The sequence below is a fragment of the Amborella trichopoda genome, chromosome 3 (assembly GCF_054954075.1).
Source record: "Amborella trichopoda isolate Santa Cruz 75 chromosome 3, AtrichopodaSantaCruz75HAP2 v2.0, whole genome shotgun sequence".
Lineage (NCBI taxonomy): Eukaryota > Viridiplantae > Streptophyta > Magnoliopsida > Amborellales > Amborellaceae > Amborella > Amborella trichopoda.
This window is the reverse complement of record NC_142338.1, coordinates 14758827-14880722: the sequence shown is the minus strand read 5'-3', so window position 1 is coordinate 14880722 and position 121896 is coordinate 14758827. Positions and strand designations below refer to the sequence as shown.

Sequence of the window (121896 nt, the reverse complement as noted above, 5' to 3'; positions counted from 1 at the left end):
TTTAATGTTAGAGAAGATCATAAAGACCTTATAGTTGAATTAGTTGCAAAATTGTTCCATTTAGACCTCAAAGAAAAAGATTCAAAAAATAAAGACAAAAGAAATAAAGGAATTATTATTCAGGAACGTGAGGCATTAATCCTCCAAGAGGAACCAGTAATAGAGAATACTGTCGAAAATCTGGAAATTGCTTTCACTAAAAGCAGTCAACCTACTAATCAATCCAATCAAGATATTCATAGAATATCATATAAAACAAAATGGAGACTTGTAGCCAATGCTAGAATGTATCATACTAGACCTATCCCTGTAGATATCCAATTCGAAGTAAGATCTGAATATCTGCTCTCCAATTTAAGATATCCTACATTATCCCACTATAAGTGGTATAAAGATGTTTTCTTTTATAGATTACTTACTCGAGAAGATAGTCATCTTGATCATTAGAAAAAAAATTTCATTGCTGGATTACCCTACCATAAAACCTTTAACTAGATTAGGACTTAATAATTCTACATTAATATGATTAAGAGACAACAGACATAATAAATTTTTCAAATTCATTGTTAGGCATAGTAGAATCAAGTTTATGTAGTGGACCAGTCTATTTTAACTGTTTTCCTGATTACTCAGTATCACTGAGATCCCAATATTTTAAAAGTATAAACACTTAATTTGAAAATTCAAGGATTCGATATGAATCCAGGGTCTCAGAATTTTTCCTTAGTTTATAGGATCTGTTATAAGGTAATGAATACCTTATGCCCTAATGTATTACAAGTAGATACTAAGGGAAAAACTATATTTTTCCAAACAAATGTTGAAAAGTCTAATACAATAATACCAAAGACAAATTTATATATGCAAACTATAGGAAAACAAACTACAAGAATAGAAAATATGTTAAGAATACCCCAAGAAATAGAAAAGAAGGAAGTCCAAAAGAAATCAGTCCTAATAAAACCTCATCCTAAAATGAATAAAGACAGATTTAATGTTAGAGAAGATCATAAAGACCTTATAGATGAATTAGTTGAAAAATTGTCCCATTTAGACCTCAAAGAAAAAGATTCAAAAAATAAAGACAAAAGAAATAAAGGAATTATTATTCAGGAACGCGAAGCATTAACCCTCAAAGAGGAACCAGTAATAGAGAATACTGTCGAAAATCTGGAAATTGCTTTTACTAAAAGCAGTCAACCTACTAATCAATCCAATCAAGATATTCACAGAATATCATATGGAACAAAATGGAGACTTGCAGCCAATGCTAGAATGTACCATACTAGACCTATTCCTGTAGATATCCAATTCGAAGCAAGATTTGAATATCTGCTCTCCAATTTAAGATATCCTATTTTATCCCACTATAAGTGGTATAAAGATGTTTTTTTTTATAGATTACTTACTCGAGAAGATAGTCATCTTGATCATTAGAAAAAAAATTTCATTGCTGGATTACCCTACCATAAAACCTTTAACTAGATTAGGACTTAATAATTCTACATTAATATGATTAAGAGACAACAGACATAATAAATTTTTCAGATTCATTATTAGGCATAGTAGAATCAAGTTTATGTAGTGGACCAGTCTATTTTAGCTGTTTTCCTGATTACTCAGTATCACTGAGATCCCAATATTTTAAAAGTATAAACACTTAATTTGAAAATTCAAGGATTCGATATGAATCCAGGGTCTCAGAATTTTTCCTTAGCTTATAGGATCTGTTATAAGGTAATAAATACCTTATGCCCTAATGTATTACAAGTAGATACTAAGGGAAAAACTGTATTTTTCCAAACAAATGTTGAAAAGTCTAATACAATAATACCAAAGACAAATTTATATATGCAAACTATGGGAAAACAAACTACAAGAATAGAAAATATGTTAAGAATACCCCAAGAAATAGAAAAGAAGGAAGTTCAAAAGAAATCAGTCCTAATAAAACCTCCTCCTAAAATGAATAAAGACAGATTTAATGTTAGAGAAGATCATAAAGACCTTATAGATGAATTAGTTGAAAAATTGTCCCATTTAGACCTCAAAGAAAAAGATTCAAAAAATAAAGACAAAAGAAATAAAGGAATTATTATTCAGGAACGCGAAGCATTAACCCTCAAAGAGGAACCAGTAATAGAGAATACTGTCGAAAATCTGGAAATTGCTTTTACTAAAAGCAGTCAACCTACTAATCAATCCAATCAAGATATTCATAGAATATCATATGGAACAAAATGGAGACTTGCAGCCAATGCTAGAATGTACCATACTAAACCTATCCCTGTAGATATCCAATTCGAAGAAGATCTAGTGTCTCATACAACTTCCTATTCTGGAAGAACAATAGTCAATTGGAATATAGATGGGATGTCTGAACACTAGATATTGGACACTACGAAACATATGACAATGTATGCTTTAGCCTGCAAAATGGCAAGTAATCATGATAGAAGTAACAAAAGCTATAGTCTGTGGATTCACAGGATGGCTTAGAGGATGGTGGGATTTTAATTAAATGGTACTACTAAAAATCAAATACTCACCAATACTAGACAATAGATAGTAAAAAATGAACAGAATCAGGATATACCATATAGCGAAAGTGATGCTGTAAATACCCTCATATATACAATAACTCTCCATTTTGTAGGCAGTATAGCTCTGAAGATCTGCTCTCCAATTTAAGATGTCCCACTTTATCCCACTATAAGTGCTATAAAGATGTTTTCTTTTATAGATTACTTACTCGAGAAGATAGTCATCTTGATCATTGGAAAGAAAAATTCATTGTTAGATTACCCTACCTATTTGCTAAAAAAAATAAAAAATAAGATTAAAACTAAAACTGGGGGTATTATACCATATTCCTCTTATACTTTAGGTGAACTTTCAGCTGAAATATGTGCAGAAAGATTAACTTTATGCACAGATTTGAAATTAAAAAGACAATTAAATAAACAAAAGATGACAGGTAAAAAAGAATTAGGAGACTTTTGTGAACACTTTGGATATAGTATCAATATATCTCCAAATAACGTACGCAAAAGGAAAAAAGATAAATCCTCAAGAAAAGAAAAAAGAATATCCATAAAAAATAAAGGAGAAAATTTTATCAAAAGATTCTTTAAATATAAGAAGGGAAAAAAGAAAGTACCTGTATGTTATAAATGTGGAAAAGTTGGTCATTATAAAAATACATGCAAAATAAAAAAGAAAATTGATACTATAATACTTGATGAGAACATTAGAAATCAAATATATGATATCATAAAAATTTATGATGAAGAATCTGAACACAGTTCAACTGAATAAAATAGTAGTGACTCATTAATAGGCAATATTGAAGATGAAAATTTAGTATGGAGTAGCTCTGAAAAACGATCAGAAAATGGAAGAATGCTCATGTAATACACTAACTAGTGAAGAAAGTTTAATATTAGATCTAATAGAAAAAATAACTGATTCTGATGAAAAAAGAAATATAATAACCCAGTATATTAAAATAGCTAAGGCAAAAAATAAACCTGCACCATTAATAAAACCTGCAGATGAATATAGTTTCTCAGAAGTAATAAAAAAAATAAACAAAAAAGATGCAGTCCAAAAAGAACCAACTATAGGAGAATTAAAAAGAGAAGTTAATGATGTAAAATTAGAAGTACAACAATTAAAAAATAGAATAAAAATTTTAGAATTACAGAATGATATCTCAGGAGAAATCTCAGAAACTGATGAATTAGAATTTGATCAAATAATAGATACTCATAAAGAACAAAAAACACTAACAGAAGAAAAACCTGAATCACCAGGAGTTAATTCTAAAAATCTAAGTTCAAATCTAGTAAATAAAATAATTACCCAAAAATGGTTTACTTTAATTAGAATTGTAGTTAAAGATGAATACAGTTTTCAATCATTAGCATTAATAAACGCAGGAGCAGACTAAATTGCATCAATGAAAGTTTAGTCCCGACTAAATATTTTGATAAAACCACCCAAGTTCTAAATACTGCTGATGGAAGTAGATTAATGATCAATTATAAATTATCTGATGCTGTTGTATACAAAAATGGAAATTGTTTTACTACACCTTTTATAATGGTTAAAGGATTAAGTCAAGCAGTTATATTAGGAACGCCATTCTTAAGCTTACTTTATCCAATAACCATAGATACTATTGGAATAGAAACAACAGTAGATGGTCATAAAATAAAGTTTGAATTTATAGATAAACCAAAAATTAAAGAAATAAATAATGTTAAAAATATTATAGAAAATAAAGAAAAATTTCTCTGCCATCTTAAAACAGAAATAAAATACAAACAAGTAAAAGAAAATCTACTATTTTCAGAAATTAAAGAGAAATACATAAAATTAAAATCCACATAGAAAAAGTGCATCCCCTTGGAGCAGTGTTGCATTCTATGTAAACAAAAATGCAGAAAAAGAAAGAGGAGTTCCAAGATTAGTAATAAATTATAAATCACTAAATAAATTACTTCAATGGATAAGATATCCTATACCAAATAAAAAAGACTTGTTAGATAGACTATTAAATGCTTGTATATTCTCTAAATTTGACTTAAAATCTGGATATTGGCAAATCCAGATAAAAGAAGAAGATCAATATAAAACCACGTTTAATCTACCATTCAACCAATATGAATGGAATGTCATGCCATTTGGATTAAAAAATACCCCATCAGAATTTCAAAAAATTATGAATGAAGTATTTAATCCTTATTTCAAATTCATGATAGTCTATATAGATGATGTATTAATATTTTCAGAAAACATAGATCAACATTTCAAACATCTAATTGTTTTTATTAATGCAATAAAACATGCAGGATTAGTTATTTCTGTAAAGAAAATACAGTTATGTCAAACTAAAATTAGATTTTTAAGACATAATATATATCAAGGAACAATTATCCCAATAGATAGAGCCATACAATTTGCTGACAAATTTCTTGATGTTATTTTAGATAAAAACGAGTTACAAAGGTTTTTAGGATGTTTGAACTATATAGCTCATTTTTTTGAAAATTTAGCAATAGAGACAAAACCATTATATGCCTGATTAAGAAAAAATCCTCCGAAATGGACAGAAGAATACACTTTAACTGTTAAACGTCTCAAACTAAAAGCAAAAGAATTACCATGCTTAGCATTACCCCATCCAAATGCATATAAAATTATAAAATGTGATGCATCCGAATTAGGTTTAGGAGGAATCCTAAAACAACAAGTAGAACCTACTGAACAATTGCAACAATACACTTCCAAAGCTTGAAATTCTACTCAAAAGAATTATTCTACAGTTAAAAAAGAAATTTTAGCTATAGTACATTGTGTTACTAAATTTCAAATTGATGTTCTTAATACAATATTTTTAATTCGAACAGACTGTAAAGCTGCCAAGGATATTTTAATCAAAGATGTCAAAAATTTAGTTGCCAAACAAACTTTTGCCAGATGGCAAGCTATCCTCTCTGCATTTGATTTTACTATTGAACATTTGAAAGGTTCTACTAACCACCTTCCTGACTTCTTAACTCGAGAATTTTTGCAAGGGAGGCAGAACTGATCAATTTGATCCACTAGAACAACCATTATCCATAATACTTTTCAATAATAATATGAATACTAAAGGCAAAGCACTTGTGCACCTAATTCTAGTTGAAGCCACTGGATCCCCAATAAGAAGCCTATCACCCTATTCACCCAGTAGTCCAATAATAACTTATCCTGAATATTCAAGCCAGACTCCACCTCAAACACAAACTCCAGTATTCCTACAATCACTAATCCCTCGAAAAACCTCTTCTACTGTTAAATCTCAGTACGAAGAAACAACTTTTCTTGTAGACTCAATCATTGAAGACATGCATGTAATGGAAGACCAAATAGAGTTGCAAAACTTTATCTATATAACAATATCAGCCCTTCGAATGGTATCAAAACTAGAGAATGGTATGAGGTCATTATACTAGAAATCGGCTCCATCACAATTATTCATTATTACCACAAAAATACCAAAATGGTATCTTATTCAAAATTGCAGATTAGAAAAAATTTATCTTTCAGTGAATGGAATTCAGATCCAGCCAAAGCAAATATATTACAAGCCCCAGAATTCCCAAATAAATACTATCAACATTCTGAATACGTGGATGCTTGGCACAAAGTTCTAGCCATCCAAAATAATTATAATTCTCACACATGGTTTCTTCAATTCAAAATGCCAATTGTTGAACCTTTTCCATACTAGTTCCGCAACTGGTTTTTAGTATGGGGATCAAGATCTCAAATATTACCAGCACCTTTGCAAGTATCTCAAGCCAGATTCCTTGAATTCAATGGTAAATATCCTAATGTAGACTATCATCTATATTTTATGGCTCTTTACCAGTTACCTTGGATATTAAAATGGAATTTTACAATAACTGAAAATAATTCCAATAACTATGAATATATTCCTTGTATAGGAAAGAAAATATCAGTAAAGTGGTGGGATATGTTTGTCTATAAGAATTTGGAACCGGACCAAATTAAGCCCTAGGATCATATTTTTATGAGCATCCACATAATCTTTCTGAATATATAAGACAAAAGAAGAAAAGAAACGCAAAAGCTACCAAAGAAGAACTTGAAAAACAATTGCTCGAGATATTTGAGGAAGAAACACAAAATGAAGAAGAAGTCAGTGTCAAAAAAGAAGAAGATCAATCAGCACATGGCTGTTCCCAAAAGCAAACTTTGTATTAAGATGGGCCTGCTTGACCCTATTCAATAGTAAAAAGAATAATCCACTTGTCCCTGCTACAGTAAAAGCTGTATATATATATATATATATATATATATATATATATATATATATATATATATATATATATATATATATATATATATATATATATATATATATATATATTAGAGTAATGATCATATGAAACCCTCTCACACCCCAAGAACATGAGACCCCAATTAACAACCTTTAGATCTCAATGGTTGTCAAGTTAATAAGAATGTTACCTAGCGATCCCGTCAGCCGGTGATGCACAGAAATCAAAAAAATTCTCTCTATCTTATTTCCTAATCCCACTCTTCGTCAGCCATGACCAAGCCAATTTCTCGTCCGTTGTCTCTAATTTTTATCATCTATGAACAAGCCAATTTCTCGCCTCAATTTTCTATCTCCTCCAAGCTCCATTAAATTGGGTTTTCATCTTCTAATGAGTTAAATGGTAACCATTTAAGAATCTCTCTCATCTCTCTCTATAAATGGGTGAGTTTGAGAATAAAAAATTGATATTTTGAATATTCTCTCTCCTCTATTGTGTATGTTTTGCTATCTTTATGTGTCTCATTTGAGGCAAATAAAATGTTTTCTCTTCATGTCCCTCTAGGATTGTGATTTTTGGTCTAGAATAATCGACATGAATGCCTGATTGCATGTGCTCCAATGACTGGCCTAAACAAACTGAACCTTCTACCCTTTAAGGTTTTCCACTTGCTCTCTATGATTCTAGGGTTTGAATCTGAACATGTGACTTACTTTCCAACTTCAGTCTCCTCTTCTGCAACTCTTCTTCTCTCTTCAAAACTTATCCATTTCTTCACTTGTACCAATTCTTCACATCAATTTACACATATCTCCCTCACAAAAATTGAATATCCAATGATTTACATGTTACTCTATCTAATTTCTCATTGATACATTGATACGATCGAGAGAAAGGATTCTAGATTGGGGAGGATGGAGCATGTGTATGCATAGGAAGAAACATTAAGAGAGAATGAGTTCAATAGCTCATAGGCACTTGCTAGCCCTTCCTTACGCTAGATATTTTCACAATCATCAGTACCACAAACGCCCTATAACGCGGAAGAAGACCAAGAGGGAGCAATGACTCAATACCCCATGAAGTAACAATGAAGACAACTAAAACAACCCCTAACAATAAAGGCAAGTAAAATACCCTATATTTACCTCTCTTCTCTTTTAGCCACCAGATTTCTCTCTTCCCTTGGTTGTCTCTACATTTCCTAACATCATTACTCTACATCCTCTGATTCCATCTCTCTCAATGCATCACTCTGTTGTTTTTTAATTTTTACCTGCCCCTTCTTTCTCCTTTTATCTCCCTATTCATTGTGCCACCACTTTCTTCTCTCTACTGCTGCAAATTAGCTTGCCTTGTTTTTCACTCTAAAATGGCTCTTTTCTTAGATGCATGAAGAGAAAAAAATGCTAGAGGTACGAAGAAAAATGTGAGCATGGGAGAAGAGAAATAGGAACACTGGGCCATTAGAGCGAGTAATAATGGGTAAAGAGCTGTGGGAGAAAGAGATAAGAAGCTGCCTTCTTAGAGAGAGCAGCGTGCAATGAGAGGTTTCAGAGAGAAGTGGGGGTTGTGGGACATGCGGAGATAGGGGTAGAGCAAGGACCGTGATGGAGAGGGAGTAAAAGAAAGATAACTGGTGGAGAGAGGGAAAAAACATAAGGATTTGGGATATTAAAGGCCTTTCCCTCTTCGATCGCATGCTTAGGGGTTTTCGACCTAGTGCTTTACCTAGTTGGGGAAGCCCATCGAATCTAATGGTTAAGGTTTGGGGTCTCATGCTCTTGGGGTGTGGGCGGGTCTCATATGATCATTACTCATATATATATATATATATAATTATATTGTGCTCACACTATAGAATATTTTAAAATTGTACTCAACAAATTTTGGACACTTGTATACACTTTTTTATACATGGAGTATTTTCTAGTAAGGGTATTTTTTGTCATCATAAACTGTATGATATCATCACATGAGGTGTGACATCACCTTCATGGATCACACTTGTGGTATTTAATGATCTATGTAGATGATGTCACACTCATTCTAATGATTAAAAATACCATTGCTAAAAATATATTATATTACAAAATTAGGGTATATTAGTATTCAAAATTTGTTGAGTCCAATTATAAAATGGGGAAAATAGCTCTATACCCCCTATTTTTTAGTTTTATTTCACAATAAACCCAAGGTTTTAAAAAATATCTTGGGGCATAAAATTTTTAGATTTTATTTCTTCTAACCCCCTGAGCTAATTTAAACTTGTTTTTTTAGGCCAAACAAATCTTAAAAGACATGTTCTTTCTAAAAGCCATTCCCAAACTTCTAGAGAGAGATAAAAGCATCATGGAGTGAGAGGATACCAGGGAGAAAGAGAGAGAGGTGTTTGGAGATATACGGGAGGAGAAAGAGTGAGAGACATAAGAAGAGAGAGAAAGAGATAAGTTTGAGGTATATAAGTGAAGCGAGAGAAAGGATTAGGTTTAGAAAAAACATGTCTTTCTCACATTTATTTAGGTTAAAAAATATGTTTAAAGTTGTCAGGGGCTTAGAAGATATTTTTTGAAACCTTGGGTTTATCAAGAAATAAAACCTAAAAATGGAGGATAAGGAGATATTTTCCCTAGAAAATACTCTACAGTGTAAGGACCCTAACAAAATTTGTTGGCAAAATATGCGAATGTTTTTATTTGTTTTATTTGAGGCGGTGAAAAATGACGACGAGCACAATTTTTTCACAAGAATGATGAAGAAATTTATTTAGCAAATGATGATGAATTCACAAAGTTATCCAATGGATGTTGGCATGATGAGCAATTGATTTTGTATCAAGTTGGAGATTGTTGGATACAATGATATACAAAAACACCCACATAAAGTAATCTCATATTATGTGGGATTGAGATTGATATTGATAACTTTCCTAAAGAAAATAGAAATCCAAAAAGAGTATGACTCTTGGGATATATCTCTTGGTTTTGATATATGTGTAACATTTATAGGAAGTTTTTATTTAATATGAAGTCCTAATCTTATATATATGAGATAAAAGATGAAAGAATACGTGTGCTCTATTTGGGTCACAATAAGAGAAAGGTGACTTCCTCTAAAGAGAGACGCAAGGCCTCTGCATCAGATATAAGGCCTCCCCTTAGAGAGAAGAGAACTTCCTATGGAGAGAAACATTATGAATGTGCCTCTTGTATACTGAGATGCTGGTTTCTTATAGAGAAACGATTCCCATAAAAACTTTGGGTAGTTTATACTGAGAAGCTGGTTTCTCGTTGAGAAACGGTTCCCATTGAAATTTTGGGTGCTTTCCTTTTTTAGTGAGAGAAAGTCTCGGTTGCTCCAAATTGTTCTCTTTCTAGACAATGGTTTAGCTATAGATCAAAGATGGGTCTACTCTTGGACAATCGTTTAGTTGTGGAATAAAGATGGGTCTATTCCTGGGTCTAAAAGGATTTGATTGATTGGATTTTATTGAGGGTTAAAGAGGAAACTCTATATCCCAAAATCTATGATGTAACTTTTATTGGTATATTGGATTTCAGTTTGACGTGCCCATGAACCCTTTTGGGTGAACCACATAAGTCTTTATGTTCTTGTGGTCTGTGTGTTTCATGCAACTCTTTACATGGATAAATACACAATATTGATGGGATCCAACTTTTAGGATTCTTGTTTCCACATCTAAGAGGGTTCTTAAATCCTAACAAGTGGTATTTTTAAGCAGTTAATAGTTTCTGGAACGCCTTAGCAAAATGATGTTGTTGAGATAATGAATGGTACCATTATGGAACATGCCAGGCGTATGTTTTTAAGTGATCTTGAATTAAGAAGATCTGGTAGGCCTAAAAATGCTCATGTGAGGCCTAACGACTGTCTTATCCTATGCTTGCCTAACATAGGAGGGTAAGCTAATTTCTCCTCGTGTGATATGTAATGTCATAAAGTCGGTCAATGGAGAGCATCAATGGAAGAAGAGATAGAGGCCTTGCGAAAAACTAAAACATGGGACGTTGTCGAATTACCAAAGAAGCAAAAGTCAATTGGTTGCAGGTGGGTTTTCAAGAAGAAGAAAGGTACAGAGCTCGATTGGTTGTCAAAGGTTATGGTTAGAAATCAAGTATTGATTTTGAAGAGATTTTTTCTCCTGTTGTGCACATGTTCATTATTAGAGTTGTCTTGATTATGGCTGTTGTTTTCTATTTAGAGTTGGAACAATTAAATGTGAAAACTACATTTTTGTATGGTGACTTAAACGAACAAATTTATTTGACCCAACTTGATGGTTTTATTGAGGAAGGTAAAGATATTTTGGTTTGTACGCTCAAGAATTGTTGTATGGGTTGAAACAAGCGACGAGGTATTGGTACAAACGATTTGACTCTTTCATATTGAGCATGAATTTTGGTAGATGTGAAGCGTACTATTGTAACTTTTTTCACGTATATGATGATGTAAGCTTTATTATCTTGTTATTATAAGTCGATGACATGATTGTTGCAGGACCAAACAAAGAGAATATTGCAACACTTAAAGTTGAGTTGGCTAGGGAATTTGAGATGAAAGATTTGGAATTTGTTAATCGAATTCTTGGGATGAGTGTACTTAAAGATAGGAAGAACATAAAAAACTGGTTAACTCAGAAGAGTTATGTGGAGAGAGTTCCGCGATGCTTCAATATGCAGAATACCAAACCGGTTAGTACCTAATTTCCTATGCATATGAAGATGTCTTCGAAACAATGTCCTAGCACCTAAGTAGAGAAGACACAGATGTCTTGAGTACTGTATTCATCTACAGTAGGGAGCCTCATATTTGCTTTGGTTAGCACCAAACCTGACATAACACAAGCAGTGAGAGTTGTTAGTAGATATGTGGCAAATACTGGCCATAATCTCTGGACCATTGTAAAATGGATCCTTCAGTATTTAAAAAGAACTTGTAGTGCTGCTATTTATTACAGTGGAATGGATTTTAAAGTCACTGGTTATATAATATTTTGCAAGTGACTTGGATAGAAGAAGGTCTACTACCGAGAATTTTTTTCTTTGGGAGGCAATGCAGTTAGTTGGTTATCAAGGCTGAGTATTTGTCCCTTACTCATACATCTAAAAGCAATTTTGCTAAACATGTTACTTGGTGAATTTCGAGTTATGCAAGAAGGTATTATGCTTAAATGTGATAACCAAAGTGCCTTGTTTCTTGCAAGAAATCCACCTTCCATGATATGACTAAATATATTGATGTTCAGTAATACTTTATTTTTGATGTGGTAGAAGATGGAAAATTTTGTTGCAGAAAATTAATACTGATGACAATCTAGCAAATATGTTGAGTAAGCCTATAAGGAAGGGGAAGTTCACTTGGTGCAGGATTTCCTTGGGGTTTATAATTACTTGATGATTAGTAACTAGTGGACAGTAATTTTGGAGCAGACTAGTTAGAATGGAAATAGGTATTCAAGTGGGAGAATGTTGGATACAATGTGAATTCAAGTGTCTTATTATTAAGGAACTTGAGATATTTGTGATATTTAGTAAATATCTAATTTCCTATGTTTTTGGAGATTCTATTTTATAGGATGTAAATCCTTTTGGGTTAAGGGAAAGTCAAGTGAACCTATGGGATATAGATTGAATTTCCTACTCCTTAAAAGATGGCAAATAAGATCCTAATAGATGTAGGATATCTATAGGAAATGAGAGACCCAATCAAACTAGGAGAAGGTATGGCTTTCACATGGGTCTATTATGGGTTGTTCTTCTCTCTATAAAGTTAAAGTCTTGTAGAGAGAGAAAACATAGAAAATAATGCAAGAAAAATCTAGAGAGAAGATAAATAGTTTTTTAGTCTTTGGGTGAGTATTCTAGTCAGAGAAGACCATATTTTAGGCTTGAGAAAGCTTATAATCCCTTGTATTCTCCATGTTTGCATGATGTTTTTCTCATTTGTGAAAGAGAACTTTGTTGTCCCTGTTAGAAACTGTATTTCTGTATATTTGGGCCTTAGGCCCCCATGGAAGATTATTTCAGAATACTGTAAAGAACTATTGCTTTATTAAGAATATACAAGACTCCGTATAAATATATCGTCAGTAACAGTTAAAGATAAATACCAATGGTTATGGATAAACACCACCTAATCTTATCAAGAGATATGTATCCATACAGATGCATATCCATACTGATTCAATATGATATATATCCTAATCTTATCAATAGATATACTGATATGTATCTGTAATGATGTATAACCATATCCTAACACTCCCCCTCAAACTCAAGATGTTTTGACACAAAGCAGCTGGAGTTTGAACAATACTAAGTTACAAAAAATGAGTAGTGATCTTCAGATTAGTTGAACAACAAGCACATAAAAGTGATGGCAGACCTCAGGAACACGCTGGATCAAGTAACAAAAAACTCGATCAATAGCAGAGCATATGTCCTCAGGATCACCCTGGATCGAGTAATGAAAAACTCGATCAACAGCAACACAAACGACGTCATGAACATCCTGGATTGAGTAATAAAAAACTCGATCAATAGCAGGATCAGCAACAGAACAGTCGACCTCAAGAACAACAGACGACCTCATGAACAAACGGGATCGAGTAACGAAAAACTTGATTATCAGATAGGATCGAGTAACGGAAAACTCGATCGTCACACAACATAGAGTAACAGAAAACTCCATCATCCAATATAATTGAGTAATAAAAAACTCAATCATTAAATAAGATCAAGTAATGAAAAACTTCATCATCAATCAGGATCTAAAAATTCGATCAGCAAACATGAGGCACTTGGAAGAGCCAATAGAAAATCAGCATTTGACTACATGGACCACCAATAATCTATGCACGTGCAAGAAACATCTATGAAGTGGTGGAATCGCACTCAATCTCTAATAATAATAATTTCCCTATCAAAAGATCCTAGAGATTGCTTTCATGGCCAAATGGCAATCTCCACATATACGAAGGTTTTTTTCACAACATAAATCTTATCGCAACTTCTTGTAGCGATAAAACCAAAAGCAATGGCCAACTTCTCGCTATGGTAACACATTGCGGCTTCTTTCTCCACGTTCGTAGTGTCTGGTGAGTGCCCTTCCAATCTCAGTCTCCTAATAATCTTTTCTAACATTGGATAAATCTCTTTACTCCTAGAATGAGATCTATCGCCCGCTAAGAATTGGTGAACTATTTCCTCAATTTCTATTAAACTCCATCCTAGCAAAATCTTGATCCGTTTCTCTCTCATTGCCTTTATGACCTTCTTGACCTCACCCCATTTCCCTTCCCTCGCATATATATTCGAAATCAATACATAGGTAGCAGCATCTCAAGGTTCCAACTCAAGCACATGGTTCACTACCTTTTCTCTATGCTCAAGATCACCATGAAGCTTGCATGCACCAAGCAAAGCTCCCCAAACGATAGTGTCAGGCTTCATGGGCATGCTCTCTATCAATTGTTGGGCCTTGATTAAGAGGCCAGCTCTGCCTAAGAGATCAACCATGCATCCATAGTGCTCGATTTTGGGCGTAATATTGTAGTATGTGGTCATGCAACCGTATAAACTTTTCCCCTCTTGCAACAACTTTATCTAGAGATGGAACAACTTTATCTAGCAACAACTTGACCAAACAGTAAATGACGGAAGGTTTTGAATGGAAGCACCTTGGACAAGGCTTGGTCTAGAGAGAGAAACATGATAAAGTTGTTGGAACGGAAGGTGTTTGAATGGAAGCACATTGGACAAATTTATTTGATGGTTTTGCTTTGCAAAATTCGTGACAGGAACCCAACTTATTTTGACGGATTTGCTTTGAAAATATGTAACAAGATTTTGACGGATTTGCTTTGCAAATTTGTAATGAGATTGTGTAGTGCAAAATTGTGACGAGCTTTGAGAATTTGCAGAGAAAAAATTGGTACAAGCTTTTCAGAAGCAAACTGGATGGGAATTTTAGAGCAAAGGATGGAAAATTTGCGGAGTAAAGGATGGAAGCAACTCACCCGAATCATTGATTGGCTGTTCAGGAAGCATGTAAATTCAAAGTTGGAAACATAAATAGAAGCTTTGCAACGGAAGCAACCTACTCGGACAATTCATCGACTATTAAGGAACAACCCGATAGTAGGGCTCAGATCAAAGGATTGTAGAGATATAGATCAATCCTTAAGTAGCAGATTCAATCGAGCAGTAGGTCTCAGAAAACCTATGGCGTAGCAGATTCAATCGAACAGTAGGTGTCAGTCAGAAAACCTATGGCTTTGATACCATGTTAGAAACTATATTTCTGTATGTTTGGGCCTTAGGTCCCTATGGAAGATTATTTCAAAATATTGTATTGTTTATTAAGAATATACAAGACTCTATATACATATACGGCTAGTAACAGTTAAAGATAAATACCAATAGTTATGGATAGACACCACCTAATCTTATCAAGAGATATGCATTCATATAGATGCATATTCATACTAATTCAGTATGATACATATCCTAATCTTATCAAGAGATATACTAATAGAGCAATGATCCAATGCAATAGTTGTATTGTAATATAATGCAACGACACTTCTAGAAAATCATGTTTGTGATATTTGTATGACCCCAAATTTTTCACACACACTCTCTTCATCTCAATAATCAATCTCCAAAAAAAAAAATGTTTAATTTGAACCCTAGATATGGTCAACATGCGTCCCTTCCAAAAATGAATCTAAACCATTCATTTTGTGAATTTCAAGATCTTAGTCTTTATAAACTCAAAATTATTTTTTTCTTTTTTAACATTGTTCATCTAATGATAATAAGCCATTCAAAAAAATTGGAAATGAAAAAATCCTTCTAAGGCTTAGATCTAAGAGTCTCACCAAAATCAACGGCCTATGTTAATTGGGCCAAAAAATTACTTTCTAGGTTGGGTTTTCCTTTTTTTTTTTTTTTGTGATTGTTCATTAGAATGAAAAAAGTGTATATTTCAAAATTTGGATCAAACAAAATGGCCATAAGATGGTTTTTTAAAGTTATTGCATCATATTATCATACAACGCTTGCATGAAATCATTACCCTATACTGATATGTATATGTAATGATGTATATCCATATCCTAATAGTCATGTGGATGTAGGCAACTTGCCGAACTACGTAACTCTTTATGGTTCTCTCTTCTTTGATTTTTCTGCACTATTTTTCTTGCCCTTCTTTTGTGTCAAACATTGGTTTTATCCTCTACATATTATTCTTTGGTGAACCTTAAATCTAGGCATTCAAGAACTCAAAATCATTTTGTTTTATAAAATTCTTTACATTTCATTTTAAAATACATGCATAATTACAACCCAGAAAAACCTATCTAGCTATGTGTTTTGGATCACGACGACTTCTATTATGTCCATAATGAAGTTCACATTTCCTCTAACCCTAAAATTTATAATGGGTTAATTTAGAATGTCTCACAAAGTTTGAGTAAAAAATTATTAATCTTCTTTAATGGCTAGAGATGTTCATGACCTTTCATAAGAGAGAATTCTCTTTCTTTGTAGTAATGTTTAAAAAATTGTGGACCCGATCTGGAATTGGGCAATCTAGATCGGGAATCGGTTGAATTAAGTCAATTTTGGATATAAATCAGGATTCATCGATTTAACTATGCAGAATTGGTAGAATGACGTCATGACCCGACGATAATCGCTGAGTCTGCTGACTCGAATCGGTTGAACTAAGCCAATTTCGGATATAAATGAGGATTCATCGATTTAACTATGCAGAATCGGTAGAATGATGTCTTGACCCGACGATAATTGCTGAGTCTCCTGACTCCACTACGCAAAAACAGACACGTCAACATTTATGTGATGAGTCAGCATCAGGCACGCACACCTAGCACAAGGGCGATGGTGGTTAAATCTTTTATAGAGCCCATTCTCATCTCTATACCCCCTATGTTGGGACTTTTTTCATGTTCTTCACTCTCTGTACCGCATAAACCCATGGTCCAGCTAGCTCAAATGCTCCTTCATAACCGTAGTCCATAACAACTATAACTCCAGTCTCAACCTGGCTTCACCATCGAGCCCATTTTCTTGGGCCTATCGAACCACTCTAAATTAGAAATGTGAGCTCCCATTTCGAGCTTTAATGGAGGATTTACAGTCGAGCAAATGTGGGCTCCATCTTTCTTGTCTGATAATAATTGATGCGTATGTATTTGGCTGAAGAGCTTGGAATCAAAGGAATGGCTTTCAGAACGAGTTGCTCTAAGTAGACTTTGGGCTTTTAGGCTATCGGAGAGAAGGGTTATTTGGCCACCAAAAATAAGAGGTGGGCTACACTGCCAACCCTCTTTGGATTAGGGAAAAAAAAAAGTAAGTTTCAAAAAATAAATCATTTAAGGTTTTGATAAGGATGAGGCCCAATGCTTAAAAATTTATTTTCACGTACCCAAAAACAAAATCAAGGTTTAGAAAAATGTTGTTCCGAAATATACGGATGAATAAAACAAATTAATAAATGTTTGATACATTGAAGTGATACTAATTTCATTTTATGTGAAAAATTATTATTATTTAATCTTATAATATGGAAGTATGTTTTCGTATTTTTAAATTATTTTGATAAATATTCTATTATGATATTATAATTAATAATTATACGAACATCCAACAGAAAAACATCTCAGTATTCATCTAATTTTACAAAATAATGAAAGTACACAATGCATCACTCTTAATTTTTTTTTAAAATTAAAAGAACAATGTTTTTAGAGAATTATAGTGATTTATTTTAAAAAAATTAAAATAAAAATATCGATTCCACCAATTCTATGATCCGATTCAACGATTCTCTTATCTGACACGGGTATGTATGAGTGAGACAGATTCTAAGTCAAATCTTTTTTTTTTTTTTTTTAACCTTTACTTGTAATAACCAGTTATATCATTTAAAGCAGTGTTTAAAAAAACGGCGAGTCGAACCGGACTCGCCCGGTTCGACTCGGGAATTGCCATGGAAGGATCAAATCGGCGAAAAAAACGGGAATCGTCCGGGTTCTAGAGAGAATCGTCCGGTTCTAGAGAGAACCGGACGATTCTGTACAATGACTCGCGATTTACTGTACGGAATCAGTGAGTCCGTACAATGAATCGGCGAGTCCCGTACGGAATTTTTTTTTTTTTTTTTTTTTTTAATCCATGATAGATTTTTTTGTAATACTTGATCGATTTTTTTGTAATCCATGATCGAATTGTTTTTTTTTTTTCATGATCGAATTTTTTGTTTTTTTTTTTTTTTGTAACCCATGATAGAATTTTTTGTATTCCATGATCGAAATTTTTGTTTTTTTTCTTGTAATCCATGATCAAATTTTTTTCTTTTTTTTTTGTAACCCATGATAGAATTTTTTGTAATCCATGATCGAATGTTTTGTAATACATGATCGAAATGTTTGTTTTTTTTTGTAATCCATGATCGAAATGTTTGTTTTTTTTTTTGTAATCCATGATCGAATATTTTGTTTTTGCTTTTTTTGTAACCCATGATAGAGTTTTTTGTAATCCATGATTGAATTTTTTGTAAGCCATGATCGAATTGTTTTTTTCTTTTTTTGTAATCCACGATTGAATTTTTTGTTTTTTTTTGTTTTTTTTTTTTTGTAATCCATGATCGAATTTTATGTAATCCATGATCGAATTTTATGTAATCCATGATCGAATTTTTTGTAATCCATGATTGAATTTTTTGAAAATTTGTGATTTTTGTTTTTTAATCCATGATCGAATTTTTTTTTGTAATCCATGATAGAATTTTTTGAAAATTTGTGATTTTTTTTTTTTAATCCATGATCGAATTTTTTTTTGTAATCTATGATAGAATTTTTTGAAAATTTGTGATTTTTTTTTTTTAATCCATGATCGATTTTTTTGAAAATTTGTTTTTTTTGTTTTTTAATCCATATTATTCAAAGAGAAAATGAGAGAGATGATGATTCTGAGGCCACCCTATCCCAGCCATATTATTCACATATCGAGTCCCAACAGCAACAGTGTAGGGATGAGCACGACAGTGCAGGTGAGCATGAAGGATGGACAATCTTCGGGGATATTAGATTGGGAACACAACAAAACACTAACACTCAGGGATTTGGGAATAGTCTGACGCCTGCTAATATCGATGATTCGTTTTTAGATCGAATCAATGAATTGTTAAACGAATTCAATCAATGGCACCAGCGTGACTAAGAAGAACAATAACGTTGTCTATCATTTTATATTTAGATCATATGTTACTAATTTTATGCTTTATTGTAGTCCATGTATGTTGATATACTTATTCCACGATAATTATATGTTTATCCTTTTGTGTGATGTAAATTAAATGCTAAATGGCGGTTCATGCAGGGAAAAAACATATTAATATTCGCATATTCATTCAAAAACATAAAAATTCTTAATGGAGTACCCTCATTTCTTATTGAATTCCTAAAAAAAATATTTATAATGAATTTTAATAATTTTTTCGAATTTTTTTTAAATTTTATTCTGAACGATTCATCCGATTCTCGATCCGAATCGTCGATTCACCGATTCGGATCGATTTTTTGGAAGCCCGATCCGAGTCACCCATCCGTTTTTTAAACCATTGATTTAAAGTGGTACTTCCGTCTTCGTCTTTGTAAAGGCATATGGACTTTTTGGTCAGAAAGAGACGGGACCGATGCAAGCGTTTGTCATGGTATTTAATTAATGGAATAAATAAAAAACTGTACTACGACTTTTTTAAACATATGGACTTTTTGGCCAGAAAGAGACGGGACCGATGCAAGCATTTGTCATGGTATTTAATTAATGGAATAAATAAAAAACTACTACGACTTTTGTAAAGGCAAGCACTAGTGGATGTAGTCGTTCTTTATTGTTATTTATTAGTATTAAGAGGTAGCATCTACGCAACTTCCCCCTGGCCATGGCTTAAACAAGGTCTTTTTGGAAACAGTTGTAATTGTTAAATAAAAAGTACTATTCAATCATGTCCCTTCCGAAAGTCATTTGTAATTTTTGTTTTATCACATGCATATATTCTTTCGTCTATTTTTTTTTTTCTTTTTTTTTTATTATGCAAAATGCGCTTATTATGCATTTTTTTGAAGTCTAAAGTGCTTAGCTTTAAATATCGAAGAATTGAAATTAAAACTCAAAGTCTTAATTTAGAACATATATGATTTGAAATTTTCAAGATCTGAAGTCAATTTAACGAATGATAAAGTGATGACTTTATACTTTCAATGTCTGAAGTCAATACTTGTCGAAATGACTTTGAATATTGAAGATCTGAAATCATATAGATATAATTTGACCCGGACCATGAATATTCGACGTCTTTGTGAAAATTAGAAAAATTGATTTTTTATTATGAAGGTTTGAAGTCACAATAAAAAGACTTATACTTCAATTTGAGATCGCTATCGTTTCAAGCCCTGAAGATCTGAACTAGTGATATTTTGTGAACAAAAAAAAAAAAAAACATTGGTAACAAGGAAAAGTTGGGGTCATTTTTGTAATAACATTTCTTTAGTGGACTTATGGAACGTTTGAATTTGTGTGGCACGATTGACTTATGCCAAGTCATGCCTTTATAATCGAGGCGGGGCAAGAAGTATATATAAAAACTGAACGATGGCAATTATTTATGTTGTTAACTGCTGGATATGGTGGAATCCTGGGATTTATTTTAAAATTTTAATAGAAGTCCTAAAGATGAGACGTAATTCCAGGCATGGCTTCAGGGGCAATGATCTTATGTAAATACACCGTCTCAAGGTGTATAAGAGTTAATTCACTCTTTTTTAAGGAAGAAGTATATGCAAGGTTGGAACTTTATTTGTAAAAATAAGATTATTATAATTTACATCTATCTTATTTAAACAGTATCGATTGAATACCATATTAAAAAACACGTCATGTCCTGACATAGTTTTGATTGAATACTATCTTAAAAGACACGTAATGTCTTGACAAAGACACTAATTATCACATAGATGTTCCTTAGGTTTGATTTTAGGCAGAAGAGGTGATGATCAATCAGGTCTCACTGATTTTGCTTCTTGGGGTTCCAATAGTTTTTCAAAGAGAGGTGGCGATGACCATGTGATAGGTTGATCATACGAGTGCTGATCCATAATTTGATGAGAGTATTTGGTAGTCCCCAACTTGTTGAAAATCCTCCATCCGAAAGTAGAGTGTTAGGTGAGTGTCATCATTAAAGGCTTTACTGAGTGTTTGTAAAATGAAATGATAGAGGGAAACTTGAATTCAGTGAGAATGTGATCTTTTGTGGACTATATTAAGCAAACGATATTTGCTGATACTAGACTGTATTTAACGTGTTAAGTTTGCCTGATTGGAAAAAACCTATGTTACTTAAGCATAGAAAACTATCCGATAAGGGTTCTAATTAGTCATCTCTTAATAAAGTCGGAGTATGTCCGGATGAATGAGCTGAGGGACCGTATGACCCTTGTGTGTAATAGTGGCCTTCAGAGATGGGGATCAAAGCCTCATCCACGAGCTATCACACTGCATGCATAATGATAGCCGTTTCGAGAAAACAAATCACCTTTTAAGGTGAAGCTTATGCATGTACGAGAGATATCCTTATGCGCCATAGGAGCTGTAGTCGTATTAGGTCCAGGCGACCTTGATACGTCTCTATGGTAAAACTTAAAATCCACAAATTAGGATTACGACCCTTTGGCTCATCGGTCAGATTTTGGTGACCTACTAATGGACATCTGCATGGACTGTGGGTCATAGGAAACATTGGGTCGGTTTGATATAGCAAGTGTGAACCGTAGTCCACAATTGAAGGTGAATTGCTGTAACGTTTATTTATTTAATTCCTAGACTATATAGATCATTTTCCCATTTAATGAATTTAATTATGTTTGTTAGACCTCTGGATATTTTATTTATCAAATTTGGATTTATAAAAACGAAGATATTGATTTTAGATTGATTTAAATATTCAAATTTGATTTTATGGATTTCTAAAAATCTATAATTAATTTTAATAATTTTAATATTGCATGGAAGGCCCAATATGTTAATGGGCCCATCATTGCTTGTAGACGAGGCCCATGAAGTACCACCTAGATTAGCACACCCCACCCTAATGAAACTTTCCTTGTGTTAGTTCAAGATTTAACTTGAAGAGAAAGCTTGAAGTGTTTTGGAAAGATTTTACCTTGAAAAAGCTTTCAAAGGATTTTTTGGAAAGCATGAAAATGCTTGTGAATATAATTTTGATAAGCACTATATTATGAATGTAATTATTTTATTTAATTTCTTTTGATGAGAAATGGTTTAAGAATGGGGGACAGAGGTTCTAGCACCTTTCATGATATTGATGACCCATATATGAAAAGGAGGGCCCAAATCTCTCACCCCACAACTCACTCAAAATCAATGGTTCATATTCAATCTCACAAAAAGAAGCAAACCAATGATAACCCTAAGAAACTCTAATCTTATTCAAAGCCTATAAAAAGAGATTGTATCTATCCAAAAGCTCTTACACCTTAAATTTGTCTCTCGCTCTTAATAAAAGTTTCTCTGTCTCATAAAAGCCCAAAGGGGGCACACCCCACTCTTTCATATTTGAGATCTCTCTCTCTCCCACATTGTGAAAAAACTTAAGGGATTTAGGCTATTAAGAGTTGTCATCTCTCTCATGGTGTCTCTCATGATCTCTCATCTCTCATTGGGTTTTTTTTAAGAATATAGGGTTGCGGTAGAAAAGAGAAGAAGTATTTATATCAAACTAGGTTGTTAAAGATATTCACTTAAGGGTTTGAGATTTGAGATAAAGGAGTTCATAGTTTCATTAAAAGATTTGGCCTAAACTTGTTTTCCCGGTTGAGATTGAAAGTTAATCGTTGATTCCCCACCATCGGATGGTGGTAACTCGATATGGAGTATAATAAGTCCGGTTGAGGTAATTTTCGGTACGTTCTTTTTTATTTCTTGCCATATTTAATTATATTATCTTTATATTCCCAAGCATAAGATTTTTAGATATTTTCTTTATTTAAAGAAAATTGATTTAATAGCATCAACGTTTTTAAGATCCTGTATTTGTTACTTTTATTTTCTTTGAAGCAATAATTATTGTAATAAGATTACTTGTAAGTGATCTTTTTATCAAAAGACAAAAAAAAAAAAAAGGTGAAAATAAGAAAATAATATATATATATATATATATATATATATATCTTTCTACTTTAATTCCTCAATCCTCTCAAAATCAGGAGTATCCTATCCCTAGAAAGGCAGAGTTGGGCCACCAAGCGCACAGAAGCATAAGGACCAGATGCTTTTAAGGGTAACACGGTAATTACGTCAAAAATAATGCAGCTTGTTACTTGTGTACTACTCATCCCTGACCACACATTAAAAATATCACAGTAAGGAAGGAGATATTATACCCTCTTCACAACCTCCAATCCACTGCTTACTTCCTACATTTTAACAATCGTATTCGACTTTACTAACACCCGTCTTTGGATTTTGATTCCTTTGCCTTCCAAACGCGTATTTGGATCAAAATTCCAGTGGAATTCTTCCAAGAATTGTAAAGTCAAGAAACTCTGGAACTATTAATGGAAGAAGAAATCAACCGACTTTTGCGTTGTTGCTTTCCTTTCTCTTACACACGATTTCGAGACAAAACCAGAACAAATCTCAGGAGAATTCCTTGCAAAGTGAAGAAACTGTAGGGAACCTCTAATGGAAGAAGAGATCTACGCAAATGTTGACCACCATCTGGTGTATGGTTATCGATTCGATGTTTTCCTGAGCTTCAGGGGTGCAGATACTCGGAAGAACTTCACATCCCATCTCCACAGAAACCTGGTTAAGGAAGGTATCTGTGTTTTCTTGGATGATGAGAAGCTAGAGAAAGGAGAGAGGATTGGACCAAGCCTCGACAAGGCGATCGAGGGTTCGCAAATGTTCATTCCCGTGTTGTCTGTTGATTATGCATCCTCTAAGTGGTGCCTGAATGAACTTGTTCAAATGCTAGAACAAAAGCGAGTGATTCTTCCTGTGTTCTACCGAGTCGATCGCGGAGATGTTCGAGAGCAAAAGGGAACATTGAAGATGTCCTTTTTGAAGCACGAGGAGCGATATCACAAGGATGTTCTGGAGACATGGCGGACGGCTCTGAGAGATGTTGGAGAGTTGCATGGGTGGGAGACTGATAATATGGGAAATCAGTAAGTTGAAGCTCATCCCTCTCTTCTTCTATTTATTTATTTATTTATTTTTTGACATCAGACTGTTAGAAACTTTATGAAATTATAATCTATCCAATATTTGATAGTTTCAAAAATATCATCACCACCTACCTTATTACCATCTTGAACAACATAATTTGTATTCCGAATATCACGTTTACAACGATAAATTGGTTTTTGTATTTCCATCTTATATTATAAATTCGCATGATGCATGCCTGTGGGAACGTTGAGTTATTCTTGATGTGTATTATCTAGTAAAATTCTTAAATATCAAATAATTTTACCAATTGTTAGTCTGAATCTATTTGCAGGCCGAACCAAATACTGAATTAGCAAGGGCTTAAATTCGAGTAATCTTAAATGTAGACAAATAAGTGTATTTCATTTGGATCAAAACTTAGATCAGGATATAAAAAAGCGCAAGGATGAATTTTTGTATCCTGGTGGCACTCAAAATGTCATGAAATCAATAATTGCATATCAACTAACCAGTGTTTCAAAAGCCATACTGATGCTGTGAATCCTCCACCTTACAAATCTGTGTTGGATCGCTGATTTGGATCGGTACAAACCAGTGACCCAAAAATAATTAGAAAATAAAATAAAAATTAAAATAGGGGTTTGGGGGAGACCGAAAACAACATTAGATAAGCCTAAAATAAAATAAAATAAAAATTAGGGTGGTCTTGATTGAAAAATTGCCGATCTAGATCTATTAATCGGATCTCTGCCCCGGTGTAATCAATCCATGAAAGTTTAAAATTTGGAAACAAAAAAAAAAAAGTGGGAACCGAGCATTTTGGCTAATCCGGATCAACCAGTTCCATCAGGCAAGTTCATAGGACCCCGGCCGATTCCCAGATCAACGAGGAATGAGATCGGCCTGTATGAATTCTTGATCCGGACCGATTGATTTTAAAACATAGTATGCAACTAATACTTTTTAAGTAAGCCCTTATTACCTAACCCTCCAAATCAAAGTTATCAAATTCGCTTCGCTTCGGTCGAAGAGGCCGAAGCCTTCGGATTTTAAGCATAAACCAAAGTGAAGTGAAGAGAAGCGAGGTGCTGTCACTTTGGCCAGATTTGGGCCGCTTCGGGCTGCTTTGGTTCTGATTCGGCCGAAGCTTTAGGCTGTTTTGGTCAGAAGATAAATACCAATATAAAAGTATTTTTTTATTTTTAATTTTTAATTTTTCTATTATTTTTATATATTATATATAGTTATTTATATTAAATTTTTAAAAAAATTCTGAAATCTTTTCCTGAATCGGCTGAATTACTTCATTTTTCTCGCAAAGTCAAAGAAGATTTCGAAACGAATCTGAGACCATTGCTCCAAATAAATGAAGATACCTAATCATGTTTCGTTCCAACAAACTTCCACCAAGTTGGCTCACACATGCGCATATACATGAGCACAATATCCAACAAAGGAAATATTGTCTGGGGAAGGATAATTTACTCAGCTTGGACTCACGATTTGGGCCCTACTGACCCCAGTGACTTGAGCTTCCTTGAAGCATTTCAAAAGAATAAAAAAAAAAGTGAAAATATAGAAATAGAGCGTATGAGATGACTCTCATAAACTATTATCTAAAACACCAAAAATTATGTGTGAATGATTTACATGTTGATTTTCCACAACATATACTTTTTATATTTTTTAAATAATTTTTTAATCTTATCCAAGTTTGTACTATAAATCATGGATCGGTTAAGAACGCGGAGAGGCAACGGACGAGTAACAGGGACTCAGCCTAGTTTTGAAACCCTAATGTAGAGAAAATAAGAGGAGCAGAGTCAAATGAATGTAGGTTTAACGCAATAGGCTCGGTTCACATGTGATTTTTTACCCTTTTTTTTCTTTTTCTTTTTTTTTCTGAAAATGTTAATTCATATGGGGAAGACATTGCTCCCTACGTTTTTTTAAAAAATGTTAATTCATGAAATTTAAAATTCATATGGGTTAAGATCCTTAGTAAACAGCATTTGGGTGGTACGAATTGCTCAGATGTTTTGCACGAAAGATGGAGTAGTTCACGATAGGTGCCTTTCTATGTGCATGCTTAAAAACATACGGCTGCGTAATTGGCCAGGTTATGGCTGAGAGTGAAGCTTAGATTATTATTGTTAATTTTATTTTAGGGGAACAAAAGAGCAGAAAATCAGCGACCTTCTAAGTGGAGGGGCCGTTAAAGAGTTTTTCGCTAGTTAAGGAGATTTCTTTGGCACTATCACTTACCTCCACCTAAAGACCAGAAGATTACTCAACATGCTACAGGCCTGGACAAAGTCAATTAGTAGATGTCACCTTGTATACATACCTCCACCTAAGGCCTGTAGCATGTTGAGTAATCTTCTAGACCTAGTAGGGACCACACTAGGCTAGTTATCCATAGTAACCGCCCAAAGCATCATGGAGCCCCATCTTTCGGAAAACACTCAATTCACCTAACTTGCCTAATTAAGTTAAATCCTGTTAGTTTAAATCCATGTGCTTAACCTAAACGTACTTTGAAACCTTCCTAAACTGTCTAAGCCTAGATTGGGATAATCCTAGCCCTATATGAACTTAATTAGCCCTTAATCATCCTAATTAGACCCTGCTTTACCGAATTTAAGATTAAGGCGAGAAATAGAATGTTTCAAACTTGAAAGATTGATTGACCATAACGGTAAAAAATTGGCAATAGACAAACATGCAAGAAGTTGGCAGGACAACCAGCACAATCGGAAGCCAAATCAATGCAACAATGCAAAGAGCATCTCTAGAGATGCGAAGCATGCGGCTAGGTTATTGTTGGATCATAAATGACCAAGATTGACTAACGTATACAAGGGATTTTTTCTACAATTTCTCTCATTCCTTGCCAGTTTTACGGTTGAAAGCCTAGGTATTGGATTGTTTGAGGCCATGTTGTCCTTTGGACTATTTTACATCTAAGAACTAGAAATTCTTATCCCTAATTCCTGGTGACTTTATGAACTCTAGAGGCCTCTGAAACTTTAGAAGACCATGACCTCTAAGCCTTAAGTCAATGTAAATCCCAAAGAGTCTCAGGTAGATCTTAGGATGAACCCTCAACTGTACTAGCTCTCTTCACATATTTCTAGAGAAGTTCAAAATAACCTTGTTTGAAAGTAAGTTGTGCCTAGCTTAGTCGAGTTAGTCCTTTTCCTTGCTTTTCTTTTTTGCTATTCATAGTTCTTTTATATTTCTAAGGCTTTTCAAACGTCATTTGATTTCCAAAATTACTTATAAGCTTTCCTTCAGTTTTTGAGAGAATATAATAGAGGCTGCTGACAGAGTATGAAAAAGAGTTCTTGGGGCCAACCTCACGTAGTCTGTAATTTGATAGAATCCACATTCTTTACTGATTTTTCTAATTTAATTTAGTTTAACGCAAATCAAAGCATAGACTTCGAGTCATCTCCCCCGAGATTTTTACGTATAAACGACTGGTAAAGCTGCTATTTTTATCATTTAAGAACTTTTTGTTATGTTATGTATGTCCATGTGAAGGTTGCTAAATTGAGTCAGAGATTCAAGAAGTGTATTTTCCTCGGTTATGTGAATGGAGCTAAAAGCTATAAGTTATGGTACCCAAACCTTAAGTTGCTTAGGTTTATTATCAATTTTCATGTTAAGTTTGATGAATTTTCCATGTCCAAGCACAATCATAAGAGTGCAGAAGGGGCAATAACAGTGGTGCTGATGCCTTTGAGTTGGAGTTCAAAGCTCAAAAAAATACTCTAAAATATGTGCTAGTAAACCCTCATGAAAAATTAGCAAAGAATATTAACCTTGAGCATATCGTTGAACTTACTGCACGTGAGGAAGAGACTCCGAAAGGGAAAGAGATCAAATAAGAGAGTGGGTATGGTATAGTTTTGAGGACATGGTAGCTTATACATTAATTTCTATAAGTCAAGAGTCATAAACTTTTGAGGAAGGTATATAAAACATTAATAGTAGCAGGTGAGGTGACACCATATATGAAGAGTTGGAGTCTCTTCAGAAAAGTAATCCTTGGGATTTCATGAAATTGCCCAAAAGTGAAAGAGCCATTGGATGTAAATTAGTTTATAAAAAAAAAGAAGACATCATTGAGTTTAGTAGTGATAGGTTCAAGGCACAATTGATTGCCAAAGACTATGCACAGAGGGAAAGTGTAGGCTACGTAAGATCTTCTCACTAGTTGTGAAGTACAACTCTATACGTTATTAACCATGGTTGCATGATTTGAATTGCAGTTGGAGAAGCTTAATGTTAAGATCATTTTCGTGCATGCAGAATTCGAGGAACAAATTTATATGGTACACCCTAAATAATTTGTACCCAAAGGAAAATATAGGAATGTATATGCAAAATGAAGAAGTTATTGTACAGCCTAAACAGTCTCTTAGGCGAGCCAATGGTACAAACGTTTTGATATTTTCATGATTAGACGCTATTATGTTCGAAGTATGATGATGATGATCATCATCATCAAACAAGCTTTTCCCCAAGTAATTGGGATTAACTACACAAATCTTTATCCACCATTCTACTCTATTAAGGGTCATACCCTCAGCAAGGCCATAGGTCCCCATATCTTTTCTCACTACTTCCAACCATATCCTTTTGGGCCTACCCTTACCTTTTTTGAGCTTTCTACTTGAACTAACTCTCACCTCTTAATAGGTGTTTTACTGGGTCTGTGCCACATATGACTAGCCCACATAAGTCTGCTATTTCTCATATTATCGCCGATTAGTACCTCACCTAAGTTTTCTTGAATGTATCCATTTTGAATTCTTTGCCTTCTTATTTTGCTACTCATCCATTTCAACATTCTCATCTCAGCTACAGTCATTCTACAAGTATTTTATTTTTTGACCACCCAACAATCTGCCCTAGAAAGTAAAGATAGTCTCAAAGTTGTGTTATAGAACTTTTCCTTCAGCTTCATTGATATGCGGCAATAACATAAAACTCTGGTTACACAAGTTAGAAGTAAGTATGAAAACTGTGTCTATTTTAAATAAGAGATTTTATTGATGATTCATTTATCTATTTGTTCCTCTATGTGGATGATATGCTTATTGCTGCAACGAACTCTTCAAAAATTTAGGGGATGACTTAGCTTTGTGGATAATTTAAGATGAAAGATTTGGGTTTGATTAAAAAATTTTCGCCATAGAGAAATGTAGAGAAAGAAAGTTTAGCGAATTGTGCCTATCTCAGAAAGATTACATTGAGAATGTCATCACTAGATTTAAGATGGAGAAGTCAAAGTTCTTAAGTACTCTTTATAAACATTTCATATTATTAGCCACATTATTGCGATTTATTGATACCAAAGAGGATTGTATCTCTGGTGTTCCCTATGCGACTACAATTAGAAATGTGTGCAAGATACTTTAGAAGCCAAAGGTTTTAAAGTTAGCCAGACTAAGACTGAGTACATGAATGCAAGTTTAGTAATAATAGGATTAGAGACGAGGAAATAGTTAAAATTGACAATTAGAAAGTACCAAAAAGACCACACTTTTGATATATTACGACGATAATCCAAGAAAATGGAGAAATTGACGAAGATGCCGCACACATAATTAAAGTTGAGATGGAGAAGTGGTGTTGTGCAACTACAATTTTATGTGATCACCACATACCAATTAAACTGAAGTGTAAGTTTTATAGGACAGTTGGGACACCAGCTTTACTCTATGTAGTGGAATATTGGGCAGACAAAAAACAGTATACCCATAGAATGAATGTAGTAGAGACAAGGATGTTGAGATGGATGAGTGGCAATGCAAGAATGGATAAAATTCGAAATGAATCCATTCGAGAAATTTAAGTATGGCACCAATAAGCGATATGATGAGATAGAGTAGACTTAGGTGGACTGGTCATGTGTGACTTAGACCCAGTACAACACCTATAAGGAGGTGCAAGTTAGTTCAAGTGGAAAGATTAAAAAGAGCAAGGGATAGGCCCAAAACAAAAAAATATCTCGAGCAGTTTGAGGTATATCTTATATAAATGCCAACCATGAAGGGTAGACCTCTTCCAAGCAGTAGGTCGGTTTGGCCTTCTACTATAGTTCTTTGGACAAATTTATTGCTCTAAACCTCTTATTTGCTGATAGCATTGCATTCTAAATTCAATCCATAAACAAGTTCTTATTTTGTCCCATTAGTATCTTTCACTCGATGGTTTGCATTACTTAGATATGGAAGCAACAAATAAAACATTAACATTAAAAAAAGAATAACAAAAATATTGGTTGAAATGACAATTATGGCCACAAAATCTACGTACCGAGCCAAAGGAATAGGTTTGAGCTAGCATTGTTTTGCCTGCTAGAACCTATTAATACTTTAGCCTCTTTTTTTCTTTAATATTACCTGATAATTTGTTATTGTTGCGGCATTATTATGGTTGTTGAAGATTACTTTGTACTTGTTAAAGCATGTTATTAAGGTACTTATAAAATGTAGAAGTGAATAACAACTCCCTTGGAATTTTTGATATTCAAAAAAAAAAAAAACAGAGAAAGAACTAGAAATAAGAATAAATATTTTCTCCTCCTTTGATTTTATCAATATGATTTGCTGTTGGATATAACTTCACATTTAGCACTATGCCCGTGGTACCTCGTGTCGTTTGATTGTTATATTTTCATTTATGTCCCTTCAGCTGATTGGTCTTTCCATTTATGCTTCTTACCCCTTATTATAGGCTTAATTATGCTTTTCTTTTTAACTATCGTATTAAAAAGTGGTGATATTCTAATGCATTTCATTGTGTTATGCAACATAGTTCCAGATAAGCACCTCTGCTGTCAAACATCCATCTTAAATATGGATATGGGAATGTGTTGTCCACCTCAAAACTTAAAATGGAGGATGTTAAAAAAAAAACAAAAAAAGAAAACATTATTTTTTGTTTACGTTTTTTATAATCACATTCACCATAGTGAGATTCTCAACACTTAGATTTTTAGATCCAAAATCCATCTCTAAGAGAGGACTCATATAAATGGACGACTCGGTGGACTCATTGATACCTTATCTATAATCAAAGGCAAATGGAATTTCTGACAAATGATTTCCTTTATACAGGAATGAAGCGGACTTGATCAATATGATTGTCAAGAGGGTGCTACATGAGCTCAATAAGATCACCTACTATGTGGCCGAATACCCTGTTGCGGTTGATTCACAAGTTGAGAACTTGGTGAAAATGCTGAATCCAAAAGACCCTGGAGCTCGAATTGTCGGGATCCTTGGACCAGAGGGGATTGGGAAGACCACCATTGCTAAGGCCATGTACAATCGCATCGCCCATCACTTCGACGCTTCTATCATCCTAGACATCAGAAAATCCACATCCCTAATCCAACTGCAAAACCAACTTTTGCGCGAGATCACAAAGAATAAGACAATGCATGTGGGGGACATAAGCAGAGGAGTCAATGTGATGAGAGAGAGAATAAAAGATAAGAAAGTGTTAGTGATTTTAGATGGTGCTGAGAGTAGAGATCAAATCCAGGCATTGGCTTGCAAGAAAGAATGGCTCCATCGTGGGAGTAGGATTATAATCACTTCTAGAAAAAAGGAATTGTTGAATGTAGTGAATGAGATTTATAAGGTGAATGAGTTGGATGCGGAGCAATCTCTCTTACTGTTTTGTCAACATGCATTTGGGACAGAGGAACCAGAAGAAGGCTATGTCGATATCGCTAAAAGTATAGCTTTGGCCACCGGAGGTATACCTTCAACTATTGAGAAATGGGGCTCCCAGTTGATGGACACAAGATGTATGGATGAGTGGAAAGATACGTTGGGGATGGTGGAAAGAAGTATGAATTTTATTCACCCAAAAAAAAAAGAAGAAAGAAGTATGGAGTTTGGTGAAAATGGATTGACGGTTCACTATTCCTATTCAATTGTTGGTGGTTTGAAGGTAGAGATTAGGAAGATGCTAGGGGCGATGACACTATTTAGTTTTTTTGCTCTTGTCATTATTTTTATTTCTTTATACAAAATAGAGCCATTGCCGTAAATATACAACCATTTATTCTTCTTTTTGCTTTTATATTTTGAAAGATCAAGAATATTGAGAATTTGGTATTCAGATGTGTGTTGAAAGATCTGAATGAACAGTTGAGAATTTGCATCCAGGGAGAATAAGAGGTGCAGGTTAGGGACAACAGGGATAAAACAACAGACATCAACCTATACAAAATTCAAGATTCATGGAAATGTCGGACAATAAGTCTCTCTCCGCACACTTTTTTTTATTATTATTTATGTTGATAATACACAGATTTGTTTTTTTTCTGTTCATTTTAAGGCTGAAAAAACTTCGAGACAACAAAAAAAATATTTTCAGCATTTCCTTCTTGATGTTATAAATGCTTTAGACCTTACACAAACTAAAAGTGCTTTTACTCACACCTTAACACTCAAGACCACCACCTCAAGAGACTCACCCATATTGAGAGAAATAGAGAGAGAAATTAGGTGGTTTAAACTGAAGAAAGACGGATGTTCCTGTGGGCGGAGAACCATCACTCCCGTAACAAATTTTGCCACTATTTCTCAAAAAGAAAGGAAAAAAAAAAGAGGTACGAGCGGATGTGTTTTGGAAAATGACTACTTTTCGTTCTATGCAACTACTGAGGATTCCAACTTTTTTAATGTTTGTTTACCAATGCCTTCAAAAAAAAGAGCAATGATTCTATGTGGCCTCAATAACATATGAGTTTTATGTGACTGCACTTTTTAGCTGTTCGATCTGAATGGAACAGTCAGAAATGCTCATACCATAATGTCATGCCAAACATTGTTTTATTTTCTATTTTGTTTGTACGAAACACTTTTGGATGAAATTTTAGACATCCCATCCTAAAATTAAAACAAACTTGAAAAAATAAAAAAACAAATATTTTATGTTAAAATAAATGACCAAAACGCCCCTAAAATTTTCAGGGGTATTTTGATAATTTTTCATCACATGAATTATTATTATTATTTTTTAATCATATGCACCCCTGTCAGATCTATGCATGCCCCAAATTTTGTTTCAAAATTATTGGTAAAATTAAATAAAAAATAAAAAACTATGAGCCATCTGATCAAGATCTTGGTTAAGAATTAGCTTGTGATGTTCTGATTTAAGCCATCTCAACTATCTAGTCTGATTTGAGACCCAAGGTCACATTTGCTATATATGTGAATGGGGTCATAGAAAGCTTTCCCTTAAAGAAAAAGGTATGTTCTCCATAGTTTTTAGACAAAATAACTAATGAAACTCAAAAGGGTATTCAATGTAGAATTGGGCCAACCATTGAATGGGTTTGGTCCAATCAAAACTGTTTTAACCATTTGTCAAAATGGTCCGATGATAATTTTAGTACAATAAAAAAGGGTTACGTTAGGGTGCTCACATTATAAATTTTGGATACTAATATACTCTTGTTTTATAATATAATATTTTTTAATAAGAGTATTTTTTGCCATTAGTAGGGGATGTAACATTATCTAAGAGTGTTGAAACATCACCCGCATGGAGCATTAAATGCCACTAGTGTATTCCATGTAGGTGTTGTCACATCATGTAGATGACGTCATACCTTTTTTAATAGTCAAAATTACCTTTACTGAACAAATGTTTTTTTGTACAAAACAAAAATATATAAATTTTTTATACACAATTATAATATGCTCTATAGTAGGAACACCCTAACATAGCCCCATAAAAAAACGAATGATAGGTTACAAAAAGTTCTTCATACTATTTTAATGGTTCCACTGCTCAAACTTCGCGGTTTGAAAATCAAACAAATGTCAGTTTTGTCTAATTTTTTATCAATCTTGTCGTGCTATAGTTAATAAATGATTTTAAATATAAAAGCAAATAAATCACAAAAATATTTATTTTCCAAAATTAGCAAGTCTCAAAGAATCCCTGTTTGGGCTTGAAGTTGTTCATGGCACTTTTCTTAAATATTGAAAGGGCACTTTTGATTGGTGGACGACAAGGCGCTTTCTTGTGAAACAAAAAAGCGGAGGCAAAGTGGTTTCGTGAGTCGTTCCTAGCATAAAGATGAATTATCTAACTTTATCGAGCTTTCGTGTACAATGATCTACTTGGACCCCAATACTTGTCATTTAGGGGTCATTTGGATCCATTAAAAAAAATTATTTCCTTTGAAATGTACTTCTTGATAAAAATATTTCCTATAAAATTGATTTATGTTGTTTGGATGGTACATAGATACATAATGTTTTCATGATTTTGTTTAAGTTTTTATTAAATATTTTTATTGTATTATTCATTATAATATATTTTTTCATTAAATTTGAGACCCTTTCTCACTAAAAAATTTGAGATAATTTCTCTCTTTAAAGTTTTTCAATTGATTTCTCTCTATAAAATTTGATATAGTTTCTTTCTCTAAAGTTTTAAGTTATTTTCTCTCTCTAAAACTTAAAATTTGAGATAGTTTTTTTTTCTAAAAATTTTGAGATAGTTTCAGTCGTTAAAAATTTCAAGTACTTTTTCTCTCAAAAATTTGATATAGTTTTTCTCTTCGAAATTTTAAGAGACTTGTCTCTTTAAAACAAAAAATGTGATATAGTTTCTCTCGATAAAAAATTTGAGATAGTTTCTCTCTCTAAAAGTTAAGAAGTGACATGGCCCCCTAACATCTTCCAAATTTCTCACTTCAAACCATAAACAATGGAATATGAATAGCTTTTATCCACAAAAGAAACGATATATCATTCTCCTTACAATAATAAAACATTACTGGACCATTAATCCAAGTTTCATCGCTTCTTTCAATGTCTCTTCCCACTCATCCATGTTTGTTGTGTTGATCAACTGGTTGCTCAACATAAATCTCATTCACTACTTTCAGCAATTACTTTTCTCTACAAGTGATTATCATCCTACTCCCAGGATGGAGGCATTCTTTCATGCAAGCCAAAGCATCAATTTGATCTCTACTGTCAACACCATCTAAAATCACTAACATTTTCTTATCTTTTCTTCTCTTTCTGATCACATTGACTCCTCAGCTTGTGTTTGCCACATCCAGGCTCTCACTCTTTGTGATCTTTGTTTTGCGGTTTGATTAGGGATGTTGATTTTCTGATGTTTACCATGATAGAAGCAGCGTCAAAGAAATGCGCCATGAGATTGTACAGGGCGTTAGAAATGGTGGTCTTCCCGATCCCCTTTGGCCCAAGGATCCCGACAATTCGAACTCCAAGGTCTTTTTGATTCAGCATTTTCACCAAGTTCTCAATCGACCGCAACAGGGTGTTCAGCCACATGTAAGGGGATCTTATTGAGCTCATGTAGCAGCACCCTCTCGACAATCATATTGATGAACTACGCTTCATTCCTGTATAAATGAAAAGCATGGATTTGTTAGAAAGGCCATTCTTGTTTGGGATAAGGTTTCAGCGATTTCACCCGCACACCAAAATTCAGCTTAGAGATGGATTTAGATCCAAAAATCTAAGGGTTGATAATCTCATCATCATGGTGAAGGCGAATATAAAAAGAGTAATGATCCTATGAGACCTCCTACACCCATGTGTGTAGAACCTCAAAGGATCACCATTAAATTTAGTATAGATCTCAAAAAACGTTATGACATAGGTGTGGGACTTGACTTTTTCAGAGATCTGTGCCAAATTTAATGGTGATCCTTTGGTGTCTTACACACATGAGAGTGAGAGGGTCTTACAGGATCATTACTCATATAAAAAAATATAAATAAAAAAATTTATTATTTTTTTGTTTATGTTTTTTATATCATCCACGCATTTCAACCTCCATGTTTAAGATGGATGTTTGACGAAAGAGGTGCTTATCTAGAACTAGGTTGCTTAACATATGAAATGCATTAGAATATCACGACTTTTTAATAGGATAATTAAAAGAAAAGAATAATTAAACCTATAATCAAACACAAATGGAAAGACTACGTCAGAAAGCAAACAAATGAAAATATAAGAATCAGACATAAGCGAAATATAAGAATCAAACAATATGAGGAATTTAGAGAGTACCACGTCATAGTGCTAATTGTAGCGATATATCGAATGCCAAATTATATTCATAAAATGAATGGTAATTATTGCTAATATACCTATATTTTAATAAAATTAGAAAAAAAAACCTCAAACTTTTCAAAACCTCGCCTACACCCTTTTTTCCAATTTTTTATCTTTTTTTTACGAAAATACCCTTCACGGTAGTTTTTTTTACCATAAAGAACATTACGGTAATTTAAATATCGTAATGTGTAGAAAAGTCCATACGGTAAATATCGTAATGTGTATAAAAGTCCATACGGTAATTTATATACCGTAATTCTTAGGATATTTTAAACGGTAATTTAAATATTGTAAAGAACATTAGGGTATACCGTAATATATTAATATATTCTTTACACTATTATTATTATTATAATTGGTTGAAAAGCTTAAACTGACGCTAATATCAAGCGTACCTCTCTCCTACACTGTAAGTGGTTTTCTCAATGGTTTATTTAGATGGCGAGAATTCCCCTCCACGGAGGTCTTTCTCCTTATGAAATCCAAGGGATTTTAATACGGGATTGCTCTCTCTCTCTAATAAATATATTGAATTTGCCATTTTTAGGTGTCATTCTGAAAATGGTCAATTGCAGGGTTTTGTTGAGTTGCAGAGGTGTGAGGGGGAAGAGAGTGGAGCATTAGTTGGACGAGAGAGAAGGGAGGAGCAGAGGAGAGAGCGACAATAGCGTTAGGCATTTTGACCTTGTTGTAAGATAAATGTTTTTTGTATGCAACTAGTGAGAGAAAGATAGATTCTCTGCAACTGATGAGGAATGGAGATAAGAGAAAGGGGGGCAAGAGGGAGAGACTGTGATTTGAAGAGATGTGTGTTGTTAGATTTATGGAGGAGGGAGAGAGAGAGTCTGCGAAGCCTCCAGTTTTGAAGATGAAGCGAGTCTTCCTACAGTGATTTTTAAAGATAACGCCTCCTCTTTTTTCTATCTAGGTAAGCAAAACATTACGGTATATAAATTACCGTATGGACTTTTTTACACATTATAGTATTTAAATACATTACGGTATTTAAATTACCGTCATGTTCTTTACGGTAAAAACACTACCATGAAGGATATTTTATCCAAAAATAGCCAAAAATTGAGAAAAAGGTACAGGTGAGGTTTTGAAAAGTTAGGGGTTTTTTTCGATTTTATTAAAATATAGATATATTAGCGATAATTACTTTATCTTATACACAAGCAAACACACCTAAATTCGAGAAAGATTTTTCTAAATGTGGTTCATTCTTAATTAGAGAAAGATTTCTCTAAATGTGGTTTATTCTTTTTCATTGTTAAACTTTACTGCATGTTCTCTATATTTTGTTCACTACCATGACTAGGGATTTAAAGTATATCGATTTGGATTAGAATCGTTCGATCCAGCTCAAAAATCAGAAGTGCCAATCTGGTTCCCCCAGTAAATTAGAAATCGGTTGATTATGTTAGTGAATCGAGCCAAATCACTGGGTTTCTATTTATTGTTTATTTTGTATTTTTCATTTTTTTAGATTTTTTTCATTACTCAATTATTTGGCCTCACTGCCAAAATAGTGTAGGAATTATGCGTGCCATTTTCTTTGGCAAAACTATATTTTAAAGGGCTTTGAGTCCCCTTGTATTTGGCATATCACTGACGTGGTCGGATTGAATATTAATATCTTTCCATCTCTCTCTTAAAAAACAATTGAATTTCTTTGTTTTGGTTGACTTATCATAGAAGTTTCTTTGTTTGATTGATTTATCATATAAGCTATCTATATTGCTCTCTCTCACCCCAATTATTTTTCATTTAATCTACGCTCCTATGAGGAATCTGCAATTATTTTTAGTTTTTTTTTGTAGTTGATTCTCTTCCATTTAATCTATGTTCCTATACATCAAGAAAAATACATTTTTTTCCCTTTCATATTAAAGTAGAATATGTAAGGGAATAGTTAGCACTCCAAATATTTTTAAAAAAATAAAAAAATTGATAATTTACTCAGGTGCAGCTGATATAGGAGGAGTTCTACGAGATTCATTGGGGGGGGGGTATCTTTTCGTTTGATGGGCCAATTGGATCTGCAACCACAAATTAAGCTGAAATGGCCACTAGTCTTCAGTGCTTGCATATTTTTTACTCTAAAAATCTGGGAACTTGTTGTACGGTAGAAGGAGATTCCCTAAACATTGTCCAATGGTGTAGCAAGCAGCTTAGAGTTCATTGGGAGTTGAAATTTGTTTGGCTACAGATTTTAGATCCTACTGTGGGCATGACTGTCTCATATCAGTATTTCTACAGGGAAGCCAGCTCCTTGGTAGACTCTCTGGCCAAAAAGGGTGCTCGTTTATCTTCTCTTTCTATTTCTGACGATGAAATCTCTTTTGGGTAACCCCTAATTTAATAAGAGAACATTTGTCAAAAAGAAAACGAAATTGATAATTTCAAGAAGAAAATAGTCCAACTCAAGAAAAAAATTCTATGCTAAATCAATGAAGAGTAGGTGAGACCAACATTTTCAAGCGGATGATGAGACATAAATTAAATACAAATAATAAATACGACACCTCTCGATAATAAATTAAATACGACACCTCGAGAGATAGATTTAATTACGAATAAATCTAGAGAGATTAGACATTAATAAAAATAATTTAATATTTTAAAAAAATAGAGGAAATAAGAAATGAGTAGAAAAGACCCCGTATTTTCACAAGTATAAGTGACAATGGAGATTATAAAAGAGAAAATAATTCGAGTGCAGTTTAAACTGTATTTTGACTATAAAAGGAATGTAGTGGTCAACAAACACTCAAGCATGAAATGGTTCTCAATATGAATTTTTGATAAAATAATAGAAATCTATAATGTGATACCCCCTTTTTCTTTTTTCTTTTTTTTTTTTTTTTTTTTTTTTGTAAATCTAGGCAACAACATTTTAAGAAATTTAGTGATTTTTTAAAAAATTTAAAAGCATCAAGGCAATCCACACGTTCCACATATCCGAATAGCCTATCCATACCATTTTTTAGGATGAGCAATCCGGGTCACTCATCCATTTATTTCAAAATTGGTCATGACCTTTTGAACTCCATACCCTTTATATCTGCCTAACAAACTTGGTTGGAAACTATAATTTTCCGGCTACAAGTAACCCCATCAACGAAAATTCAAAGGACATTAAACCCTAAAAGTTCAAAATAAAAAACAAGTGCTTGGCTCATCATTGATTACCCTTTTGGGACCCACGTATCATTTACTTCAACTCATGTGCTTATTCTCTTTTAATTAATTTCTAGCTATTTCTCATACGATCGAAAATATTTTAAATGCAATTTAACGGTTAGAGAATTTCCCAAGGTCGTAGTCTTGCAGGCCCGCACGTTTGCACATAATACTGGGAATAATACTGGTTGGACCTAAGTTGTTGTCAAGAAGTATAAAGTGAGTACATGGGGTCATATAGTGGTTTCCATGAAGCCATCTTCAAGCTATGATAAATTAATATTTTAAAAAATTATGAGTCGATTCAGAATTCATCGAGTTGACTTGAAAAAAATCAATGTGAAGAAAATAGGTTGGTGGGTGATTCATGTTTGAGGAACCCCATATTTTTTCTGATTCCCTAAATTTTTATATCTTGTGGTGATCTGACTCATTACAGTTTGAGTTGAATTAGTGGACTCGAATTCAGTCCACTGGCTAGTATTATGTGAAGGAAAAAGTTTAAATAAGGTTGCAACCTTAAAATGTAGAATTCAGGTGAACCTCAAAAGTCCATCGTAAATTGTTGTTTTGATGTTGGAAAACTCTCCAATTGATCATCTAAACATTGAGATGGAAAAAATAAAGATTTTGAATCCTATAAATAGTGTATATTGTAACATATTATCTTGACTATCCGTTTTTTAGATTTTTATGTATTTATAGATCTACTTGATTTCAACCATTTTTTGAATAGTAAAATTTTACAATTAGATATGAAAATAGTTTCTCAAGTCATCCTAAAATTTTTTTACACCAAAATTATGTTTATGATAAAATTTGAAGGTGTGCCTTAATTTGATTGTTCGAGGTTGCAACCTTATATAAACCACACCCTTATGTAATGGTAGCAAGGGTAATTAACCCTACATGATGTACATTTCTGGCATTGATGCTCTTAGGGCATCTAGACCATGGATTCCCACCCGATCATTTGCATCTTAACATGAGGTGGGGTCCATGCAAAAATAAACGAGGGAAATTTGTCAAAATTAGATATGAAAGATAAAGCTCTAACGTTTAGCACAATTGCAACCATTCCGACTCAAGATTATGGGTATTATGAAATTAAATTAAAAGATACAGGTAAAGTGTTAAATTGCTCATATTTTTTAGGTAATTTGATAAAATTTCCAATAAGCAATTGCAGTGGGCGAATCCAATTGACAGTTTAGATATGTCTATGACATGCAAAACCACCATTCATTCGCATAGCATGATTTCCCATGTTTAAAAAAATAAATCGTTGACCTAGATCGTTCATCTGAAAAATCGGTATAGATGAACGATCCGGCCGAGATAGGTGACCTAAACAGATCCCAAATCTGTATCTGGGAAGACCTCCGCTCTCAAGGGGGCTTAAACCTCATATGTAGAACTACGGATGCACCTCAAAAATCCATTGGAAAAGGTAGTTTTTATGTTGGAAAACCCTTTGATTGATCATTCCGACGTCGAGATGTGTGAGCATGAAAAATAAAAAGATTTTAAGTGTCAGAATTAATGCATTTTATAATATATTATCTATATCGTTCATTTCTAAGATTTTCATATGTTTTTAGATCTACTTGATTTTAACCTTTTTTTTAAAATTTAAAATTTTATATTTAGCTATAGAATTAGATTTTGAGATAATCCTAAGAACATTTTACATCAAAATTATATATCATGGTAAAATTTGAAGGTGCACCTTACCTCTACAGCTACGGATGCATCTGTATGCTAACTGCACGCTTTTTCAAATTATACATTTTATGTTATTTAGTACATTGTATTTTGAGCAGGTATGATATATGTTGCCTTGTGGACCCAAAGTCAAATTTAAGAGCGGTGTTGCGTGTCAAATTTTGAAACGTACCACCCCAAATGTGTTAAAATATTCTCTACTCCCATCTATCTACTCCACTGGATAAACATCATTTTAGGAATAGTTTTGGGATATCAAATTTTCAGGATGTAAAAGGAGCAAAACCCAATGATCTACATTAAAACAAAACAAAAGAAAAAAAAAAAAACTTGCACCCTCTATGTGCCTAAAAAAAATAATAGCACACGAACCGTCCAATTTTCTGAGGGAAAGATTTAGATATTTAAGGACTCAATAATCCAATTTTTTATCTTTAAAAACAATAATCTAATGATGGATCAATTTTAAAAACAAAAAAACAAAAAACACTCCCAACCAGAGGGAGTTGTTATATATTATTACTCTCGCGGGAGCATATGCTACATGAGCTCATGTATTGTTCTCCAAAATGAGCATATACCAGAAAAATAATATTTATCCTTAAAAAAAAAGAGAATACATATTTCTTACTCCTTAAGGGAAATATGACATGCTCCAAGTAGCATACAAATAGTTTGTTATATGTACCATCAATTCTATAGTGTTAGTGCCACCAATTGATGGTTAAGATTTTGTAGATTTATCTATATCCCTTGAAAATAAAAAAGAGGGTCCTAGGTTATTCATATCATTGGGTTCCCTCTCAGAACTTGCTGGTTCTGTCAGAAAATCGATTTGTTCCAGTAGCAACTGCTCGATTTCTAATACAGTTAGGGAATCAGGATGGTCCTCAAAGATTTCTAGGTGGGATCGGGCTATTTTGAGATCAACAACTTTAATTACCAATTGTTGCAAACAATGGATGGTTATGGAGTTGATAGCATCTTGTTTTAAACCCAATTGCTATCACAAAAAGTATACATGAAAACAGTAGCATACTACGTGTATCATGTTGTACTTTCCCATTTATTCATTTTTCTAATAACTTTAATTCATGAAATTCTCCACTTATGCCACAACTTCGGAACACGTGAAAAACATCATTTTGGTTCCTTCTAGTAATAAAAAAGTAAAAATAAATTACAAGAAGGGGAATAAAAAATAAAAAATAATATTTAGCAGGGTTTTTGGCATTTACAGTACGCCTTCTTCCCAGAATTGGGGAGAATTAGAGAAAAGGAAGAAATATATATACATATATCATGAAGAGGTTCTCTGAGAAACAAAACAATGATTGGCTATCATCCCAAAATTGGCTGTCATCCCAGAATTGGTTGTCATCCCCAAGAAACATATATCATTATTAGCCGTCATCCCACAAAAAAAATATATCAGAAAAAAATTCTTGGTTGTCATCTCATAATGGGGGAGAATTAGAAAAATAAAAATAAAAATAAAAAAAATAAAAAAATAAATAATATATATATTAATTATTCCTATGGGCAAATTGATGATTTTTAAATATTTGTGTAATTTTCTCTTCTTCTTTTTTTTTGAAATGAAGATTTACATATGGCACCACCCAAGTATAAAAGCATATGACGCATACTATCAGTTATCCGCTTCGAGTAAATTGTTGGGATGGTTGAAGTCATGATGTTGCAAATTGGCTCTTGAGCATCAAATCTTGATCAAACGACTTAGAGTGTTTTTTTTATAGTTTTTATTATGTAAATAATATCGTATCGAAATTTAGGATGTGCACACATTATCTCATAGGGTGCACATGATAAAAATACTAAAAAAATATATTTGTGGCGATGAAAAATTGTTAGAATACTCTTGAAAATGAAAGAATATTTTTAATAATTTTTTTTCTCATAAATATTCTTTTAATTTTTTTAACTGCTTGCGAATAAGAAGAGAGGGCACTCCAAATTTTACCAAAAAATGCTATGTAAAAATTTTGAAAGTAAATATTGCATGACATAATTACACGAATAATCCCAGCAGACCATTCAAATTAGAAGGCTAAGAATACTCACGCATAGGGGTGTGGCAATGGACCCGGATTCCAAACGTAACATGAAAATGAAAATGAAAATAAAAATGAAAAACCTTTCTAAATGTAATCGTTTTTAATGCTCCCATTTTATGCAGATTCTCGCAGTTCGATGCGGCCAAAAGTTTTTTCTAAATGTAATCGTTTTTAACGCTTCCATTATAATTCTTGCGGTTCGATTAGGCCAAAAGGAGCTGCCGCAGTCATTTCGCTCGCCACAATGCACCAACGGGCTCGTAGTGCGGACTCGTGGTGCGTGCGGGCTCGTGATAGGTGAGGGCACGTCGTACGGGCTGTTCGTGCGTGCGGGCACTTCGTGCGGGCTCGTGATATGTGTGGGCACAATCGTACGGGTTCTTCGGGCGGGCACATGGTGCGGCCTCTCCATGCATGCGGGCTCTTCGTGAGTGTGGCTTGTGTACGTGCGGGCACGTCCTGCAGGCTCGTGCTATGTGCGGGCACGTCGTGCATGCTCTTTGTACTTGCAGGCACATGGTGCGTCTTCGTGCGTGCGGACTCGTAGTGCGAGCTCTTTGTATGTGCGGGCTCGTAGTGGGAGCTCTTCGTACATGCGGGCACGTGGTATGTGCGGGCATGTCATGCAGGCTCGTCGTATGTGCGGGCACATCAAGTAGGATCATGGTAAGAGCGCGCACATCGTGCGGACTCCTGAAAAATGCGGCACGGCAGTGTGGGCTCGTTCTACGTGCGGGCATGCAATGCTGGCACATCGTGCGGGCTAGTGGTAGTGCGGGCTCGTTGAATGTGCGGGCATGGTGCGGGCTCTTCTTACGTGCGGGTCCTTTGTACGTGCGTGCTTGAGGTGCGGACCTGTGGTGGGAGCACGTGGTACGGGCTCGAGGTGAGGGCCCTTCATGCGTGGGCTGGAGGGGGTCGGGCAAAAACAAGTTTCGGCGGCCCGGCCCGTCCCGTCTGCCTTGCCCATCGCCCGCAGAAAGAGGGGCAGTTACAAGTGAGGCAATCGAAGAGAGAGAGAGAGTCGGGCAATTGTAGTGAACTGGAGCGAGTCAAAGTCCGTGGAGGAAAATAAAGTATTGAGTCTAGAGAGAGAGTAGACTCAGTAGAGAGAAAAAGGGTGGAGGAAACGGGGGTGAGAGGAGCACGCGGTAGGCTGGGAAATTTACGCGAGAGAACATTACAAAACTGCCCTTGCTTCCGGTCTGAAGGAACAATTGTTTCATACGGGGTGAACCCAATTTGTACAAGTTCAGAGGTATAAAGCATTTATTTTAAAAAGAATGATGCAAATATATGGTCTATCTAAAAACAATTACTTAAGGATCCAAATGTTTTTCTTAATATAATTATTATTTTTATTTTTAAAAATTTATTTATCTTTTCATATTCATGATCTCTATGTCAAATATTATATATTCTCTAAAAAAAAAGATCAAATTATATTTAAAAAATATATTTATTGCCAAGCTCGCATTTATACATATGCGCACTTGGCCGCATACTAACCGTCCTAGGCTACAAAAGTCCGAGGATCGGGAAAAGCGGCCTCAACTAGCCTGTCAATAAGCTATTGACCTTTGTGTTTGAAAATTAAACATGAGACATTGTTGTTTTAAGATTTATTTTTTCAGCATAAAACTAGCCTGACAATACGTTATTTTAAACAGGAGGGTTGCCCTTCCCTTGTTTCTTATCCTCTTTCTAGTTTTTGTTAGTAATATTAGCAGTCAACATTTGAATTTGCCTCTAGTATAATATATATATATATATATATATATATATATATATATATATATATATATATATATATATATATATATATATCATGAAGATATTCTCTGAAAAATGAAAAAAAGAAAAAAAGGACGGAGCAAAAAATGCGGATAAAAAGAGAAAGAAATGATTGGTTGTCATCGCATCAAAAGACATTTGAAGCGGATATATCATGAAGGAGGTTCTTTGAGAAAAACCAATTTCCATATAAGCTTTTTGGACATTGATTTCCCCTATATTTGAGGAAATTGAGCACATTTGAATGGAAATTAGGGTTCTTTTGACAGGGAAAAGATAATAGAGAAAAGGAAGGAAGGATTTGACAGGGGAGAGTCTAAGGAAGCTTTGTGCTTTATTGAAAGACACGATCAAGTTAAAGAAGTAATGAACTCCCTTGGAAGAGTTATTGGAAAACTGTCAGCTTGACAAAGAAAAGATTGGCGCCAACTAGAAATAGATGAAGGACAAAGCTCCCTTGCAAAGTGATATCTGAAAACCGTCTTGCTTGATAAGGAAGAATCGAGTGATATTTGAAAACTGTCTTGCAATTGGATTTTCTTGTGTTGTTTTGATTTTCGTAGTGCTACGTCATCTTTGAGTTCTGGATGATGGTCTTGATGAAAATGACTCTAATAAATTTCTTTGAGGGAGATCTTCATGCCAAGTTCTATTTTAATTTGTCTCTTCAGAGAGAGAGACAGAGGGGAAGAGAGAGATGCTTGAAACAATTTTCTTTAAAGGTGTGGAGCCGAGGCTCTAATCAATCAAAGTAAAGCGCACGCTTTCGAGAAAAAAAAAAAGTGTTGCAAGTTCGAATCCTGCTTGTGGCTTGTGAAATTCTATTTATTTTGTCAAAAAAAGAAATTAGGGTTTTTTTGGGGAGCTGAATCTGTGTTGGACTTGGTTTGTGACCTATGAAATTGAAAATGTTTTAGAAAAGGGAAATTGGGGTATTTTTGTTTGTGATTTTCAATTGGATTTGGGTTTGAATTGATTTGAATATTGAATAATTCTGCAATTTAAAATTAGGATTTGGTTCCTTTGTTTAATATTTCGGCGAGTTTGGCTTTTGTAGGTATCTGTTATTGAATAAAAGAATTGGATTTTTCCTCTTTCTTCTGTTAACAGCTGAAGTTGTGGTTGAAGCTTCGGAAGTTATGGTAGTTAGGTTTTGGAAAGGAAAATAACGGTTTTTTCTTTGTTCAACTGTATTTGGGTTTCGGATTGGGTTCAAATTCTAAAGGATCCTCGTAGTCAGTAAGGTTGTTTTAATTGTCAATTTTCTCTTCAGTTTAGCTGAATCTGGCTTTGAGTGATCCGAATTGACACAGTTGGGTCCGAAAATATAATTAGCATTTGTTTCCAACTTAATTAGCGTATGGTTTTGGAGGGATTAAGGATTGAAGAAATGTTTATAGGATAAACTAGTAGGTGCGTTGCTTTAGCTGTGATTAGCGTGGAAGTTTCAGAATTTTGCAATTGAGAAGCCCACCTTTCAAAACTACAGTTCTATTTGTATTATATAACCTATAGCCTTGTTTCGTGTTCCACTTTATCTTGGAAGATTGAGAGGGCTAAATCTTTTGCACTTTGAATTGGGGTTTTTCCTCTTTCCATTCAGGCAAAAGAAAGGGAAAGGAAAATTGCTTTGTCGTGAGTTTATTGGGCTTGTTCTTATTGTATTCTTAGTTGGAAGCAACAAATAAAAGAAAACCATATCTATAATTAAGGTGTTGTAGCTGTATTACCATGGGGAACTACTCACGATCAAATTCTGGCGATGCATCGATGAAGCAGCATAAAGAAAGCGACCTCAACTCTAAAACCGTCAATGAGGACATGATGTGTTTATTTTACGGTCCTAGGAGTTAAAACAGAAGGCAACAAGCTTTTCCAGAAGAGAGAATACTTTGAAGCCAGGTCTAAGTACGAGCATGCCCTAAACTACTCCCTAATGGCCATATAGATTGTGCATACCTTCACAGCAACATATCTGCCTGTTTCATGCAGATGAACCCTTCAGAAGGCCATTAATGAATGTTTTATGGCTCTTGAAGTTTCCTCTAAATACACCAAAAGGGCTAAATGTTATGAGGCTTTAACCAGGCTTGACTTGGCTCTCCGAGATGTCAACACAATGTTAAGCTTAGAGCCAAAGAATCTAACTGCTCAATAGATTGCAGAGACGTTAAAACAAGCTTTATGAAAAAAAGCTTTCCCCCAGATAATATAAGCACAAAGAATGTAGTAGAACCAGTTTCTCAACGAACTCAAGTTAAAATTTCAAAGGAGAATGTAATAGAACCAGTTACGCAGTAACTCCAAGTTAAAGGTTCAAAAGAGGTCAAGGAAAAAGAAGATCAGCAAGACTAAAGACAAGATAACTGTGGAGGAGAAAGATAAAGTGATTGTAGAGGAAAATGGTAAAGTTTAACCTACCAAGGCAGTGAAGCTGGTTTTAGGAGAGAATACAAGATGGGGTCAGATACCAGTGAATTGCAACATTAGGCACTTAAGAGAGATAGTTCAGAATTGTTTTCCTTGTTCTATTAATTAAATATAGGGATGTAGAAGGAGACTTGGTGATGATTACAATCACTGAAGAGCTCAGATGGGCTGTGGAATTCGCAGACCCTCAAGGTTCCTTGAGGTTATATATATTTGATGTTAATCCTGATCATGAGCCTTTATTTGAGGATGCGAATAATGAGACGGAATCACAAAAACACAAGAAAGCCCCAAGAGAAAATGGGGTCTTGGCCTCAAACAAGGCACCTCATATTGATGATTGGATTGTACAGTTTGCTAGGCTCTTCAAAAGTCATGTGGGTTTTGATTCTAAGGCTTATTTGGATCTCCATGAGAATGGTATGAAGCTCTATTTAGAGGCCATGCAGGATACTGTAACCAATGAAGAAGCTCAAGGGTTGTTTGAAATCGCAGCCAAGAATTTCTAGGAAATGGCGACTCTTGCTTTGTTCAACTGGGGGAACGTCCATATGTCTAGAGCAAAGATGAGAGTGTCTTATGGAGAGGATATTCCAAGAGAGCTGATCTTATCACAGATTAAAATTGGTTACGAGTGGCTCAAAGAGAATACAACGAGGTTAGAGAGAGATATGATGAGGCTCTCAGGATCAAACTAGACTTTTATAAGGGGTTTCTTGCTCTTGGGCAACAACAATTTGAGCAAGCCAAACTAGGATGGGATTTTGCTCTTAGTAGCCATATGGATTTAGGGACTTGGCCTTCTTCAGAGGTCCTTCAGTTGTTCAACAACGCTGAGGGCAATATGGAGAGGGGCATGAATATGTGGGAGGAGAAGCACTTGAATGACTTAAAAATTAAGGAGAAAACTGAAACACAAAAGATAGTAGAAAATGGGGTCACAAAGGAACTATCTCCTGATGAAGACACTGAATTGGCTGCAAAAGTAAGGTCACAAATCCACTTCTTATGGGGTACTATACTTTATGAGCGCTTTGTTACAAAATTTAAATTGGGCTTACAAGTCTGGGACGAATGTTTGGATGCTGTTCACGAGAAATTCAAATATGTCTGGATTTGGAAGTGACCTAAAAGCATACTCGAAGGTCCGCCAGTACCCTAGTCGATGCACTCGCTAAAGAAGCTGCTCGGCAACAAAATCAATTGGTTGTTACTCTATAGATAGTTTGTGTAACTGGGCATATCTATAAGCCCCTACCATGTATTCCTTCTTGTCCACTTTTGTAACTGAGCATATCTATAAGCCCCCCACTCTGTTTCCTCTGTGCGTTTCCTTGTATTTGTTTGTGCGTGTGCTCTTTCTGGTCCTCCTCTCAGGGACCACTTTACTGGCGAACTCCATGTTTCGTGGACCTCCCAACACCGTTGTACTTTCTTTTTTATTTAATTTTACTAGTTAACTTCTCAAAAAAAAAAAAAAAATTTCACTGTAAGAAGCTTTCACAACCTCTTATATCCCAATAACTATTTTTTTTAGATGGTTTGTTAGTATTCTGATTGAGTTGTCTCATCAACCAGCATAAGAAGCATCACCAAACTTGAGCACTGAAGGACTTAATGTGTATGTGATTATAAATCTTTGCATTTATACCAATCCTATGGAAATTTTCTGCCTTAGTTCTTTAGGACGCTTTGTGATTGGAAATTTACTTAACTAACTTGCCTTTTTCCTCCTTTTGTCTAACCTTCTGGACTGGTACCTTTCCTCTTTATCACGATAAATGTGTTGTTTGGGTGTTAGTTGAAGTTGATTTGGCATAATATGTGGAATCAACTAACGACAAGAGCATGACCATCCAATTCTAATAACACCTTTTCTCTTTATGCAAACAAACTTCCTGTTTGTTACCCAAAACAATAGTGTTGTTTGACTACAGGTTAAATTTGGATCACCATAGTATGCTGAATGAACAGGCTCCAAAAGGATGACTATTAGACTCTAATGAGAGGCTTCGTTAGAAGTCCTCTTCCATGAAGTGCTAACTTTTCTATATCATCATTGTGTAGCCGACCCTAATTAGTTGAAAAATGTTTTGTTGATTATTATGATGTGGCAAAAGTTTTATGCTGGCTTCCAACCTAACACAACCGTTCTCCTTTCTCATCCGAGCTCGGGACCGGCTGTGGCGGAGTTTCTCCTCCCACAAAAAAATGAACAAATATTGCCATAAATAATTTGACTACATGAATGTACTAATACTTTCAACACATATCAGTCTAAGAGCACTCTCCTCACCCCTTCGATCCCTCCTCAGCTTCCATTATCAACTGAGTCGACCTCATTTTGACCAGTTCACATACATGGGTTGCCCCATTTATCTCTCCCTTTTATCCATAACTCCCCAGGATCCGGTCCTTCACATCCAACTCAATTAGGGAATCTTTATAGTGAGAGCCTAGATGCTCCTCTGCTAACCAATTCACACCAAGTGACAATTAAGTATCAGATAAAAAAATCCGATCCAAAAGTAAAAGATCGCCAAAAACACTAAACAAATATTAGTAGTGAGAAGATATGTTAATAAAAATATAATATAAAGAAGAATGACTCATATTCCAGTGGGTACCACTTTTAAGGACCTACTAATGTTTTAAAACAGTTGAAGTTTGACCAACATTACTGGTAACATAAGTTTACAACAGTAGTTCAAGCAAATTTTAAAAATGCAATAGGATTACTTTGGTTTGAAAAAATTTCTGACATTAGTTCTCACTCTGAATTGGAGCATCTGCAAACTAAATATATTTCATGTTAGGCCATTTGAACCTATACTGCAGTCTACCAGAAAATTATGCTCAAGTTTCAAAAAAGCATATTATTACCATTTCTCTCTCCATGAAGTCTGTATTCCGATCTCTTGGAGTATTTTTTATTGTATTCATTTTCTGTATCCCCATCCAATATTTATTGCCCAATGCCATTTACCATCACCTTTTCCAATTCCAATAATAGCATAGCAATCATATGACAATAACATAGGCCACATAAAGTTACTAAAAACTTACAAAAAGAATAGGTGGTGTACATACATGTAAGACATATTACTGAAAACTTTTGCTGGTGCATTCAACATCATGTAATCCATTATACACTTTTTCTATATAAGTTATACAATTGGAAATAATCCTTCTTTAAAACAAGGTGTTATCAGCTCTACAACCATCCATTGTTTACAACAATTAACGATTGAAGTTGTTGATCTCAAAATCACCTGATCCCACCTAGAAATCTTTATGAGCAGTTGTTGTTGGAATCAGTCGCTTCTCTAACAGAACTAGCAAGTTCTGATAGGGAACTCGGAGATATGAATCACCTAGGACCCTCTTTTTTATTTTCAAGGAATATAGAGAAATCTACAGGATCTTAATCATCAATTGGTGGCACTAACACTGTAGAATTGATGGGACATATAACAAACTATTTGTATGCTACTTAGAGCATGGAATATTTTCCTTAAGGAGTAAGGAACATGTTTTCTCTTTTTTTAAAGGATAAATATTATTTTTCTCATATATGCTCATTTTGGAGGACAATACATGAGCTCATGTAGCATATGCTCCCGTGAGAGTAATACTATACAACAACTCCCTCTGTTTGGGAGTGGTTTTTGGTTTTTTTTCTAGAAAAAATTGGTCCATCATTAGATTATTGTTTTCAAGATAAAAAATTGGATTATTGAGTTCTTGAATACCTAGATCTTTCCCTCAAAAAATTGGACAGTTTGTGTGCAATCTTGTGATATTTTTTTTTTTAGGTACAGCTATTAGAAAAATGAATAAATGGGAAAGTATGGTATGATACATGTAATATTGTAGGGACCTTTCAAATTCTGGCTAAATGAACTCTTAAAAACCTCAACTCTGATCTTGAAGGACTATAAAAACTCTAGTAGACCATAGACAATCTAGACCCAATATAATTATCCTAAAACTGTCGAAATCCTATCGTAACTTGAAGTAGAGCCTGAGAGCTTTTCAACGGTCTAATAATTACATGAATCGGACCTACGGATAAAAAGATATAACAAATGAGAACTTAGTCATTGTGAGACCTAAGTATCGGGCCGAGGGCCGGGCTGTAACGCAGCTCGACAGGCCCAAACGCAGGCTGATGATGCATTCAACCCATTTAATGATACAATAAAGACGTTTTATTTAATTAGATAAGGCTAAAAGTTCAAGATAAATCAAAAAAATTCTAAAATAATTCCAAAAAATCATAAAAAATCACCAATTGAATCTTATAAATATTCATTTCCATAACCAAAGAGGGAAGAAGAGGGGACCAAGAAAGAAGACGAAATCTATTAGAAAATCCTGAAATTAGAAAAATTACCCAAAAAAAGCAAAAAATAGAAAAACCACTTAGAAAATTCCAAAAAATTTAAAAAGATTCCCCAAAAATCACAAAAAATCACATAATTCATATTCAACCTTAGGAATCTCCCGATACCCTAAAATTTAAGAAAATTCCCCCAAAAATCCTAGAATTCATATTCAGGAGGTCCCAATACCCTTAGAAAACTAAGGAAATTATCGTTCAATTCCAATAAAAGCCTAGGTAGACCCTATCTAAAATTCACAGTTTTTCCCTATGCTTTAGGAACTCTTGATCTAGGTCAAAGAACCTGAGATCTACAAATTCCAGCAAACAAAGGCATCCAAAAAAAAAGAGATGGTAGCGCATATTGGAAGAGCAGTCTGATCTAAGCCCGAAACTCTGGGTTTCGGGTCCTTAACGGTAAATATATATTTCTTTGCTTAATTTAATTTGTTTTTCTTTATTTAATTATCTGATTTATATTATTTTTTCTGGAAATTAATTCATCATTAGATTTAATTAAATTTAGAAGCATTTTTTTGTCAAAATACAAATTTGGAGCTTGTACTGTCAGTAGATTTAGAAAAAGATCGGATTTATCTGGGATTTTTCTTAGCCCATAATTCAAACAAACCCCACTCTCTCTACCATTTCAAAAGTAATCAGTTTTTGCTAAGATTTAAGTAGATATCTTCTCAGAGATCGGCACAGATTGGAGCGTAAACAGTTTGGCGTCCACTGTGGGGCACTTTAAGCTTCAGATCCGTATTTTTGACTTAAATAAAAGCTTCTTTTTTTTTTCGCATATTTATTTTCTAGCAAAAAATGGTAGATTTGAAAAGATTTCTTTTTTGTCTGATTCTATCTTTTTCTTTCTCCATAAAAATAATTTACCATCTTTTTTTTTTCTCTTAATACCTTCCAGAACCAAAGTTCTATCTGTATTTTACATAGTTAATAAGGGGGGAAGATCAATATATCGGGTCACCATAAAATCGAAAATAAATCGTTTTTATTTTAAAAAGTCAGATGAAAAAATCGGGTAAAAAATTCGGAGCGTTAAAAATACTTTATGTAAAAATATCGCAAATATATCTGACTAGGCTCAAAAAATCGGAGTGAAAAAAAAAGAAGATATGTTTAAAATAAAATTAAGTAAAAACTTAAATAAAATTAAGTAAATTTTTTAAAAATAAAATGATCAGTTGATGATAAATATAATATATGATTTTTCTTATTAAATGCTTTAACAAACATCACATATACTTAGTACATAACACACAAAAAAAAAAAAAGAAAAAGAAAAAGAGGGGCAATGTGAGATAAGTAGAATTGAGTTGGCTATGTTCATTTCTCTCTCCATATGGTGACCGTCCATTTATAACCATAGTTAAGCGACTCCATACATGCATAGCAAAGAGAAACAAGATGAGCATAAAATATGAGAGAAGAAGCTTAATGAGCGAGAGTATAGTTAGCAAGTCGGGGACTTTCAATAATTCGACTCGCCATAAAATTGGATATAAATCGTTTCTATTGTAAAAAATCGGATGAAAAATCTGGTAACAAATACAGATCGGCCAAAATACTTCATATAAAAATATCGCTAATATATCGGATTAGGCTAAAAAATTAGATAAATTTATAATATTAAAAATTTTGAAATTCTAAAAAATAAAAGTTATGTCAAAGCCATCAATAACTAATTCATCCATAAAAATTTTATTAGACTAATATAATTAAGTCAATTAATTTAGATTCTTCATGACTCTCATCCAATCCTCTAATATTAAATACATAACTAACTACTATATACCAGAAAAAATGTACCATATAAATCTACCTATTAAATACTTTAAAAAACATCATACTTACTTATTACATACCAAAAACAAATATACTATATAAATATATTTATTACATGCTTTAACTATGGTACGGTGATAAATATATTATATAAATTTATTCTTTAATTACTTAAATATCACACCTATTCAACATAACCAAAAAAAAGTATACAATTTTTGTGTTCTCGTTACAATGATTTAATTACAGCTCCATAACTATGGTTAAAGTTTTATAAATTTTAATTGAAAAGAGGCTCGTGGAAATTTGGGTTTCACACCTCTGTATTTACGGTTTGGATAGAAGAAGAAGAAGGAAGAAGGAAGGAAGAGAAGAAAATAGTCCTGGGCTCATAACGGGTTTATACAGAGAGAAGAAGGAAGAAGGAAGAGGTCGTCGGCTTCACAAAACCAAAGGGAAGCTGATTTTGTTGATTTTTAGAGAGAGAAAAAGAAACGGATTTTATTGATTTTTAGAGAGAGAAAAGGAAGATGGTATGGTGATTTGGGATTTTGAAGATGGGTTTTCCTCTGATTTTTAGAGAGAGAAAAGGAAGATGGGATGGGATGCTGATTTGGAACGAAGGAAGAGAAGAAAATAGTCCTGGGCTCATAGCGGGTTTAGAGAGGAAGGAAGAAGGACGAGGTCATCGGCTTCACAAACCCTAATGGAAAAAGCCCTAACTGATTTTACTGATTTTTAGAGAGAGAAAAGGAAGATGGGATGGGATGCTGATTTGGGATATTTTGAAGAGGGTTTTTCTCTCTGATTTAGGATGTTGTTTGAGAGAAAGCCCTAACTAGACCCTAACTGATTTTTAGAGAGAGAAAAGGAAGAGGGTTTTTTATTTTCTTGGGGAAACCACATGAAGAGCTGAAGGACTAGGTATGAGGAACTCATTTAAGTTTACAGTTTATTCTATATTGGTTATCTTTGTTATCACATAATCCAAAGCAAAATATTAATTTCTTGGTCCTGTAGTCACACTTTCTGCTTCTCATTCATCAGTATATGTTTTGAGCTCTAATTTGTGCCATAAACAGTATTTTCGTAAAAACAATTATCAGAAATAATCACAGAAATCTGCATGTTAATGATTTTCTTTGCACAAGGATTTACTTTACAAAATGATTTGCTATAAACAGTATGTCATTTACGCAATGATTTTCCATAATAACAACTGAAATTTGCATCTATTTGTTTAAGTTTAAAAAATAGAGAAAAAAAAATTCATACCTTCAATCTGCAACTGTGGCTTTGAAGAAACAGTGTCGATAAAAATTTCTATTTTAAGTTTTTTTTTGAGATAATATTTTTTTTTCAAAAGCATGAAAGTAGCAATGGCTGCAATACACAAAAACACAAAACAGTAAAAAAATAAATAAATTATCATTCAAAAAAAATATACGATTTGTTGGCCTGATTTAAATCGTCATATAAAACAAATGCGTTTTAAAAGTTTTTATGAAAATTACGCTATTTTTTTCCGACCTTTTCAAAAAGTCTCCTGTTTAAAACTGTTTCCATAAAAACGCCGACTTTTTTAAAAAATTGCCGATTAAAAGGCGATTTGCTAACTATGAGAGAGAGAGAGCATGCATAGGCACAGAGAAACAAGATGGGCATAAAATCTCAAAGAAGAAGAAGAACACGGTGGACATAAACCCTAATCCAAGTTTTCCAGAATTAGGTTTGCAGATTAGGCCCTAATCTGGTTTTTTTTTTTTTTTTTTTGAAGCTTTTGTTTTAGGGATTTAAGATGTATAAATTGTGATAATCTGGGTCATTGAGCCCTAATTTGGATGCATTTTTTGGTGGAATTTTGTCAAGACAAAAGTTGAGGATTTTGATTCAAGGGTTTTTATGGTATTTTATTCTAATTTGATTCAATGGATTTGAGCATAAACCCTAAGATAATAATAATAATAAACCCTAACAATATACTTGGAGATAAAAATTTACTTTTTAGAGATTTTTTTTTTTGAAAATAATACACTTTTTAGAAAGCATGGAGATAACAATTACAGGAAAAAAGTTTTCATCTTTTAGAAAAGAAAAAAAAATACAGGTAAAAAAGGCAAAAGTCTTTTTGGACCGATTTTTTCGTAAAGGTCAATAAGGCACGTTTTAAACTTTTATGTGAAAAATCGTGTATTTTTGCTGATCTTTTAAAAAAGTCTTAGTTTTAAACGTTTTTTGAAAAAACTCTGTATTTCTTAAGAAGTCACGTTTTAAACGTCGACTTGCTGAGTATGGTATTAAATAACCTATAGCCTTGTTTCGTGTTCCACTTTATCTTGGAATATTGAGAGGGCTAAATCTTTTGTACCTTGAATTGGGGTTTTCCTCTTTCGATTCAGGCAAAAGAAAGGGAAAGGAAAACTGCTTTGTCGTGAGTTTATTGGGCCTGGTCTTACTGTATTCTTGGTTGGAAGCAACAAATAAAAGAAATCCAGGTCTGTAATTAAGGTGTTGTAGCTGTATTACCATGGGGAAGCCTAGTGGGAAGAAAAAGAACTACTCACAATCAAATTCTGGCGATGCATCAATGAAGCAACATAAAGCAAGTGATCTCAACTCCAAAACCATCGATGAGGACATGATTGTGTTTATTTTAAGGTCCCAGGAGTTAAAAGAAGAAGGCAACAAGCTTTTCCAGAAGAGAGAATACTTTGAAGCCAGGTCTAAGTACGAGAATGCCCTGAAACTACTCCCTAAAGGCCATATAGATTGTGCATACCTTCACAGCAACATAGCTACCTGTTTCATGCAGATGAACCCTTCAAAGTATCAGAAGGCCATTAATGAATGTTGTATGGCTCTTGAAGTTTCCCCTAAATACACCAAAGCACTCTTGAAAAGGGCTAAATGTTATGAGGCTTTAACCAGGCTTGACTTGGCTCTTCGAGATGTCAACATAGTGTTAAGCTTAGAGCCAAAGAATCTAACTGCTCTAGAGATTGCAGAAAGGCTAAAACAAGCTTTACAGAAAAAAGGCTTTCCCCCAGACAATATCAGCACAAAGAATGTGGTAGAACCGGTTTCTCAACGAACTCAAGTTAAAATTTCAAAAGAGAATGTAATAGAACCAGTTACGCAGCAACCCCAAGTTAAAGGCTCAAAAGAGAAGTCAAGGAAAAAGAAGATCAGCAAGATTGAAGACAAGATAATTGTGGAGGAGACAGATAACGCGATTGTGGAGGAAAATGTTAAAGTTGAACCTATCAGGGCAGTGAAGCTGGTTTTAGGAGAGGATATAAGATGGGGTCAGGTACCAGTGAATTGCAACATTAAGCAGTTAAGAGAGATGGTTCGGAATCGTTTTCCTTGTTCTAAAGCAGTCTTAATTAAATATAGGGATGTAGAAGGAGACTTGGTGACGATTACAACCACTGAAGAGCTCAGATGGGCTGAGGAATCTGCAGACCCTCAGGGTTCCTTGAGGTTGTATATATTCGATGTTAGTCCTGATCAGGAGCCTTTATTTGAGGATGCGAATAATGAGTCGGAATCACTAAAACCCAAGGAAGCCGCAAAAGAAAATGGGGTCTTGGCCTCAGACAAGGCACCTCATATTGATGATTGGATTGTACAGTTTGCTAGGCTTTTCAAAAGTCATGTGGGATTTGATTCTGAGGCTTATTTGCATCTCCATGATATTGGTATGAAGCTCTATTCAGAAGCCATGGAGGATACTGTAACCAGTGAAGAAGCTCAAGGCTTGTTTGAAATCGCAGCAGAGAAGTTCCAAGAAATGGCGGCTCTTGCTTTGTTCAACTGGGGAAACGTCCATATGTCTAGAGCAAAGAGGAGAGTGTCTTATGGAGAGGTTGTTCCAAGAGAGCTGATCCTATCACATATTAAAAATGGTTACGAATGGGCTCAAAGAGAATACAACAAGGCTGGAGAGAGATATGAGGAAGCTCTCAGGATCAAACCAGACTTTTATGAGGGGTTTCTTGCTCATGGGCAACAACAATTTGAGCAAGCCAAACTAGGATGGGATTTTGCTCTTGGTAGCCATGTGGATTTAGAGACTTGGCCTTCTTCAGAGGTCCTTCAGTTGTTCAACAATGCTGAGGACAATATGGAGAGGGGCACGAATATGTGGGAGGAGATGGAGGAGAAGCGCTTGAATGACCCAAAAATTAAGGGGAAAACTGAAACACAAAAGATAGGAGAAAATGGGGTCACAAAGGAACTATCTCCTGAAGAAGCTGTTGAACTGGTTGCAAATATGAGGTCACAAATCAACCTCTTATGGGGTACTATGCTTTATGAGCGCTCTGTTATAGAATTTAAATTGGGCTTACAAGTCTGGGACGAATGTTTGGAAGCTGCTGTTGAGAAATTCAAACACGCCGGTGCTTCCCCAACTGACATAGCTGTCATGATAAAGAACCACCCTTCAAATTCAACTGCTCTAGAAGGTACACTGACCCATATATTCAGATTTTTAAATTATGGCCCAAGATATTGATGGTTAATGACTATTTCCAGTGATTCAAAAATGTTGATCAGATCATGTGAATTACCGATCCTGATTTGGAATCAGTGGGGACCGACCCGGTTCCCAGCTGGAATTGGGAATCGATCTGGTTTTGACAAACTCACTTGGTTTGTCAAAGAACTGGGCAATCTGGATCGTCATAATCCTTGTTCCTCTCATTTTATTTTATCTTCATTTTTTATTAGAATATTATTTAATTTTTTTTGGGACCGATTCCCAAACTAGAGATCCAACAAGGGACCAAACCAGCTGCTAGATCCGGGTTTTAAAACACGGAATACATCTATAGCCATGTAAACTAGTTGAGAACCCTTTTTTTGTAGCCATGAGTTGTTATTTTTCAAGTAAAGGACCTTCCATAGTTATCTAAACTACTCGACACCCATTTTTCTCTTGTTCTTTCTCAAACAACCATCGAGCGCATGTCATTACTCAAAAAGGTAATATATACCAATCCTTCATTATGAAGGATTTTAAATTATAGACCACCTTCTTCATGCATGTCTGATATTTCAGATTACTGATATGTAAGCTATTCTGTACCCATCTTTTTCGTACTTCTCTTAATTTGTCATGAAGTCAATAAGTGAAAGGATAGTTGACTATTACTTGTCAATTTACTACGTATGATGCAGGCTTGAATTTCAAGATTGATGAGATAGTTCAGGCATGGAATGAAATGTATGATGCTAAAAGGTGGTTGAAGGGTGTTCCTTCGTTCAGGCTAGAGCCTTTATTTCGTCGGAGGGTTCCAAAATTGCATCGTGTTTTGGAACATGTATGATTTGTTCATTTATTTATTCTGGTGTGAGGTAGAATTCAAAATTCCTATTAGGCAATATTTGGGCGATTGTGGGCCTTTGTTTTTATTTAGATTCGTTGTCTGGAAGCAGAAGATGTATATTGCTTTAAACAGGTAATTTCTACTCCTTTAGGATTTTTATTTATTTATTTATTTATTTAATTCTAGAAACAGAAAAATGTATTTATTAGAATGTGAAATTTTTCAATTCTCCTTTTTATTATATGATTATTCTTTTCCTACAAGTTATTTGGATATTGAAATCTGCAGTCTTTAGCTTCATTATCTACATGAATTTAGCAGTTCAGATCATACCGTTTTGTCCCCTTTACAATTTCTTCTATGTAAAGCAAATCATGAGCTCCATGTTTCGTGGACCTCCCAGTACCGTTATACTTTCTTTGTTATTTAATTTGACTAGTTAACTTATCTCAAAAAAAATAATATTCACTGTGAGAAGCTTCCACATCCCAATTACTATTTTTTTTTAGATGGTTTGTTAGTGTTCTGGTTGAGCTGTCTTATCAACCAGCATAAGAAACATCGCCAAACTTGAGCACTGAAGGACTTAATGTGTATATGATTACAAATCTTTGCATTTATAACAATCCCATGGAAAATTTCCGCTTTAGTTCTTTAGAAAGCTCTGTGATTGGAAATTTACTTAACTAGCATTTTACCTTCTTCTGTCTAATCTTCTAGACTGATACGTTTCCTCTTTATCACGATAAATGTGTTTTTTTTTTTTTTTATAACTTATCCCGATAAATGTGTTGTTTGGCTGTTAGTTGAAGTTGATTTGGCATAATATGTGGAATCAAGAGCATGACCATCAAATTCTAATGGCACCTTTTCTCTTTATGCAAGCAAACTTCCTGTTTGTTACCCAAAACAACAGTGTTGTTTGACTACTGGTTAAATTTGGATCACCATAGTATGCTGAATGAACAGACTCTAAAAGGATGACTATTAGACTCTAATAAGAGGCTTTGTTAGAAGTCCTCTTCCATGAAGTGCTAACTTTTCTATGTCATCATCGTCGTCTTCATCTTCCAAGTCTTACCCCAACTAGTTGGGGTTGGATAATTCCTATAGAGATGTGGCAACGTAAAACTTTGCCAAACCTTCTCATGAATCCGGAATAGCAGACCACGATTCGTGTAGCCGACCCCAATTAGTTGGGAAAGGCTTTGTTAATGATTATGATGTGGCAAAAGTTTTATGCTGGCTGCCAACCTAACACAACCGTTCCCCTTTCTCATCCGAGCTCGGGACCAGCTGTGGCGGAGTTTCTCCTCCCACAAAAACAAGAACAAATATTGCCATAAATAATTCGATTACATGAACGTACTAATACTTGAACACATTATTTAATTTTTTAGAATATTATTTAAATTTTTGGGGATCGATTCCCATACTGGAGATCCAGCAAGGGACCAATCCAACTGCTAGATCCGGGTTTTAAAACATGGAATACATATATAGCCATGTAAACTAGTTGATAACTCTTTTTTTTCTAGCTATGAATTGTTATTTTTCAAATAAAGGACCTTCCATAGCTATCTAAACTACTCGACACCCATTTTTCTCTTGTTTTTCTCTTGTTTTTCTCGACACTCATTACTCAAAAAGGTAATATATACCAATCCTTCATTATGAAGGATTTTAAATTATAGACCACCTTCTTCATGCATGTTTGATATTTCAGATTACTGATATGTAAGCTATTCTATACCCATTTTTTTCGTACTTCTCTTAAGTTGTCATGAAGTCAATAGGTGAAAGGATGGTTGACTATTATTTCTCAATTTAATATGTATGATGCAGGCTTGAATTTCAAGATTGATGAGATAGTTCAGGCATGGAATGAAATGTATGATGCTAAAAGGTGGTTGAAGGGTGTTCCTTCGTTCAGGCCATTAAAGCCTTTATTTCGTCGGAGGGTTCCAAAATTGCATCATGTTTTGGAACATGTATGATTTATTCATTTATTTATTCTGGTGTGAGGTAGAATTCAAAATTCCTATTAGGCAATATTTGGGCGATTGTGAGCCTTTATTTTTATTTAGATTCGTTGTCCGGAAGCAGAAGATGTATATTGCTTTAAACAGGTAAATTCTACTCCTTTAAGATTTTTATTTATTTATTTATTTAATTCTAGAAGCAGAAAAATGTATTTATTAGAATGTGAAGTTTTTCAATTCTCCTTTTTATTATATGATTATTCTTTTCCTACAAGTTATTTGGATATTGAAATCTGCAGTCTTTAGCTTCATTATCTACATGAATTTAGCAGTTCAGATCATGCCGTTTCTACGTTTCGTGGACCTCCCAGTACCATTGTACTTTCTTTGTTATTTAATTTGACTAGTTAACTTATCGCAAGAAAAAAATATTCACTGCGAGAAGCTTCCACGGCCTCTCACATCCCAATTACTATTTTTTTTAGATGGTTTGTTAGTGTTCTGGTTGAGCTGTCTTATCAACCAGCATAAGAAACATCGCCAAACTTGAGCATTGAAGGACTTAATGTGTATATGATTACAAATCTTTGCATTTATACTAATCCCATGGAAAATTTCCGCCTTAGTTCTATAGGAAGCTCTGTGATTGGAAATTTACTTAACTAACTTGCCTTTTTCCTTCTTCTGTCTAATCTTCTGGACTGATACCTTTCCTCTTTATCCCGATAAGTGTGTTGTTTGGCTGTTAATTGAAGTTGATTTGGCGTAATATGCGGAATCAACTAACGAGAAGAGCATGACCATCAAATTCTAGTGACACCTTTTCTCTTTATGAAAACAAACTTCCTTGTTTGTTACCCAAAACAACAATGTTGTTTGACTACTGGTTAAATTTGGATCACCATAGTATGTTGAATGAACAGACTCCAAAAGGGTGACTATTAGACTCTAATGAGAGGCTTTGTTACAAGTCCTCTTCCATGAAGTGCTAACTTTTCTATATCATCATTGTCGTCTTCATCTTCCAAGTCTTACCCCAACTAGTTGGGGTTGGCTAATTCCTTAAAAGATGTGGCAATGTAAAACTTTGCCAAAACTTCTCATGAATCCGGAATAGCAGATCAGGATTCGTGTAGCCGATCCCAATTAGTTGGGAAAGGCTTTGTTGATGATTATGATGTGGCAAAAGTTTTTTGCCGGCTACCAACCTAACATGACCGTTCTCCTTTCTCATCCGAGCTCGGGACCGGCTGTGGTGGAGTTTCTCCTCCGCAAAAACATTAACAAATATTGCCATAAATAATTCGACTACATGAATGTACTAGTACTCTAAACACATATCAGTCTAGGAGCACTCTCCTCACCCCTTCGATTCCTCCCCAGCTTCCATTGTCAACTGGGTCGACCTCATTTTGACCAGTTCACATACAGGGGTTGCCCTATCTATCTCTACCTTTTGTCCATAACTCCCCAGAATCCGGTCCTTCACATCCAACTCAATTAGGGATTCTTTGTAGTAGGAGGCTAGATGCTCCCCTGCTAACCAATTCACACCAGGTGACAATTAAGTATCAGATAAAAAAGCTCGATCCAAAAGTAAAAGATCACCAAAAACACTAAACAAATACTAGAAGTGAGAAGATATGTTAATGAAAATATCATATAAAGAAGAATGATTCATATTCCAGTGGGTACCACTTTTAAAGACCTACTGATGTCTTAAAACAGTTGAAGTTTGACCAATATTACTGCTAACAACAGAAGTTCACGACAGTAATTCAAGCGAAATTTAAAAATCCAATAGGATCAGTTTGGTTTGAAAATTTTTATGACACATTAGTTCTCACACAGCAGCACTGAATTGGAGCATCCACAAACTAAGTATATTTCATGTTAGGCCATTTGAGTCTATACTGCCGTCTACCGGAAAATTATGCTCAAGTTTCAAAAGAGCATATTATTACCTTTTCTCTCTCCATTAAGTATGTATTCCGATCTCTTGGAGTTTTTTTTTATTGTATTCATTTTCTATGTCCCCATCCAATATTTATTGCCCAATGCCATTTACATTTTCAATTTTCAATCATAGCATGGCAATCATATGACATTAACATAGGGCACATAAAGTTACTAAAAACTTACAAAAAGAATAAGTGGTTACGTACATGTAAGACATATTACTGGATACTTTTGCTAGGGCATTCAACATCATGTAATCCATTATACACTTTTTCTATATAAGTTATACAATTGGAAATAATCCTTCCTTAATGTAACCCCTACTATATCTATCAGTTGAGCAATTTGTGTTATACTACTTTTTGGGCGTGTTTGATAACAGGAAGTATCTTCCAGAAACTTGGAACTTCACTTTACTATTTATGTTTGGTGTTTGATAAAAAAACAGAATTTAAATGGCGAACTTCACTTTACTGTTCATCTTCCTCTTTTATGTGTTAGAAAAAGTTCCGACCAAAAGGTCGGAACTTGAAGTGGGAAGTTTTTATAAAACTTCACCCCCGAAAGTTTACCCTGAACCATCCCTCTTCGCAGCACGCCGCCATCAGCCAGAGCCCTCTCGCTGAGCCACCCTTCTCCTCTGTTCTTCGCTGCACTCAGCTGCCTCTTCTTCCTTCTTCCTTCCTCGTCAACCTCCCAGCATCCCTCTTCGCAGAGCCTCCTGGTTTGCTTCATCATGTACCTCACTCCTCTCTCTGTCTCTCTCTTTCCATTTCTGGAAAATGGCTTTCGTTCTCATCTCTCTCTGCAGAACTACTTTATTCTCTCGCTCTGTATCTCTCTCCATCCAGCTGTGTAGCCCTAAATCTCATTCTCTCTCTATCTCCACTGAAAATGTTAGCCCATTGTCCTTCTTTCTCTAAAAAATTTCACTGGTTTTTTTTCCAAAAATATCTTTCTCTTTCATACCCCTCTCTCTCAGATCCCCAAATCCATTTATTTTTTGAGGGGATCTGAGAGATTCACTAGTTTTTTTTTTCATGGATTGTTAGCTTTATATTAAATAGATCTCACTGTTTTTTTTTTTTTTCAGATTGTTAGTTGTATATAACAGCTAGCATATTTGTGTTGCGGGGTCTCTGGTACACCTGTTCTTTCCTTTTTCTTTTTGATTTTTTTTACTGAAAATGCTTGTAAATTTGCTTTAGTTTGATACTCATGTAGCAGGATAGGGCTTTAACTAGTTGATTTTCTCCATAAATTTGAGACCTTAAGCTGCGATTTTTCTGCATATACTTAAATTAATTTTTTGGGTAAATCAGTGAGGGCATATACTTATTCTATTTAGTCTTTTCTTCTCTTCTGTTGCTTTTCTTTTGTTTTATATGCAAAATGCAAGTTTATCGCATTGTTTGTAGGTTTGATCTAGGCTTGTTTTAATACACTGCAAGACTTCTTGCTTTAGCATTTGGTTCTGTACAAAGTTGCAATTTTGGGTGTGGAATTTGTTGATTTCTCTGTAAAATTGCAATTTTGGTGTGAAATTTGATAGTTCAATGTCGGGTTATATTATTCAGGAGATATTTTTTTTGGGGGGTTTTTTTTTTTTTGTTAATGACTTTTTTTAGTCTTCACCCTGAGTTTTTGTTATGATCTTTTTTCTTTGTGAAATTTATGTGATTTTGAGCTTATGCTTCTGAGATGGTGCTTTTTTCCCCTGATTTTCTTATTTAATTTCCTTAAAAAATAATGGATGTGAAAACAATTGGTTAAATTAAATTTATGAGATTTTGACCTTATGCTTCTGATTAAAGAAGGGACTTCGATTTGTGAAGGGTCATGCATCTCCAAGATCCTGTTATCTGGAGATGGTGCTTTTTTCCCCTGATTTTCTTATTTAATTTCCTGAAAAATAATGGATGTGAAAACAATGTTATTTAATTTCTTGCAAAATAATGCTTTTTTTTTTTTCATGGATTGTTAGCTTTATATTAAATAGATCTCACTGTTTTTTTTTTAGATTGTTAGTTGCATATAATAGATGTCAAGGTTTTTTTTTTAGATTGTTAGTTGTATATAATAGATGTCACTGTTTTTTTTTTTTCATGGATTGTTAGCTTTATATTAAATAGATCTCACATGCTATTTTGATTGGCTTGAAGTTATTTGCATGATTGTGTAGTGGAATTGGCTCCTCTTTGGGTATTGCCTTTCTTTAGATTTTTTATTTGTAGATGAAATATTAATTATTCTTTTCATTATTTCCTTCTTGAATTCACAGCAGCCATTTGGTCTTGCTTTTTATGGCAGAATTGATGTGTAGTTCACACAAAACAATCAGTTGTGCTTCACTCATATATCTATGGTTAGCCATGTATTCTTCTTGTATTTGTCTTTTTTATTTTCATGCAACATTTGAGGTGAACCTGTAATTAGAACTTGTTCTACATTTGATATGGACCTTATTTTGTGACCACAAATTTTGAGTCATCGTCGAATGTTGTGTTCATTCTATTGCATTTTCAATTATATAAGTTTAGTTGCGATTGCTTACTAGCTTGCTTGTTTTCATTCCTGAATTTGTTCTTCACTCAATGGTTTCATTTGTTCCAAGTATTTATTGAAATTGTTTTGCTATTTTTTTTATTTTTTTAAAATGCTTTGATATACAACTATGATGTGGGTTCATGAAATCTGATATATTTTTTCTATGATACACAGCTATGATGTGGGTTTGTTTATATATTTTTATGCAAAGAAGAAATGCATGAATTACCAACATTTTCATTTTCTTCACTCAATGGTTTCATTTATTCCAAGTATTTATTGAAATTGTCTACAGATTGCTTCAATTTTGAGGTGAAATGAAGTTTATCATGCAACATCTTGTGTCAATTGATGTACAAATAATATTCTACAAATTAATAAAAAATAAATAATATCTAGGTCACAATTTTAACCTTTTACATCTTGCCTATTTTAATCTAATCCAAAACAGATACCCATAACTTCTTTAACTTCCCAGGAGGTTATAAAACACAGAAACCAGGAACTTTTTAACTTCCCAGGAGGTTATCAAACACAGAAACCAGGAACTTCTTAACTTCTCAGGGAACTTCTTAACTGCCCAGGAGGTTATCAAACACAGAAACCAGGAACTTTTTAACTTCTCAGGGAGATTATCAAACACTGAAACCAAGAACTTCTCAAGTAACTTCTAATTTACAGTTCTTCAAGAACTTCCAATTTACAGTTGATGAACTTGTTTTCAGTTATCAAACAGGCCCTTAAGTTTGCAGGTCACCTGGTGTGTAAGAGACTCTTATGAAGTGTTCTCATGACAGCTGAGAGTCCTTTCTTGCGGGAATTAATTATGTATTTAGAAAGCATTGAAATTTTTCTGAGGTTTATAAGAGGTGTTCTCTAGAATTTTAGAAAAGTCAGCATATGCCTTTGATTGGATGATTTTGTATCCTGGATCTATTGAAAGTAAAATTCAAAATAAAATTTACTAAAAAAATGAAAAAATTTCAACGCAGTGTTGACATGGGACAAGCAAGTCTTCCCACTATAAGAAGTCATAAAAGCATTTTGTCTAGGCACATGAATTTTCTAAGGGATGAATTTATAGTTTGATGAGCCTACTTTCATAAAAAATGGAATTTATAGTTTGATGAGCCTACTTACATAAAAAATTGAATGGAATAATATAATCATAGTTGTTGGTATCGAGATTGGGATCTGGAATGTTTGATAGTGATCGGCAAGAAGCTCCCTATGGTCTGGATCACTGTTCGTACAACCTACATTTTAGGGATCTGGATATCAACTTTTTGGGAATGCATGAAAAATTTTAGAATTCCAGACCCATCTGATAAAAGCATCTTTTCTCTTTGAAAAATATATAGAACACAATTTTGTAGCATAATTACGTTCTTTTTTTTAATGGATATGCATTTAAGACTTGTTTCCTTTTAGAAGATCCGTTCAACATGAATGTGATGTAACTGATCCCTTACGGATTGGGATCATGTGGGAGCTAGATTCATCCAAGGTCCAGCTCTGGGAGCGTGGGACCACTAGGATTGCCACCAAGTTTGGAATTCCGGTGAATATGAATAAAATCTTCTTTACTGAACTCCAAATAAATAAAGAATGATCAGAGACCCCCTTGTATTTTAGGGATTGCATACAACAGCTTAAAATCAATTTGTGTACAAATATACCCACCTTTAAATTACTACCTATAACAACCAGAGAAACTGCAACTAGTTAAATCAACAAGTCTATCCACTGAAGCAGCAAGATCATAAACTAGTGAGGCTGCATGTAAAACTACATTGAGAGAAGACCTTTCAAATCTTAAGATGTGTAATGACCCAATGTAAAGTAATTCTTATGAGCGACCTCTCAGGGGGTCACATAAAATATGTAATATATGCTGGTCTTTGGAACGAGCAACTGAAAAAGTGTTCATGTGATGTATAGAGTCCACTGGTGACATGAAATTGTGGATATGCCTTCAATGTATTACAAAAGAGAATTTTATGACCCTCACATATAAACTTTCGATACAATTAGCGCCCTCCTTAAGCTGACATCGGCAGTAAAACCATTGATATTTTGTCCTCAGAAAACGTGTTTGTAGATGTCACACCCTTGTGAGGATATCTGCTTGAAGTTCAGACTGTTTGTATGTAGAGAGATGCATCTGGAGTAAAGTGATGACAGTCTCAACGCCTCTCTTTTACGATGAGGGGGGGGGGGGGGGGGGTTTATCACTATTCTAACAGCACTAACAACATTGTCTTCATGCAATGGCATTAGAAACATCAATTCTGTCCCTAGCTCATGATTAACATGTGTAACCGCATAATTTTGTTGTTGACAAGTGGCACAGATTTGCAATTTGTTTCAAGTAATAATTTGGCATCATATAATGGAGACTAGTGAGTAGCCTAGAAATGCTCAATATTCTGAAACCTAAGTATTGCTGGGCTTTCAGCCTAGTCTACTTCTACACATGCTATCAAATCAACAAACACACACGCACGCGTGCGCACACACACACACACACACACACACATATATATATATATGTAGTCTCTCTATAAGATCCATCCTATCTACAATGTCTCAGTGTATCGCCTCAGGTGACCTAGTGGGGACTATAATCTCACTAGTAAGTCATAGTGCATGTGACTAAGATCCATAGTATGAAATCAGATCGGCAATTTTATGTTTCAAATTAGTGTTACCTTGCAAATTTTCTTACGATTAGAAGATTGTTCTCATGTACTGGTAGAACAATAATCCCAATAGCTAGAGGGTGAAAAAGCTTTAGACTGGTCGGGATCCCTCTACCGAAAATCTGACCTGAATCCTAGGTCTTTGTTACTGTGCTGAATCCTAGGGCTTTGTAACCGTGCTCTAGTAGCCTATTAAAGTCCATATATTATCTCAGAACTGGTTTAACGTGATCATTCCTGAAGGTTTCATGAGTCTATCTACATGTAGTGCCCTCAATGTGTATAGCGTCCGATAAGTCCAGGGCTCTATCTACCCAGTGTGCATGCTTTCCTTCAAGCTTCTTCCTTGGAATTCTTTGCAGCCGCTTTGACGTATGGCTCTAGATGCCACCAAAACTGAAGTTCTCCAAGGCCATTTTAGTAATTTGACCTACCTAAGAGGCCCCAACCAAATGATTGGAGCACCCTTGCATGTTTAGGGTGGGTTAGATTACAGAAAAGCCCCTACTGAACAAGGGCAATTTGGGTATTTTTGAAGTTAACTTTTGAGGAGGAACCTTTGTGAAATGAAAATTGAAAAGTAAACCCTCTAATGTTAGTTGGGATATTTTGACCTCCTTAATGATTTTGTCAAAGGTTTTGACCCCTTAAATGATATTTTCCCGAACAATAATTGGTTCATCCCTTTAACTTTACCTCGTCTTCCAGTATTGGCAATGTTGTGGTAGAAGTGACTTTCTAGTTATCTCGCTCTACTGTTTCTGTGCCAACTGCTTGCTTCCTACTTCTCTGGTGTTGTAGGCTTTCAAAGCTCTATGTAGTCCTAACATCTCACACTGGATTTTCGTCTTTTATTCCTTAGGTTCGCACAAGGGAATTCCACTCCTTGGTTTTCCCTTGATATATTGGAGCTTTTCAGCCAATCTAAATTCTAGTCATCCTTATTCAATGCAATCAGGCTACTGCCATTTTAGTACTCATTGTAAAAAGCTTAGATGCACCAGCTTCATGTTTTCATAACAAAATGACAAAATGCACCTATTAGAAACCAATATCCCAATAACTACTGAGGTATATTAAAGGGTTGTAGAAATGTTCATCTTTTTACTCAACGAAACGAGTTTCTCAATAACTAAGGTGTCAATCACATCACTTCATCATAGGATTATAAAGGTTATGTAGTCTCTACATCATGGAAAGTAGAAAACCGTTCACCTCCTATAGGTAGATGCACCAGTTTTATGGCGTCAAAATGCTAAATACTTCTCTCTACTTCTCTTATGCATGAAGAAAACTGCATTGAAGTTGTACAATATTACAATAAAAGCCCCTTCTGAGGTCTGGAATAGTTCAGCTGTCTAGCAACACCTGGTTCGTCCCAATACATTCGCATACATGAGGCGGTTAACATGTTCTATGTACCAATTCTTGTCTTTTGTGGGGGTTCATTCCATAGGAACTGCCTCACTGCCCTAATCTCTTTTTTCCTAACAACTCTCTTCCACACCTTTTTGTAGTCACTTGAGGAGACGACCCTTTTCAGGTATCTTGCATCACCGTTTCCCTCAAGTGCTTTCTTTTTAATCTGAATACTGCATTCATTCTCCTGTTTTCCAACATCCTAATTATAATACTAATAATCCTTTCTAGTGGAAGCTTAAAAAAAAGTAGTCCTTTCTAGTGGCCATCAGGAGTAAACCTAGGAGTTTACCCAGTATTTCATGTCCAATACTGAAATTAACAGTAGCTTGCTCTTTGCTTTCGTCCACAAATTAGGGAATAGACTGGAAGAGCCTTACAGTGTTCTTACTCTCCTGCCTCGCTGAACTGAGCATTGCGAGGCTAGCCTCCAAGAATCCTTCCAACGCCCGCTCCAATCATACATGAGCTATTGCTTCAAAAAGCCAACATTTGTAGATATCACTACATGGGCATTGCCTTCAAAAGGGCAACATTTATAGATCTTGATAGATGTCACTAATCCCTCCCTCCCTCCCTCCCTCCCTCCCTCAAACGTGCCACTTTAATGGCCAAAAAAGCCTCTGAAAAGTACAAAAGGAAGGTTCTAACAATATTTTGAAAAATCTTTACAAAATGCAAAACAGTTGGGGAGGGTGAGACTAAGAGGTTTTATGTTTTTGCTTAATGAAAGGTACATCTGCAATGACATCATTGCATGACTTCGACTTTCAAATTTGATTAATAAAATGATAGAAAAAATAACAAATAATGATTTGTTTGGCATACTTTGGCCTTCTATCGGTGTTGTTTAGCTTCTTCAACCATCCTTTGTCTCCTATTTCCCTTTTTTTTTACTGGTTTTTAGAAAGTCAGGTTTGAAAGGTTTCGTCAGACAATATCAAACTTGCTATGTATTATATTCTCATATCCATGCACTTATTAGAGTGTCTTTACTATAATTGCATTATTCACGCCTATTGAGAGTACTCCCACCCTTATCTGTTTGTGTTGATATTCATCTTGCAACAATTTTTTTCTTGGATCTTTTTTTTTCTTTTAACTTCTAAGATAATTGTTATATGAAAAATTCCCCATGTCCTTTCCCTTCGAAATTGATGCTTTTAAGTGCCCACCTGGCTTAGACAAATGGAAAAGTACGGCTCTTAAGAATGTATGGTAGATAGAATCATATAAAATTTCCCATTGCCGAGCTATGATAAATTTGATCGGAATTATTGATACTATATGTAGCAAGAAAGCCTTTTCCTACAATTCTGAATTAACAGACCGATTCGTGACGACTCTGCAGGATAATTGTTATATGAAAAATTCCCCAGTTCGGTGATATTTTCATCAGTGTCATTGGATTGATAAAAAAGCATGAGAAAATTTTACTAAATTTGGGAAAAAATTGAGATGAAAAGTTTTAAGATTTTATTTTTTAGAAGAGCGACAAATGGGTCTATTGACCCATTTATAAAAAGTGGGAGGGCCAAATTAAAAAACAAACTCACGAGGTTTCATTTCTAAAAGAAAATTCTTATAAGGCTTTTTTCTTTTGAAACGCCCTCTTAACTGATATAATCATAAAAGGGTGTGGTTTCAATAAGGTTGCATCATTAAACAATCCAATTAAGGCGCACCCACAAATTTTATCATAATTTTGGTGTAATTTTTTTTTAAGATTATATGAAAGTCTATTTTCATATCTAATTATAAAATTTTAAACTTCAGAAATGGTTAAATTAAAGCGGATCTATAATAAACATATGAAAATCCCGAAAATGGATGGTATAGATGATGTGCTGTATGATGCTTTATTTTTGTGGCTCAAAATCTTTTTTTTTTTTTCCCTATTTACTCGTATCAATGTTCAATGTTGAGATGATCAATTAGAAGGCTTTTCAACATTAAAACAAATTTTTCCGTTGGACTTTTGAGGTGCATGTGTAATTCTACATTTTAAGGTTGCATCCGTATATAAACTTTTTCCAAACTTTTTCCATGATTCTTAAAGGCCAACATCCATAACTAATATGGAGGTTGATATTGAGAAAATATATGACTTTGAACCATTTGAGGAGATCGATTATGTGGTTAAATAGGTAATAGAAGTTAACAATTTTAATCTTTATATAATTTTCTATTAAATTCATTTGTAAACATGTTTTCCATTTCTTTTCATAAGTTGATGAATGGTATTTTCGTGGTAGCCTTTTTTTTCCGATGAAGAACAATTTAACTGTGTTATCTTTTTCTTTTCCTCCTATTTTTAAAAGATCTATTTTTAAACTCTTTTAGATAGGCTCTTAATCTAAAGGGTGTAGTTTGTATAGAGCTTAGGCTCTAAACAATCAAATTAGAGCCTGCCTTTAAATAGTATCGAGAAATGTGGTTTCAATATTGAAAATCTTTGTGATAGCCTTAAAATATATTTTTATATTTACTTATAAAGTTTCAAGCTTCAAAAAATAATGTAGATTGATATATCTATGAAAACTTGAAAATTGACGGTAAAAAAATGTGTTACAAAGTACACTATTTTCAAAACTTGCAACCATTTTTATCTCATGTCCATATATCTTGATGTTGAGATGGTCAATTTGAAAATATTTGGGCATCAAAACAACCTCTTCTCGTGAAATTTTTGAGATGGGTTCAAATTTGATTGTTTAGAGCCTCGGCTCTATATAAACTTTTCCTTAATCTAAATCCAATATTCGTACTAAAAAAATGTCTTCTATGGCTCCCGTAAATATCCATGTAGTCTGTTGATCTAAATTTAGCTTCAATAGAAATAACTAGATTGAAAATTTATTTAAAATAAAATTTATGCTAAAAAATAGTTTTCAAAACGATCTACGATAAGTTAAAAATATGATTTCTTGCAAGAATGAGTGACGAGTAAATCTAAGTACATATTTTTTTGTCAATAAAATAGTTATCTGATTTAGAAAGAATATAAAATAATTGGAATTCAAGAAATAGAAATAAACATAACAATTTGACAAAAAATAAATATTATATTTTTAAATATATGTAAATAATCTTCAAATATTTTACAATCAAATAAAAATAAATATGACGTACACTAGCTTTAACGTTAACTTTCATTAAAGTTTGGAAATCTAATGATGATTAGCTAAAAACTCTACGTCTATCTCCACTTAAAAGTCTATCTCATCTATCATATAAATTTTAATGCAAGCAAAGAGGAGTGAAGAAATTGAAAAGAGAGATTAAACAAAAAGCATTCAAATTATTTTACGATAAGCATCAAATTAAATGTTCCAATCAATATAAATGGATATACTTTGCAAAATAGGTGCCCATGTTTAAGAAAGAAGAAAGACGTGACTGGAATCCAATAAATGAAATTTTATATGAAAACCAACTAGAATTTACAATATGTGAAATAAAAAAAATTATAATATTCAAGGATAATTTATCAAAACACCAACAAGGGATACAGTATTTAACATTTTACAGATTTGCACCTATTCCAATTCATATTCATGTGTCTTTTCTATGGATATTTTGAAATTAAATCAAACTATATAGCTAAATCGTTAAATATTTCATCTCATATCTATTTTGTGAATTTTCAAATCTATCTATTATTGTATTATATTATATTATATTATATATATAAAACACCACTTGGTTTGGGACCACGTGGCACTCATAAAATGTATTGGGAGCTTTGGGACTTAGGCTTGGATGGAGGTTTGGTGAAAAGAAAGAAAACAACTATCATAAAAAAGGTACTAGCGTATAATATTTAAAACAAAATTGTCCAAATTTGTATTCACAACATGAAAAAATATCAAGAGGTCCTATGATGCCTCATGTATATTGTTTCACCAAATAAATGTTTTAAATTTTAAACTTTATCTTTCAAATATGCTCTTATAACGGATCTCTAAACTTTATATCTATGAAACAGGACTTGGTATGTCTTTACCCCGAGGGAGTAATAGTACAATTTGCCCCTATAGGAGCATATACATACCAACTTTTGTTATTTCACTGTACAAACCTAAATCTTTAAGGCGTTTATTTATGAGAAATGATCCTATAGGAGTTTCTTTAAATGATCCTATAGGAGCTTCTTTCACCTATGTGTGTAGGACTTCAAAAGATTATCATTAAATTTATCATTTATTTTTAATATTTTCATATGTTTATAGATCTACTTGATTTGAACTATTTTTAGAGTTTAAAATGTTGTAATTAGTTGTGGAAATAGATTTTTAGGCAATCTTGAAAAATGTTTTGTACCAAAATTGCATCCTAAGATAAAATTCGAAGGTGTGCCTTAATTAGATTGTTCAAGGTTGCAACCTTATGCAAACCACATCCTTTATTTATTGCGGTGAAGTGTCCTTCAATCAAGTGTAATTTTTTTAAAACTACCAATATCTCAAGACCAAATGAAAATATAGTCTTTTATAATTTTAACAGTATATAATTAAATAGATAATTTCTTAAAAAAGTATCTTAAAAAAAAATTCGCTTATATAACTAATCTAAAAAATTATTATTGTTATTATTATTATTATTATAATTATTATATATTTTTTATTTTTTATTGACCGACTCTCCCTTGCTAATGCAGATCGGCTATCTAGTATCCTGGATGACCATTGGCTGGTTCACATCCAGGTTTTAAAACAAAATTTCCCATTTTTATATTAGTATATGAATTATGTAACATATTATAGCCTTATAATTGTCACTTGGAGCATGGACTTTAAAATTCACAGCTTAAAAACAAGTCAAAATATTTCATGCTCCTATTATTGGAGCAATTTCTTCATCCAATCAAACATAATTTTGGACTATTATTGGGACGTTACATTCAGGGCGTAATCTCTTCAAACGGTTAACTGGATATGGGCTTGGAAGCGATTTAACCGGTCGATTCAACCGCTTTAGCTAGACAAGTCGTGAACGATAAAAAAAGTGTTGAAAAAAATAAAAAAGAAACAAAAAAAAAAAATCTACTAAAATATGAAAAACATATGAAGAATATGATTAAAACAAAACATACTCAAATGAAGTTGAAAATTAATGAAAAAATGGATTTTAACGAATCGATTTATGTCTTGAGGAATTTTTAATTTTTTTTTTAAAAAATGGAAAAATATAAAAGTAATTATCAATTACCCTTTTTTTTTTAATCTTTACCATAATGTAATGAATATTAAAATCAGTGTTTAAAAAAACGCCGAGTCGAACCGGACTCCCCCTGTTCGACTCGGAAATCGCCATGGACGGATCGAATCGGCGAAAAAAACGGGAATCGTCCGGTTCTAGAGAGAACCGGACGATTCTGTATAGTGACTCGCCGATTCACTGTACGGATTCGGCGAGTCCCGTACGGATTTTTTTTTATTTTTATTTTATTTTATTTTATTTTTTTTTGTTTTTTTTGTTTTTTTTGTTTTTTGGTAATCCATGATAGATTTTTTTGTAATACTTGATTTATTTTTTTGTAATCCATGATCGAATTGTTTTTTTTTTTTGTAATCCATGATTGAATTTTTTGTTTTTGTTTTTTTTTTTGTAACCCATGATAGAATTTTTTGTAATCCATGATCGAATTTTTTGTAATCCATGATCGAAATGTTTGTTTTTTTTTCCTGCAATCCATGATCGAATTTTTTGTTTTTTTTTTTGTTTTTGTAACCCATGATAGAATTTTTTGTAATCCATGATCGAATGTTTTGTAATACATGATCGAAATGTTTGTTTTTTTTTTGTAATCCATGATCGAAATGTTTGTTTTTTTTTTTGTAATCCATGATTGAATTTTTTGTTTTTTGCTTTTTTTGTAACCCATGATAGAGTTTTGATAATCCATGATTGAATTTTTTGTAATCCATGATCGAATTGTTTTTTTCTTTTTTTGTAATCCACGATTGAATTTTTTGTTTTTTTTTGTTTGTTTTTTTTTGTAATCCATGATCGAATTTTATGTAATCCATGATCGAATTTTTTGTAATCCATGATTGAATTTTTTGAAAATTTGTGATTTTTTTTTTTAATCCATGATCGAATTTTTTTTTGTAATCCATGATAGAATTTTTTGAAAATTTGTGATTTTTTTTTTTTAATCCATGATCGATTTTTTTTTTGTAATCCATGATAGAATTTTTTGAAAATTTGTGATTTTTTTTTTAATCCATGATCGATTTTTTTGAAATTTCTTTTTTTTTTTTAATCCATATTATTCAAAGAGAAAATGAGAGAGATGATGATTCTGAGGCCACCCTATCCCAGCCATATTATTCACATATCGAGTCCCAACAGCAACAGTGTAGGGATGAGCACAACAGTGCAGGTGGACATGAAGGATGGACAATCTTCGGGGATTTTAGATTGAGAACACAACAAAACACTAACACTCAAGGATTTGGGAATAGTCAGATGCCTGCTAATATCGATGATTCGTTTTTAGATCGAATCAATGAATTGGTAAACGAATTCAATCAATGGCACCAGCGTGACCAAGAAGAACAATAACGTCGTCTATCATTTTATTTTTAGATCATATGTTACTAATTTTATGCTTTATTGTAGTCTATGTATGTTGATATACTTATTCCATGATAATTATATGTTCATCTTTTTGTGTGATGTAAATTAAATGCTGAATGGCGGTTCATGCAGGGAAAGAACATATCAATATTCGCATATCCATTCAAAAACATGAAAATTCTTAATGGAGTACCCTCATTTCTTATTGAATTCCTAAAAAACAATATTTATAATGAATTTTAATAATTTTTTCGGATTTTTTTTGAGTTTTATTCTGACCGATTCACCCGATTCCCGATACGGATCGCCGATTCATCGATCCGGATCGGTTTTTTGAAACCCCGATCCGGGTCACCGATCCTTTTTTTAAACCATTGATTAAAATAGTGTTAAAAAAATCGACTTGACAAACTCTTTTTTTTGTAAGGAAAATAAAAAATAATTTAAGTTATATATAATATAAGCCCTTCTTTTCGTCAACTAACTAGTACATGGTGTATTGGTTAGTGGGTCTAATGATAAATGACTTTTTTATGAGAATGCCGGATTTGAATTCATATAAAAGGTAACCCTCAATGCGAAGCATTCTGACGCAGTTGACATGAACTTAAAGTAGTATTTTATTTAAAGTTCAAAATATCGGTGGATCAGCAAAACTGCCCAAAATCGGAACTGGCCAGCTCTAATAGGGCGGTTAGCAATTAGATCAGCCAGTTTTGCAAATATTGCTCTAGCTACCGATCTCAAAAAATTAAAATTTGAAACAATATACCTGCATGAAAAAATTACCATTTATCTAATTTTTACAAGGTTAGATCTAAGCCTTTAATACTAAAGTTTACATAAGGTTGAAACCCTATAATGTAGAATTAAGGTGCACTTTAAAAATTCATTGTAAGTTGTTTTAAAATTGAAAAATACATCTCGACACTCGGATGTTTAAAACCGAAGGAAAAAAAGATTTCGAGTCTCAAAAATAGTGCAGCTTACAACATGTTATCCGAACCCTCAATTTTTATATTTTTTATGTGTTTATTGATCTATTTGATTTTTAGAGTCTAAAATTTTATAATTAAAGTTAAAAATGGATTTTTACATCAAGAAATTTGTACACTAAAATTACATCTTATCATAAAATTTAGTGGTGCACCCTACTTTGATTGTTTAAGATTGCAACCTCATATAAACGACACCCAAAACTAAAACTGAGAACATAGGTTGATCTCAGAATTTCGATTGTAAAATGCGGTGGATAGATCATTTGGCCGAGGAAATAAGCGGACATTTTGATCTCGCAGGACCATACCACACTATTCGAAAAAAGCTCCCCGCCAAAATTTCCGTCGTTCGAAACCCTAAAAACGTTGTTCGAAACTCTCTCTCTCTCTCTCTCTCTCTCTCTCTACATCTAACCCTTCTTTCTCATCTTCCTCCCCATTCGAAATTTCTCCCTCTCTCAAATTACAAAATGCGCATGGGGAATAGTTTGGGGATTAGTGTGAGGTGTCTTCAAATTGGTTTCTAGTGAGAACAAGAATACGTTACTTAGAGGATTGTAGGTGCCTGGTTAAATCATTCATAACTATGACAAAGACTCTAAAAAATTTGAGAGAGTTTCTCTCCATAAAAAAATTCAAGTATTTTCTCTCTCTAAAATTTAAAATATGAGATAATCTCTACATTTTTTTAGATAGTTTCCCTCTAAATGTTTTGGATAGTTCTCTTTCTAAAACTTAAATTTTGAAATAGTTTTTCTCTATAAAAACTATGAGATAATTTATCTCTAAAAATTTTCAATCGTTTCCCTCTCTAAAATTAGAAATAGTTTCTCTCTCTAAAATTTTACGACACTTTCTCTTCCTATAGCATAAAATTTGAGATAGTTTCTCTCTTTAATTCTTGAGGGTATTTTTGTAGAATTCATTGTATTTCATAAAGTGGACGTCTCCGTAACAAGGACATCCGGCTAGAAATCAATTTTGGAGGGTAAAGACGATGATACTGATTTCTTTATTTTTGACCTAAAATGAGGAAAACAACTATAGGCGGAAATACTTTTTAGTCCCAAAGTTTCGATCCAAACGCCAAAAATATGCCATCTTTATTGAAAAATATCTCTGGAAATGTATTTTCAAGTATCCAAACAACCCCTTAACTAAATTACTAAAACTACCCGTGCATGATTCTACTTACAAAGACAACTTAGAGGCATGAAGAGATGGAGATAAAAACTAGGCTATTTAGAAGGAGAGGCATAGCCACTAGGAGAGATGGGCGGTTGCACATGTTTCAATGTGACTCCACATGATATTGCTGAGAGGCTCCTACAATTTCCCCTCACTATTCAATATCAAGAGAGATAAATCCTAGAACTAAAATCAAATCCAATTTCAGTCTTCTTGAACCTTTATCCTCAAAACCCTAGAGAGATTCACATCCCATCTTTATCAAGCTATTAAATGATTCTGCTATCTTCATCAGCTTCTTACCAACAAAAGGACAAGAAGAAGAAGATGGTAATACTAATGGCAAAAAGTGGAGAGTATAAATCGCCCTGTAATATACACATTAGCCATTGAAGACTATGAACTGCTCTTTTCTCCAACTATGCTCCCTGACCACTAGATTATACTATATTGATACGCCAACTTCTATGGATAGATGCAATTTAGGTGCTGGAAATCCTTGGATGGTCTGAAATTCTATTTTAACAGCTCATTATAAAAAAGACCCGGTTTCTATATGGCCAAGCCCGCATATGTAGAAATGTGGGCCTCTTGATAAATCTATTTTGATATGGATTTTAAGATTTAATTTTTAAGGACATGTAATCTCTAACATGGAGATCATGAATATGAAAAAATAAATAAGTTTTAAAAACTAGAAATAATAATCTTAGTAAGAAAATATTTGGACAGTTAGTTTCCATTGTTTTAGATGGAACACCCATCTTTAAGATGGATTCTTTATACTTTCTAGACCACATATGTAGAAATGCGGTCCAGCCAACATGAAACAATTTTCCTTTCAAAATTAAAGCTCCAAAAAGTGTAGTTTGAAGACATCCATAGACCCTTAAATATCTTGAAAATAGAATATCTAGATAATGTATTACAAGATGTTGTATTTTAGTACTTCAAAGTTGTGTTTTTCTATATGTTTACGTTACAAATTGAGGATTTTTCAACACTTAGAGTAATTTTTCTCGATGGTTTTTATGAGGTGTACCTTACTTCAATAGTACAAGGTAGAGGTCTTATATGAACTTGTTTTTTATTTTTCATGTGTTTTATTACTACGTGGATTATTTCACATGAGCGACAGTAAAAGGGGCCTTTTTTTATTTATTTTAGATTTATCACCCAGAGAAGCAAGCAAAAATCAAGTGCTAAAACCCTCCTGCTACCTTTTTTTTTTTTCTATTTATATATTTATTTATTATTATTATTATTATTACCGATATTTGGTGATTTTAAAGTAGATCTCTTTTACCCTGAGGAAGAAGTGTATATTTTTCTTAAGTGGAAAGGCATTCATATGCAACATCCAATGGGTAAAGCGTGATTGTAGCGGATCCCACTATCTCTCCATCATCTTAATGGATGGTAATACAAGTTTTGGGAAGAGGAGTTAGGTTATGGTACACTGGATACCATAACTTAACTCTTCTTGCCAAAACTTGTATTCTGCAAGCAAAGATAGATACAGTCATTGAAAACTCGGCAGAGTCTACTGCGTCTTGACCATGTTACTCAAACACAGCCGAGTACTTAATGCAACTTGGGCAATTGAAAAAAATAAAAATATAAGAAATAATTAAAAATGTAGTATCAATGTATAAAAATTGTTTACCTAATCAGATGTCTCTTATAATGATTTGTGAGTTCTTATGCATATTTCCTATTTTTATGGTTTGCTCTTTTTTTTTTTTGCCTTTTTCTAAAACGTCTCGAGCCATATATCAATTTTTTCTACATCAATATTATATATATATTTTTTAAATTTTTTGGACCTTATTTGTTGTCTTTGGTTTTGTTTCCCTTTTACAATTTCTGTTTTATTTTAAACATTTTTTGTGAATTTTTCTGAGTTTACGGCCATCTCGGCCTTGTGCACTACTTGGCCTAGTCCAGCAGAACTCGAGTTACTAGCCGAGTCTGATGCTTTAAAAACTTTAGATAGAGATGGAATGGTATTGCATTCCGAGCCTCCATGACAACTTATGTACAAGACTGTCAGTTTCACTTAGAAGAGAGAGATGGAGAGAGTGAAAGAGATGTAAATGAATATCATGTTACAATCCTTCTTTTTTTTTTTTTTTTCACTCCACCCACATTCAAATTACACCTGAATTTGCATGGTTCTCATGGCTTCTTACCCTCTGGTGGCGGCGAAGAAACCATATCCAATGATTGCACCTTTAAGTAACCACCAACAGCTCTCTTCTTGTTGCCCTCATAAAACTTCTCTTCATAGAACTCAGAGCTCACCTGATAATCCAGGCTTGAAACTGCATTCCTCCTCAGTTCATAACACATCCTGAATATAAGCCACAAAATTATCGAGCAAATAATCGTCGTGAGAAACACAATTCCTGCGGTTATTCCAGCTTCTGCCATTTTTGAAAGCCGATCTTTCTGGCTACCCAATATCTCCAAGCATTTAACCAGGGGAGCTCCACAAAGACCAGAATTGCCTGCAAAAGACTTCTCTGACCACTTTGAAAATCCTCTAGGTAGCATCCCTTCGAGATGGTTATTTGATACGTTGAGCGAGTTTAAGCTGGTTAATCCACTTAGTTCCGATGGAACTGCGCCATGGAGACCATTACAAGATAAGTTTAGACCCTCAAGCTTTATCAAATTTCCTAGAGAGGGGGGAATCTCACCTGTTAGTGAGTTTTTGCTCAAATCTAGCATTATTTGCAAATCAGTGAGCTTGCCAATCTCCTTTGGAACAGACCCAGTTAACAAATTCTCAGATAGTCTCAGTTCATAAAGCTTTTTACAGTACTGAATTGAGGATGGGATGGGACCTGAGAGTTTGTTGTTCTGTAGATTAAGGACATTCAGTGAAGCTATTCTACCCAATTCAGGTGGGATTTCACCAGAAAGGTTATTGGCTTGGAGTGAAAGCTTAAGAAGATCTGAACAATTTCCCAGCTCTGATGGAATTTGCCCCAAAAATTTGTTGAAAGAGAGGTCCAGCTCTCCAAGAGAAGAAATGGAGCCTACCCAAAATGGAATTTTCCCATAAAATTTGTTATTGTTTAGATTAAGATGCCCTAGTTTTTTACAGCCCGATAGATCTCGAGGCAATTCACCAGTTAAACTGTTAAAAGACAGGTCTAAAAGAGTGAGCCTTGTGAGCTGACCTAATTCAGGAGGTATTCCTTCACTAAAATTATTCAATCCCAATCTGAGACGAATAAGATTGACCGAGTTCCCTACTAATGGAGGAATTGCCCCCATGAATCTATTATTTGTGAGGTCTAGTTTTATGAGAGAGGAAGAACCACAAAGAGGAAGCATACTTCCACTTAACTTATTATTGGAAAGGTTGATAATGTTCAGATTCTTAAGAAAGAAGAGGCTTCTTGGGATTGGGCCTTCTAGAGAGTTGTTATAGAGAGAGAGAACCTGCAACTCTCTAAGAAACCTGAAAGTTGGCGGTAGTTTTCCAGTGAGCCTATTATCTGATAAAGCCAAAGTTTGAAGCTTTTTGCAGAAGCCCAAGCTCGAAGGAATGGAGCCTTCTAACTCATTTTGTCTAATGTTAAGGAAGACAAGATTCTTAAGCTTTCCAATGGTTCTTGGTATGGGTCCAGAGAAATGGTTACCAAAGAAATCAATCCCGGACAAGCTTGAGCAGTTTGTTAGTTCGATGGGTATCTGCCCGGATAACTGGTTTTCAGAGAGAGATAACTCAGTCAGCTTCTGTAATCTTCCGATCTCTATGGGGATTGTTCCAGTAAGATGGTTGCCAAAGAGATAAAAGGTCTCTAAATTTCTTAAAGTTCCAATCTCAGAAGGTATAACTCCACTGAATCTGTTGTTCTGGAGAAAAACATCAGAAAGAAAATTTAAACTGGAAATATGGGATGGGATTTCACCTGATAAATCATTTTCTGAGAGATCCAAGTGCTGAAGATAACAACAGTTTGCCAAACCAGGTGGGATCTCACCAGAAAGCTTGTTTTGTGATAAAAAGAGGTTCTCCAATGCTGAATTACTTGAGCACAAATTTCCAGGAATATCCCCAGTTAATGAATTGCTTGAAAGAACAAGGTATTGGAGTCTCTCGAGCACATTTGGGAAGATTTTAATGGGTCCCGAAAAATTATTCCTTGATAAATCGAGTATCTCGAGCAGCTTAATTTGATTCAGCTCAGTTGGAATTTCACCTGTTAATCTGTTTCCAAGCAAATTCAAGTGCTTCAGATTGAATAGGCCACCAAGGACTTCAGGTATCGAACCGGAAAGGCTATTATTAGCCAAATTTAGAATCTCTAAATCACTCAAGTTACCTATATCTGGTGGAATTCTTCCTTCTAGGCCATTGTTGGCTATTGATAAAGCTTGAAGCTCTCTGCAACTTCCAACCTCTTTTGGTATTTCTCCACTGATATTGTTCCTCTGTACGTTCAAGCTCTTCAAGAGCTTCAGTTTGCCAATATCTCTAGGAATACTTCCACTGAGTTCGAGAGAAGCAAGACCCAAAACTGTTAGCTCAGTACAGTTACAGAGCTGATTTGGAATGGGTCCCGAAAGCAGATTATCACCCAGTCTCAGTACCTGCAACTTGTGTAGCAGTCCAATTTCAGGAGGAATCAAACCAGAAAGGAAATTGGAGTAAAGCAGAAATTCTCTAAGATTTGTTAACTTTCCAAGCTCTGGAGGGATAGAACCTGTTAATGAATTTGACGACAAGTCAAGAAACTCAATGGAAGTGAAGAGCGAGAATTTGGCGGACAACGAACCAGAGAGCTCTGAGCCAGATAAATTAAAACCCAGAATTTGGGTTTTATCTATAGAGCAAGTGAGTCCATTCCAGCTACAAGTGTCAGCTTTCATTGACCAATCCTCGAGCACTCCTTGAGGATCATTCAACTCTGATTTGATCCAAAGAAGCCAAACAGAGTCCTCTGAGAGATCTCCAAATACAGGAGTAAAGAGTGCGGCGACTAGAAATAGAAAGAGCAACAAATGAGACTGCCTCTCCCTACCCATGGCCAATGAACCAGTCATTTCCATGTTTAAGGATCAAATTACTGGGCTAAAGAAGCCATGGAGGGAAAAACAGAGCTTTGAGTATTAATAGAGAAACAGTAAGGAGAGGTTACATAGGGGTCCATGTTGGTTGTGAAACAAAAAGATACTGTAGTGACATAACCCATATCTCTTTAATAACTTGAAAAGTTGCAAACCTTTTTGAGTGTTACAGTGGGAGAGAGAGAGAGAGAGAGAGGTAATGGGTTGTTAAAGATTGCAGGAATTGAATGAGAATATTTTGGAATTCTTTTTAGGTTGAGTAGCATATGAAATGGGGAAGTGTTAGGAGATAAGATCTGGAGGGAGGGGGGGGGGGACTTTGTATGTGTATAAGGCATGTTGTAGGAAGAACAAAAAGTTGGGAAAAGGGAGAGATCCCACTTGTATTAATAAACAAAGAGAAGTGGGCCTAGGATTCTTTTTGCTTGGTGTATGAGATTTTTATGGGAGATCTTTATCAGAAGCTTAAACGAATTGACCATTTAATGGTCCCAATGACCTTTGCCCCAAGGAAATGCAACCAAAGGAACATTGCAATGGGACACACATGCTCAAAGTGAGTACAGCATGAATTAATGGAAACAATCATAAATGAGAATGACATGAAAGACTCTTTGGACAGAGAGAGAGATGAAGTGCATGGTAATGGGTTTTGAACAAATCTTAATGGGTTTTAAACAAATCTTAAATTATGTCAAACATTTTTAAGCTTTGCTTTCTCCAGGGAGATTAAAGTTGACCCTCACTCACTATCCAAAGCACAAAGCCATAATCTTCTTAATGATGTGAAAATCATTAATTAAAAGAGGTATTAAACCAAAAGGTCCATAATCAGTTCACCCATACACATACTTTTTGGTTCTAGAAGCAAAAGTTAGGATTCCTGTCCTTGGAGTCTTTTTCATGGCAACCCAATTCAAAAAATATATTTCCTTCTTTTACTAAATTCATTTATTAAAAAAATTATAACATAATGATTGAGGTGCTAACTGTTTAAGTATTTGGTTTGGTGATTTATTCTTTTGGTTAGGTGGTGAATATGGAATCTCGTTTATCACAGGAGGTCGGATTCCTGGTAACAAGAACACAATAAAATGCAGACAAAAGAGCCTCTCCACATCAAAATTTAAAAGAGAAAAACCTCTCTCTCTCTCTCTCTCTCTCTCTAGCTTTTGTGTCTCTTATGTCCCCCCACTTAAGTTCGGGCTTTAATCACACGAAAAGAGAATGAATTTCAAACAGCATATCAAATCAATAGGAGGAATCATTTTTTTTAGGTTTTCTTTGTGCCTGCCTTTCTAGTCTTCATGTGGAGATCAAATTTTTTATCCATATCCTATTAATTGAGTTTTTTTTTTTTTTGCCAATTATGATCAAACAAAATTTTTTAGCAAAAAATTGGATCTATGTGAGCAATTACCATAACTCCATTGGCCTAAACTTTTTCAAAATTACTTAATATTTCTGATGTTATATTTGTCATAATTTATAGTAACGATGTTTTCAAAACCTAGACGATCTAGATTGGGGATCGCCGATCCAGGCTGATAATATCTAGGGATTGCATTGATATGGAGAAGGAACCAGTACCGCCTTGTACCCCCCTAAAATTTTTGTTTTTAGTAAGAAGTATAGATAACCCTTGCCCTTATTTTTTAGACATGCCCAACCCCAATGTATTTTAAACCATTATTTTTGTATGCACCTCTACATAAGAAAGTAAGTTTTTAGGACAAAAATACGCCTATGTATGAACCAACCATCTTTCTCGAGGCTTCGCAATTTTTTGAGTTTTTTTGTCTAAAAGCTTGAAATTTGACATAGTTTTTTCTCTCAAAATTTTGAGATGATTTCTCTCTTTAAAACTTTAATTTGAGATGGTATCTCTCTCTTAAAAATTGAGATAGTTTCTCTCTCTCTAAATATATGAAATTTGAGAAAATTTCTCTCCAAGAGTTTTAGGAGATTTTTTCTCTCTAAAATTTCAAATTTTACTTTAGAGAGAAACTATCTTAAATATATAGAGGTATTTTCAGCGTAAAAAGCCTGCTTTCTTACATGGGGCTGAATGAAAAAGTGAATAGTATTGGGTTTTTTGGTCCCCTTCATAAAGTATTGGGGTGGGGGTGTCTATAATTTCCCCTTTCGTCTTTCTTTTTATTTTAGCTTATTCATATTGACGATCTCATGATTCAACATAGATATATGGGGTGAACACACATTTTGCAGCTCAGGACATAGTTTTTTAGGGCTAGGCCAGGCAAGGCCCAGTGGCTCATTGCCAGTCCTAAGTCCTATGCATGGATAGGACTCATAGTCTATTTTTTTTTATAGATCAGTAGGGGAAGGGTCTACTTATCCTTAGTAGAGATGGAACACAAGACGTGATATTGTAGCATCTACTTATCCTTAGTAGAGATGGAACACAAGACGTGATATTGTAGCATTCACCATTCTGACACTTTTGGCCTTGAGGCCATTCTTGTAGATAGTCTTCGTAGTTGACAAATTATATATGTAATACATGTAGTATTCTGATTTTGGATTGTAAATTACTTGGATCATCCACCATTAAGCTGTGAAGAAGAACCAGTGCTTTACCTAATGGGCCAATAGTAAGGGTTCGTATATGGCAATAGCTATGATGAAGAACCATGCGTACCACATGAATAGTATAGTACTTGTAGTAGGGCAGACTTTAACATGGGCTAAAAACAGCACAAAGGATAGGGGGTTAGAATGGCCAAATTTGGCGTGTTAATTGCATAGACCTAATATTTTTTCAAAGAACATGACTTCCATAATGGAATATTATGATTTGATTTTTTTTTTTTTTTTTTTTTTTTTTTCTGGGGCTTCTTACCCATTTTAAAAATAGAACTCAAGATGTCATATTATGGTACCTACTGATTACATGTGCCTTGAGTCCACTCCCAATAACATATAATATTTGCTTAACAAAAATTTATTTTAATACTAATAAGAGATGAACTATTTAACATTTTTCAGCATATTTTGATTTAACTTTCAAATACCTATCAAAGATGCATGTTAGTGATTTAACTTTCAAATACCTATCAAAGATACATGATAGTGACTTGGAATAGTTGTAAGTGGGTAAAATATTGATTAAGTCACCTCTTATGGGTATTTTGATAAATATCCCTTTACATATAAGATTTCTCAAGTTCTATCATTATTCTCATTGCCATGAAACCCACCAACTTTTTCCTCTTCCTGCTCATCAAGATTTGAAATAAAAGGCACCTAAAAATAAAGAAAAAACTTTAGCGTGTTTCTATTCAAATGCATTCCCTTCCAATAAACCATGATCATGGTTTATAATATCAACCACTATGATCATAATCTAAAAAAAGTGGATTTTGATTTTAAAAGGAAATTATAAAGAATAAGAATGAATGTATCAAGCGTAAACTTACATTGTAATATTTATAATTTAGTTTTCATATTCATAATTTTGGTGACACAATTATTGGGCTATTAAATTTTAGATCCAAAATCGATCTTAGAGATTTTAAAAGGGGGCTACACTTGAAGATACACCTAAACCCCATGCTAAAAATAAGGGGGATTTGTAGCATAACCCCAAGACCAAAGAAAATATTTAGTTATGAGGGTAATCAACTAATAATTGTCCAAAGACTCCAAGATGTAGTTAACAAAAGGAAAGACACAATAAGAAAGGTTGTGGACCACAAATTCATATTGATTAGTTTTTTTTGTCAAATTTCATATTGGTTAGTTTTTTTTGTCCAAATTAATGGGGGTCACAAAAATTGGGAAAGAATTAGAGCGTGATAATGAAATATCGACAAAGAAAGATGTGAATTGGAGGTGGTCGAGATGATGGGGATCCATAAAGTGAATCTTAGATTCCATTCCTATCATGTCGAAGTTTACAATGTGTGTGTGTGAGAGATGTGATTATTCAGGACTCTCCTCTAAAAACTACTCTAAATAAAATGCATATAAACAAGTCATCATTATTATATGGAAAAACTTTATATAGAGCCGAAGCTCTAAACAATCAAATTAGAGCCCACCTCAAATATTTTACTAGAAGAGGTCGTTTTGATGCCCAAATATCCTCAAATTGATCATCACAACATTATGATGCATGGACATGAGAAAAAAATGGATTTCAAGTTATGGAAATAGTGCATCTTGTAATGCATTTTTGGACAGTAAATTTTCGAGATTTTCAAGATTTTATAGATCTGATCGATCTATAATTAAAGATGAAATATATTTTAAGGCTATTGTAAATATTTTCAGTATTAAAACCACATTTTTCGACACTATTTGCAGGTGCGCTTTACTTTGATTTTAGAGCATCGGCTCTATACAAATCGTACCCTTATTATATTAGCCTTATCCTAACTATTTACGATGTGCTATAAGAATCTTGTTCGACAATTCCACTCTATCAGGGCCACTCCCTCAATCTGACTTATGGGGAATACCTTAGCATGAACATATAACTTAAGATCAGGATTTACGATAGGGATGTGATAAAAACTGATCCGCAGGCTGCCAACCTAACACAACCCTCCTCTTTTTCTCATTCGAGCTTGGGATGGTAATCTATGGAAGGACATGATATATCATGATGCAAGATCTGCCCTTTTGAATCAAATCGATGAATAGAAAGAGGCTGACTGTCAGTTTCTTCAAATTTGATTATTTGTTCTTCTATGGAAAGGGTCCAGGAACGTCATACAAACCCTCTTAATAATACTTCAAAGTGTGCTTGATCGTCCTCCTTCCTAATACATGAATCAGCAAACAATTTAGGAGAGTTTAGAAATACAAATCTGCTAAAATATTTTTAAATTATTGAGCAAAAACCAATTTAGTCTTGCCTCGATATTTTCTAGGTAAGTCTAGGACATGAAGGAAAACAACAAAAAGAAGGTGAATGGGAGGGAATAATTGGTAGCTTATCCCTTGAATAATGGAGTTTCAAGAATGAAATGAGGTGGTACAAGAGATGAATAAATTTATGAGACTTGTTGAAAAGGAAGAATGTTGAATTGGGCGATGAAGTTGCTGGACTAATTTATTTCTTGTTAGTTAGCCAACTCAACCTACTCTTGTCCTTTCCTCTAAAAACATTGCCTAACGAAGATTAATTTATGGACAATGAAAGAGAAAGCCTAACTTTGGGGCTCAACCATTATCCATGCTAAAGTTCTTAATAACTTCATCGTAATTGGACCCAAAAAAAAAAAAAAAAGAGTGCAATGCATGCAAATTGTTCCTTTGAATAGAGAGTGTGAGAGTCCATGGAAGTCCTGCTGGGTTGGGCCAAGCTAGCCTGAACTTAGCCCTGGACTCTACAAGGCATGACTAGGCCCTACCCGACCGGCTAAAAGGTGCCCAAGGTTATATCTAGCCTTGCTGGCCTGGGCTGACCCTATGAAAGGAGTTGAGGCTGGTCGGACTAGTGGATATGAATATTACTTTCCTAAATTCATTGAAAAATAAAGAAAAGGCGGGACTGGGACAGGCTAAACCAAGAGAAAAGGTGGCGCTGCCCCTTGCCCTATCGCCGCCTAGACATTAGACCTAGATTTCGGACCTTAGGCCAAATTTAGTGGCTTGGGTGCGGGCTTTTTTGATCTAGCCCAGTCAACCCGGCCAATTGCCATCTCTAGAAAGTCCTAACAGAAATATGGGTTTGGGTTTGTGAGAGAGTCCATGGAATTCCATAGAGAAAAACTTGTGTTTGGGAGGAAGAGCAGTGGTACTGGCAACAGGCTGGGCCAGCCTAGATCTAGCCCGGCCCGTCACCCTGATTTGGCCAAATAAAAAAAAAAGAAATAAAAGAAAACACAATGAAAAAGAGGACCGGGGTTCGTGGTTGCCTAGCCCTAGCTCGGCCTTCATATGGTTCAAACCCAACTTTTTTTCCTTTTTTTTGTACCGGGCCGGGCCATCAGGACTGTTGCCACCCCTAGAGAGTAGGTGGATCGGCAGCTAATATCTTGGTTCTATCATAAGGGAAATGCAGTTGTAAAGGAATCAACTAAAAAGAAGAAGTGTAGATATTAAGTATATTTCTACTTTTCACTCACAAAATCTGTTTATTTAGGTGCATTCCAACGGCCTTTGGCTCATAGTAATTTGCCACCCACTATACGGGATTAGGTTGGTGACTAAACGCATGATTCTAAATTAGGTGGATACACGGTTAACCTAAGGTGCTCAAAGTTTCTTTTCTATTTTATTTTTTTTGTTTATTGCTTGTTATATATATTTTTTACTTTATTTGTCAAAATTCAACCCATCGGGTTAATAGCTTACACGTGCAATACTCAATTATCCAAAAGATCATCATTTCCTCAAATTTTGATTTGAAGAATAATTAGTAAGGACATTTCCATAAATGCTTCGACGTATGGAGTTCTTGTTGTACTATTTAGAGTAGCATTTGTTAATTATGTATTAATGAAGAGGAAGAAGTTTTTATGTAAGGTTTCACTTCAGAAAAATAGTACATGTGATAGATTTTATATTTAATTAAGGAAAATATGTAATGAGTCCATTTACCGTTGGTGTAATAACATTTAATCTTGTTCATTATATGTTGGGTGGCTACAATTATGCCATTGACAAAACTCAAAGTTCAAAAAATATTTCTTCCAACTTTGTGACCAATCACCAATTTGGTCTTATATTCATGCTAGCCTAGGAAGCCATTAGAGAGAAAAAACAGTGAAGGTTGGACTTATCTTGGCTTGGGGTGTTGTGGGGAATGAAGAAAAAAAAAGAGGGGAATAATTAATGGCTCATTTATCTCCAAGACATTAAAAATTAGACAAGGGGATGGTCCAGAGTGCAAAATGACAATAGTAGGAGAGGAAAAAATTGGTGGCCCAATAATGAATAGTTGGGACAGAAAAAGGAAAAATAAATGCTGAGGTTGATTAGGAGATGTGAGGGTCATTTCATTTCTTCTCCATTTCTGGGTTAACTCCGGCCAAGTGGCCAAAATTTGTCCTTAGTTCTCAAAAATGCTTTATAAGAAGAAAAAGTTTATATAGTGCCGAGGCTTTAAACAATCAAATTAAAGCCTACCACAAAAATTTTACTAGAAGATATTGTTTTAATGCTCAAATTGATCATTTTGACATCAAGATGCATTGACATGAGAAAAAATGAATTTTAAGTTTTAAAAATAGTGCATCTTGTAACGTATTTTCTGACCGTTAATTTTTAAAAATTTTCAAGTTTTCATATATCTACTCGATCTAAACTATTTTTCAAGCTTTAAATTTTATAATTAAAAATGGAGATATATTTAAGGCTATCACAAAGATTTCCAATATTAAAACCGCATTTATTGAGACTATTTGAAGGTGGGCTCTACTTTGATTGTTTACAGCCTCGGCTCTATATAAACCACATCCTTATAAGAAACCTAATTTATGAAAAAAAAAAGAAAAAAAAAAGGAAAAAAGAAAAAAAGAAAAGACTAGGGCAATAGTGCCATACTGAAAAAGAAAATAATCAATTAGTATCTGTGAAAGAACCTTCACTTTCTTTAGGGTTTACCATTCTAATGGATTGGGCCCGGCTTCGGGCCAGGTCGAGCTTTACCATGCATGGCCTGAGCATTTCCGGGCGTTACTGCACTTTGGCCTGGCCCGGTTGCAACACTAACTTTATTAGATTATATCCGCTGTAATTAGGATTCAGCACCGTACCCAAGGCACTATCATAGGGTTGGTAAGATGCCCACTTTATGGCCGATGTTATTGGTATGGTAATACAAAATCACCAGGGAGAATTTTTTTTTTTGTTCAGAGGCATTTATGTTTATGGCATGAATAATTGGAAGCAAGGTTTAAAACTTGGATTGGGCTTAGGAAGGGATTTTGTACATGAATCTTAGGGTCTGTTTCGGTACATGGATTCCTAATATCTTGGATTTTGCTAAAATCCACCGTTTAGATTGCTTAATGACTAGGATACTTAAAATCAAGAAAATCAAAATCATGGAAATAAGACATACTTTTCTATGCTTTCATTTCCAACCCGAAACATAAGGAGCATTTTGTAGGTAAGAAAATTTTAGAGAGAGAAAGTACTTAAATTTTTTAAAGAGAGAAACTATCTCAAAATTTTTAGAGAGAGAAACTATCTCAAATTTTAACTTCTAGAGAGAAAAAGTATGATAAAATTTTAGAGAAAGAAAGTACGTTAAAATTTTAAGAGAGAGAAAGTAGGTTAACATTCTAGGGAGAGAAAATACCAAATTTTTTTAACAAGATGGACTATCTCAAAATTTTAGCGAGAGAAACTATCTCAAATTTTAACTTTTAGAGAGAGAGTCTGTTAAAATTTTACAAAGAGAAAGTATGTTAAAATTTTAGAGAAAAAACGTATCAATTTTTTTAAAGAGATTAACTATCTCAAAATTTTAGAGAGAGAAACTATCTCAAAATTTAACTTTTAGAGAGAGAAAGTATGATAAAATTTTAGACAGCAAAAGTACCAATTTTTTTCAGAGAGATAAACTATGTAAAAATTTTAGAGAGAAAAATATCTCAAATTTTAAGTTTTAGATATAAACTATCATATTTTAGAGAGAGAAAATATATGTAAATTTTTAGAGGGAGAAACTATTTCAAAACTTTTAGAGAGAGAAACTATTTCAAAACTTTTAGAGAGAGAAACTATTTCAAAACTTTTAGAGAGAGAAACAATCTCATATTTTAAATTTTAAAGAGAGAAAGTATATCAAATCTTGAGTTTTAGAGGGAGAGAGTATTCTTAAAATTGTAGAGAGAGAAATATTCTCAAACTTTTAGAAATAAATTATTACAAATTCTAGAAAGAGAAACTGCCAAAAAAATTAGAGAGAGAAATATCTTGGTTTTTAGAGAGAAAAGCTATCATAAATTTTGAATTTCAGAGAAACAATTTCGAATTTGGAATTTTAGAAAGAGAAAATATATTAAAATTTTAAAATAAAAATTATATCAATTTTTAGAGAGAGAAACTACTTAAAAATTTTTAGAGATAGAAATTATATCTAAAATTTATGAAGAGAGAAACTATCACAAAATTTATGTTTTAGAGACAGAAGCATTTTAAAATTTTGGAGAGATAAACTATATCAAAATTTAGATAGAGAAAGTACATGAAATTTTTAAAGAGAGAAACTATCTCAAAAAACTTTAGAGAGAAACTATCTCAAAATTTAAGTTTTAGAAAGAGAAAATATCTAAAATTTTAAATTTTAGAGAGAGAAAATATATCAAATTTTAGAGAGAGAAATTGTATCAAGTTTTGTTACCAAACAATGGACATGGAAGTGATTGCAAGGAATCCATGAATTTTGTATAGTTTATCCAAACAAGAGCTTTGATAAATCCATGACAAAAATCCTTGATATTGAAAATCCATAGATTTCTTTGGATTTCAAATATCTAAAATTCTTAATTTCCTTGTATCCAAACGGGCTGTACTTTGGAAGCTATTTTTAATGAAAAAAATTCTTAACCATTCGAATGATAATAATAATGAAAAGGAAGAAGAAAACAAGAGACCGAAAAAAAAAAAAAAAAAGAATGAAAGAAGAAGATGGTATAGAGGACACATAAAACCAAAATATTAAAGATGCCGAACAAGAAGAAAGACGATCGAGAAGGTTCATTAGGGGTGGCAATGGGCCAGATGGCTTGGGCACGGCTCGGTCAGCCTTGTCCTAAAACCTAGGATCTAGGACACAAAATGTAGCCATCAGGCCTGGGGCAGGGACAATCTAGGATCTAGGACACAAAATGTGGCCCTCAGGCCTGGGCCAGGGACGATCTAGTTTGGCCCTGCCGGCCCTTTATTTTTTATTTTTTTTCCGATGATTTTATTTAACCTGGCCCTGGCTCGGCCCAGTTGACAACCCTACATGTAGGGCTTTTTCATGTCGGTATGGCTCAGACAAACTGAGTGCGCACAAACATATTGATTGAGAAGAAGGGCATCAGGCCAAATTATATTTTTTATTTTACCTTTGCTTGCTGTAATTGTGGCATGGTGTCTGATCAAGTGTACCACCACCGGCTTTTCCACCATCCATGATCTCATCCTTGGTTATTAAAACGATGTAATTTCAGTAATTTTACTATCAGAAGCCGCCCGTCTACTCAAGCTATAGTTTAATCAAGTTGGGGAATGCTTTAACAATGGGAAGGTAAAGAAGCAAGTGTTTTTTGGACTCTGCTCGGGCGGATGATTCAGCTATGGCTCGAGCTAAGTTAGTAAGTGGATTCGTCCTATAAATAAGTAAATAAATAAATAAATAAATAAACAGAGCTAAGTTAGTAAGTGGATTCGTCCTATAAATAAGTAAATAAATAAATAAACACACTAAAGAAAAAAGATGGGCTTTGCCAACGTGAGAGAGAGGCACTGGGCAGAGAGGGGCTTTTGGCCGCATCCCTCTCCCTCTCTCTCAACATATAAATTTGTAGAGAGAAATGAAAAGGGGGTGGACTTCCACCCCTTTTAAAGAGAGATAATAAAAGGGGCAAACTTTTGCCCCCCCTTTCCGGGAGAGGAGAGTGAAAAAGAGGAAAAAAATGAAAGGGAGAGAGTGTGGAATGAAAAACGGGGGCAAAAATCACCCCTTCAGAGAGAGGAATGAAAATGGGGGCGAAAATGACCCTTTTTGAGAGAGAGAGAGTAACGGAGTAAAGAGAAAGATAGATGAAAGGGGGATAGTGCCCACATTTTAGATGGAGATGAAATATGAGGCACAGCCCCCCTTTATTTTGTATCAAGGTACTTGCTAGTACTCGACAAGGCCGAAACCGAGCGTCGGCCAACTCCAAAAACGCTGCATGACTGCATGGAGTGTTTCAAGAGCTTGGAGCATTTTCAAGAGATTCTAACAAATCACATTAACCCTAAATTAGGTATAAAAACCTGAAAATTTGATAAAACTGTGACCGGTTACATAAGGACATTCACTAGAGCAACATCTCATGTGCACATTTCCTGAATGGAGTGACATGCTGAAAACAATAAAGGAGGGGACGGCCATCCTGATCGGGCTTTCAGGACCTCATTGTGGAACCTCAGATACAAAAGACCCTCTCACCAACAAGATAAAGGACCTGAAAATCATGATTTGTGGCTCAATAATTCCCAAATGAGAAAAACAAGGTGGTTATTTCTCATCCTTCATCTGCCTTTTATCCCACTTGAGGAAGCAGATGACACTGAAAAATTCATAGCACAAGGGACAGATAAACGATCCGAGACTTCAGTTTCTCCTCTCAAATGTTCGTTTAGAACATCTAAATAGGGGGGATCGGTAGGAACAAGCTCATGCGCATCAGTACTTCTCAGTAACTCTACAATCCTTGGCATAGGCGGTCGCAAGCTTGGGGTGGCCTGTGTGCACAAAAGACTCACTTGCACCACATGCAAGATCTCATCCCGGAAGCACTCATTGTATATGTTGTCATCTATTATTCCCTCAACTTTGTTGGCTTTATAGTGATTCCATATCTGGATAAAAGCACAAAGAAAATTCAAAGACAAGGATTATAATTCTCATGTTTAGGAAATGTTTGTATTATATTTCATTTTATGGAAAAGTAACAAATAGAGAAGCTCAATCCCTTTATGGAAAAACGTTTACAATTCTCATGTTTAGGAAATGTTTGTATTATATTTCATCTATGGAAAAGTAACAAATAGAAAAGGTCTCCTAGTACACAATCCCTTTATGAAAAAGTATACAAAGAGATCGTTTATCATTATTATATGGAGGTCACAATCATTCTTGTCCGCCATATTTCAAATTAGGTGGTTGTATGCAATTGACTACACTCAGTTCAAAAAAAAAATTTGTTGAACTTTGTGACATAGGATCGTTAGGTACCTTAGCGAGGAAAAATTTGCCAGGTTGTGCTCCAATTCCAACATTGCAACGCTCACCGGTTATAATTTCAAGAATAAGAACTCCAAAGCTGTATACATCTGCTTTCTCAGTAAGCTGTCCATGGACTATATATTCAGGAGCCAGATAACCCCTAAATCAAGCTCCTTAAGTTAGAACAGGCACTAAAGTATTCATATTCAAATTTACCTGGAGGAAATATAGAAATGGCTCTGAAAATCAGAGGATTTGAGTATTAAAAGCAGAGTGTACACACAACCCAGATTCAATAATGAAAAATAGAAATGGCAATGGAAATCAGAAGATTTCAGTATTAAAAGAACACAATACAGAAAACCCAGATTCAATAATGAAAAAGTCTGAAGAAGGAATTTCATTTGAAATGAGATAAAGGGTTAGGGTTTGTACAATGTCCCTGCGATTCCAGTGCTAAGATGGGTTTGATCCTCTGCAAAAGATCTTGCAAGCCCAAAATCTGTTATTTTGGCCTTTAATTTATCATCCAAGAGGATATTACTAGCCTTGATATCCCTGTGGATGATCCGGATTTCCGACTCCTCATGAAGATAGGACAGGCCTTCAGCAACACCTAATATAATATCAAATCTTTTATGCCAATCCAGCAGCTTAGCTTGATTAGAATCTGCAAGAAAAGCACAAACCAAACATTAGACACTCTCAAACTAGTTTTTATAAGCTATTTGACATCATATAAGTTTAACTTGAAACATTCATTGTATACAGCCAACATATAAATAAAGAGGTGTTGAGCTAAATATGATAGCAATAATAAAATACTAAAACCAGCCTCACAAATGACAAATATAACACCAGGATTCAAAGCGAGAGGACCTTGAGATACGATGTAAGGATCATGGTTATCAAATGTGGTCATAACGCATTATGCAGCCACCTCAATACATTGGCTACCTAGACAGGTTTACCTGATGAGCATGCCTAGGAGGCACATACACCACATAGGCCCTGCAGATGTGGTTTAACTTATGCAGTCGCATCATGCCACATGATCAATAGATCCCACTTGTGTATGGGAAAATGGCTCACGACAAGGCTGTTATCATCATTTTCTCCAAGAACAGGAAAAAGGTTTGAGGGGGTTATATAACCCACAACCCCCAAAACAAATAATAGCCCTTTAGAGCCAATTATTTTGGTTATATGGGGATTCAACTTCAATCATATGGAAACTGAAATTCGTTTGGGAAATGTTCATTTTGCAGCTAGTTACCCAAAAAAAAAATGTACACTTTGCAGATACCATTATTAGTATCATATCAGGCTTGCTTGCTTAGCTGCTTGCTATCAGATGTTTTTTATTCGACACAGTGAATGGATTAGATCAAGTTATTTTGCATGCTAATGAAATGATGTTAATTTGTGAGCACTATGCAGTAAATGTTTATATTTCTCAGGGACCAAGGCAGCACACTAAATTTCGCATGCCTACTACTTTATAATCTCATAATTGAGTATTTTTTATATTTTTATAATCTTTGTAATTTTCTTATAATTATTGCGCACAACTGATGTGCCCACATCCAGCCACACAGTAACTTGGACTCTGTACCACAAGGCATCCGCATACCACATCTAATAACATGGGTAAGCATATGAGGCTATAACTGGTCCCCATTCTCTAAGGCCAAAGGCCATGTTGGCCCTTGATGAAGTCAAGTCTGGCCAGGAGATGGAGCACCAAGAGATACTTTGAGGTCCTTCCGAAAGGACCAGACAGAAGTAAAATATTCCATGGGATATGAGTCGGCTGTGGGACAAGGCCTTGTTTCCCACAGCCAGTAGATGCTTGGTGCTTGAACAGTGGAAGCTGAGAACAAGAAATGAGCAAATAGAAACCCCAAATTGGGTGAGAGTTCCAGGTCTGTATGATGAATTACAGGGTCCAGCAGCTAGGGAAGTCATTGCAAACCTTCTTGGAAATGTAGCGTCACAGGCAGCAGAGCCATGAGATCGGGGAACGTCCATATAGGTGGAGAGACATGAAAAACTCCAAGACTTACTGGGGGATACAAATGGCGCTTGAACCACCAAGACCAAACAACTGGTGATATAACTATGGTTTATAACCCTTATACTTTAATTACATATCGTGTGAGATCCCTCGAGGGCTATCTAATAACAACATGCATGTCGAATATGTTTAGGAGAATCCCACAAGGCAACACACTACCACACATCGACGGACACAAAAAATCCATGTCGATGAAAGTGTCTAGAAACTTTAATTTTTTGGATCCACAGACACGGCATATCTGCTATGTGGGAACACGAGTTCATAGAATGGATAAACCGGACATTTGTCCATTTTGAAGGCACTTTGTAAGATACACATATCCAAACAATTTGGCACTTGTGTAAATGATTTCAACATGTGTGACTTTGATTTCAATCCAAATGTTCTATTGTCTTAAGCTAATTTATAATTGAAAAGTTACATAGTGATTTCATATAGGGATACATAAATTTTATTTTTAAATTCATAGGAAGGTACAAACTTGTATGGACACGTCGTAATGGACTAGGCAAACTTTGGGTAGGAGAATTGGATTCTTTTAATCAGACATGGATTATTGTCTCCGTCCTTAAGAAATAGCTCAAGGTCTACATTGGAACTTCTCTACATGATAGAACAAAGAGAGAAGCTCATTGAGATGGATGACAGAAAGACATGGTTTTGCCTAGGGATATATGCACTATGCAGCAAATACCCTCTCCAATCACTCTAAAGAAAATCAGAAGAATGGGCCTGATGCCTTTCAAGTTTCAGGTAACATGAATGAGCACCTGATAGTGAAAGAAATATTGAATGACTGATATGGGGTGATAAAAATTTTGAACACGTCTAGGGAGGAGTTCAGTTAGTGGAAAACTAAGGTTTCTTGATATGTAGTACATTAAATACATCAATCAAGGGGCAAGCTACACAGGCTGGAACTCCTCTTTGAACTATGATCCTTCCATATATAAATGCAAGGAAATTAAGAAAGAGTGAAGGAGTAAGCCAAATTCAAGATAGGGGAAATTTTGAGGAGGATGATGGGGACAAAAACATTATATGGATTTATGTTCACTGAAAGATGGGCAGAAAAATACAGTGTAGAAAGAGATAGCAAGCAAACCTCACTACAAAGGCCAACTCACAGCAAAAAGGAACTCACTATGAATCCCAAACTTAGCTGATGTATTCTACGTTGAGGTATTGTACGTTGAGGAACTCTACATTGAGGACAATAAATTCTTGACGAGGATTATAAAGGAAAAACTCAATTTTTTCCAATTGGAAGATCAAGGAAGCCCTCGGTCTGGATGGTTTCGCAGCCTCCTTAACTAGAGGTGTTAGTATATGGTGGGCACAATGTCAGCAGATTGTGTGGACTTCATCATCATGGGTAAACTTCTAAGAACCATTAATCATAGTTTTCTTTAGCTCCTCCAAAAAGGCATACAATTCGCACGTACTTTCCATTATAGTCCTATGAACATTTGCAATGTTTTTTACAATTTATTATGAAAATTCCTCGGAATAGATTTGAACTTGTCTTACCTAAGCTAGTCAACCCTTCCCAAGTAGTATCCATTGTAGGGAACTCCATTAACAACAATGATTTAGATGGTAATGAGCTCATGAACAATATCCATTGCAATAGAAGGACCTGCTAACCACGATTAACCTAAGTAGTCCATATGATAGATTTTCATGAAATTTTATTTCCGGCATCCTTCCAAAACTTGGTTTTGTTGGGTGGAGCAGCGAGTATCTTCTCAGGCTTTCACTGAATGTTTAATGATTTGGCACGAGTTTTTCATTCGAACAAGAGGGTGCAAGAATGGTTCCTTTCACTCTTATCATTGAAGGGCTTAATAGAGAAGAAATATAGAGAAGCTGAAACGTTCTAGATCTAATCCAAGACCCCTTCTCTAGCAACTACCCTACCACTCCTCACCTCATGTAAATATTATATTCTCTTGCTTATTTAAGTCACGTTATCTTCATCCAGAAATATCTTGTAGATTACACAGGAAGATGAAAAGGCATCTGGACAATCCACAATCAAGAAGTAAAGTAGCATGAAAGTTTCGTGAATCGACAATATGGCTTAGAGAAGAATTTTAGTTGAAAACAGGCATCAAGAAATATCCTCCTATTATTCACTGATACAGACATGCTCCACGTCTTGACTTTTTGATAGTATTTTGAAGACTACATACATACTCATCCCAGGTAGAGCCCTATTAAATTGGACTTGATAAGGAAATTTATGTAATGATTATTTTCAACGCACCTTCTGAAGAAAGTAAAAAGCCGATTAGAGAGACTTGTGTGAAAATTTATTTTATAGGCGCCCTAGGACCCATGCCATTCTCTCATACAGCATGAAACAGTTTGTAGACCAGCTTCAGGATTTGTGAGAATAGCTGGTAACCCTCCTTTCTATTCCATATATTACCCCTTAAGAGGATATTTTTTCCCTCAGTCCTCAATCATTGTTACTAAAGGGCAGCTTAGGGAGCAAATTGACGCTCTCAGTACTGATGCACTAGTCTTAGCGGTATTGTTGCAATGTTAAATGTAATTATTGTCATACTTGTGTTTCTTTGCATTATTCTAATTGTACAAGGAATATTATACATGGATTATGGAATTTGTCCTTTTGTAGACAGAGAGTTGCATATATAGGATTCATTCCTCATATAAATTAATGAGTATAAACACCAATGCACTAGTCTTAGAGGTATTGTTACAATGTTAGATGTAATTATTGTCATGCTTGTGTTTCATTGCATTATTCTAATTTTACAAGGAATATTATACATGGATTATGGAATTTAACCTTTTGTAGACAGACTCAAGGATTCGTTCTTCATATAAATTAATGAGTACACACACAACTTCTCTGACTCAAACATATACTTGCAACTACTTGCAGGTAAGCACTATTCGAATTGGTCTCTCTCTCTCTCTCTCTCTCTCTCTCTCTCTCTCTCTCTCTCTCTCTCTCTCTCTCTCTCTCTCTCTCTCTCTCTCTCTCTCTCTCTCTCTGTGTGTGGCTGAAATATAAAGACTACTATCATTGTAATTATAGCAGCGAAATGGGTATTATAAAGCAAAAGAGGATACCAAATATGAAATTATCCAGACTCTTGTTGACATAGAATTCATAAACAAGAAGGCTCTCAGGACCATCTATGCTGCAACCCAACAACTTCACTAAATTTTTATGCCGAACCCTGTTTGTCAGATCCACCTCATTGAAAAATTGATTAATCCACTGTCTCGTATTGAGAAACAGCCTCTTCACAGCAACTTCTCTCCCATCAGAAAGTACACCCTGAGGAAAAAATAGCTTTTCAGTTTCTCAAACTTAACAGAAGTCCAAGAAAAAAGGAAAATAGAAACTTACGAGAACATGCAGTAAGATTTCCTATTAAGAAACACAATGATTAAGTAGTCGTTACCTTGTAAACAGTACCATAACCTCCTTGTCCAAGCTTATTTGCATTATCAAAATTTCCAGTGGCATGTTTAAGTTCTCGGTACTTAAAAGTGAGCCTGGAATCGGAAAAAGAAGATAATCCTGACCCATACAATTCTGGAATCAATTTCAGAGGGTAAAATTTTTGTTTTCTTTAAAGAAATTAAATATTCAATTTTATATAGATTAAGGCATCCATGCACAATTTTATTGCACAATCCTTCTGTTTCTAATCCATTCTTTTTGTGCTTTTTACATGAAACTTTCGCTTACCTCTTAGAGTTCTCGATTTCGATCTGCTACAAACATTTGTAGTCTTCCAAATCAGAATTCCTGATATCAGCAAAATACCAGCGAGAACAGCTGCCAAAATGATCCAGAAGGTCTTGCTTTTCCCTGAAAATTTGGACTGATATCTTCAAAGAAAAGACCAGAAAATATTGCAGTTTCAACACAAAACAGTGAAAAAAAAGCTGAGAGAAAAAGTAATAACCATAGCAAGAAACAGTTAACATAACTACAGTTAACAATTTTAAATTGTTTTGAAATATAAGAACCAAATAGCTTTTAAGTGTAGTGTCACTCCAAGAAACTTAGAGAACTCCAGCACTGATCAGTTAGAGAACTTCAGAAACACATTGGTCCAGCAATAGATTCCAAGTCCCATATATGAAAACAATCACACTACACATGCATCTAGAAGGGCTCTTTTTTTTTTTTTTTGTAAATATAGTTAGCTTTGTGCTATTTGAAATGAGAGAAACTTCAACTATTACAAACTAGTTTACAGGAACCCTTACATATCAATCAAAAATGGATTTACAGTATTTCAAAACAAGTCTCAATCAGGCATAAATGTTATATCTAGTAATCAAACTGTAAGAATTCTACTACCACCGATAGCATTCAGAAATGGATAACAGTCAATATCAACTGTCTGAAAAAATAAACCAAACCAAACAGTAAATCTTACATGCTGTCCAGAGAGAGAGAGAGAGAGAGAGAGAGAGAGAGAGAGTTTTTGAGCACACCCGATGACTGAACATCTGTGGCATACACATTCCAAAAGAGACTCGTAGAGTAGCGCAGATAGCACCCTGCATTAAGGGCACGTCCCTCAGTCCCAGGGGTGCAAGAGACCACAGCCATGGCTGCATCTTCGAGGCAGCTTTTACAAAGGCTCGTGTTAATGCTTTCCCAACACTGAGCCAAAGCATAGACCACCAAATTTGAATCAGAAATCGAATTCACGCTGGACCCATTTCTTTTCTGAGCCTCTGAGCTCACATTTCCAACTACCTCTCGAACAAGATTTTGAAAAACTTCAGGCCTTGTGCTATTTCTACCAGTATAACAAACCTTAGTATCTGATTTATCCATGGCTTGATCAAAGAACGAGTAGTTCTCATATCTAGCAAAACACCCATCTAAGAAGATCCTACCCCCGGTTTTGGGGTAACAGGTTGGAAGCAGAGATCTCATTTCAGAATAGCATAGCCTACAATCGATGGAGTTAAGGTCTTTCATACACTGAGCCAATCCATAAAAGGCATTTGGACCCGACCCCACAACTGCAGTTCCAAAACCATCTTGGTTAATCATGGTACTCAAATTCTCCATTCCAGGCACAAACGTTTTAGCTAGAATTGCACCATTCTCTGCCATTTCAGTGCCACAAATAATTGCTGCAATGCCTGTTCTTGGGTCACCATTTGAAACTTGAAAAGAGATCGCAGCCATGGCGAGAAAAAGAAAGATGATCCATTTACTGTGTTCCACAAAAGCCATAACAGACCCCAAAAATTGGAATGGTTTGGAAAAGTCTAATCAGAATATCCCCATTTCTCAGTGAAATTGCAACAAGTATAAGGAACCAGCAGAAAGGTGGAGTTAATCACAAAGAATTCTTAAGCCAAGTGAAACTAAAATTAAGTTCCCAATCACTGGATACTTCTGCAATTTTTATGTTATGAGAAATCATAGAGAAGAGACATGAAAAAAGGATATAGAGTACAGAATGTTAAAAGAACGATGTGTCAATAAAATACTAAATTCCCTGTGAATATTACAACGAAAGAAAAGAAACTATATGAACCGAGAGGGTTAAAGGTAAAACCAGAGAAGTATCAAAAATAATTCCACTACAAGAACAACATCAATAAGTTGTATAACTAAATATACTAATCTCAAAACTCTGAAACAAAAACTCGTAATTCTCTTTCTACAGCTAACTCAAAAACCAGAAGAAAAGAAGGGTTCCTACTAACAAATTGATCCAAACCATTAAGAGTATGAGTGGGGAAGGAGTCCTTAATTTTCCGACTCCGGAACACTCTCTCAACAAATTCTTCAAATTTTTAAAGATGTATATCATCAAAACATAGACAGAGAGTCCGAAATCCTTGCCTCAAATGCTCCTCACTCTCAACAATCAAAAACAAGAAGCTCCTCAATCTCCGTTTTAAGTCGGCAAAAAATGGATTAACTAAAAATCATACCATAGAGATAGACTCCATAACTGCTCTTCAAATCACAATAACTAATCCCATGGTCAACCCAGTAAGTTATGCCAGGGTAAGCTCTTAAAACAGATTCTGAAAACCCAACTACAAACAAATCTTGGATCTCATCAACTAAACCGAGTGCAGAGAAGGCCAGATCTCCCCCACTTCTCATATTTTTCTACAATTCTACAACAATTTTCCAAAACCCAAGCCAAAATTCTGCTCTATCGATCCAATTCATCATCAAATTCTGAAATCCAAATACACGAGGGGCTAGATGTTCCCCAATTGCAAGTTTGCAACCAATTCTAAAGACTTACTAGAGAGAGAAAAGCAAGAATCCAAAGTGCTAGAGAGAGAAAGCTTTGCAATTAGTCACCCCAAAAATGAAAGGTAGAATTACAGCACAGTATTAGACATTCAGCTGCTTGAATTAAGTCATGGCTCAGCACGATTTTATTTTCAACGGTATGATGGCGAATTTTGAACTTCTCATCCATTGCAGCTCTTCTCTCTCTCTCTAGAATTGTTTCTTTTTTCTGGAATTGAAAACGAAGTCCTTTGACTTAAGAGGTAGAAGACTTGCAAGGGAATTGAATTGAGTTTGCATGGGGATATCGTTTGATAGGGCTGCAGCCCTATCAAACTAAGTAAAACCTCACCACATATCTCTTCAAAAATTGCAGTTCAAAGTGCTGAAAAACCTTTAAATCCATCATCGAATATTATAGTTGTGCAAGAAAATTAGGATTTCAAATTCTAAAATTAAGTGAATGTTGAAACAAATCATCTAAACCATCCATTTAGCAGCCCTAAAAATACGTGTTCACACATCTACAAGATTTTTTAAGTGTCAAAAAAATTTTATTTTTTGGAAATTAATTTTAGAGTGAAGATTTTTAATTCCAGATGTGGTTTCCATATGAGGATTTGAGGTGACGCTGTATTTTGCTTTCATAAAGCCTAGGCCCTATAGAAGCTTCATCAGCATACATTTAAGTGATAAATGACTAAAATACCATCAGTTCTTTCCTGTTTTACCATTCTCATTTAGCTTCGGAAAATGACAACACAGTCCTATAGTCATGGTTGGGAAAGTATAGTATGGCACATATGCCCACATTAAATATATGGTCAAAGGCCATCCAATCCATGGGGTAGATGGTGATGGAGAGAGAGATTGCGACTTAAAATTCTAAATCCCAGTCTATGTGGAAACCCAGCCTTCCCATCACATCAAATGCATTTAATCAATGGTGAATCAATATTTAAAAAACTGGACTAGGCCGTGGACCAAGAGTGGTTGGCTCACTAAGTCCCTAATCAACTCGGCGAGTGCGACTGAAACTTGCTAAAATGGAACCAAATAAATAAATAAAAAGAACCTCAAATTTAGGGAAAATCAAATCAAGTAATGCTATGATTTCGAAAAAATAAAAAACGTAAAATTATTGTCTTTTGATGACTAAGTTTTTTTTTTTTTTTTGGGCCATGTATAATCGGAGTGTTAGATATTCATTGGGATGAAGTACATATCAACAATTAACTCCTATAAGTATTTGAATCAAATTACATATTCTAAAGCTGAAATTGAGCATACAAGAATACAAATTCAAATGCCAAAACATATCATCACTACGTATGTATACGGTGCTAAATTATACATGAATTTCAAATACAAAACACCACAACACTCAATATCCAAATTACAAACTCAATTATGTTCAAGTAATCAATGGATCATTGTCCTGAGAAGGCAATTAAAGCTCAATGTGCCTGGTTTACGGCCAAGGTCTTGACAACATACTAGAAGGTGACTCTCTTGATTGCAATTAATACTTGGGGCAATTTCACATCATCACCTTCATGAGAAGTAATTAACATCTTTGGATACACACTTTCTATGGCATTTTAATGAAGAGGGGCTCAATTAACTTGGACCCAAGAGAAATAAAGTCGTGGAGAGAAGTAGGCATGGAATCAACCTAAATTTGGTGAGAAATTAAGAGGCATGTCATGGGGAAACTTTCGACATAAATTTCCCCTTGTATTCTTACAAAATTAAATCAACAAAGGGATAATTTCATTGATTGATTTGGATCCAAAATCTCAGAAAGTTTAGTCAATTAAATCTCGTACAAACACCATGAAAATTCCTCCAAATTTGAACTCAATCGACAAGGGATCAAGGGCTTGGACTCTATGAACGATCTAAACTCATGAACAAATGAATAAAGAAGGTAGGAAGTAGTTATACCTTGCTGTAAAGTGAAGCTAACAGCAACAAAAGGCTTTAAGAATGTATGAATTAGATAAAGAAATCCCCAAAATTGAAACTCTAAGAAGCTCAGGTATGGCCTCCAAGCTTGAGATGAAGCATTAATGAAGTTTCCACTCTTAATTTTTTCACTTAACCCTCACTCTACACGCAGCACTTTGTCATACTAACCAACACACAAATGAGAAATGAGAAACCTTGGGAGGAGCATGTCACACTATGAGATAATTGAATGACTTAATTGCAACCAAGGTGGTACTTAGGAAGTGTAGAGATGCTTCTAAATGAGTTAATTTTGATTATTGAAGTCAATAATCTATGGGATGAGAGAAGTTTCATTCTAGTCACTCATCACTCACCATAAGTGAGATTTAACCACTTTCCTCCCCATTTAATTCAATTTTCTTCTATAAATGCCCATGCTAAGGCACTTTAATTGAATGAATAAACAAAGGTAGGGGTGTAGCTCGATGGTAATTTTTCTCATATTCTATAAGCAATTTAAATTTGCAACTTGCCTCTAATTCCATGTCACATGGTTGTGCATGTGCAGCCAATCATATGATGCCACATAGGGTGGTTATATACATAATTCTATATTGGCTTAGGATTTTAATCATAATATCAAACCCTATACCCTTTCTAGAAGCTCTCCCCATGTGCACACAACTACCAATTCGACACATAAAATTTATGCTCAAAAACCAATTTTCATTTTCACAAAATTCAATAAATACACCGCAAATCACAACATGAACAAATTCACAAAAGACAAGGGGATCCACCACGGTATTGACATCCCCCTCACGTCATCTATATGTGGGGCTGACATGGACCCACTTGGTTCCATGTTCCACCCATTGGCCATTTGGGTGTCACGTGTGGGATCCATGTGACATGTCCTTGTTTGTCATTAGGCCAAAATAATTCTTTAAATCCCCAACTTTGACTCATTAAAATTCAAAATAATCTTAAAAAATCCCTAAATATTCTCTGAACATACTCAATAAAAATAACACAATTTGACATTATATAAAATATTCATGAGGGAAATTAGGATCCTATAGAAATGAATTGAGTATTGGAGCACTCTACATAGCTAGAGATAGAATCCAAATTTGCCATATCAAAATGATGCAACAAACCATGAAACATAATATCAAGTAGGGGCTCTTGCTTAGCTTATCATAGTCAATCCAATATGTGGCTAAGGACTCTCAGGTTGTAGTGGACCACAAGTACCCCCCAAGAGAACATGCATTATAATGGATACGTGGGTCCTCCCTCAGCACTTGTATATCTCTTCCTAGTGGATCAACTTTGAAAGAGTATCTACCCATTTACAATTGTAAATGCACATTCCATGAGAATTTTTTGAGGATAATGAAGCTCATATCACTACAAATCAATCTTAACTAATCTCATACATAAGGCCATGACCATCACACAGTTACGAGCAGGGGTGGTAATGGGCCAGGCCTACCTTGTCCCTAGCCCTACCGAGGGCTGGTCCTGGCCCTATCTGGGCATAGCCATGCAAAACTAAAGGAAAACAAAATGAAAGAAGATAAAAAAAAAGTTACATTTTGTGGCCCATGCCCTAATTATTTAGGGCCGGGCCACCTAGCCTGTTGCCATCCCTAGTTATAAGTCATAAATCATAACTAACTTTGACTAACCCTCAACTCTATTGATTCCTTTCACACATACTCCGCCCTCATGACACTCAGGGTTTATTCATGAACTATTTGAGTGCTTTCGAGTTTGATTTCCTATATTCTATATAAAGTTCTTTCATTCCTTTGATGGGACGAACATACTTTCCATGATGCTATTCTTGATCTTCAAAATTACTTTCATTAGAACCCTCTGTATGTTGTGCTTTCTAACCATGTTTTACTTTGTGGTTTCTTTCTTGCCTAAACCCACATGATAATGGAGAGTGATACTTTCCAAATCTTAGCTAGGTATTAGTTTGTGAATTTCACTTAAACCAATTTGTTATAGGATTAGGAATACTTCAACTATTTTCTTAGTGTTTTTTTTTGAAAGAATGCAAACATTTCATTGAGAAATTGAAGGGGCAAAACTATTTTATTTGGGCACGTTTGGTACACGTGAAATAGTTTTCTTGTAGTAAATTAATTTCTTAGGAAATTGATTTCTTAGATTTAGATTTCATACGCTTTTTTTTCTCATGTTTGGTAGTACAGTCTAGATTTCTTATGAAAATGTTCTACTATTTCTAACTTTTAATTGTTATTATAGATATTGTTGAGAAGGCACTGCTAATTATCTAATGAATACGACATCTTGAAAGTCACCCATCTATAAGATGACTAACCAATTAGATGACTAACAAATTAGTCAACCATTATATCCAAACACATTTTAATTTGTTAATTCTTTCTTTCCCTCCCTCGGAAGACATGAAATGTTGATTAGGTATTGATATCACTGTTATATGAATTTTTAGTCTTAAAATGATTTCTCTTTCTAGATCTTAAAATAATGTCTCTCCCTCCATCATAAGCGTCATATTAACCCCACCTAGGACCAAGTTCAATAGACTTTAGTACAATGTTGAACCGCATGGGAGCACACATAGATGGTGAAGAGCACGTTATAATTTCGATGGAGCGTACCATATATTTACTCTATTGGGCAAAACACTTGGAGATTTTTATTTATATGAAATTTGAGCATCTATTTTGATGATTATTATAAAAGAAAAAAGTTTGATTTTGAGCTCTTGAATATTTAAGATGATTCCCTCCAAAATTGGATGGCACAATACAATCTTGGGTAACCATTCTTTTTAGGCACATAGAGATAGAGTTACTTTTCTTTTTTACCTTTGAGTTTGGTAGCAGGATTCTCAAGATCACATCGCCAATATTTGGGATATATAACCGATATTCTTAGTGTAAATTTGACCCGAGGGAATAGATAGATAATGTTTAAAAGAAATCTCTAAAAATTCATTCTCTGTCTCTAGAAACCACTCTCTTTTTCTTTAAAAATCAAATCTCTCTCTCTCATACCCATTCTCTTTCTTTAAAAACTCAATCTCTTTCTTTATCTAAAAACCACTCTCTCTCTAGAAACTCAATCTCTCTTTCTCTTTCTAAAATTCTATTCTCTTTTTCTCTCTCTCAAAACCTAATTTCTATTTCTCTTTCTAAAAACACATTATCTTTCTCTCTCTAAAAACCCAATCTCTCTTTCTCTATCTAAAAACCTATGTTTTCTAAAAACCCAATCGCTCTCTAAAATCCATTCTCTCTCTAGAAACCCAATCTTTTTTCTCTCTCTAAAAATCGAATCTCTCTTTCTGTCTCTAAAACACATTCTCTCTCTCTAAAATCCCAATCTTTCTTTCTCTCTCTAGAAATTCAATCTCTCTTTCTCTTTCTAAAAACTCATTATCTCTCTCTAAAATCCCAATCTTTTTCTCTCTCTCTCTCTAAAAACCCATTTTTTCTCTAAAATCCCAAACTCTCTCTAAAAACTCATTCACTCTAGAAACCCAATCTCTCTCTCTCTATAAAAACCCATTATCTAAAAGCCCCTTTTCTTGCTCTAGAAATCCAATCTCTCTTTCTCTCTCTAAAAACTCATTCTCTCTCGAGAAATCAAATATCTCTCTCGCTAAAAACCCATTCTCTCTAGAAACCCAACCTCTCTCTCTAAACCCAATCTCTCTCGATGTCTAAAACCCATTATCTCTCTCTATAAACCCAATATCTCTTTCTCTTTCCAAAAACTCATTGTTTCTTTTCTCTCTCTAAAAAGTATTATCTCTCTATAAACCCAGCTCTCTTTTTCTTTCTAAAAACTCATTTTTTCTTTCTCTCTAAAAATATTCTCTCTAAAAAACCAATATATCTTTTTCTCTCTCTAGAAACTCAATCTCTATTTCTCTCTCTAAAAACTTATTCTCTCTCTAAAAATCCAATCTCTCTTTCTCTCTCTAAAAAACCCATTCTCACTCTCTCTAGAAATCCAATATATTTCTCTCTAGAAATCCATCTCTCTAAAAACCATTATCTCTCTCTAGAAACCCAAACTCTCTTGCCTCTCTAAAACCCATTCTATCTTTCTTTCTCTAAAGAACCCACTGTCTATCTAGAAACCTAATCTCTCTTTCTCGCTCTAAAAACTCATTCTCTCTAAAAAACCAATCTCTTTTTCTCTCACTAAAATCCAATCTCTCTCTATAAATCCAAGCACTCTTTCTCTAGAAATCAATCTCTCTAGTAGTACATATTCGGGGGCAGGGCAGATTTTTCGGGTAGCGTTATTAGGCCGAGCCTTACAAGGTCAGGCTAGAGTATTTTCAAGCTTTGCCGGCCTTGGACAGGCCCGGCCCTATGGCAGCCCTACTTACACCCCTACCACCAATTATTTTGAAAGTAATTGGCATCTTACTTACAGAGGTATGAATCCAATTTCTTAGATTTTGAACACTTTTCTTGAAAATTAATTTCAAAGCTAAAAAGATTTCTTACTTTTATTACAAATCGAACGTGGGAAATTAGTTATGTTTTAAGAAAATAATTTTTAAGATATCATTTTCATGCGAACCAAACGTGCCCTTGGTGTTGAGCCAGTACAAGATTTCTTTGTTTATGACATTCACAAATGTTCATAAATAAAATTGTGATAGTAATTCTCACCATGAACTTTGCATATATAACCCAAGTGAAAACCCCATCTTTACACCATATTAGTGACTAGCCTCTTTTTGGTAGACTAGCCATGGGAACCGCGTGGCCCTAGGATGAATCAGTTTTTTTCCAAATGGCCATTAGGGTCTTGTTTTCCAGCCCCGGTTCGCTTATTGTTTTGCATGCGCTAATACAGGTAAATTGACGACAATCATTGGGAACCCAAGCATGTCCATCATCAACCTCATCATCGCCTAAGGCAAAACAACTATGTGTCTCAATAAATGGGAAGGTTTTATGAATGAAAAAAGTTTATATTAGGTTGCAACTTTAAAATGTAGGATTAAGGATACACCTAAAAAATCCATCATAAAAGGTTGTTTAGATGTTGGAAACTCCTCTATTGATCATCATGACATCGAATTGTATGAATATAAAAATAAAATATATTTCGAGCCCGCGAAATAGTGTATCTTGCAACACATTATCTGAACCGTCCATTTTCTAGATTTTCATGTGTTTATATATCTACTTGATTTGAACTATTTTTAGAGTTTAAAATTTTAGAATCAAAGAAGAAAATATATTCTCAAGCCATCCTAAAACATTTTGATATCAACATTATATCTAGGATAAAATTTAGAGGTGCACTTTAATTGAATTGTTTAAGATTGCAACCTCATGCAAACCACACCTTTTATGAATTACTTTCCAAGCTTAAGAGTCCCTTCTTGTTTACTTGTAGGTCCTTATTGTTGATGATTGATGTCTTGTATTCTGAAGAAATATATCTACCAAATTTCTGATATATCCGTACATGAGATTTGATATATCTGAGATCTGATATATATATCCATTCAAAGGTATTTCGGTAATTTATACCATCTATCTGGGACTCGATATATACCATTGCGATTGGGGTTCATCCAAAGTTAAGGGTTAAGGGAAAAACACAGATATCTTTGTAATTAGATAAAACAAAAAAACAGAGAGGCTTGATGTCAGACCCTAAGAATTTACAATACTGTTATTCCTGAGATGTGACAGACAAAACATATATACATCTATTGATAGGACAAATTTACAGTGGCGAGGTCTTACAAAGTAAATAAAGAAAGCTAGCACAACAACAGTATCTTCCAAGATTGATTTTGACTAGCACTCAAAATGAATCCGCAGTTATCCTGAAAATGTTTACCATAGTTTGATGAGTTTGGCTACTCAGTAAGTGATCATCATAATCCTAAAAATAATCATGATTGAAAGATATCAATATTTTTCAAAATGAGATCTATTAACAGAAATGCATCAACAATTTCACTTTCAATAAATGCATAATTAAGTATAATTCGAGTAATTGAAATGCTTATAACACTTTTAACGGCAGTACATAATTCAAAGGATTTCACAACATACCCTACTGGCGTCCCAAGTAGGTCACCTATATACCCCATCAGCGTCCTGATGGGTCCACTTAATCCCTATTGACGTCACAGATAGGTCCACTTAATCCCTGCAGGTCCACTTATACCTCACCGGCGTACCGGATGAGTCCACTTAATCCCTATCGGCGTCCCAGATAGGTCCACTTATACCTCACCGGTAAACCGGATGAGTCCACTTGCATACTTAAATTATTTCTAAATCTCTTTAAACATTCGAAAGCAGCAATATCTTGTACTCAACATATCACTGAAATCATTAATATGAATTTCACTTAAACCATTAATAACAATCACTCTCTATAACATTTAAAAAATAACCAATCAAATATTTTGGGCTCAAATTTAGAAAGGTAGCAGTTTGTAAAGGCATTCTAGCATAATTGCCAATTTAATATGTATAGAAAAACTCTTATAGAAATTCAAGAATACGAAATTATCACAATTTATGGGATATCGATCCACAAATAAACATTTCATAACAATACTATAATCAATTGCAAAAATATCAATTTTTAAATAATAAGGCAGTCATTTGCACATGAATTTTACAATGTCTAAATATTCAAAACAGTAGAAAGAAATAACACAATTTTACTAAAAGCAGAAATATCACATTTATTTCTAATAATTTGATAGTATCTAAAATTTTCTAACAATAGCCAAGAAAAATAAATAAATTTATTTTTCTAAGAATTTACAGCATTTAAAATTTCTAACATAGATAAAATATCACAATTTTTATTAAAAAGATTATTTTTCAAGATAATGAGGTCGTGTGCGCATAAAATTTATCGCACCTAAAATTCATGATAATAAGCAGAAATAATTATTTCATTTTATTTTTAAAAAGAATGGATTATTTTTCCAGACAATGAGGTCACTTACACATAAAACTGATAAAATAAAGATCCTAGAAGGAAATATCACTATTTATTAAAAATAGACTATTTTTCAGGAAGTCGATGTCACTTACTCACAAATATTTAAGAGGGAGCTTCCGATAAAAATTCGGTTCGAAAGAGGAGTTCACTGTGTTTCGACCAGAGAGAGAGAGATCTCAAAATTTTCTAGGGTGGGAGCGCTCACCTCCCCTATTTAAATTCTTATAGCGTATTATTATATTATTTTATTACGCTCTACTTCATACCTGAGGTGTCGCGTTAAGAGTCTGCTTTTAACATACGAAAACCACGGCCACTAATGGACGTGGCAAGCAGCAAGCAGCAGTAGGCAAAAGCAGCAGCAAGAAAAAGCAGGCAAAAGCAAAAGTTTAAGCCAAGTAAAAACTTTTGAAAATAGTGATGGTCCCCAAGGACCATCATACTTAAACAGACTATCACCTATTTAAAAGCATCTTTTCTCCTTTTTTTTTTTTTTTTTTTTTTTTTTTTTTTTTTGAAATTTTAGGATTGTTACACTTGAGGAAGATAACGAATAGTAACCCTATTCTCCATTGCCAGTAAAGAAGCTCTAATTTCCCTTGGAAGTAGGCACGTTGTCGAACCACGTATATCTTTGCGTTGTGGTTGATTGTCTATTTCTTTTATGTTTGTTTATTCTTTCTTGTTTTTCGTGGATTGTTTTTCATTTTTAAAAAATTGGTATCAGAGCCTACAAGATTATTTCGCATTCTGGGGTTTGCTACCATGATGACAGGAAAAGGCTCAACCGTCAAGTATGACATTGAGAGGTTCAATGGAAAGAACAATTTCACTATTTGGCGACGAAGGATGAAAGACCTTTTGATACAGCAAGATCTGGTTAAGGCTTTGCTAGGGAAATCGAAAAAACCAGCAAAGATGGACACTGAAGAGTGGCAAGAGATGGAGGAAAAGGCGGTAAGTGCGATTCGTCTGAATCTCTCAGATGATGCCTTACATTATGTGGTGGATCTCGAAACTACTCCGGAGGTTTAGACAAAACTCGAGAGCATCTACATGACGAAATCTCTGACAAACAAGTTATTCTTGAAGAAGCAATTGTATTCTCTTCAGATGGAAGAAGGCACAGATCTACTTGAACATCTCAGCGCGTTCAACTAGATTATAAGCCAGTTAGCAAGCCTTGAGAGAGAAATCGAGGATGAAGATAATGCCCTATTTCTGTTGACTTCGCTTCCAGGATCATACGACCACCTGGTTATGACTCTACTGTATGAGTAGGAGACTCTTGAGACGGATGAAGTCACTGCTATTCTTATGTCAAACGAGACAAGGAAGAAGACTATCGGTATTAAATCTCAAGGAGAAAGATTCTTTAGAAAACACAAAGAGAGTCATGAAAGGGGTAGATTAAATCAAATGAGGTCTGCAAGCAGAAGTCGATCAAAATCGAAGGGGAAGAGCAAGTTTATTTGTTATTACTGCAAAAATAAAGGTCATATGAAGAGAGACTGCCTGAAAGAAAGGAGGATATAAAGATGATAGAAATAGGAAAAGCATCTGATGAAACTAGCGCGGCCGATAGCTCTGACGGAGATGATGGAGATCTTCTCTCTATATCTTCAGGTAATAATCAATTTATTGATTCTTAGATTTTAGATTTTGGTTGTTCATTTCATATATGTCCAAATAGAAACTGGTTCGAAACCTACAAATTATATAGTGGTGGGTCTGTCCTAATGGGGAATAATGCGGTGTGCAAGACCATTGGAATATGAACTATCAAAATCAAGATATTTGATGGGATAGTACGAACCTTATGAGGCATGTCCCACAAATAAAGAAAAACTTAATATCTCTAGGGGCTCTTGATTTGAATGGTTGCAAGTATACATCAATAGGTGGAGTCCTCAAAGTTAGTAAGGGATCTATAGTTGTCATGAAATGTTAGATGACTGAGAACCTATACAGGTTGATAGAGAATACAATTACAGGTGGAGCTATTGTAACCACAGATGTTGAGTCCAACACATATGACACAAATCTGTGGCATATGCATTTAGGGCATACGAGTGAACGATGTATGATGAAACTTCATAAAAGAAAATTGTTGAAGGGTGTCAAAGCCTGTAAATTGGATTTCTATAAATACTGTTTTCGGTAAATAGTGCAAGATTAGATTCAACACTGCAATTCATACCAGCAAGGATATACTAGACTATGTATACACTGATGTATGGGGCCTTCACCAATCAAATTTAAGGGTGGGGCAAAATACTTCATTACCTTAATTGACGATTACTCAAGAAAGGTCTGGGTCTACTTCATGAAACACAAAAGTAAAGCATTCACGAAGTTTAAACAATGGAAAGCAGAGGTAGAATGGAAGACATGAAAGATACTGAAATGCTTGAGATCAAATAATGAAGGGGAGTACAAGTCTAGAGAATTTCAAGAATTCTGTAAAGAAGAGGAGATTGTACGTCACTTTACCACACCAGAAGCTCCTCAGTGCAATGGTGTGACTGAGAGGATGAACATGACTCTTTTGGAAAGAGATTTTAGTACGAGATTGAATACAGATTTGAAAAAAAGTTTCTGGGCAAAAGCAGTTAACATGGCTTGTTTCATCGTTAATAGGTCACCATCTACAGTGATTGATTGCAAAATTCCAGAGGAGATGTGGACAGGAAAGCCAGTAGATTACTCTATGTTGAGGATCTTCGGATGTCTAGCCCATGTTTATGTGCAAAGTGGGAAACGTTCCAAATTAGACTCTAAGTCTAAGCAATGCATCTTTCTCGATTTTGAGATGGGAGTGAAGTGATTCAAGCTTTGGGATTCTACTTCACATAAGGTTGTGCTTAGTAGGGATGTTGTGTTTGATGAATCTCACATGGTGAAGTCAATCAACATGCCAGATGACAAAGTGCAAGTAGATAAAAGTGAAGAAGAAAGATCGACAGTCTAGATGGAGCTAGAAGAGTTTGAAACACCAGAAGAGGAAAATCATCTAGCAGCATACCAAAACAGCAATAATCACATGGCGAACCCTACAGTTTGACAAAAGGCAGAAAGAAGCGTGTTCACAAAGCCCCTGTGAGATACGGCTTTGAGGACATGGTAACCTTTGCTCTAACTGTTGGTATTAGGGAAATCGACTCCTTCGAAGATGCTCTAAGTGATGCACATAGTGATAAATTGATGACAACCATGATGGAGGAGATGGAGTCTTTGAAAAAGAACAAGACTTGGTAGCTTGTCAATAGGCCCAAGGGAAGGAAAGTGATTGGGTACAAGTGAATCTTTCGAAAGAAAGAGGCAACAACAGAAAAGAAATGTGAGAGATTCAAGGCTAGACTCATAGCAAAAGGCTACGTTTAGAAGGAGGGAGTGGGCTACAATGAAATATTCTCTCTGGTTGTCAAGCACACTTTAGTAAGGCTATTACTGACTTTAGGAGCCATGTTTGATTTGGAGCTAGAACATCTTGACGTGAAGACATTGTTTCTTCATGGTGATTTGGAGGAACAAATCTTTATGGAGCAACTTGAAGGCTTCAAGGAGCACGGAAAGGAAGATCAAATTTGCTTGCTCAAGAGATCGCTTTATGGTCTTAAGTAATCTCTCAAGCAGTGGTACAAGCGTTTCGATTCTTTCATGGTGCGGATTGGCTATTCAAGAAATGAGTATGATTATTGTGTTTATTTTAAAGTTATTGATGATAATTCCCTTATTCTCTTGATGCCTTATGTTGACGATATGCTCATCCCTGCCAAGAATGCATGTGACATAACTTCTCTCAAGTCTATGTTACGTTCTGAGTTTGATATGTAGGACTTAGGGGCTTAGGATCCTTGAAATGAAGATTCATAGAGATAGAAGTGCAGGTAAACTGTGGGTAATTCAGAAAAGGTGTTGGAGCATTTCAACATGGAAAAGGCCAAGTCAGTTAGCACTCCATTGGTGAGTCACTTTAAGTTATCTGAACGGTAGTGTCCCACTACGGATGCGGAGATAGAGCATATGTCTCTAGTACCCTATGGTAGCACAGTCGGAAGCCTCATGTATGCTATGGTTTGTAGTAGGTCGGATTTATCTCATGCTGTTAGTGTTGTCAGTCGATATATGAGTAATCTTGGAAGGGAGCATTGGAATGCTATTAAGTGGATTTTCATATATTTGAGCGGGACATCAGATATCAGAATTATATTCAAAAGGAAGAGAAGTTCTACAAAACTGGTGGGATATGTCGATTCCAACTATGCTGGTGATTTAGACACGCGAAGATCTACTACAGGGTATGTCTTCACACTAACAGGTGGACTTATTTCATAGAAGACAATGCTTCAACCCACGATGGCCTTGTCTACCACAGAGGCAGAGTACATGGCAATAGTTGAGGCTGCAAAGGAGGCGATATGGTCGACTGGTTTGGCTCGTGAGTTGGGGGTAGAGTAAGAAGGTACTGTGTTGCATTGTGATAATCAGAGTGCCATAAATCTTATAAAGAATCAAGTGTTTCATATAAGGACAAAACACATTGATATGAGATATCTCAAGATTACATAGCTTGTGTAAAAAAGAATCATTCACATGAAGAAAATTCATACGAATGACTACTTTGCAGATATGCTTACAAAGCCGGTCACGACAAAAAAGTTCAAGCTTTGCTTGGACTTGCTTAATGTCTCTCATTATTGAGATTGATGGAAGAACCCCATGATAGGTGGGGGTGTAGTAGCATACCTTTATGGAGGTATGGGGATGAAGACATCTTCAGGGTGGCTCGACAGAATTCAAGCCAAGGTGGAGATTGTTGAAGATTGATGTCTTGTATTATGAGGAAATATATTTGCAAAGGTTCGGATATATTTGTACATGGAATTTGTTATATCTGGGACTTGATATATATATCCGTATAAAGGTATTTCGGTAATTTGTACCATCTATCTGGGACTCGATATATATCGTTGCGATTGGGGGTTCATCCAAAGTTAAGGGCTAAGGAAAAAACACAGATCTCTTTTTAATTAGATAAAACAAAAAAACAGAGAGGCGTGAGGAAGATAGCGAATTGTTACCCTATTCTCCATTGCTAATAAAGAAGCTCTAATCTCCCGTGAACGTAGGCACGTTGCCGAACCACGTATATCTTTGCGCTGTGGTTGATTGTCTATTTATTTTGTGTTTGTTTCTTTTTTCTTGTTTTTCGTAGATTGCTTTTCGTTTCTACACTTCTTTGATGTCTCGAAAGGTACTTTTTTTTTTCAGCAGTTCTGATGTAATTGACAAGTATTCTCATGTCATATCTAGCACTGTCATTCCATTTATTGTCATCTAAAATATATCCATATAAGTTTAGGAACAAATTTATTGATTAGATAATTTGGGTAACTCTGCCTAAGTTTAGTTGGGTCTGCTACAATGCTAGTCCACATCTCTTGTTAGACTAAGGTACACATGTCTCACCACCATCATATATTGGCTAGCTCATTTTCATCATCATCGTCTCCACCTATATCTCCCTCCTGCTCATTTATTTGTGCATATGCAAACACCCATTTTGAAACTATCTTCTACCTAGGTCTTTGGACTCTAAAATCATAGGAAATGTCCCTGAAGCCGAATGAATCGGTAGGGAGAACATCAACCTAGTACACCTTAGTGTACATAGACTATTGTCCAAACCAAATATTCACTAGATATTTCAAATATCCCATTATAGGATACGAGGTGCCCAAATTTAGTAAGTTTCAAGGCCTAAGTGAGAGTAAATATTCATAAATGTGAGACCACAGTCCATATAGTGCATAGGATGACATAGATAACTATGGTGAAATTTGCACTCGGTGGGACCACAATGGGATTAGTAAAGCAGCCGCGGCATTAAAAGCAGTGACCCTAAGGGCACACACCATGTTGTTGATCAAATCAACAGTCTAGACAAAATTGTAGTTGGAAAATTGTTTCATGCAGCTGGATCAGATTTCTACAATATTCGGTCCCAAGGTAAAAAGCATTCATCTTGGAGATGGATATTAAAGATGGATGCAAATAGGTAGTCTATCTAAAAACAATTGAAACTAACAGTCCAAATGTTTTCTTCATAAAATCATTATTGTTATTTCTTATTTTTTTTTTTTATATTCATGGTCTCCATGTTAGAGATTATATGTTCTTAAAAGATTGGGTCTGAAAATCCATCTCATAATTAGATTTTTAAGAGTTGACTCATTTATACTTTGACTCGGAACCATTGTAGTGTGGTCATTCATCGTTTTTCTGTATAAATACCTGGTTTCCTATGACATTTTGGTCTTCTTCTTTGGAAACTTTGGAAAACCCTAGAATGCTAGTGAAAAAAGGGCTCAAGCCCCTTAACCTAAAGCATTCCTTGTACTTACAGTACATTTCCATTTACGAAACCTTAGTAAACCATTGCCTTATGCTTTGAAGCATATTCCCGAGAGCCCCTTACTTACTCTAGCCTAAGCCTTGAAGAGGGAAGAGTAATTTCTCTCAAGAAACAATGATCAAACACCAACAATATGGTTTGATCTAGCCTCTGACTCTAGGTGCTAGGTCGATTGTGCCAACTTCTAGTCAGGAACTTCACTTCTATCCTCTTTGTTTTCCTTTATGTTATTTCATTGTGATCCGGTACTGCATTTTTCATGTTTCATTTCTAGTATTTCTCTTGCATTTTAGTTGGTTTTGGTGTGAGATCAGCCAACATCGACAACGAGCTGCAAAGGGTTTGATCTCTTCCCTAGATTTATTCCGCCATGAGTTGCAAGTCGACAGAACCCTATCTCTATGGATTTATATTCTAACTTGTTTGGGAGTCCAAATCAAGACGAGGTCTGCATTAGATCTCCCATAGATTTGCTTGTTTACAACTCCTGTTTCAGTTAACATTCCTCCCTCAACTTCTTTCAATTTGTTCATGTCTCCAAATTCTGCCTTTTAATATTTATTGCTCCTCTTCCTTGTCAATGGGGCCCATCTCATTCCACTATCCTCTTATTGAGAAGTGATTCCTCCATTTCCACAAACCACCTCTTAGTTAAATCATCTAGAAATATATAATCCAAGTTGATAAGGTAATAGCCCACTTCTTCCCTCCCCTGGTACCATTTTCAAATGTTCAAATTATAGTTGATGCAGACTATCTAGAAATATATAAATTCAGCATGAGTTTGATGCAGTGGATTGCACAAGGATTTCATACCAAAAACTTTCTGTTTATTATGAGTTTCTCTCATGCATAGATGCAGTTCTAGATATTTCTTGAATTAGACAATCCTCAACAACTTGCCTCACCACATTATCAAGTAATTTGCATAATAGCCTCCCGTCATTATGTAGCTCTTGTGGGATCTAAACTACTATGGAATTGTTGCGAGTTGAAGCTCTAATCCTGATATGTTGATTTTTACAAATAAAGTACATGAAATAAAACGTAAAACACATACCAGAAGAACACAAAAAATTTACGTGGTTCACCCTCGAAGGGCTACATCCACGGGTATGGTAAACTGAAATCCATGATACCAAAGAAAGTTACATCAAAGATTTTGGAATAGAGAGTTACCTCTCTAGATAAAAACCCAAGTCGAGCAAACCCTTTTAATCCTGCTCTCCCAAACGTCATCATTGTCGATCTCTCATCTCTATTCTATAACTAGACCTTTGTCTAGAAAAAGAACCTTCAGAGCAGACGAGATTTTCTCTCACTAAAAGGGAAACTCCCAAAATCTTCATAAGAACAACTTCTCTACAAGAAACAAGCATCTCAATCTTCAAGAGTCTACATGAGGCAACATCATAATATTTCTATTCATAGGAAACTCTCTTTTCTCTGGAAAGAAACCTTGCATCTTATGCACATGAAAGAGATTCTAGGTTTGAACTTGTTGAGGTTATAGTAGAGAGTGAGAGATAAGGGGACGGGATTGCTTCTGAATCTGGGTGCTTGAGGCTTTGGGATTCACAATTGCTCTAGAAGAGCAAGTGACTCCTATGGTTGTCGTTCCTTCGAGCCCAACATCGGAAACCAAAGTTCCTTCAGCAGTGGTGGACCCGGGAGTACCATCCAGACCTATTTTCAGAGGAATTTCTGGGATAATTGCCGGCATGCTCTGTGCAGGTCTTCAGGGTCTAAGGGACTTGCCCCTCACTAAGTTGGGTGAGGCAATAGTCAAACTCAGGGAATTTGCTGCTGTGACCAGCATTTTGGAGGACACATCGGAAGTCCTCTCCCATTTTCATGCTACTCTAGATGAGCTGGAGAGCTGGAGGTTGCATCATGAGGCTGAGACCAACATGTTGGCTTCCTTGGAGGCGTCAATCTAGCGTCGTTGCGAGGGAATAGATGCCAACGCTCAGAAAAAGACCACTATGGTTGCTCGTCAGCTCGACCTCAAGATGGAGGGGAGACCTTGTTTCAACAGGATGCTTGGAATAAGAGAGGAGATGCAAAAATTAAGAGAGGAATTCAATGATCTTCAGAAGGAGATGATTCAGAGAAGACGTTTGGATACTTCTTTAATTGAGGATCCATTAGAACTAACTTGCACCATTGAATAAAAAACCGCCTTCATGGAGCACGAAACTCAAATGGTGGTCAAGTTGAAGAAGTGTATTCAGCATGCCGAGGCTTTTTCCACCGCATCTAGGGTAGAGATCAATAAGATCAATGATCCTTTTTTAAAGTATCCTTCCTTTGTCAACACTTGTAAAAAACTTTTGATTTTATGAATGAAATACTTCTCTTTCTCTTCTGGCTGATTTTGTTGCATGATTTCATTCTTCTTTTGCTTTGCTGCACCTCATTTGCTCTTTTTGGGCTTGAACACTTCTCGAGACGTTTATTGTCTCAAGTGGCTAATACCCTAGGCCTTGTTTAGTCTTGTGATGGGTTGCTGAGGCTTCAATGACTTCAAATGGGGGAGCAATATCTTCTTATCCCCTTAACGTTTGATTGGTCATCATAATTTATTTTTCTCATTACTTGATGAGCCTGCTCACTATAAATAGTTCAATCAAGATGGGCTTTGGCCTCCATCCGAGGTGCATTCACTTCAAGCCCATCATAGCTCTTGGTCTTAGGAACGAACTCCTTTAGATGTTTTGAAGTGATACTCATAACCTTCAATTGGCT

The 121896-nt window shown here is 34.7% G+C and overlaps 4 protein-coding genes and 1 pseudogene across 10 annotated transcripts; 3 read left to right on the top strand and 2 right to left on the bottom strand.

Moving 5' to 3' along the window:
- Positions 1 to 23170: 23170 nt before the first annotated feature.
- Positions 23171 to 32234, top strand: LOC18430824 (TMV resistance protein N). The gene is made up of 2 exons (XM_006840965.4): positions 23171 to 24153; positions 31291 to 32234. The coding sequence occupies exons 1-2, from the start codon at positions 23666 to 23668 to the stop codon at positions 32231 to 32233; spliced, it is 1431 nt and encodes a 476-aa protein (XP_006841028.2). The 5' UTR covers positions 23171 to 23665; the 3' UTR covers position 32234.
- A 3130-nt stretch (positions 32235 to 35364) lies between these two features.
- On the top strand, positions 35365 to 48843 carry LOC105420378 (protein PHOX1-like; annotated as a pseudogene).
- Positions 48844 to 53901: 5058 nt separating this feature from the next.
- LOC18430821 (protein PHOX1-like) lies at positions 53902 to 65460 on the top strand. Of its 4 annotated transcripts, none has more exons than XM_088862175.1 (5): positions 53906 to 54630; positions 56106 to 58175; positions 58891 to 59171; positions 60885 to 61168; positions 65265 to 65460. In XM_088862175.1, exons 2-3 carry the CDS (start codon positions 56234 to 56236, stop codon positions 59037 to 59039), a joined length of 2091 nt encoding a protein of 696 aa, XP_088718301.1. In that variant the 5' UTR covers positions 53906 to 54630; positions 56106 to 56233; the 3' UTR covers positions 59040 to 59171; positions 60885 to 61168; positions 65265 to 65460. The 4 variants fall into 4 exon arrangements, with proteins under 4 accessions (XP_011622086.2, XP_088718301.1, XP_088718302.1 ...); XM_088862176.1 differs by having other exon boundaries at positions 63575 to 65460; XM_011623784.3 differs by lacking the exon at positions 65265 to 65460 and having other exon boundaries at positions 53902 to 54630; positions 60885 to 61295.
- Positions 65461 to 80492: 15032 nt separating this feature from the next.
- Positions 80493 to 83858, bottom strand: LOC18430820 (uncharacterized). 2 transcript variants are annotated; one of them, XM_088862172.1, is made up of 2 exons: positions 82346 to 83798; positions 80493 to 81043 (listed from the first exon to the last, which is right to left on the bottom strand). In XM_088862172.1, the coding sequence occupies exons 1-2, from the start codon at positions 83484 to 83486 to the stop codon at positions 80598 to 80600; spliced, it is 1587 nt and encodes a 528-aa protein (XP_088718298.1). In that variant the 5' UTR covers positions 83487 to 83798; the 3' UTR covers positions 80493 to 80597. The 2 variants fall into 2 exon arrangements, with proteins under 2 accessions (XP_088718298.1, XP_006841024.1); XM_006840961.4 differs by having other exon boundaries at positions 80493 to 83858.
- A 10548-nt stretch (positions 83859 to 94406) lies between these two features.
- On the bottom strand, positions 94407 to 103957 carry LOC18430819 (cysteine-rich receptor-like protein kinase 2). 3 transcript variants are annotated; one of them, XR_016052216.1, is made up of 7 exons: positions 101984 to 103957; positions 101226 to 101348; positions 100936 to 101029; positions 100598 to 100808; positions 95848 to 96082; positions 95422 to 95572; positions 94407 to 95045 (listed from the first exon to the last, which is right to left on the bottom strand). XR_016052216.1 is itself a non-coding variant. In XM_088862173.1 (7 exons), the coding sequence occupies exons 1-7, from the start codon at positions 102167 to 102169 to the stop codon at positions 94716 to 94718; spliced, it is 1413 nt and encodes a 470-aa protein (XP_088718299.1). In that variant the 5' UTR covers positions 102170 to 103957; the 3' UTR covers positions 94407 to 94715. The 3 variants fall into 3 exon arrangements, 2 of the variants coding, with proteins under 2 accessions (XP_088718299.1, XP_006841023.3); XM_088862173.1 differs by having other exon boundaries at positions 100936 to 101054; positions 101926 to 103957; XM_006840960.4 differs by having other exon boundaries at positions 100936 to 101054.
- Positions 103958 to 121896: the final 17939 nt, after the last annotated feature.

Excerpts from the sequence above, each read along its gene's own strand:
- LOC18430824 (XM_006840965.4), top strand. The coding sequence starts at position 23,666 with ATGGAAGAAGAGATCTACGCAAATGTTGACCACCATCTGGTGTATGGT. Across the intron at positions 24,154-31,290 it reads ACTGATAATATGGGAAATCA|GAATGAAGCGGACTTGATCA; the intron begins GTAAGTTGAAGC and ends TCCTTTATACAG.
- LOC18430821 (XM_088862175.1), top strand. The coding sequence starts at position 56,234 with ATGGGGAAGCCTAGTGGGAAGAAAAAGAACTACTCACAATCAAATTCT. Across the intron at positions 58,176-58,890 it reads AAATTCAACTGCTCTAGAAG|GCTTGAATTTCAAGATTGAT; the intron begins GTACACTGACCC and ends CGTATGATGCAG.
- LOC18430820 (XM_006840961.4), bottom strand. The coding sequence starts at position 83,486 with ATGGAAATGACTGGTTCATTGGCCATGGGTAGGGAGAGGCAGTCTCAT.
- LOC18430819 (XM_006840960.4), bottom strand. The coding sequence starts at position 102,740 with ATGGCTTTTGTGGAACACAGTAAATGGATCATCTTTCTTTTTCTCGCC. Across the intron at positions 101,349-101,983 it reads CACAGATGTTCAGTCATCGG|GGAAAAGCAAGACCTTCTGG; the intron begins GTGTGCTCAAAA and ends CCAAATTTTCAG. Across the intron at positions 95,573-95,847 it reads ACTGGAATCGCAGGGACATT|GGGTTATCTGGCTCCTGAAT; the intron begins GTACAAACCCTA and ends AGCTTGATTTAG.